Source organism: Cervus elaphus, chromosome 5, assembly GCF_910594005.1.
Source record: "Cervus elaphus chromosome 5, mCerEla1.1, whole genome shotgun sequence".
NCBI classification, from domain to species: Eukaryota; Metazoa; Chordata; class Mammalia; order Artiodactyla; family Cervidae; genus Cervus; species Cervus elaphus.
Window position 1 is genome coordinate 126,691,267 of NC_057819.1, and position 140,827 is coordinate 126,832,093.

The window sequence follows — 140,827 nt, forward strand, 5'->3', positions numbered from 1 at the left end:
CATTTGTGACAAGATGGATGAACCTGGAGGGCATCGTGCTAAGTGAAAGACATCAGACAGAAAACCAAAAAGGGACTTCCCTGGTGGTCCAGTGGCTAAAACTCTGTGCTCCCAACACAGGGGGCCCATGATGCCTGGTCGGGGAACTAGATCCCATGTGCCACAACTAAGAGTTCACGTGCCATAGCTAAGACTCAGTCCAGCTAAATAATTAAATATTTCTTTTTAAAAAAGAAAGAAAACAACAAATACTGCATAGTATCAGACATATGTAGAACCTTAAAAAAAGGAACTTGTAAAAGTAGAGTGGAAGAGTGGTTGCCAGGGCTGAGGGATGGGGAAAACAGGGAGAGGTTGGTAAAAACAGTACAAACTTCCAGTTACAAGATGAATAAGGCCATTAAGTCTGAGTATCTCATAATACACTGTGATTATAGCTGATAATCAGTGGTAAAGAATCCGCCTGCCAATGCAGGAGACATGGATTTGATCCCTGGATTGGGAAGATCCCCTGGAGAAGGAAATGGCAACCCACTCCAGTGTTCTTGCCTGGAAAATCCCATGGACAGAAGCGTCTGGCAGGCTATAGTCCATGGAGTCCCAAAAGAGTTGGACACACTTAGCAAGTAAACAGCAACAATAACTGATAATACTGTTGTATAGTTAAAATCTGCTAAGAAAGTAGAACTCAAGTGTTCTCACACACACACAACAATTAAATATGTAAGGTGATGGATGCACTAATTAATTCGATGGTGGGAAGCCTTTCACAATGTGAAGTGAAGTGAAGAGAAAGTCACTCAGTCATGTCTGACTCTTTGCGACCCCATGGACTCTATAGTCCATGGAATTCTCCAGGCCAGAATACTCGAGTGGGTAGCCTTTCCCTTCTCCAGGGGATCTTCCCAACCCAGGGATCGAACGCAGGTCTCCCGCATTGAAGATGGATTCTTTACCAGCTGAGTCACATGTGTATATAAAATCTCCATGAAGTACCATATTAAAGGGCTTCCCAGGTGGCACTAGTGGTAAAGAACCACTGCCAATGCAGGAGACCCAAGACTCCCTGGATCTGGAAGATCCCATGAAGGAGGGCATGGCTACCCACTCCAGTATTCTTGCCTGGAGAATCCCACGGACAGAGGAGCCTGGCGGCCTGCAGTCTATAGGGTTGCACAGAATTGGACACGACTAAAGCGACTTAGCAGCAGCAGCAGCAAAGCAACTTAGAATGCACACATCCTTTAAAAATATCAAAATTTTATTCAACAGTTACACCTCTATAAGCCTGGCGGGGGAAGCCTCTATATCTTGATTATAGTGTTGATGACAAGGTGAGTATGTTGTTGATATACTTAAAACATGCATTTGAATTTTGCAAGTGATACTTCAATAAAGTTGATTTTTTTTTTTTTAAAGAAAGCAAGGGTACATTGCATGTTTCATGGGAAGGAGGGGGATTCAGTCTGGACACTTGATCCATCTTTCCTGTCTGTACACACCCAACACCAGACACGCAGAGGAACAGGTATATGGAGCGTGTCCTCATGTGCACGTGTTACACCTGCATGCGTGGACCGACCGAGATACAGAACTGACCCCCTCCGTCTGATGTCCCTGGATGCCCCTACACTGGGAGGCCAGGCCAGAGGAGAAGGCCCAGCTCTACGTGACCGGCTGACCACAGGCGGGGCCTGGAGCCTGACCCCTCCGGGGAGCTTCCTCAGACGGAACGGATGCCCTTCCTGCTCCTCTGGCCGCACGGTTGTCTCCCCTCCTGGGGGCTGGATCAGGCTCCCTGGGCTGCTGTTAAACAAAAGACTGTAGGGACGGGGTGGGGTGTTGTGAGCGCTCAGTCGCTTCAGTCATGCCCAACTCTTCACAACCCTATGGACAGTCGTGGCCCGCCAGGCTCCTCTGTCCATGAGATTCTCCAGGCAAGAATACAGGAGTGGGTCACCATGCCCTCCTCCAGGGGATCGTCTCAATCCAGGCTTCAAACCTGCATCTCCTGTGTCTCCTTCACTGCAGGCAGATTCTTTACCCACTGAGCCACCTGGGAAGCCCCGGGTGGGGTGTTAACCAACAGTTATTTGTTCACAGTTCTGGAGGCTAGAAGTTTGAAATCAAGGTGTGGGCAGAGCTGATTTCTTCTGAGGCCTCTCTCCTTGGCTAGCATGACCCTCGCGGGGCCTTCCCTCTGCATCCATCTATGTTCTCGGTTCCTCTTCTTATAAAGGATGCCGGTCATAGTGGGTTAGGGCCCACCCTAATGACCTCATCTTATTTTATTCTTTTTAAATTTTTATTTAATCTTTTGGCTGTCGCCACACAGCATGCAAAATCTTAGTTCCCCGATCAGGGATGGAAACCATGCCCCCTGGAGTGGACTCGAGGAGCCCTAACCACTGGGCCATCAAGGAAGTCCCCATGACCTCATTTTAATATGATCACTTCTGTAAAGATCAGTCTCACAGTAGTCCCATCCTGAGGTGCTAGAGGCTAGGGTTTCAACATGTAAACCCAGGAAGGGGTGCACAATTCAGTTCCGACAGGTGTCTGCTCAGAAAACTGCACCCTACCCCCAGAAAATTCAGTTCCAACAGGTGTCCGCTCAGAAACTGCACCCCCCCCAGAAGCAAAGGGGTTAAAGTTAGAAACTGGGGTGGGGGAGGAGTGGGAAGTGTGTGTGTGTGCATTGAGCAGATTAGCGCGAATGCTCCTTGGAGCCTCAGCTATAATTAGAGATATTAGAGGCAGGGCTGAGGCTCTCTCGCCTCATAATTAGGGTGGTTCTGTGCTGAGGCTCCCAGAGAGGTGGGTTTGCTGCTGCTGCCGCTCTGTAGTAAGGCGAGGGGGCAGAGAAGTGGGCCGACAGCAGCCCGGGTCCTCACATTTAGCTCAGGACCAGAGTCAAGGTGTGAATGCATGTTCAGTCACTTCAGCCAGGTCCGACTCTTTGCGACCTCATGGACTGTAGCCCGCCAGGTTCCTCTGTCCATGGGGTTTTCCAGGCAAGGATATTGGAGTGGGTTGCCATGCCTTCCTCCAAGGGATCTTCCTGACCCAGGGATAGAACCCGTGTCTCCTGAGCCTCCTGCATTGCAGACGGATTCTTTACCACTGAGTCACTGGGCAAGAGTCAAGGCGAGACCATCCTGAAGGCCCTGGATGTACCCTGGTCAGAGCTCACCCCAAATCTCCCCGCCACCCTCTTAACAGGGGCCAGCCGGCCGCCAGCTCCTACCCATGAGGGTCCTCAGCCCCTCTCCAGAGGAGCAGTTTCATTTGCTCCCTTCATTTGCATTTGTTTGAAACCCAAAGGTACCATAGGACCCATCCAGGCGCTGACCTGGGTCCAACAGGAAGTATCCCAAGGATGCTCCTGGCGGGGGTGGGGGCCCATCAGGTAAGGGAGCAGAGAGGGCCCACCTGCTCACCGAAGCCAAAGCAAGAGCAGCAATTCCCAACTTCAGCGTGAGAGGCCAAATTCTCCTGCTCAAGAATTCCAGCTCCAGGACTTCCCTGGTGGTCCAGTGGTGAAGAATCTGCCTGCCAATGGAGGGGTCACAGGTTCAATCCCTGGTTTGGGAAATAAGGTCCCACATGCCACAGGGCAACTAAGCCCATGCACCACAACTATCAAGCCCATCCTCTAGAGCCCAGGAACCACAAGTTCAGAGCCCACCGCTGCAACTTCTGAAGCCCAAGTGCCTAGAGCCTGTGCTCCGCAACAAGAGAAGCCACTGCAATGAGAAGCCCGAACGAGGCAACAAAGAGTAGCCCCTGCTCGCCGCAACTCGAGAAAGCCCGCATGCAGCAACGAACACCCAGCGAAGCCAAAAATAAAAATAAATAAACAAATCAAAATAAAAGAAGGAAAAGACAAACTCACAGGCTTCATGGGACCCCACTTTGAGAAGTGCTGACTTATGTGAAGCCCCTGGCCCCTAGTCTCTGGCACAAACAGGGACTCAATAAACATGCATCCTCCTCCCTGGGCACAGGGCTGGGTGGAGCCCCTGGTCTGGGTTCTCCAGGGATACTGCCAGGCTTGTGCCATCCATCCTGTAGCTAACTGAGCAGCACCGGGGTGGCCTCGCCCCAGGTCCTAGAGGCAATGGGAAGTGACAAGACCGGATGCCACAGGTTGGGAGGTGGTGATGAGAGAGGATAGAATTGACCCAGAAAAGCAAACTTCGATTTGCTAAAAATATCCACTGGTTAGGCAATCCCCCAGCACCCCCTCCACTGTCTCTCCCAATTCAAATCCACGAAATGCCAAATGCAAGATGCCAAACCAGGACTGAGATCAGACAATTAGACCGTTTAAGATGAGCTTTCAAAGCTCAGACTCCCAGACGTTTCAGTCTCACAAAGAAAATGTGCATTCCGTGGACACAATGAGAGCAAATCAGTTTCCCTTTTTTGTTCCCTTCTCCGCCCCTGCGCAGAGGCAAGCGGTGGAAGAAAATAAGCATAATTGGACACAGACAAGGCAAAAATAAGTTTAGCAACAAAGGGAACATCTCTGGGGGAGATGCAATGCTGATGTGTCTGTGTGAGGGTGGGGATTGATGTCCCCCAGGGCTCAGCAGGCTTGGGGGCTGCCTGGCCCCTGGGTCCACAGAGGCCCTAGGATAACAGGGGCTGGGAAGTGCTCTGGGGTGCAGGGCCAGAGCCTGGACAGAGAAACCACTCTCTGGGGGTCCTTGCTGAAGCCACAGGGATCAGTGATCCCTCCCGAGGCTGGGAGGACTTCTCCTCAAGATGAGTGGCCATCCTCCATAACTGAGCCCCCAAGAGGCCCTTAGGACTCTACAGGGACAAAACTTGCAGGTGGCCACTGAAAGAACATAATCCAATCAATGCCCAAAGACTCCTGTATCTGACCTCACCCTGGCTCTTAATCAACGTTTGTGCCTTTCTCTCAATCCTGGGAGGCCGCCAAAGGACTTGGTGGCAAGTCAGTAAAGAATCGCCTGCAACGCAGGGGACCAGAGTTCGATCCCTGGTCTGGGAAGATCCCCTGGAGAAGGAAATGGCAACCCATTCCAGTATTCTTGCCTGGAGAATACTGTGGACAGAGGATCCTGGTGGCCTATACAGCCCATGGGATTGCAAGAGTCAGACACGACTTAGCGACTAAACCAACACCAAATGTCAGGGACTATGACCTAATCAGGTAGTGTCTTCTCACCTCCTACCTCTGCTGAACAACAAACAACCTCTTCCTAAGAAGGATGCATTCTCGTCTATCCAAGGGTCCGAGCCTCCAACAGAAAAGGACACCTTGCAATAATACTGAACAGCAGCTGCCACCGGGCAAGTCAGAAGCTCCCAGAGGGGCCATTTGGAAGGCTCTCTGCCCAATTGCCGTAATAAAACACCATAGACTTGGGGGCTTAAATGACAGAAATCTATTTTCTCACAGACCTAGCGGCTGAAAGTCCGAGATCAGGGTGCCGGCATGGTTGGGGTCTGATGAGGGCTCCCTTCCTGGCTTATAGACGGCTGCCTCCTTTCTGAGTCTTCACATGGTGCAGAGAGAGAGCAAGCTCTGATATCTCTGCTTTTGAGAACACCAATCGCATCATGGGGACTCCATCCACGTGAACTTGTCTAACCCTAATTACCTCCCAAAGATCCCATCTCCTGTTATCATCTCATGGGCGTTGAAGATTCACCCTGTGAGTGTGGAGACAGGAACACTCAGTCCATAACACTGTGTATGGCTCCTTTGCCACTGTGCCCCCACAAGGGACCAGGGAGGCTGCTTGGGGCTGTTCCAGGGAGGGGATTCCATCAGTGTCCTGTATCCCTAGCATCGTCAATTGCAGGGAGACATTGCTGGAATGAAATGCAAATCAGAGCAGCGCTCTGTCCTTTCCTTCTCAGAGGGCCACCCTCCCAGCCTCACCAACACACACACACACACACCACATGTAACCTTCCCATGTCCCTCACTTTCCACACAAAAGAAATGCCCCTTCAGGGACTTCCCTGTCAGTCTAGTGGTTAAGACACCATGCTTCCACTTCAGGGGGCACAAGTCTGATTCCTGGTCAGGGAACTAGGAACCCACATGCTACAGGGTGCATCCAAAAAGTAGAAAAAGAAGAAGAAAGAAATGCTCCTCCACAATAAGCCCAAATGCACAATCAGCATTCAATATTAGAAGAAAAGTTCAGGGTTTTGTTTTGTTTTGTTTTAGGGGGTAGGGAAAGGGAGGGGGAGCCTGATACTTCATATGTCTGTAATTCTCCCAGGCTGTTTGTGTAAATAATTGAATTTTCATACAGTTTCACAAAGTAGGCGATATTGTGATCACTTTATAGAAGGGAAAACTGAGGTTTGACCACTGGCAAGTCATGAGGCCAGAATCATGAAGGGTCTGTCCTGTCTCAAATCCATGTGCTTTCTACCACATCACATGCCCAGAAGAGCCAGGGGGAGTGGGGCAATAGATCATGGGAGAAGGAAGAAAAGATAAAGAAGCAGAAGTAGGGACTTCCCTGGCAGCCCAGTGGTTAAGACTCTGCACTTTCAAGGCAGGGGGCATGGGTTTGATCCCTGGTCAGGGAATTAGATCCCACATGCCTCAACTAAGACCTGGTGCAGCCAAATAAACAATTTTTTTAAGTCATCATCACTTAGTGATGTGAAAGTGAAAGTGTTCGTGTCTCAGTCATGCCCAACTCTTTGCAACCCCATAGACTGTAGCCTGCTAGTCTCTTCTGTCCGTGGAATTCTCCAGGCAAGAATACTGGAGTGGGTAGCCAATCCCTTCTCTAGGGGATCTTCCCATCCAGGGACCGAACCTGGGTCTCCTGCATTGCAGGTGGGTTCTTTACCATCTGAGCCGCCAGGGAAGCCCAGCCATTCTAGGGCTTCCTTTAATTGAATGGAATGGGACTGAGGGCCCTGTAAATTCCTGGGATCTAAGGTGCTTTAAAATATGTCTTTGTTCAGGAAAGGGAAGAGAGTAGCCTTATTCCTGCTCACTCTCCCCCAGTTACCTTCCCAGATAGGTCAGCTGAGTGGGGTTGGCCCCTCTGGTCAGAGCTGAGCCTTGCCAAGTCATTTTTACCAGCATTGGCAATGGAGAGAACCCTCCATTTAGGATCTTGATGTCTCCAGGCTGAGCACCGTCCTGTGGGTGCATTCATGAGGGTCTGGCTTAGTTGCCCTGGAGGGTGAAGTCTCACCTGCCCATCCTTCAGGCAGAGCTCCCATCTACAAACCTACAATGGTTGGAAAACAACGCTTCATCTGATATTTCTGAGCTGGCATTTTCTTATCCATGCTGCTACCTCCCGTTCTACAAATCTGCAATTTGTGGATTTTAACTGGACGCTCTATCACAGGCAGAAGCAAGTTGTTGGCAAAGTGTACAACATGATAAAGTCAGATAAATTAATGGGCCACTGAGCAGGCCTATCTCTTTCAGATAGCCAGAAAGCGCCTGACCTATAAACCTGTGGGTGTTAATGGCTCCTGCAGAACCAAACTCACACTCCCCCAGACACATATACGTTCCCATAGGCAGGCAGCCTCCATGGTGGCCCCGTGATCCTCACCTCCATGTCCCGTGGGGTCTCCTTCCCTGGAGTGTGGGCTGCACCAGGGCACCTGCTTCTAATAAAGCACAGAAGTGATGGGATGTCCAAGATTGGGTTATACAAATTCTGTCCTTGCTCTTTCTGGGGGAAGCTGCCCTAGAGGAGGACCCTTGTCTTTGAAAAAAAGGGGAGAAAAAAAGAATATGAGGCTGTCCATTCCACATGGAGGGAACTTTCTAAGGCATTCCCCAACAGACCTGCCCCAGAAAGGCACTTCCCTTCTGGTGCTAAGGACTAACTCCACACATCTGATGAGACAGGGAACACTCCTGAGGCTCCCTGAGATGAAGCCAATCAGAGCCATCCGGGGCCCCACTTCTCCCCCACAATAAACCCCCAGGATGAGACTGCCCTGGTGGACAGTGGTTAGGACTCTGAGCTTCCCATGTCGGGGGGCCAGGTTCAACCCCTGGTCGGAGGATAGTAAGTGTGAAAGTGTTAATCGCTCAGTTGTGTCCAACTCTGCGACTCCATGGACTGTAGCCCACCAGGCTCCTCTTTCCATGGGATTTCCCAGGCAAGAATACTGGAGTGGGTAACCATTCCCTTCTCCAGGGGATCTTCCCTTGCCAGGGATCAAACCTGTGTCTCCTGCATTGGCAGGCAGATTCTTTAGCACCTGAGCCACCAGTGGGGTCTTAGGATTTGGCCAAAAGGACAAAAGAAAAAAAAAATCCCCAGTCTTGGAGCATGTGCCCACCCCTCAGAAAGAGGCTCTGATACCTCCATAACAAGATCCTGCATTGATTGTTTTGCTTTCTGAACGCTGGAGAATAGTTCAGGAGAAACGCTTTCCCCCATTTTCATTAATCCACATAGAAAGTTCCTCCCTCCAGCCTCCCACTCCCTCCAGCGGGTGTGGGCCTTGGTTCCCCAGCACTTGAGATTCCCAGGAAGAAACCTCAGTCACATGGAAAGGGTGAGGCTGTGCTGAATAAGAGATCCCGGGGCTTCGGAAACCCGGGGCCTCGTTCCCCGCCTTGTGGCCTCATTCTCAAGGCAGAGTCGGGAGGGACTTCCCTGGTGGTCCAGGGGTTAAGAATCTACCTCGCAACGCAGGGGACGCCAGGAAAAAGAGTCTGTGGGCCACGATGAAAGACTCCGTATGAAGCAACAAAGATACTGAGTGCTGCAACTAAGAACTGATGCAGTCAAACAGATAATGTTAACAAAAAAGCAGAGTCGAGAGGAAAGGGAAGTCCAGCTCCCCTTCCCTGGGAGGACCCCCAGCCATAAAAGTCACAGCACACATGTTGAACCCCACCATCTGATGGTCTCCACAGCCCGTGAAAGCCCCCAAGGACCAGAGAAGAGTTACCTTTCTCAAAATCGACAGGCAGCTAGTGAGGGGTCGAGCTGAGATCCACCTTCCCCAGTACAGACCCCTGGTGGGTCCACGTATTCCCAGGGGGAAGCTCTTTCACGGCCAGAGGGAGAGGAAGGCTCCAACCCAGGAAATGTGGTGAAGAGATGGAGAATCCCAGGGGCTCCATCCAGCAGTGGAGGTCATGGTCACAGGAGCCCCTCGGGAGGCAGGCCCAGACTCAGACGGTGCAGAACCCACCGGGAGACCGGGGACACAGGCCGCCTTTCTGAGCGGAGGCAAATGGATAGTGTTCCAGGGAGAGTGGTCTTGAGGGAAAGGGTCTTCGGTTGGTTTCACGTTTAAGACCAGGAGTGGTTTACCAGGTGAGGAAAGAGGCTGTAGGTGGAGAGGAAGCCTGCCGGTGTGGGAGAGAGGTGGTCCGCTTTTCAGAGAGTCCTGGGAGGGAAGGATGGCTCAGAAACCCAGCTGCAGCTGCACCCCAATGCTCACTCTCCAAACGGTGGCCCCCCAAAAGATATCTGTCCTCTTCTTGGACCCTGTGCAAGTAACCTTATTAGGAAAGTGACCCCTGGAGCCAGCCTAAGGGTGCTATACTGTACTCACGGAGAAAGGCACAGGGGACTGCAGAGATGACTGGGGAAATAGCCCTGCGGCCGCGCCCCCCTCCCCACCGCCAGCTATAACTGCTCCACAGTAAGGAAGTCCCGTGAGGGTGCACTGGGGCCCCTCCTCTGGGCCACTATTTAGCCCCCAAGCCTCCTTGTAGCAGCCAGCAGCGATATTATGGATAAATGGTTCTAAACCCATATACAGCTTCCATGGTAGCTCAGCCAGTCAAGAATCTCCCTGCAATGCAGGAGAGCTGGCTCAATCCTTGGGTGGGGTAGATCCCCTGGAGAAAGAAATGGCAACCCACTCCAGTATTCTTACCTAGGAAATCTCATGGACAGAGGAGCCTGGCGGGCTACAGTCCATGGGGTCACAAAGAGTTGGACACGATTTAGCAACTAAACCACCACCACCAAGGCTATATACATTCCTATTCTACTGTACTTCCTAGGAATTCTAAAACTTGGTTTAAAATGAATTTATGTATTGGTTTTAACTGTTACTTCGCAGTCTTCCTGTGCCTTTTCTTCTTAGGTCAAGGGCAACAGAGCCAAATGAATCTCTCCTCCTAGAGTTTGTATGTTATGTTTTTAGGCAAAACCGCTTTCAAAAGAGTAATAACGGGAAAGGTTTTCTATTTTCCACAAATCGAGTTCTCAGTACTTTTGAAAGAGGAGATGAAAGAGAGGGACCATTTGAGAATGCAGGGACTTAAATAGGAACATCACAGAATGCAAACCATAGCCCCCAGGACAAGGATGGATGTCTCCACAGCAACTCAGAGGAGCAGTGCACAGGAGGAGAGTCAGTGCAGCAGGAGCTTCGTTCAAGGGGCCGAGTCCAGGTTTATACGGCTTGGAGGTTACCATGCCAGTTCGACTTCTCTCACATCCCAGGTCCGGTCTTCAGCCACACAGAAAAGAGGCAACTACCACCAGGATGCATTTGCAAGAACGGGACGCCCTCTGCAGGGCACGAGAGGACAGGAGCCCGATCTCTTCGAGGTTTCTTTCCTTCAAGACTCTGAAACCAGCACAGTAATTCCTATACACCCCCATCTGGAAAGAGATGCATTCCACCTGGAACTTGTGAATCTGGCAAGCAGTAAGGACTAGAAGGCCACAGGGCCATGGCTGAAACTTCTGACCACGCATTTGGAATTCATCTGAAGCTCTGGCTAAGGACTAGGGGTATTTGGCTGACCAAGGCCATGAAAACAAACGGAGGTGGACCTGGTCTTACAGGGCCCCCATTTTCATGACAAGCAGAATCTTTACTGGCTAGGGACTTCCCTGGTGGTCCAGTGGCTAAGACTCTGTACTCCCAATGCAGGGGAGCCAGGTTCAATCCCTGGTCAGAACTAGATGCCACATGCCACAACTAAGACCTGGAGCAGCCAAATAAATAAATAAAATGTGTGGGCTTTTTCTTTAAAGAATCTGTCCTGGCAAATAGAAATCCCAGAGGCTCTTGTGTCCAAACCCTCCTTATCAGATGAGAAAACCCTGTCTGAGAGTGCCAGTGGCCAGCCTAAAGACCCCCAACAGGGACCAGAACCTGGGTTTCCCTTTTGTCATTCTTACTCTCCCTGTAGGAGCAAGCACCAACCCCAGAAGGACAGAAGGAAGTCTGGAAGAGGACATTTGCCCCATGGTCTGGTATCTGGAGTTCTGCTCGGACTGGTTTATTGTAGGGCCTGCTAGAACCTGCAAGCCAACTACATCCTCTCATAAGAAAGTTCTGTTGTATTATCTGGGCAAATCCTGTCTGTAGTTAACACGTGCCATGATCTCTTAATGATGCTGTGTAGACTGAGAACTTTAGGAGGGCAGAACTGTGACTTTTGCTCCTTAATACACCGTCGTGTGGGGGGCGGGGCAGGGCAGGGGGCGGAGCGGGCGGCAGCGGGCGGGGCGCGCGGCTGGGGGTGGGGGTGGGGGTCTTCCCTGGTGGCTCAGTGGATAAAGAATCTACCTGCAATGCAGGAGACATAGGAGATGCAGGTTTGATTCCTGGGTCGGGAAGATCCCCTGGAGGAGGGCATGGCAACCCACTCCAGTATTCTTGCCTGGAGAATCCCGTGGATAGAGGAGTCTGGTGGGCTACGGTCCATGGGGTCAAAAACAGTCAGACAGGATTGAAGCGAGAGAGTAAGCACAAGCACATATACCATAGTGGGTACTTGGTATTTGCTGAATTTATCTCAATAAGTGAGTATGACTCAAACATTTTTCATACAGCTGGGAGGATTTTACAGGACCTACTGCAAGTCTCTCACTTGCTCCCCCTTAGAACTAACAAGGTCCATTTACTAGACAACTGACCAGGGACTTCTCTGATGATCCAGTGGCTAAGACTCCGTGCTCACAATGCAGGGGGCCCGGGGTTTGATCCCTGGTCAGGGAACTAGATTCCACATGCCACAACTAAGACCCAGTACAGTCAAATAAATTTTTTAAAAAAATAGATAACTGACCAAAGTTATAGATGCTGGGTGAAGCTGCATGGAAATTGCACCAAGCTGATCCTGACATGCAAAATGTTCCCCATGGTCTGCAATCTGCATTAAAAAGTAAACTTCAGCAAAACTGCTCTATATGATACTATAGTGGTGGGTGCATGCCACTGTACATTCGTCCAAACTCATAGAACCACCAAGAGTGGACCCTGGTGTAAACTGTGGACCTGGAGGATAAGGTTCGTTCATAAATGTCTCACTCTAATAGGGATGCTGATAGCGGGGAAGGTTGTGCATCTGTAGAGGCAGAAGGCGTATGGGAAATCTCTGTACTTTCCACGCAATTTTGCAATCAACTAAGACTGCTCTTAAAAATTAAGTCTATTAGGGACTTCCCCGGTGGTCCAGTGGTTAAGACTTCGCCTTCCAGTGCAGGGGGTGTGGGTTTGATCCCTAGTCGGGGAGTTAAGATCCCCCAAGCCTCACGGCCAAGAAAACCAAACCATAAAATAGAAGCAATATTGCAACAAATTCAATAAAGACTTTTAAGATGGTCCACATCGAAAAAAAATAATAATAATTTTAAAAGACATGCTTTCAGATCACCCAGGAGACTGAAAACCATGGTGACAGGGACACACAGGGCTGAGGCTCCCGGCAACGCTGAGGCCCCCCCACAACTGGAAGACACAGTGAGTCTCTGTGACCACCCCCTCCACCCCCTCAGCTCACACATGGCCAGGCACCGAAGCCCCCAGCGTGGCACAGACCCTGCTCCTTCCTCAGATTTTTTCCCAATACCTGTGAGTCTGGCTTATTTGCCCAGTGCAGGCACTTGAAGGTACTTTATTGCCTCGAAATATTTTAAATCTCATTTTTCTTTGCATGGAATGAAATTCACTCTGCAGTCCCCTCGAGGCTGTTTTTCATCTCTTCCCCCCTGGTGACACCGGTAAGGCGTGCAGTGAGACCTTTCAGCAACAGGCTCTGTCATTTTCCCCATTTTCGAGCATAAGTGTTAATGCTTGCAGGCTCGACTGGGTTTAAATCGGCTTTTCTGTGGATGCTTTGCCATTTCCAATAACACGGAGAGACAAGTGGTGAGAAATCTGCACAGAGGAGCAGGATATTGGAGAGAAAGACAAACGAGATGGAGTCAGCAAGTGCTGAGACCCGCAGGCCCACTTTACCTGCTTGAGCATCTCAGCCCTGTGCTTTAATTTCAGAGGCGCTTGGGATATTTAAACAATTTACTCCCTCCTAGAGGCTTCTGAAATCTTCCTAACCTACTCTTCTCACCTGGTAATAAATATCCCAAACATTATTGGAACTTCAATAAACCCCGGCCGCACAATGGGACACACTCCCCACGTCTTGATAAAGCAGTGATTCAACAAGCCACTCCGATGCACTCAGTAACTAAATTCCCTTAGACTGGACCAAAGAACAAAGGTACCTTATGTGAGACTTCCCAGGTGGTCCAGTGGCTAAGACTCCAAGTTTCCAAAGCAGGGAGCCCAGGTTCAACCCCTGGTCAGGGAACTAGATCCCACATGCCTCAATTAAGAGTTCACATGTTGCAACTAAGACCCACCACAACCAAATAACTAAATAAGATGCTCTATGCCTTTGCAGCTTGTGAGATCTTAGTTTCCCAATGAGGGATTGAACCTGGGCCTTCAGCAGTGAAAGCGCAGAGTCCTTAACCACTGGACCACCAAGGATGTGCCAGATATGCTCTTAATTCAACTTGTAGAATTCTAGTTAATCCAACTAGAATTTAGTGAGCACCTGGGCAAAGGCTCTGTTGAGAGGCCATGGGGCCAAGTGCAGTTGTAAGAAGCCTTTTATGAGCTGGCTGTGCTACTTCGCTGCCCTCCTGGGCAAGTCTCCATCTTTCTGAATTCAGTTCCAAGTCACAATATCAGGTGCTGACCCCTCTCTCCTAACTTCTGTACTGAGTTCTTAGGAGTCTCCATGAAGAAGTGCTTGATGGACTTAGAAATTATCGTTCTAAGAGAAGTTAAGTCAGACAGAGCAACAAATACCATACTGATATCACTTACCTGTGAAATTTAAGAAAATGATACAAAAGAGCTTATCTACAAAATAGAAACAGATTCAGAGATATAGAGAACAGATTTGTGGTTGCCAAGAGAGAAGAGGGTAGAGGAGGGAAGGATTGGGAGTTTGGGATTAGCAGATGCAAAATATTATATACAGGATGAATGAACAGTAAGGTCCTACTGTATGTCACAGGGAACTGCATTCAATATACTGTGATAAAAAAAATGGAGAAGATTATGAAAAAGAATGTACACATGTGTATAACGGAAACACTTAGCCATACAGCAGAAACTAACATGACGTTGTGAATCAAGTACACATTAATTTAAGTTCTTTCAAGCAAATAAATACATTAAAAAAAAGAAGTCCTTGAAAGAGCTCTGCAAAATTAGGTCACATAAATGTGAATTCTTATTCTAGAGGTAAGGCTGTAGGAGTATAACAATTTTCACTCAAAAGCATAGAAATGGAAATTCCTTGGCGGTCCTGTGGTTAAGACTCCATGCTTCCAAATGCAAGGGACACGGTTCAATCCCTGGTCAGGGAACTAAGATCCCACCGAAGAACTGATGCTTTTGAACTGTGGTGCTGGAGAAGACTCTTGAGAGTCCCTTGGACTGCAAAGAGATCAAACCAGTCAGTTCTAAAGGAAATCAACCTTGAATATTCATTGGAAGAACTGATGCTGAAGTTCCAATACTTTGGCCACCTGATGAAAAAGAGCCAACTCATTGGAAAAGACCCTGATGCTGGGAGGAATTGAGGGCAGGAGGAGAATGGGACGACAGAGGATGAGATGGTCGGATGGCATCACCAACTCGATGGACATGAATTTGAGCAAAACCCGGGAGATGGCGAAGGACAGGGAAGCCTGGCATGCTACAGTCCATGGGGTCGCAGAGTCGGACACAACTGAGTGACTGACCAACTAGGCATGGCCAAAACAAAAAGCACAGACAACAGAAATGGCTCCAGCCCCTGACCCACATAGAATTTGAGGGAGAGGATACAGCCCACACCTAAACTTGACTGAGCTGGCCTGAACCCTAACTGCAGTTTTTCTGAGTGGACCACCAGGGGAAGTCCCAGCCTTTTCTTTTCCAAAAAACTGTTTTGCCAATTCCAGGTCCTTTGCATTCCTCTATAAATTTTAAAGTCAACTTGTTGATTTACACACACACACAAATCCAGTTGGGATTTCGGTAGAGGTTGCATTGAATTTATCATCAATGAGGTGAGAACTGCCATCTGAAAAATATTAAGTCTTCCAATCCATGACCATAGAACTTCGCTCCAGTTACTTACAGCCTTAGTTTCTCTCGGCAACGCTTTGTAGTTTCCAGAAAACAAAAATTGCATTTGGGGCTTAAATTTATTACTGAGTATTTTATTCTTATTGTGACTAGAATTGCATTAATTTTATTTGCAGGTTGCTCAGTACTAGTATATAGAAAACACAATTGATTTCTGAATGCTGAGCTTGTGTCTTGCAGCTCTGCTTAATGCATTAGTTCTAGTAGGTTTGTGTGTGTGTGTTTGCATTCAAGATTATTTACATTCAAAAGTAATTCATCGCTGATTGACAGTTTTGTTTTTTATCACTCTAGATGACTTTTTTCTTTTTTTGGTCTTACTGCAGAAGTGGCAGAAGTGTACTTTTTGCCTTTTTGTTTATTTGTTTATTTATGACTTCTCTGGGTCTTCATTGCTTGTCTCGGGCTTTCTCTGGTTGTGGCGAGTGGGGGCGCCTCTTCGTTGCAGTGTGCGGGCTTCTCATTGTGGCAGCCTCTCTTGTTGCCGCCCGCAGGCTCCATTGTGGTGGTACACGGGCTTCGTTGCTCCAAGGCATGTGGGATCTTCTTGGATCAGGGATCCGACCCGTATCCCCTTCATTGGCAGGTGGATTCTTATCCACCGTGTCACCAGGGAAGTCCTACATTTTTGCCTTTCTTTTTCTCCTGATCTGAGGAAAAGAACATTCACTTTTTCGCACCAAGCATATTAGCTATGGGCTAGTCTATAAATGCTCCATTTACACTGAAGAAGTTCTCTATTCTTACCTTAATGAGAGGTGTTTATTTTTGGTTTGTTTTTAATCATGAATGCTGTTGGATTTGGTCAGGGGCTCTTTCTCGATGTGAGTGATCATGTAACTTTGTCCTTTATCCTATTAATATGATGCATTACTGTGGTATAATAAAAAATACATCTATCTGGTCTTTGCCCTGGATTCCTGGCACGTTCCTAAAATCTTTGGATATTGCTGCCTTTTAATACTCTGTCTAGGTTTGTCCACCAAATAAAGCATGATTCTCAATTTTTAGGTTATAAGAAAAAGAAATTTAGGCTGTGCAGTTTTTTTTTTCCCCCAGTCACTAAGTGAAAGGGAAATGGAGCAGGACCCAGAGAGGCCTTCTGGGTACAAAGGCCTTTCTTGTTTGTAGAAAAAGGCTTTAGTCTCCTGGGCCTCCTCGAATTCCAAAGAGCACATTCAAGAAATTACTAATTAGGTAAGTGAGGAAATGCACGGATAAAGGAAAAGCAATCAGGAAACAATAGCTCAGCATAAAACAAAGTCCCAGTTCCTCCTCAAGGGATAAACATCACCATCTGAAACGTGTCTTTGAATCCTGCAAGACCTAAGGCCCCCAGTCAGGCAGAGGAAGGTAACTATATGATGAGATGCCAGACTGATAGGAACCTAAGCAACGATGATGTTGACCTTTTTTTGACCCGTGTGACTTCAGTCAGCTAAAGCTTGGACTCTGTTGACCTTTGCCCCAATTCTAGGCTGAATTCTCCAGCCCCTTCATGAATAGCTCACACTCTTAGCTGAAAGGTTCCCGGATTTTGCTGTTCAGAGAAAAACAGCTTCAGGAAATATCCCTGGTGTTCTCCTTACCTGTTGCAAACAATAAATCCTCCCTTCTCCTACTGTTTGGTTTGCTTGTGTCTTTTGGCTCAACAGCCAAGAGATAAACCTGGTTTTCGGGCAACGGAAGTTTGCTGCTGCCACGGGGATGACCTGCCATCTTAAGTAAGTTTCAGACACAAAACAAATCATTTCCCTGCAGAAGCAGATACCCAGGGCGTAGCTACAGGTGCTCTTGCAGGAGGAGACCCAGCCTGAGGCAGGAGAGAGATGGGCTCCAGGTTAGACACAACTGGCCTCCTGTTACTCTTTCATGGGGCACAAAGAAGTGGGCTTCGGGCTGGATACTTAACAACTGTTTGCATTTCCTGAGATAAGAGATAGATAGTCCTGTGTTCAGGCATTTACAATCAACCTCCCTTTCCCTCCGAATGGAGATAACAACAGAAACAGGGTAAATAGCCAGTCTTCATCCTTTGTAAACACCTTAAGGTAATAGTCATGGCGCTAGTCAAGGTAACAGTAAAACACAGCACGACCTATGGTCTTTGCCCCCACCCTCCACCCTCAAGGTCCTTTGCCTGCCTTTTGTCTGTGGACAACTTTAGTCAAAGAGTAAGTTTAATCAGAGAACTGAGAAATGCAGAAACAAAGGAAAACAGTCAAAGGAGACCAAATAATAATAATGTAGTCATTAAGCATCATCAGGGCGATTTAGTTCCTTCTCAAGGGTTATGGATAGTATTCTGAACCATATCCTGTGAGCTGTGTTATAGTGAAGCCATCAGCAGGTGGAAGAAGTTAACTACATGATGACCAGGCTATAGCCGTGACATTTATTATTATAAGCTGCCACAATTCCAAGAACTGGCCTCAAAGTAACGGAAAACAAACTGACCCTGGAACTGAAGTTTAACTGTACCTAAAACAGTCAAGATGACGCTGGTCAGAGCACCGATGACCAATTTGAAGGTGACTGTCAGAGCTGACTGTGCTGTTTCTACACGTAGCCCCTCCTTCTGTCTATAAAAGCTCTTGCCCCACTGGTAGCCAGTGAGGAGTTGGCCTTTGGACAGATGTCCACCTACAGCCCCCCCTCTGCCCCCTACGCCCCCGCCCCCCCTCAGTTGCCAGTGTCTGAAATAAAGCAAACTTTCCTTTCCACCAACCTGGCCTGAATTTATTGACTTTTGAGCGGTGAGTAGCCAGACCCTACACACCTTTTGTGACAATAGTCATGGTAAGGACAAAGAAGGGGCAAAACCCTGTTTGAGTAAAAAATTAAGGGATCGCCACTTCCCCCCTTTTTGGAAGAAGGGAGACACTACACATGTGCAGAAAGGCTCCTTGTGGGTCAAAAGTCAGGGGATAACGCCGGGTCATAATGAGTCTTGCTCCTCCCAGCAGCCTTCACTTAGGGTACCATCTTGGCTGATAGGTGTGTGTGCACCCAGGGCAGGGTCCCAGGGTAGGTCAGGTGTGGAAAAATAAACCAGATAATTGGCTAAAGGTAAACAGAGACCTGGAAGAACCGCCCTCTAAAATGACTTGCCTGGCACTTTTCTGTGCTCCGCCTCCCTAAGGGGGACGCCCACACCCTTTCTTTCTGGGTGTCCATCTCTACCTTGCTTCTATCTTAACTAAACAAACTCTTTTTCTGTGTGCTCTCCCGCTTGTTACTGTGCTATATCTCTAGTAATGAACTTTGTACCTGCATTTACAGCTTTTGCCTTGCCAGGATCAAGCCCAGACCCCTGGGATGGCTCCCTCTGAAAGCACCATCTAGCCAACAGTCTCCTTCCCCAGCACGTGAACTGAAAACATTTGCTAGCTCCTCTTTTGTTCAAATAGTGGTAACCACACAAAATAAGTAGAGAAAAAACAAATCTGCTTCTTCCCTCCCAGTGTCTGCGGGATGACTCATCCAGAGACTTTGCTTTTCAGTTCATGTGACAATTATCCCAAAAGATCCTTTTTAAAACGTGAAATAGAATGAAACCATTTTTTTTAAAGTCAAACAGACTTAGAATATAAACAAGGAAGACTGAAGAATTGGGAATATTTGACAACATTTTAGGGAAGAAAACAAGAAAGGAGGACCAATGAATTGAAGTTAGAAAGAAATGCCTAAATGAGCCTCTTGTGGATCTGATGTCTATAAAGCAGCAATCAGTTTTTCCTTAAAATTATCCATCTCAGTTCACACAGAGTTAGGGCAAAACTATTCATGATAAGAAACATCAAACCTTCTAGATTTAATAGCAGTTCAGAAAACCAACCAGTCACAACCAAATGCACCAGGGAAGAGCTGATGGCATTTTCAGACCATTTGTGCACAAAATTGAAAACAATCTCAGTTTGAAAGCCACTGTGAAATATAGTTTCTTGACTTACCAGATCAACAAAAATGTGCTTCTTAGTAATTAAAATTTAGTGTATTATGGACCAACAAAAAGAAATCACACTCAAGAGAGTGAGACGATAAGCCGTGAGTTGGGAGAAAATATAAAGGTACACCTGATAGGGACTTCCCTGGCAGTCCAGTGGTTAGAACTCTGCACTTCCTACACAGAGGGCCACAGGTTTGATCCCTGGTCAGGTCACTGAGATCCCATGTACCATGCAGCTCAACATCTGATAAAGGAATATTATCTAAAATATAAAAAGAACGGGAATTTAGCAGACATCTCACCGGTGAAGATATACAAGTGGCAAACAAGCACCTAAAAAGATGTTCCACATTTTATGTCATAAAGGAAAAGCAACTGTGAAATAAAATTCATATTTTATGGCAGAACCAGAAAAAGTTAAACATGAAAAATTTCCTCTGCCCTTGAACTTCCTCTCTCCCCACTCCTGAGCATTGTGCCTCTGCATCAACCAAAACTTCCCCAGCAGCAGGAATACTTGCTCAATTCAAAAAAGCAGCACTCTCCTAGCATCAACAAGGCAATTCCTTAGAAGACAACATTCCTTCTTTATCTTATAAAATACCACAGGAAGCCATCATGATCTGATGACACTCAGATCAGGATTGTGTAAGCTGTCATTAATACATCATTTAAACTACAGCCCTCTGTCTCAGAAAAAAAGAAACAAGCAAACAAACTCATATACCTGTGCCTTGACTTCTAATGGGCAGAACTATTCTCAGAGTTTTCTGAGATACTCTCTCAGGTTTTATAAAATCCTCAAATTTGGCTTGAATAAAAATTTCCATTTTCTTTCTTAGATGGACTGATTTTTGCTGAAAGTGAAGAAGTGAAAGTGTTAGTCGCTTAGTTGTGTCTGACTCTTTGCGACCCCATGAGCTGTAGCCCACCAGGTTCCTCTGTCCACGGAATTCTCCAGACGAGAAAACTACAGTGGGTTGCCGTTTCCTTCTCCAGGGGATCTTCCCGACCTGGAGTCTCCTGCACTGCAGATAGATTCTTTCCTATATGAGCCCCGAAGGAAGCCATTTTTGTTGACCCAACTGAAAACAATGAGATCCCACTGCACACCTAGGAACATGACCAGAATCTGGAACACTGACAGCAGCAAATGCTGGTGAGGATTCCGAGCAAGAGGAGCCTCTCATTCATTGCTGGTATGAAGGCAAACGGTATGACTGCTTTGGAAGATGGTTTGGTAGTTTGTTGCGAAACTAGGCATCCTCTTTACCATAATACAATGCTGCAACTGTGCTCTTTTGGTACTGGTCCAAGACCGTTGAAACTTATGTCACACAAAACCCTGCACACAGATGGTTCAAGAAGCTTTATTCTTGTCAAAACCTGAAAGCAACCAAGATGGCCTTCAATAGGTAAGTGAATAAACTGTGTACACCCTGTTAAAAGGTAAACCAAGGCATATAAATATTTTTAAGTGTTTGAGCAAACACTGGTTTGAAACAGGCAGCATCCAATCTAGCAGAAAGAAAGGTGGTCTGAGAAGCTTTACAAAATGAAGGACTTAGGCATCCCCTGGCGGTCCAGTGGTTAGAATGCCACATTTACACTGAATAGGGCACGGATTCAATCCCTGGTCAGGGAACTAAGATCTCACAAGCTGCACAACGCAGCCAAAAAAGAAATAGAGAAAGACAGAGGAAGTAGGAACAAGGAAGTTATAACAGGCCAAAAAGCAAATTGGTTATTGAGAGGTTATTTTTCTTTAGCGGGTGGCAGGGGTCAATATCAGGCAGATTACCTAACTAGTGTTGGTCAGGCAATTCCTGACTGACTCATTTAAGATTCCATTTCTGGGAGAGCTGAAACTGACATTAAGTCTTCGTTTGGGGACGTGGAACTTACCATAAGCCACTCCATTTGGGCCTGATGTCTTGCTTTTTAACAATCCAGACAATGGAATAGTATTCAGTGCTAAGAAGAAATGAGCTGTCAAGCCATTAAAAGACATGTTGGAAACAATACATATTACTAAATGTAAGATGCCAATCTGAAAAAGGTTACATAATGGATGATTCCAACTACATGACATTCTGGTAAAGGCAAAACTATGGACACAGTAAAAAAAAAAAAAAAGTCAGTGGTTTCTGGGGGCTGGTTACCAGGGTGGGAGAGAAGAATAGGAAGAACTCAGGAATTTTAGGGCGGTGAAACTACACTGTATGATACTATAATGGTGGATACTAGTCATTATACATTTGTCTAAACTCATAGAATGTACAACACTGAAGTGAATCCTAATGTAAACTAAGGACTTAAAAAAAAAATATTTTATTTATTTATTTCACTGTGCCAGGTCTTAGTTGTGCATGTGGGATCTAGTTCCCTGACCAGGGATGGAACCTGGGCCCCCTGCATTGGGAGCCTGAAGTCTTAGCCACTGGACCACCAGGGAGGTCCTGAAGTTAAGGACTCTGGGTGATGACAAGGTGTCAATATAGGATCATTAACTGCAACAAATGTACCACTTTGGTGGGGCATGTTGATAAGAAAAATCTCTGTACCTTCCTCTCCATGTTGCTGTGAATTCAAAATTGCTCTAAAAAGTGAAGTCTACTTTAAAAGAACAAAAACTGAAAATGGAAATAACATAGAGTCAGGAATTCCCTGGTGGTGCAGTGGCTAGGACTCAGGGCTTTCACTACTGGGGCCCAGGTTCAATCCCTGGTCAGGAAATTAAGATTCCAAAAGCAATGGGGGTGGGGTTGGGGGAGAAATCTATCTTTTTACAATTGAATAAAATAAAAAGTTTATAAAGAAACAAGCGAAAAGAATCACACAAAGTTTCAAGAGTCAGACCATTTTCATGGACTATGTGTCCTTATTTTTTAGAAAATACAAATTTTTTCTTAAGTAGTATGAGTTGAGTTGTAAGGAGTTGTTTAACCATATTTTACTTGCTGGAAACCAAACCAAAAGAAGCCAATGAAACAAGCCCAAATATTTATGTTAACGAGACATCTTGGCTAATTATCTAATTAGACATTAAATTTTTTTTTTTTGGCTGTACCTTGCAGCCTGAGGGGTCTTAGTTCCCCAACCAGGGATGGAACCTGTGCTGACTGCAGTGGGAACATGGATTCTTAACCACTGGACTGCCAAGGAAGTCCCTAATTAACTTTTTTAATAAAAAAAAATTTTTTTTAATATAGCTGATTTACAATGTTGTGTAAGTTTCTGTTGTACAGCAAAGTGATTCAATTATACACGTGAAAAGTGTTAGTCACTCAGTTGTGTCCGACTCTTTGTGACCCCATGGACTATCACCGGGTTCTTCTGTCCATGGAATTCCCCAGGCAAGAATACTAGAGTGGGTTGCCATTTCTTCCTCCAGGTATCTCCTGACCCAGAGATCCAACCTAAGTCTCCCGCATCACAGACGGAGTCTTTACTGCTGCGCCACCTGGGAAGTCCCAAACAATGTGGTTTATGCTAAATAAACACCTGCTTTCTCTCTGCAAGTCTAGAATCCTGGCAAATGCCAGGCAGAGGCTGCCTGCAACCAGCCCCTGTAAAACCCCTGGGTGCATCTCTAGCAGGCTTTTCTGGGCAGAAACATCGCACGTGTTGCTACATCTTCGATGCTGGGGCAAGAGGAAGCTCTGGGTGACCTTCAGGGAAGGGAGAGAGAGAGCATAAGAAAGCCTGCACCTGGATTCTTCTAGACTCCCCCCAGGGTCTCTGTCCCTGATGACCTGGCTATGTATCCTTACCAGGTCACTGTAATAAACCCTGAGAGTACCCCTGATTCCTGCTAGCAAATCTCCCAACTTACGAGTAGTCCTGGAGTTGCCTGAGACATATCATGCAGGGCCACACAATTTTAGTTTAGTTTTTTTTTTTGCCACACCTTGAGGCTTGTGGCAACTCAGTTCCCTAACCACGGACTGAACCTGGGCCACAACAGTGAACGCACTGAGTCCTAACCACTGGCCCTGCAGGGAATTCTGTGAAGTTGTTACCTTAACAGCTGTGTCCACATATTCCAGTTGCTGAGGCCTCCTTGGACTGTGACCCATGGAGACAGCCGCTGCCATTAGGAGACGGCGAGAGGGGAAGAGGTCACTGCTGCCTGGGCCTGGCCTGCAGGCGGCCGTGGGTAGGGCCCTGGAGCTCCTGAGTCCCAGCACTCAGCCTTTCCCTGGGCCCCCAGCTCACTTGCCCACCCGGAGGCCAGAGGGCCTGGAGGGCCCAGGGCCCTGGCGAAGCTGACTGAACAGGACCCCTGGCCCCGTCAGGGCCTTGTGCTAACGGTGCACCAGCTCCGCTCCTGTTGCAGCGGTTCAGCCACTAAGTCAAGTGAGAGTCTGCAGCCCCATGGACCGCGGCCCGCCTGGCTCCCCTCCACCATCTCCCGGGGCCTGCGGGCTGTCGCTTCAGCCAAGTACAGCTCTTTGCAAGCCTATGGACTGTAGCCCGCCAGGCTCCTCTGTCCATGGGATTTTCCAGGCAAGAATCCTGGTGTTGGTTGCAAACCTTCCTGCAGGGGATTATGTCTCCCAGAGTTTGCTCAAATTCATGTTCATTGAGTTGGTGATGCTCTCTAACCATCTCATCCTCTGCCGCCCCCTTCTCCCTCTGTCAGTCTTTTACTGCCGAGTCACCCGGGAAGCCCCGTAACAGCAGCAGGCAGCATACTGTTTATGTATAGGTCACACTCTGTTTATCCATTCATCTACTGATGGACATGGGTTGTTTCCACCTTTTGGCCATTGTGAACAATGCTGCTACAAACATAACTGTACAAATACCTCTTCAAGTCTGTTTTCAATTCTTTGGGGTACATGCCCAAACATGAAATGGGTGGATCAGACAGTGATTCTAGTTTTACATTTTTTAGGAACTACTTTACTGTTTTCCATAAAGGCAGCACCATTTTACATTCCTACCAAGGATTCCAGTTTCTCTTATGTCCTCCCTTTATTTTTTTGCTTAATTGGCAACTTTTTTTGTACTTTGAGAACTTAAAGAACTCCCAGAGGAAAGCAAGCCTCAGTGTAAACAACCAAAACCTAGGTTTTAAGGTATTCCAGCCTTCGGGAATAGGAGGGAAGAGGTGGGTGGGGGGACTCCTTCACACAGAGTAATACAGTTGTGACTCAATAAAGGTTGCTCCAGGACTAAGCCAAATTTCAATATATAGAAATTTGCCGTAAAAAAACAGCACACTCATACTTACACACACACACCCCCATGTGAGACAAAGTGAAGACTTACTTACCCAGAAGCATAAATTATTTGACAGAATACATAAGACAAGCATAAAAATTAAATTATTTATTTCATACCACATTTCAAATTCAAATGATACAAATTCAAACATGAGCTGTTATCAGTCAAATAAAAAGCCCACCAAGGCCAACACTACTTATAGACATAAAGACTGAGTAAAAAACAAAACGAAACCCACCCAAACACAAAATTTGAGTACAGAACTTAAGGTGAAGGACATCACACATAACAACAGGAGGGAGGCAGACAGAAGTTGTGTTCCTGACAGACTCCCCTCACTCCCTTTCTTTTCCCTTGTGAAAGCTGTTACCAGGAATCCTACCAGCAGGGATAAGAGGCTGCGGCTGCCCTGGGTGAATGTACTCAGTAGTAGTAACAGAGGCCATTGAACCTCTGCAGCCTAATTCTACAGACCTATCATAAGCAAAGGGAGCTTGAGCCTGGGAGTGAGGAACACAGGAATGCAGGGCCCAGTTTCCAGCTGAACGTGAGACAGGCAGCCTTGTGAGATGGTCCTGGGGATCCTGGTTCTAGTCACTCCCTGGTGTAACCCCCACCCCCTTCCTTGGGTGTGGCCGGGAACTAGTGACTTGCATCTAGTAAACAGAATATAGCAAAAGTGATGAGATGTCACTTTCAAGACTAAAATTATAAAAGACGATGACTTATGACTTGCTGGCACTTCCCTCTGGCTTTTCTCACTTGCTTTCTTTGATGAGGAAAGCCGTGAGAAACTAAGACTGTTAGTCCAACAGCCTGTGGGGAACCAACTCCTGCCGAGGAGGAGACTGAGCTGAGAAGCAGGTCCTCCCCGGGTCACACCTGGACTGCAGCCTGTGACAGACCCTGCGCTGGCGGGAGGACCTGGTTCAGCCACGCCGAGGTTCCAGACCCACAGAGACTATGCAGGAATACATAGGTCTTGTTTTAAGGGGTTGGGTTTTGGGGTAATATGTCATACGGAGATAGAAAACAAATACACCTGGGTAAACAATAATGTGCTTAGTGAAAAAAACTGTTAGTTGCTCAGTCATGTCTGACTTTGTGACCCCATGGAATACAGCCTACCAGGCTCTGTCCATGGAATTCTCCCAAGTAAGAATACTGGAGTGGGTAGCCGTTCCCTTCTACAGGGGATCTACCCGACCCCGACGCAGGGATCAAACGCGGGTCTCCTGCATTGCAGGCAGATTTTTTACTATCTGAACCACCAGGGAAATGGCTAAGTTTTGGGGTAATCTATCATATGGTGATAGAAAACAAATACATCTGAGTAAACAATAATGTGCTTAAAGAGATAATAAATTCATTTGTATTAATTCTGAAACAGCATTTACAACTTATATAAAATCAACTGTCAACTGAGTTTATCTCAACTTCAAGAAAGAAAATCAAAATTTTACAATTTGAAGCAAAAGAGTTTAGTGTTCCATACACATGCAATTTCTCTAAGGGTTCCAGCTAACCACAATTCCCTGAAATTGCCATCAAATCTGAAAGTCACACTCCATAAAATTGCTAAGCAGGTTTTTAAAAATAACAGAAAACAAAATATTGTTTGTCTTCTTGATTAAATCTACTTTGCCATAAAACTCAATTTGTACAGTTAATTTTCAAGTTTAAAAGTGAGCTTTCCCGTTTATAGGAAATGTCCAGAAGCAGCAAATCCACAGTGACAGGAAATGGATTACTGACCACCGGTGCCAGGCAAGAAAATGGGGAATGACTACTAGTAGGTTCAAGGGGGTTCTTTTTGGGGTGATGAAAATGTTCTGGAAAGGATAGTAGTGATAGTTACACAACCTTGTGAATGTACTGAAACACCACTAAACTGTATACTTTACAATGATGAATTTTATGATTTCTGAATTATATCTCAATTAAAATAACTGTTTAAAGCTCTTATGGATTAAAGTTAACATTTCCATTCTAAACATCTCCCCAAATAGCTAGATTCCATTCCCAGACATGCATATGGAATGGTGTTTCTTAGTGACAACAGCCTGCCACCATAGCTTAGACTTCACTACATGTTCTGGGTTTGTTTGTTTTTTATGCACTGCATCCTCTAGAAAAATTACTAGCAAAAGCCTCCATCAGTAAATGTGTACATTTTTTTCTTAACTGTGTTTTTGCTCATTTACAAATGTTAGATTCCTATTTTAAAAACTTAAGACAATTTTTACCTCATTTCATAATACTTGATTAGCACCCCTCTTGCTATGAACTATAAGAAAAATAATCAAAAATGTGCAAATCTTTTCAAAGATTCCATATCAGCATTACATGATTTATTTAAACGTCATTCCCAGACACACATGGGGTGGCACATGCTCCCTGTTACTACATAGTAACACACAGCCACACCCTGTAGGAGTCTTCATACGACATACGGCCTAGTAGTTTCAATCAAAGCATGATCTTTCAACCAGAACAGGGGGCAGAAGAAAACATTTACATTTATACATGATCATAAGGAACATGAGACAGATGAACTGAAACACAACATCTCCGAACAACATGACTGACAGAACAAATTTCCCTTATTTCACTAGTTTTTAAACAATATCTGTAAACTTGAATACCAACTCTGGCAGATTTAGCAGTCTTAGATCTCGGAGTTTCCATCCTAAACAGCCTCCAAGGTACGGTGAAGATGAGAGCGGCCTCCTCTGCGCGGCCCGGCCGCTCAGCCGAGGGTCTGAAGAGGCGGCCTCCTCTCGCTGGCGCCCCTCCTCAAATACTTCGGTAGTCAGAGCCCCGGGCTACAATGGCAGCAGCTTCCCACTCCACAGTGAAGAAGGAGACAGTTCCAAAAAACCCAAATATCACCATGACCAGGAGTTGCCAATGAAGGAGAAGGTAGTTACTGTAGAAAAATGCCACAGCTGCGCAAATGGACTAAGAATAAAGAAGACAAGACAGATCATGAAACGTGCACAGGTGACCCAGCCAACTCCACAACGAACCCCACCACTCTGACCCAAGGCTTCTTGTCACTGTTCCCTGCTCCTTCTGCATCTAGAGGGCACCTCCTTAGTTGGCAGCTCACAGACACACACCACCAAGTCCCGCTGAGAGCTGGGAATAATCAAGTAAGCTATAGCCTGTTATTTAAAACAGTATTTTGTTAAAAAAAAACACAAAACAAACTGGAGTGATAAAATCACGTGCATGCACAGTGAGAAACACACTTGTTATCTGCAAACACCTTGAATTGTGGTACCTACGGAAAGAAGTCTGAGCCATAGAGGCTGGAATATATACGAGTGATGGGACAAAAAAGACCACACTACTTATTGCCTCCTCATTCTGATCACAAATCCTTTTAAAGGATCTCCTGGACTTTCATTTAAGAAACATTAAGAAAATGAAGTTATAGCACTTAAAAAAGACCCACCTTTTAACACAGTCTAGAGAAGAATTTACCTGCACAAATTTAAAGACGGCAAAAGCTGGGGCGCTGTCTTCAGAATAGAGAAAACCTAAAATACTAAGCAGCTGGGTATTGAAGCAGCTGTCTCCAAGACCCAACAGGAAGCTGCAGAAGATGGCAATTTCTTTGCTGATTAAAATAAAATTGAGAGTGAGCATTAATAATATTTGTTAGAGTTGTTTAAAACGTAACAGCAACTCACCCACAAAAACATTTTACTCTCCAATTTAAACAAGTTTATGAAACAAGAATGAATAAACACTGGAATTTACAAAGTAAGAACTTATGCTCAAATGCTGTCACCTTCACAGTCTAGCAAACTCTAGTCTATTAACTATCAGGGAAGCAAACACTGTCTGGAATAGGGCTGCCTTTGGCTTGTGGATCCAGACATAAATGCCTACATGACAATGAATTTGAGAGCTGAGTGCAGTAAAATGACACCTGCAAAACTCCCGTAAACACTGCAAAAGGACTGGGCAGCTGACCCAGCAGACAGATCACCACTCGCTCCTCACTCCTCGCTCCATCTGAAGCCTGAACTTCTAGAGATTTCAATGCTCAAAAGGCAGAGATAAAAAACTCAAATCAGACACTTACATGACCCTTCACAGATCAAGAAAAAGATTCAGTGGGGAGAAAGGTTAAAACCAACAATCACAAAAATAACTTCAGATTCTCTATGGATTTCTATTCAAACTCATTCTGGCTCCATGAACACATGACAGATGACCTTATAACAGACTCACAGAAAAGGACTAACCGCTGCATTCTAAACTCCAAGCCCCCCTTTACCCCCTGCCTTCCTTAATTACTAGATGAAGGGCAGTCACTGTACCTGGGTTTGATGTAAGCGCCGCTGTCAGTGCCTTCAACAGGGGCAATGGGGGCGTCCCCAGGCAGGTTGAGGAATATTAAATAAAAAGCTATAAAATGTACCAGGATGCCCAACAGCACAACTGGATTCCTACCAAAACGATTATTCTTGCTCAGCAGTCCAAAGAGGCTTCCACCTATAAAATCAATGAACAAACAAAAAAATCCAAGGCCAAGTTAATATATCAAAAATTTATTTTTGAAAAAATGGACAATAGTGAATTTAATAAAATAAGAAAGCATAAATATACAAAATAAGAAATAACTGTTGAAACAAAGGAAAGTATAAAAATCAGGACAGACTTCTAGGTAAGATGGAGTAACAGGAACTGAATTTACCCCCAGTCTAAAAAAAAAAAGAAAAAAAAAAACAAAAATATGACACAGAGAGACAGGAAACAAATGAGGTGAGGCCCACACCTGCCCCAGCTGACTGAGAGGCGGTGGGCTTCGGAGAGCGGGAGGGCGGCAGCACAGGGGGAGGAGGGGGCCAGACCGGGAAGTGGGGGAGAAGGGGAGGAAAGGCAGGAGGAAGCCCACAGCCTCCCTGAGTTGAGGAGACAAGAGCTCAGGGTCTGGGGAGACCAAGGTGCTCAAACCAAGGCATGAGTTTCCAAGACAGGGCATCAGAAAGGAGAGCTGATCAGCACAGGATGTGAGTAGCAGAGATCAGAAAGAACTTTCCAAGAGGATTAGTGGCATTAGTGCCCTACCCTGGGCAGGGAAGAGTACCTGGTCCCACCAGCCAGACCGGAAATATTATTCACTGGGTATTCAGGAAAGGGTCTTCCCTTGGGGGAGAGAGATAATTAGCCCTCCTCTGAGCACTACTCTGGTTCCATCCAATACACTTTAAAAGCAAGACTCAAAAAGTCACACTGTTTCCAAGTAAATGAACTGCATCCAAGAACAAAGCTCAAGAACATGAACAGGAATGTAAAAGTCATCCCACGCCCAACAAGGTAAAGTTCACAATGGCTAGTATCCACATTACCAGGCATGCAAAGAAACAGGAAAATAGGACCTGTCATGAGACAAATCGGTCAAACACAGAGTTATCACCTGACCCAGCGATTTCAGTCCTAGGTTTACATACAACATAAGATCACACAAAAACTATACAGAAATGTTCACAGCAGCATTATTCATAATGGGCAAAAAGTGAAAACAACCCAAATGTCCATGACATGATGAATGGATGAATAAAAATGTGGTAGATCCATATGACTAAATATCATTTGGTAATAAAGAGGAATGAAGTAAAAAAGAAAAAAGAAATGAAGTAGTGATACATGCTACACCATGAAAAAACCCTGAAAACACTGTATTAAGTAAAAAGTCAGAAACAACAGAAAAATACATCTTGTATAATTCCATCCACATGAGATGTCCGGAATAGACAAATCTATAGAGAAAGTAGATTAGCAGTTGCCTGGAGAAAGGCAATGAAAATGTTCTAAAATTAATTATAGGGAACAAAAAAATATACCAACCCCCCCTTTCTCCACAGTGCTTATCACTTTGACATTTTAAGTTCTGGATATTTTTTATTGCCTGTGTTCTTCCCCAAGAATATAAGCTCCATGTTTTGTTCATACGACGGATGCACAGAAAGTCTCTGGGAAGCTCCTCACACGTTACACAGCGTCCACTACTGCACGAACGGCCGGATCACTGCTGCAGAAGGAGTAACTGGTGGTATGATCAAAGCAGAGGTGTGGTCTCAGCCTGTCCTCTTCTCCCCGCCTTCTGGTACAGAGCTCCTGAAACCCTAGGAATTTCCTCAGTGAAAGCAGTGTCTCTAGTTACCTTAACTAACCCCTTCCAGCCACACCTGAGTTAATGCTGATCCCTGAGGGACTGTGGGGGTGGCTCTAGTCAAGATGGAGGCTGGCTGCCAGAAGGACCCAGTCTTGATTAGAAAGCTGGAATGTCCAGTCCCACCCCCCACCTCAGGGGAGGGGAGAGGGGCTAGAGATTGAGTCCACTGCCATGATTTAATCCACCAGGATGAGATCTGCATAAAAATCCCCACACAACAGGTTTGGGAGACCGTCCCCTGATGAATGCATCACGTGTCAGGAGGGCCCCACATCCTACACTCCAAGCGGACGGAAGTTCCCACACCAGGGGTCCTTCTGGGCTTTGCAAGTACCTCTTCATCTGGCTGTTCATCTGCGTCCTTTATTAATAAACTTTAACAGTAAGAACAGCACTTCCCAGGGGTGTTGTAGGAACCCTTGAATGTATAGCCAAGCTGAACAGAAGTGAAGGTGGCCTGGGGACTTGGGACTTGGACTGGCATCTGAAGTGAGGTTGGCCTTGCAGGACTGTACCCTTGAACCTGTGTGGTCTGATGCTAACTCTAGGAGTCAGTGTCAGAACTGAACTGTACTGCTGGACAGACAACTGGTGTCAGAGGTCCAGAGAACAAGAAATTCAGGGATTCTAATACACCTTCTCTAAGTATTTTAAGAGGAAAATTTGGGAAACATAAAGCAAAAATCTTTATGTTTTCTTACTTATGGCTTTGTCTTGAATTACTTGGCAAAAGTTTTATAATTTAGTTTTAGAACAGCGATAATAAAAGAAAAACCAGACATACCCATGTGGATAAAAATAAGCAAAGAAATAGAAATCCAAGGACAGAGAAGTGAAATATACTTAAAATTTCCATTATATCTGTAACAAACTGATTTAATGCAAAAAAATTTTTTAAACCAACCTAAAATTTCTCCAATGCCGATGAAAATGCCAGAAAGTCCAATGAGGCTTTTCTCTTCTGTTCCAAATTTATTTATAGCGCCAATACAGGTTCCATATACACCAGAGAAGAAAGTCAATTCCAGACCTTTAGAAAAGAGTCAGATTTAAACTACAGTTGTCCTTCAGTATCTGCCATGGGTACCAAAATCCAAATACTCAAGTCCTATAATCAGCTCTCTGTATTCAAGTCTCTACATCCTTAGAGTAAACCAACTGTGGATCACAAAGCACTGGATTTTGTATTGAAAAAACACACAGTCTCCCTTTCCTGGTTTTTTCTTCATGTCCAGTAGTATTTGAGCATGTATAAAACAAAATTCACTCAGACTGAAATGTTACTCCTCTAGCAGAGCGTAATTTTAAGTGATACAACTGATGGAAAGGAATTAGCCACAAGATGGCAATTGTCGCATATTTCAGATAAGAACGTACAACTCAAATAAGCAAAGACAGCCTTACGTTAAAACAGTCACTCTGCACAGAAAGGGGATGGACAGAGGACATAATTAACATAAACTTGTAACAGGGAAACTAAAGTGCTCACTATCCTTATTAATAGCTTTCCAAGGGAACAGGAACATATGGTTGCAAGACTAATACCTACTATCTACTTTTGCTTAAAGGAAAAAGTTTTAATTAAATGTTTTCCCAGGAAAAGAAATTTTAAAAATTTGGGTAAAAAATTAGAGCGAATCAGTAGAAGACCTGATTCCTTAATGTCACAAAACCTTACCTGAATTTTGAAGATGTTTAATATTCTATTTGACCTAAAAATAAGATGTTTCTACCTATACCTATGAGGCACACAGAGTTGAACCTTGAACAAATCGAGTTTGAACTGTGCAGGTCCCTGCAGTACTACAGGATCCACAGCTGGCTGACTGTGCAGACCAGGAAGCACAGATACAAAGGGCTGACTAAAGTCACACAAAGATTTCTGATCACAGGGGAGGTCAGCACACCTAATCCATCCCTTCACTGTTCAAGGGTCAACTGTAAAGGCAAAAGTAATAATTGACATATTAGAGCAATTTCTGACAAGGAAACAGATTTCCTTAAGACCTAAGCCTATTCCACCTATTACCACATCACATTATCACTGGAAGACAGAGAATTCAGCCTGTTTTATCGGAAATTATCTTAATTCATGCCCAAGCTGCACAGATTTCCTCATGGTTATTGTCTGCAGTGCTCCACGTTGTTCTGAGATCACTGCTGGAGACAAATCGAGCCTCCCGCTTTTCACGGAACTTGGGCTGGCCCTGGGATTTGTTTTCACCAACACGGGAAGGGGTCACAGAACTGCTGAGACATGGAGAGCGAGGAGATCCAGCTTGCATTAGACCCCTCCAGCCGTGCAAATGAAACTACCTTGGAAGTTTCAGCCCCAGCTATACTATGACAGCAGCCACAGGAGACCCCGACTGAGACCATCAGAAAACCCATTTCGCTGAGACAGGTCAATGTGCAGAACCGTGAGAAAGTAACACAGTTGTTGTCAACATTTACTGTCATTACGCAGTCACAGAAAACCAACACTATAATTAATTCTGTTACCTGTATAAGCAGTTGTAACGCTAAGAAGGAGCATCTCCTTAGTGACACATAACTTCAGAGACTTTTCTGTAAAAAAAAAAAAGAAAGAAAAAAAAATTTAGGAGTACTTAACTAGATTTTAATCAACTGAACAAAAATTCTAAAATATTCATTCAACCAATTCATTATTACTTGCTGTCAATAATGCCAGTAAACAGACACACTGGGACACAGGTTAATGATTCAGATTAAAATGCTTAACATATGAACGAAACCTGTCCTGTAAATAAAATGTTGATTTCAACTGTTTAAATATATTCCGGAGTTGTGTTTTCTCTAACACCTTCTCCAGCTCTCATGAAAACAAATAAAACGGAGAAAAGAAACAGAACCAAACAACTGACTATTCCAACAGACTTGATTAAAGGTTAGGGAGTCAACAGTTGGCAAAGTGCTAACTTCCCCCAAGCAACTGTCCCAGGGCAGCTTTAAGGCTGGACTCAAGATCAGAATCAGCCCAGAGCTTTTTGACCACCCCAAGCTGGGATACCACCACTTCCTGAGATTCTTAGTCTCTGGATCTGAGGACTGAAACCTTAGTTCTGCCCATTTGTTTCTGATCCCTTTAATTTTTAATTTTTGTTGTTTAACTTAGTTGAAATCTACAGTGGAAAATGCATTTCTAAAAGTTGCACATTTTAACTGTCTTTGAACCTGCTCACATTTCATAATTTAAGGCCGCGTATCTAGGATCCTAAACTAATGGCAGATTGAGACTTCAGCTCCTACTCAGTGAATGACTAGGAAACTCACATTGGTCACAGACACTCTGTCCTGAATTTCTCCATATACAAAAGAGGATAGCTTTTTTCCTGAATTTCACTAAAATAAAGTGAGACTAAAATCAGTAAGATATTTTCACCAATCATATTCATATACTTCCAGAAAAAAAATACATGATTAATAAAGGTTAAAACAACATTTTTAATTAGAAAAATCATATTAGCAAAGCACATTTGCTTTTGAGTAATCAGAAGATTTAGCTAACAAAAGGAAATTTTAAAACATAACCTAAAAACAAAAATAATCTAGTATGATCCTATATGATGAATTCATGTCCTCATACATTTGTCCAAACCTATAGAATGTACACCATAGCCTCCAGCTAATAAATAAATTAAAAAAAAATAAAATAAAACGTACACCACCAAGAGGGAACCCTAATGTAAACAACAGACTCTAGGCAAAGATGATGAGCCACTGTACATTCATCAGTTGTTAACAAAAGTACCACAGTGATGGGGGGGGCAACGATCACGGGGAAGGTTATGCATGGGTGAGGGCAGGACATATATGGGAAATCTCTGTATACTGCCAATTTTTCTGTGAACCCAGAACTTCTAAAAAAAAAAAAAAAAAAAAAAAACCAAAAACCTAATATAATTTATTTAAGGAAATCGACAAACTCATCCTAAAATTCATATGCAAATTCAAGGGACTGATAATAGCCAAAATAATCTTGAAAAAGAACAAAGATGAAGACTCAAAATTTACAATAATCAACACAGCATGGTACTGGCATAAGAACAGGCATGTTGAGAAATAAACTCCTACATTCACAGTCAACTGTTTTCAACAAGGGTGCCAACGCAATTCAAAGGGAGAAAAAATAGTATTTCCAGAAAATGGTGCTAGAATGACTGATCTCGTGCAAATGAATGAAGCTGGATTCCTACATCACAACATCCATAACACTTGACTCAAAATGGATCACAGAACAAAATGTAAAAGCTAAAACTGTAAAACTCTTACAAAAAAATTCAGGAATAAATCTTTGTGACTTGGAGTCTTCCTAGGACACCAAAAGCACACACAACAGAAGATAAAGTAGATAAATCAGGCTTCATCAAAAATTTAAAAATTCTATGCTTCAAAAGATACCAAGAAAATGAGAAAAATCAACCTACAGAATGGAAGAAAATATTTGTAAATTATATATAAGGGACTTTCATCTAGAATATATAAAGACCTCTTACAATTTAATAATAAAAACACAAGGAATTCCCTGGCAGTTCACTGGTTAGGACTCAGCACTTTCACCGCTGAGGGCTGGGGTTCAATCCCAGGGTCAGGGAACAAGTCATATGGTGAGGCCAAAATAATATTAATAACAATAATACAAATAAACCAATTAAAAAATGAGCAAAAGACCTGAGCAGAAATTTCTCCAAAGTAGAGATGCAATGCCTATAAGCATATGAAAATATGCTCAACATCTTAGATATTGGGGAAATGCAAATCAAAGCCACAAAAAACCACTTTATACCTACTGGGATAGCGTTAGTCACTCAGTCGTGTCCAACTTTTGTGACCCTGGGGACTATAACCCAACAGGCTCCTCTGTCCATGGAATTCTCCAGGCAAGAATATTGGAGTGGGTTGCCATTTCCTTCTCCAGGTGATCTTCTTGACCCAGGGATCGAAGCCAGGTTGCCCACATTGCAGGCAGATTCTTTATCGTCTGAACCATCAGGGGCTAATAGGATAGCTATAATCAAAAAGATAACTCTAGAAAGTGGAGAAATTGGAACCTTCGTACATTGCTGGTGGGAATGTAAAACGGTACAGCCACTTTGAAAAACAACCTGGTAGTTCCTAAAAGATTTAACATAGAGATACCACAGAGCCCAGCAAGCCCACTACTCCTGGGTATACATCCAAGAAACCTGAAAACAAATGTCCACACAAAAACTTATGCTAAAACAAACAAACAAACAAAAAAAAACGTATGCTAAGAATCCCATCACAGAAGACCACAAGTCCTGTGATTCCATTTATACAAAATGTCCACTATCAGCAAATCTGTAGATAGAAAGTAGATTACTGGATAACTAGGGCTGGGGTTGGGGTTGGGAGAGGAAATGGAAAGTGATTACTAATGGGAAGAAAACGGAACTCACTGCTGATGGTTGTAAAGATTCTTTTGGGGGTGATAATTAGGTTCTAAATTTTTTTTTTTTAATTTTGGCCACATGTGTACTGAATCCTAACCACTAGACCAGGTAACTACCTGAATAGGTTCTAAAATTGATTGTAGTGATATCTGCACAACTCTCTGAATATACTAAAAACCACTGAATTATATAAGTCGGTGAGCTGTATACTATGTGAATTACATCTCAATAAAGTTATTCTATTAAAGAAAATAACCATAATCTAACATCTTAATGAGTCTCCTCCCAGGCTTTACGCTTTTTAAAATTTAAAAAGAAATTTCACTACTTATTCTGTTTTACAATTTATTTTCATATAACAAAGCAAACATTTTATAACATTTGTAGTAATCACTTTAATGGCTACAGTAATCTATTGGATAGCTGCTTTGTAGTTGAATATTTAAAGTATTTCTATTTCTCACTAATATAAATAGTAACTAAATCTTGGGAAAAATTCTTAATTATTTCCTGAGGATAATCCTATTAGTGGAATTGTTGGAGTAAAGGGATAAATATTTTTAAGGCTTTTGATTCTTACTGATAAATCAATCTTCAGAAAGTAATACAAGGACTATATTTTTAACAATGTGGTCTTATGCATTTAAGTACCTATAGCCTATATACTGAGAATTATTTATGTTCAGAAATTTAATAGAAAACTTAATTTGCATTTCTTATAGTTTTTAATAACTTTCCTTTGTTTATAACTTTTTTCTACTGGAGTATTTATGCCTTTCTTCAGTTCAGTTGCTCAATTGTGTCTGACTCTTTGTGACCCTATGGACTGCAGCACATCAGGCTTCCCTGTCCATCACCAACTCCCAGAGCTTGCTCAAACTCAAGTCCATCAAGTCAGTGATGCCATCCAACCATCTCATCCTCTGTCACCCCCTTCTCCTGCCTTCAATCTTTCCCAGCATCAGGGTCTTTTCCAATGAGTCAGTTCTTTGCATGATGTGGCCAAAGTATCGGAGTTTCACCTTCAGCATCAGTCCTTCCAGTGAATATTCAGGACTGATTTCCATTAAGACTGACTGGTTGGATCTCCTTGCAATCCAAGGGACTCTCAAGAGTCTTCTCTCCAACACCACAGTTCTAATGCATTCCTTTCTTATTGGTTCATAACCCTTTATCATATACTGTAAATATTGTCCCTGCCATTTTAATTTCATTTGGTTGTGAGAGATTGAAATTTTATATTTTAGGTAAAAAAGAGCATACTTTTCCCTTACTGTTTGATAGACCTGTGAAAGGCTTTCCTCTACCAAATTAATTTCTTACAGTTACTAGTATGGTTTCATTTTTACATCTAATCTACATGGAATTTTAGTATAAGATGGGAAGTATGAGTTCACACTTTCCCATGTAGCCAGCTGTCTGGCCTTGCTTTTAAGACTCTTTTACAGTATTCCACATTCCTTTATGAACACAGACCTGGGTCTAGCTTCAGTTCCAGTGCTGTCTGTATTCCAGTGTTTTCAAATGAATTCATAATAGGTTTTGATATTTACTAGGGACAGTTCTTTTAAAAAATTCTGTTAGCTATTGACAGATATTTATTCTTCCAGAGGAACCTCTTATCAGGACCAAAAAAATAAATTTAAAAATCCTCATTGAAATTTTCTAGAATTGCATTAATATATACATTGAGCTGAGGAACTTAAGTGCCTTTAAATAAGCAAGAATCCCTTCTGCCCAATACCTACTACAGCATCAACTAAAGGAATATCATGATTAAATAATAAATGAAACACTGGCTCACAAGCAAACTAAAGCCTGGACATTCTTTTCCCTTTCTCTTTTGCCTTCAGCTTCATTGCCACCTCCTAACTTCCCATTGCTTCCCAAATGTCAGGAACCATTGCCTAAATTTAAATTTTCTTGCCCTATAGCACTTATATGCCTTATCTTTTTTAGCTGCTGCCTTCTTTCTCCTCATTCAAACCTGACAGCCCAATATCCTATTACTACCAAACCCTACACTATGTAACCAACCAGCTCCGTGATAAAAAGCTTGAGGCCCTCACTGCGTTAGTGTCTCCTTTTACAGAGAAGTTGAGGCAAAGCTGGTACAACTATCTAGAAAGTACATCCTGAATCTGGTTAATATTAAGAGACACCCAGAGGGGGGTTCAGAGCATAGAGGTTGCATCAAGTCTCACTGAAGCTGGATGAACCAGCCCATATGCCTGAAGGTCATCACCCTCCCTTTGCCTGACTTCATGTTCACCAAAAAAGCCAACATGTCTTTCTAGGCCTCTCATAACAAGAAGGAAATTCCTTGTTTGACCTTGAGTAAATAATTTTGCCAAGCCTCAGTTTTCTTTTCTATAAAATGGAGATAATGATACATATGTATTATATGATACTCACAGATTTGTCATGAGAATGAAATAAAACACATCAAGAGGTTTAGCAAGGAAGAACCCTCAACAGATGAGGGTGATTGGTCTTACACGTTACTGGGTCACCCGAGCCTGTGCTCTGTTCTAAGGAGTGACAAGCAATGTCTGAAGAAATGGTCTGTGTCCTCACTTCCTCCTATAAACTCCTAAACCTCTGCCTCCTCCTCCTCGGGCCTCCCTCACACACGCACTCAGGTAGGGCACTGCATTATTCTCCATCCCTCACAGGCCTGTTAGAGATACTTATTGAGAAGACTAGCGGGTTTCAGAGCAGCACACCTAGAAACGTGAAAATACTGGGGTGCTGTCAATGCAAAGCTACCAGAGAAAGGGGGAAAGTTGTTCCTGAACAGTTCCTGCACTTCAGATACAGAGAATACTTACTAAACGCATCTACTGCCTTTGTCATGTTGTTCTGGGGAGACCTGAAAAGATAAAAAGAAAAAAGTTTTTCCCCAGAAAACTGAAAAAGAGAACAAACAAAAAAACCATCACATTCTCATTTAAGTCTGTAAAAGCTCTGCTCTCTGTGTGGTCTGGTAAACACTTCAGTGGCCTCAATGCGCCCTGCTCCAAGGTGTCCTTGCTTCAGACACTGTGGGTAAAGTGCTCCTTGGGTGGCTCTTTACTAACCACACAACGTGATTCTCTCACATTAAATTTATGGCACAGAGTCATGCATGTCTTTCTCAGAAATGGTACTTCTCTGCACGCTCTACAGCCTGTCAAGAAAAGCCCAAGCACCGCAATGAAAAGCCCCAGCCACAACCAGAGAAAGCCCGCAAGCTGCACAAAGACCCAGCGCAGACAAAAAAAAGGAAAAACATTTTAAAAGGAAAGAAAGAAACAATACTTCAGGCAGGACAAAAATCTCCTCTACCCTGCTGTTTCTAAACTGTAAAAGCAAATCATGAGGGCTCAATTTTTCCACCACTCCAACTACGTAAAAAATTACTCTGTGGTTCTTCAGTGTTAAAAGCAACACCATCATCGGCTATGTGGGTTTGGGTGCAGTATCACCAACTGGTTAAAAACGTGGGCTTCGAGGCGGAGTCTTACTTTGCCACTTATTAGTTGTGTGGTTTCAGACAAGTGACTCCACTTCTCTTTCCCTTTCTCATTTGTAAAACAGGGACACTATCACTTACCCGTGAGAAGGAAAAGAGATACAGTGGCTTAAGGGTAAGTGTCTGCAGGTTGTGGTAAGAAAGTCTGTAAGAAATCACACTTCTTATCCTATCAGCCAAGTCTACTCCTAGATCTTGAAAAGATATCATTTACAAACAAACAAACCTAAGAAAAAACCTAAAGGAGATCAGTTGACTTAAATTACTGACACAAAAAAGGTAATATGTTTTAACCAATAGGAAAACATTCTCCCCCACCATAAAAACTCATGCCTGAGGGAGGCTCAAGAGGGAGGGGACAAATGTATACCTATGGCCGATTCATGCTGATGTATGACAGAAACCAACACAACTATAGTTGTAAAGGATAGTTGTAAAGCAACTATCCTTCAATTAAAATTAAATTAAAAAAACACACACACACACACACACACCTCATGCCATCCCTGGAAGCAAATACTCTGTAGTCTCCATTTAATGACAGCACCCTCACCTTGTATTTGGATAAGATTGGGGGGTGGTGGTGGTGTTTTAGCCATTCAGTCGTGTCCAACTCTTTGTGACCCCGTGGACTGTAGCCTGCCAGGCTCCTCTGTGATTTCTCAGGCAAGAACACTGGAGCAGGTTGCCATTGCCTTCTCCAGGGGATCATCCCTACCAAGGGATTGAACCTGCTCCTCCTGCTTGGCATGTGGCTTCATTACCACAGAGCCACCAGGGTGGATATACCATTTCACACTCCAGGCCCCAAATTAAGTAGGAACTGATTTGTACGCTATAGGCTATTATTAAAATATAATCAACTCAGCTAGTACTCAGCTATAAATCATTCAAAGTGGACTCCACTTTACGGAATCCTTTAAAATCAGATCCTACGTATTTCCTCAGTGCCTTCTGATCACACCAAGAATAAAATCCAAACTCCCGCCATATCCTTATGTAATCATCTCTCTGTCTGCTGCGGGTACTACTACTTGCACTGTGCACATCCCGCGGGCCGCCAGCAGACACCACACTCCCTTCCACACCTGGCCTTTGTTGCAATAGATATCAGCTGATCTTCACACCTTCTCACCACCCAGCTGTCTGCAAGCTCCCCCCTCTCACTGTCTGATAGAACTCATTCTGTTGTTTTCTTAACATGCATGGTGACTACCAGCCCCTCTCCAATTAAGTTGCATAAGAAGAGGGGCTTCTCTGTCTCGCTCATTACTTCTTCCCCACCCTTTGGAAGACGGCTGGCGCATGCATGGTGCTTTTTATAAAATAAAGACATAGAAGTTTCAAGACTGGGAAGACAATTCAGGAGAAGAGAAAGATCTACAAGACGGAGCAGAACCACTCAGCACTGCACCTTATGACAGTTACATGATTCCTTGTCTAGCAGCGAAGTTCCCTGAACACAGGGATGGATTGTATTTGTCTTCACAGCCCCTAACATTTGCTGAATGAATGTTTAGTTTTTGTTAAGTTTGTGTCATTCATGTTTGGAGACCTCTTCTCCAATATCCATTGGTTTATGCTTTTAAAAATATGTGAGATATATATGTATGTATACTCAAATAAACACCTCTCTTTTGCTTGGAACAGTGCAAATTCTGAATGCTTAATGATCCTGTGACTGGAGAATTTTAGGCCCTTTTGGGGCTTTAAAAAGGCAGCACAGAAAGTTCAATGCAAAATTTTTAACAACAGATAAAATTCTAGGAGACAAGCTTCATAATTTATCAATTCACATAGCACAAGAGTGGTAAAGACTTCTTATTCCCCTTTCTTCAAATCTAGATGATGACCTGCAGAGAAATCACCTGCAAGGTTTTAGATAGTTTTACTTACAACTTAAAACAGGCCCCTGCTTTCAGTGGCAGGGCCTGGGAAAGGGGCAGAAGGCGCCATGTCTGGCCTTGAAGGTGGCAAGCAGCAGCTGCTGAAGCAGCCCAAGAACCAGGCCGAGGGGATGGATGAGGAAGATAAGACATTCAAACAGAAACAGAAAGAAGAGGTCTTGGGGAATGGCCCCCTGGCTACAAGCGGAATTAAGAAATCTGTTAAAAAGCAAGCTGTTCCTTGTGCCTGAGGAAATAAAGGCCCTTAATTCCATTCCTTTTTAAACTTCTGGATTTCCAGCCATGACATCTGTTGCCACCCATAGCTAGAATGAAGTGCTGTTTTAGAGCCTGCTGTACATTTAAAAATAAACTTTTGTAAAAAAAAAATAATAATAACATGGGACTTCCCTGGTGGTCCAGTAGCTAAGACTCTATGCCCTCAACGCAGAGGGCCTGGTCAGGAACTACATCCCACATGTCACAACTAAAGAACTCACATGCCGCAACTACAAAACCCTGCATGCCGCAGCTAAGAGCTCACACACTGCAACTAAGACCCAGCACAGCCAAATACATAAGAAATATGCTCAAGGTTATTCACAATATTTAGAAAAACAGGACTTTGTACTCATTTCCCTGCAGGGATTATGTCAGTGCAAACTACCATCACAGGTTAGTGCAAAATCCAGAGCATGGGGGTAACTACGGTTCATCTATGATGACTGTTGGTGGCCTTGCCACTTACTTGTACCACATGATAGGAAAATTTTAAGCCTGGATGCGAGAAAGTGACTGAGGACTATTTTCTACTTAACTTTATGAGCCCATATCCTCACACGTTAAAACACAGAAAATGTCTGCTGAACTGAAGGAGGAAATTGAGGCCTAGAGAAAGTCAGGGGAACATTGCTACTGTCCAGGGTCACGCAGGAAGTGACGTGGGATGAGACTAAAATCCCTCCACAACCCTTTTAGCTACCTCCCCCACCTCTGTCTATCTTCCTTTCCCTTCTTCCTCCCTGACAGCTCCTCTTTATCTTCTTTCTCTGCTTATTTGCTTTAAAATTTTCCCCTCACGTCTGCCCAATACTGGATATCAGTTAGGGCTATAACAGGTTTGTAATTTCTAGACTGTATCTATTCAAAATATAGTTTAAAATAGAAAGGAACATTTCCAACTTCTTACTCATTGATGTCCAAGTCCTGGTCATCAGAAGATTCATCTTCTCCCAGGACATTTTCAGAATCTGGTTTCCGAATGAGAAAGAAAAGTACTGTCCCCACAAGGCTAATCACCGTTAGGGCAATAAACACTGTTCTTCGGTCACTCTCTAGGGAGAAAAAAGAAGATGAAAGTAGATAGCACTAGCCACACAATTCCAGAGTCAGTATCATGTTCGGTATTTTGTTTATAACTATTCACATACATTATTACTAATTTTACTTTACTGCATCAGTAAAATCCTAAGACAAAGAGATAAATAGGATACATCTACCTCTGTCTTTCAGTTAGAGAAATACTAATAAGCCAAGAGAAAAACAGCATAAGAACTTAATCATATTCTTTTAATCAGAGTATAGACAAAACAACTGAATTAAAAACTCTTTTGACAACTGATTAGTCTACCCACACATACACAACCTTCTCCCACACTTTGAGATGCTACTTGAAGTGCAGTCATAAGCTGTAAATCCTAGCATAATAATATAATCCAAGGGAAGATATTAAAAGCAAAACTCTGAGAGGACTTAGAGTACCAACATTCACTAGAACAATCTGAACCAAGCATACTGGGAATTTTCATGGAACTGCTATTTTGCTTTGAACATATCTGAATAAAGCACAGTGAATAAAACAAACCTGATATCTGAGTTTTCCCTTGCCAAGCAAAATATATGTAGAGATTTCCAAAGAACAAGCTGGGGGAAGAAAAGGAAGGAGAGGATGTTGGGAAGTTATTTTCATATTTATGGGCTTTAAAATAATTTTTCCATTCCTTGTTTAAAAAAAGAGAGAGAGAGAGGCCTAAAGAAGTTATCTACCTGCCCTAAGTCATTTAAAAGTATCGACTTCACTCTTTTTCTGAAAAACTCAACTGACCCAGAGGGAACTTAGTCTCCTTCCACATGACAGCAACCTGATTCAGAATCGGCCTCCAAAGACCTGACTCACTGAAACATGTGATTTATTGGAGTCTGGAAATGACACCCAGGAAACAAGTTTACTCTACCTCTAAAATTCTGTATTTTAAAGAATTGGTGAAAAGATCAATGATTTAGTTAACTGCATCTAATCAAATACTTTATTTAGCAGTTTCCTAGGGAAAAAATCAGGCTTCCCTGATGGCTCAGTGGTAAAGAATCCACCTGCCAATGCAGGAGACGCAGATTTGATCCCTGGGTTGGGAAGATCCCTGGAGAAGGAAACGGTAACCCACTCCTTTGTTGTATTCTTGCCTGGGAAATCCCAGTGACAGAGGAGACTGGCAGGGCTACAGTCCTTGGGGTCACAAGAGTCAGACAGGATTGAGCGACTAAACAGCAACAGGGAAGAAATCATTCACTTACACTCCAGTTGCTTAATATACAACCCCTTAAAACAATATTCATATTTGTTAAGCCTTCAGTTCAGTTTAGTTGCTCAGTCATGTCCAACTCTTTGCAACCCCATGGACTGCAGCATGCCAGGCTTCCCTGTCCATCACCAACTCCTGGAGCTTACTCAAACTCATGTCCATCGAGTCAGTGATGCCATCCAAACCATCTCATCCTCTGTTGTCCCCTTCTCCTCCCACCTTCCATCTTTCCCAGCATCAGGGTCTTTTCCAGTGAGTCAGTTCACTGCATCAGGTGGCCAAAGTATTAGAGTTTCAGCTTCAGTATCAGTCCTTCCAATGAATATTCAGGACTGATTTCCTTTAGGATGGACTGGTTGGATCTCCTCGCATGCAGTCCAAGGGACTCTCAAGAGTCTTTTCCAACACAATTCAAAAACATCAATTCTTTGGCACTCAGCTTTCTTTACAGTTCAACTCTCACATTCATACATGACTACTGGAAAAACCATAGCTTTGACTAGATGAACCTTTGTTGGCAAAGTAACGTCTCTGCTTTTTAATATGCTGTCTAGGTTGGTCATAGCTTTTTTTCCAAGGAGCGTCTTTTTATTTCATGGCTGCAGTCACCATCTGCAGTGATTTTGGAGACCAAGAAAATAAAGTTTCTGATTCCACTGTTTCCCCATCTATTTGCCATGCAGTGATGGGACCGGATGCCATGATCTTAGTTTTCGAATGTTGAGTTTTAAGCCAACTTTTTCATTCTCCTCTTTCACTTTCATTAAGACACTCTTCAGTTCTTCTTCACTTTCTGCCATAAAGGTGGTGTCATCTGCATATCTGAGGTTATTGATATTTCTCCCGGCAATCTTGATTCTAGCTTGTGCTTCATCCAGTCCAGGATTTCTCTGCATATAAGTTAAATAGCAGGGTGACAGTATGCAGCCTTGACATACTCCTTTCCCGATTTGGAACCAGTCTGTTGTTCCATGTCCAGTTCTAACTGTTGCTTCTTGACCTACATACAGATTTCTCAGGAGGCAGGTCAGGTGGTCTGGTATTCCCATCTCATTAAGAATTTTCCCCAGTTTGTTGTGATCCACACAAAGGCTTTGGCATAGTCAATAAAGCAGAAATAGGTGTTTTTCTGGTACTCTCTTGCTTTTTTGATGATCCAACAGATGCTGGCAATTTGATCTCTGGTTCCTCTGCCTTTTCTAAATCCAGCTTGAACATCTGGAAGTTCATGGTTCACATACTGTTGAAGCCTGGCTTGGAGAATTTTGAGCATTACTTTGCTACTGTGTGAAATAGGTGCTGGTAATGCTTCCTAAGGTCCACTTGACTTTGCATTCCAGGATATCTGACTCTAGGTGAGTGATCACACCATCGTGGTTATCTGGGTCATGAAGATCTTTTTTGTATTGTCCTTCTGTTTATTCTTGCCACCTCTTCTTAATATTTTCTGCTTCTGTTAGGTCCATACCATTTATGTCCTTTATTGTGCCCATCTCTGCATGAAATGTTCCCTTGGCATCTCTAATTTTCTAGTCTTTCCCATTCTATTGTTTTCTTCTATTTCTTTGCACTGATCACTGAGGAAGGCTTTCTTATCTCTCCTTGGTAGTCTCTGGAACTCTGCATTCAAATGGCTATATCTTTCCTTTTCTCCTTTGCCTTTAGCTTCTCTTCTTTTCTCAGCTATTTGTAAGGCCTCCTCAGACAACCATTTTACCTTTTTGCATTTCTTTTTTTGCTAAGCCTTACCAAAGCCAAAATTTTAGGCATTTAGGATATGAGGGTAAATCCTCAGGACAGATTCCATGACAGAATGCCTGTTGTTGCTTTTTACTGAGGAAATATATAACATACTGTATCCTTCAGTGTCCATAGAGTTAGTCTATGAAAATTTAATTGTTAACAGCTGTCAAGTAGCATAACTGGGTGGGAAGGACATGGCCTTTGGAATCCACATGATTGGATAAGTTACTTAACTTTTAGTTAAGCTTTTGTTATCTAATCTGTAGAATGGAGATAATACCTTCTTATCACAGGAGATTGTAACTATTATTGAGATTAAAGAGCCCAGTAGTACCTAAGGTATGTATGAAGTATGCATGCCTATCAAGTCATTTCAGTCCTATCTGACTCTGTGACCCTATGGACCATAGCCTGCCAGGTTCCCCTGTTCACTGGTATTCTCCAAGCAAGAATACTGGAGTGGGTGTCATACCTTGCTCCACAGGATCAAACCCAATCTGCATTGGCAGGCAGGTTCTTTACCAGTGAGCCACCTAAGTATAGCAGATGCTACATACATTATGGCTAATATTTTCCATTTGCTAATCATAAATTTTAAGGAGGTAGATCCATGCATCTTTAAATAATCCCATAAAATTTTAAATCTCTATGACATTTACCTAGGAACTTAACTCACGTAAAAAGAAGATCTGAGTTCTCAACACAATCGGGATCTAAAAAATGGTCTGACCAAAAAAAAAAAAAAAAAATTATAGGAAAGATGGAACCATAAGAATTATTACCTAAATTGTAAGAGTGCCCAGAAAATTCCACTGTTTCTCCCAATAGTGTGCTCGTCTGAATTTATTGTCAGGCAGTTTCCTTGTGCTGTCCAAAGTACTAAAATTCAAATCAAAAGTTTATCAAGGGAATGAAAGCATTTAGCTTTATATATTAAACATATAAACAATACTCTTAGACTCAGAAAATAGAGAGAAATCAAAATGCTTACCAGCAGCTGCAATTCCAATGAAAACAGAGGCTGTGTAGAAGGACCACGGGAAAGGCTGGATAAAAACGGCAATGTACATGCTAAAATATAACAGGTCAACGTATTACAGTCAAACAATACCTGAAACAGAAGGTCAATTATGCCTTCTAGGAATCAATTCTGAGGGATCTCTTCTTTCAAAATTCAAGCTGTAAAGGGCTTTTCCAGTGTTGGAAAAAAGAGGACAAGTGTCATTTCTTAACTTACTATTTCAAATTTGTGAACTCAGTCACTGAATAAAGATTTGCCTTTAAAGACTGGCCTTCACCAAACAGCTCAGCACACAGTGGGACTACAGTTCTGTAGCCCAGAAGAAATTTAATTACCGTTAATCTACTTGATACAAAATAAGATTTTTACCTGAGTTCTTTTCAAGCCTACAGAAAGAGGTTTTTGGATATTGTATATATTAGTGGCAAAAGGAAAGCAAACATACACAAATCCCATCACTTTAAAACAATAGTATTGCTAATTATCAAGTAGAGAGCCAAACCTCTAAAATACTACCTATAATCTATTCCAACCAAGTCAGGAAGTTCAAAGCACAAGTTTACTATGTGCTTGAAAGAAGCTGAAGGCATTCTAATTAAATGAAGGAAAACCAGATTACTTACCTGTAAAATAAACCACTAGCAAACATAGACAGTTGAGGTCCTACAATGGCAACCACTGATGGTGTAATCAAATTTGAAGCAGAGAACACTCCATAAATAATTGCCATGCTGCACACATAACATACAAAAGGGAAAAAAACAAAACTCTTGAAACACCGTCTCAAAGCTAAGCTCAATTTTTCTCAAACCTAATTAGAGTCTACAGTTTTGGGTTTTTCTTTTTTTTTTGCAATAACCACTCATATTCTTTAGTCAGAATTTATAACTACATCCTTATGCTGATGTCACATAAAACTTTAATGTCACATTAAAGTTTTCACTTGTTCAAAATACTGAAGTCTTGGCAATTGAGACGAGTCAGTCTGCCTTAGACAATATGATTTTTAATTTATCAGTGAATTATTATAGCAGCTAACACAACCCCATGAAGAACATATTATTTTTTATGGAAAAGAGAAGTGAAATACAGAGGGGTCAAGAAATGTCAAAAGTGCAGCTGGACAGCTAGTCAATGGTGGAACCAGAATCTCATCCCTGGGAATCTGACTCTAGAGGTCCTCATTAACCAGTCTGCCCTACAGATTTAGCTGACAACTCCTGGCAGTGGCATGAAATCTCACTGCTATAAATAATCATGTAACTATAACTTGCTTAAACCAGAATCTATTTAACTTAACGTAATGGTTCACTTGAGAAACCTATATGCAGGTCAGGAGGCAACAGTTAGAACTGGACATGGAACAACAGACTGGTTCCAAATAGGAAAAGGAGTATGTCAAGGCTGTATATTGTCACCCTGCTTATTTAACTCATATGCAGAGTATATCATGAGAAACGCTGGGCTGGAAGAAGCACAAACTGGAATCAAGATTGCCGGGAGAAATATCAATAACCTCAGATATGCAGATGACACCACACTTATGGCAGAAAGTGAAGAATTAAAGAGCCTCTTGATCAAAGTGAAAGAGGAGAGTGAAAAAGTTGGCTTAAAGCTCAACAATCAGAAAACTAAGATCATGGCATCCAGTCCCATCACTTCATGGGAAATAGATGGGGAAAGAGTGGAAACAGTGGCTAACTTTATTTTTGGGGGCTCCAAAATCACTGCAGATGGTGACTGCAGTCATGAAATTAAAAGACGCTTACTCCTTGGAAGGAAAGTTATGACCAACCTAGACAGCACATTAAAAAGCAGACACATTACTTTGCCAACAAAGGTCCGTCTAGTCAAGGCTATGGTTTTTCCAGTGGTCATGTTGGATGTGAGAGTTGGACTGTGAAGAAAGCTGAGCACCGAAGAATTGATGCTTTTGAACTGTGGTGTTGGAGAAGACTCTTGAGAGTCCCTTGGACTGCATGCAAGGAGATCCAACCAGTCCATCCTAAAGGAAATCAGTCCTGAATATTCATTGGAAGGACTGATGCTGAAGCTGAAACTCCAATACTTTGGCCACCTGACGCGGAGAGCTGACTCATTGGAAAAGACTCTGATGCTGGGAGGGATTGGGGGCAGGAGGAGAAGGGGACAACAGATGATGAGATGGCTGGATGGCATCACCGACTTGAAGGTCATGAGTTCAAGTAAACTGGGGAGTTGGTGATGGACAGGGAGGCCTGGCATGCTGCGATTCACGGGGTCGCAAAGAGTCGGACACGACTGAGCGACTGAACTGAACTGAACTGAATGTTCACTTGAACATTATTCAGCTACTGCAGACCTGGTCCCAGTATATATGTAGCCAAGTGTGACTAAGACCATTTCAAAAGTTTATAAGCCACTATTTATAAATCCAAAGTAAATTATTCTTTGGCTTTTATGAATTTCTCAAATACCAATGGTTCTTTCACCTGTTCTTTACAATATATATGAAGAAAATACATTAGTAAAAATTGTGATGTTATTATTGCTGCTGCTAAGTCACTTCAGTTGTGTCCGACTCTGTGCGACCCCATAGGCGGCGGCCCACCAGGCTCCCCCATCCCTGGGATTCTCCAGGCAAGAACACTGGAGTGGGTTACCATTTCCTTCTCCGATGCATGAAAGTGAAAAGTGAAAGGGAAGATGCTCAGTCGTGTCCAACTCTTATCGACTCCATGGACTACAGCCTACCAGGCTCCTCCGTCCATGGGATTTTCCAGGCAAGAGTACTGGAGTGGGGTGCCACTGCCTTCTCCAGATGTTATTATTAGTCACTTAGAAAAATGGGCATTAACATTCTTTTACTCTCAAGTATTATACATAAGGTCAGGTTTAGGTTAGATAACAAAGAACCAAATAAGAAGAGTTGGGGAGAGTGGGAGAGGCAGCTGACCACAATCTAACATTTAACCACAGAAATATTTCTTAAGAAATCTGTTTGTGTTTATATACATGTATGAGTTACATTCCCAACTTCAATCACAATGTACTAGTGACCTACGAAGAGCTTTTCACTTCATTTTCTCCACCTGTAAAATTGCCACTAAACACCTTAACAGAAATCTAAAAGCTCCTGATGACAGTATATTAATAATTATGAAATTAGAAAAACAGGAAGACCAACAAATATTTCAAGAGTCTTATAAAACATCCTCTGTTTAGGATTGGGAAGATGTAATTATGACAATACCTGAGTGCTTATTAAATGCCAGCCACTGTGCTAAGCGCTTTACACACATTAACCTGAGCAAGGAAACTGAGCACATAGAAGCAATTTCCTAAGATACCACAGCAATTAAGTATTGAATCTTGTATTTCAAACTCAGTGTTTAATTCTACTTGAAACCCAAACTCATCACCTTTATCACATTATGTTCCCCTAAACAGTCTAGATACAGAGAAGAAAAAACAATCCAATCACAGTATCTTATGTTGTCTGTGACTGAGGAAGTTTAAGCAATTTCTAGAATACACAAAGTAGAACCAATCACACAGTACAATACCTGGTATATCCACTGCCGTGAAAATCTGTACTATTTAAGCTCCTGATGACAGTTTGCTGTGTGGAAAATAAAACTAATCAATGAAAACGTTTTGTAATCTCCCCTTCCCCCCCAGAAAATCTGTCTCCAAGTAGTGAGAATAAAGTAAAAATTCAAGATGCTGGATACAGAAATCCCAACAGGAGAGAAGAGAAAGGACTACAGAATGGAAGGCAAACCAAGGGCGGGCAGGTCAGGTGGGGAGGGCTGAAGACCATCTGTAACTAGGCTCTATGTTTATTCCCTTAACTGTCCAAGTACTAATATAGTCCTTAATACAGATAACAAATAAGTCAACATATAAACCCCAAATCAAATGAGAGAAAGAAACGACCCCACTAAGAGATGTCTGACACATGAAATCAAATCTTACCATGGAAAACGAGGAAGTGTTAAGTGACAAAATAAAAGGTGCAACTTAAGCGTACTATTAGACATAACGTTATCAATTTTGGAATGCATTATGACAAGGACTGCAAAGGAGGGAGAACAAAGTCCAACTCACCGCTACATTTCCACAAGTTTGAAAGGCGGTGAAGATAAACATAAAGGCAATTCCTAAAATAATGATGTTGAAAAGCTTTTTAGATTCCGGGGACATTTTGGCTCAACTCTGCTGGAGGTCAGCAGTAGCCCAGGGCAGTCAGACAGCTCTCCTCCAGGCGAACCCACTGCAATCCTGGAAGAAGAAATGAGATGGTGAGAGGAGGCAGATCCAGGAGCAGGGCAGCCAAGCTGTCAACTTCCAGGTCTTGGAGTAGAATCCGGGGCTTAGGGTGAAGTTCTCCCCACAGGCTTAGGTAGGACCTTCCTAACACACGATTCGAGTAGGGAAGGACCCAACACCCTGAGAAGAGCAAAGAACGTTGCTGCCCCCAACTTGAGGAGCCAAGAGAGAATCAGGAGTCAAGGGCGAGATGCAGCAGCCGGTAAGGCCCCGCCGCCTTGCCCTGACTCACCTCAGGTCAGGCGACCCGGTCACCTGACCGCAGCCGAGGCGCCGGCCGCTGGGCTCACTGGGAATTGTAGTCCAGGGCGGCCGGGGAAGCGCAAGCTCGCGGCTAGGGCTCCAGCATCCGCTCGGAGGGAGCAGGGCGGACCTCGAGGGCTCTGGGAAGGCGGGGGCTAAAAAGCGGAACCCAGCGAAGGAGCCAGGAATTGAGGAAGGAGGCCTGGAGGCCGCGAAGCTGGTCTGAGGAGACGGAAACACAGAGGGGCAAGGTGAAGGAATACCCCTCTACAGAGAGAGAGCTGACATCCCAACAGAAAGCTGCGAGATTAGAAACTGGCAAGAAAAGAAGGCGGAGCCCAGCAGGGGAGCCCCTCCCTTTCCTCCTGTCACAACGGGCCTCGCAGCCGGAAGGAGCGTTTCGCGGGCTTTCCAACTGCCAGCCAATCCCGCTCCCCCTCCCAGCAGCAGTGACTCCGCGCTTTTCCACCCGCCCGCCGACTCTGCGCAAGCGCGTCGGACAGGGGCGGGGCGCGCGGCCGGGACGTTGAGGGGCGGGGTGAGATGAGCCAATCAGAAGATTCATTTCCGGGTGGCGCGGGCGCCATTTTGTGAGGAGGGATATAAACGGGCGCTGCAGCCGCCGCCGGCCCAGTTGCTTCTCTGGTGGAGTCGGTTGGGTTCGTCTATTATAGAGTTTTCCAGTTCCACCTTTCCAAACGTCTCCACGCGGAAACCAACCGCCAGGAAAGAGGCGCGGCGTCGAGCCGAGCTAACCTGAGGAAACCGCTGCCGCTGTAGCCGAGCGCGCGGGCCCGCCGGGGCATTAGTTCGTCGGCGCGCAGCCCCGGCCCGACTCTCCAGAGCCATGAGTTACGGTCGCCCGCCTCCCGATGTGGAGGGCATGACCTCCCTCAAGGTGGATAACCTAACCTACCGCACCTCGCCCGACACCCTGAGGCGCGTGTTCGAGAAATACGGGCGCGTCGGCGACGTGTACATCCCGCGGGACCGCTACACCAAGGAGTCCCGCGGCTTCGCCTTCGTCCGCTTCCACGACAAGCGCGACGCCGAGGACGCCATGGATGCCATGGACGGAGCCGTACTGGACGGCCGCGAGCTGCGGGTGCAGATGGCGCGCTACGGCCGCCCCCCGGATTCACACCATAGCCGCCGGGGCCCCCCACCCCGCAGGTACGGGGGCGGCGGCTACGGACGTCGGAGCCGCAGGTAAGCAGGCGGGCGTCGCGGCCAGGGCTCCGGGAGGGCCTGGCTGACTCACAAAGGCCTACGGGGACACGTGGTGGCGGTCGGGCCGAGTCGGCGGGGCGCGGGAGGGCGGGGACCGGGGCTCGCGACCAGGGAAATGGCGTCTGGGCGTCTGGCGGCGAGATAATGGCGGCCTGGGCGGGCGGGGCCGCCGAACCCTGACGCGCCGCCGTCCCTGTCCGCAGCCCTAGGCGGCGTCGCCGCAGCAGATCCCGGAGTCGGAGCCGGTCCAGGTCCCGGAGTCGATCTCGCTACAGCCGCTCCAAGTCCCGGTCCCGCACTCGCTCAAGATCGCGATCCACCTCCAAGTCCAGATCGGCGCGAAGATCCAAGTCCAAGTCCTCGTCGGTCTCCAGATCTCGCTCGCGATCCAGATCCAGGTCTAGGTCCAGGAGTCCTCCACCCGTGTCCAAGAGGGAATCCAAATCCAGGTCGCGATCTAAGAGCCCTCCCAAGTCTCCGGAAGAGGAAGGAGCGGTGTCCTCTTAAGCAAATGGTAAGGTTTGCGCGACTCCGAGACTTCACGGCCGGAATTCAGAAATGGGGTTTGGAGTAGTTTTGTTCCGTATTAACATAAAAATGGCTCCTGATGTTAAGAGTACTACTCTGAGCTAACTCAGCTTTGGGAGTTATACTGAAGAGGGGTCTGCAGAAAGGATGTGTATAAAGCTTAGATAATGGCTGTTTCGTGAACTGTTTTGAGACCTATTAATGAAAATGACTATTTCTTGCTGTTTTTATCCAACGTCTGCATTTTCCCCTTTAAAGCTGCGGTCTCCTGTTTGATAAAAGAATATTGGCCAGTATTGCAGATTTTAACTGATTTGGCTGATCCTCCAGGGACCAGTTTCTGTGGGCGTGTATTGGAGCAGGTTTGTCTTTAAATGTTAAAGATGCACTATCCTCTTAGAGAAAACAATCAGTTCAACTATTGTTGTACTGACTGGGACTTCATATTCTAATGGATGTGGCAAAATTGCGGAAAAGAAGCAATGAACTTTCGGAACCAAAAGTTTACAGGTATTGATTGCACTGGGTGGGGAAAGGATAGTGTGTCTTTAACTCTCAAATTGTTTGGTCCTATTTTTTAAAAGGAAAGGGCCCTAAGTAGCTCAGATGTTAAAGCATTCTAAAATGCCAATGGTTTCATTTGAAAACTAAAAACTTAAAATATATTGACTAATTGTTTTGTTTGGATACAGCCCAACCCCCTCCCCCTCCTTTTTTTTTTTTTTTTTTTTTCTTTTTTCTTCTCCCCCCTTACCATTTTTCACCTTGGTCATTTGGCCAAAAATACATAACATAAACACACGTTTTTAGTGCTGATGGTAACCTTTGTGAAATTTTCCTAATTGGGCCTTAAAAAAACGGATAATGGCTGGTTGGAACCTTTCTGTAACCTATTGGTTTCACCAGATCCTTAGTAAGTACTGAAATTGAAACCATGTGCACTTTTGGTGATTTTGTTATAATGGAAGGTAAACTGAGCTTGTTTCTTTTCAAACCTAGATGTGTCGACAAGCAACATAAAGGAGGACTTGGGGGAAAGGACCACTTACTCGGTAGTACTCAGTCCATCAGAAGAGTCCTTGGAACAAGCAACTGGCTATTGAAAAAGGTTATTTTGTAACATTTTGTCTAACTTTTTACTTGTTTTAAGCTTTGCCTCAGGTGGCAAACTCATTTTATGTGCCATTTTTTGCTGTTATTCAAATTTCTTGTAATTTAGTAAGGTGAACGACTTCAGATTTCATTATTGACTTGGATATTTGAGGTAAATTTTCCTTTTTGTTTATATAGTGCTGACTTTTTTTGTTTGGAATTAAACAGATTGGTAACCTAATTTGTGGCCTCCTGACTTTTAAGGAAACCTGTGCAGCCATTACACACAGCCTAAAGCTGTCAAGAGATTGACTCAACATTGCCTTCCTACCTTAAAATTAAAAACCTACAAAAGTTGGTGTAAATTTATTTGTATATGTTATTTACCTTCAGGTCTAAATGGTAAACAGAACCCAAATTTGTATAAAGACTTTTCAGGTGAAAAGACTTGATTTTTATTTTTTTGGGAAGGATTGTTTACCAAACACAATTCTAATCTCTTCTCTTATGTATTTTTGTGCACTAGGCGCAGTTGTGTAGCAGTTGAGTAATGCTGGTTAGCTGTTAAGGTGGCGTGTTGCAGTGCAGAGTGCTTGGCTGTTTCCTGTTTTCTCCTGATTGCTCCTGTGTAAAGATGCCTTGTCGTGCAGAAACAAATGGCTGTCCAGTTTATTAAAATGCCTGACAACTGCACTTCCAGTCACCCGGGCCTTGCATATAAATAATGGAGCATACAGTGAGCACATCTAGCGATGATAAATACACCTTTTTTTTTTTTCTTCTTCTTCCCCCCCAAAATGGTAAATCTGATCATCTTCATGTACGAACTTAAAATATGGAAAATGTTAAGGAAGCAAACAAATGGTTTGTAATTTTGTAAGTACTTATAACATGGTGTATCTTTTTGCTCATGAATATTCTGTACTATAGCCATTGTTTCTGTAGTTTAATTAAAACGTTTTCTTGGTGTTAGCTTTTCTCAGAATATGTGTTGGTCTTTTTTCCCCTCCCATTTATTTGAAAGACCTGTGCAGTTACCTTGTGAATGTTACTGACTGTAAAGAATGAAAGTGAATGTTTGGTAGTTGATTTCCCCTCCCCCCCAAGTTAAAAAGTGGAAATGGTAGTTCAGCACCCACTCTCCTCAATGCTCTAAGGTAGCACTTTGTTAAAAGGTGAAATACCACCTTCTTATAACCTAATATATGCCCTATTTTAATAATTTAGGAACAATCCAGGTCCTTTTTCTTAGTTTTAATTTTTGTCTTAATAGTTATGTGACCCATCACAATCTAAAGCCAGCAGATCTGACCATCTTCAAACCCACTGTACTCAAGAAGCTGAAGTGGTCTGAGTCACATAGTTGTCTTGCCAGGTTGCTAAGCAGTATTGACATTGTCCCAAAACAGTTTTTAGGTGTAATTCAGATTGTCCTTTGCAAAGGAGATGACCAGCATTTCAACAGTATGTCTTCCTGGAAGGGCAGATTCTGCTATATCATCTTTGTCTGCACCAAAAGATTCCAGAGGAATGTGGACACACTTCATGTCCCACTTGTAGAGCAAAGCTTCAAGTGACCAGTCAGCACTGAAAAAAAATAAATTACTTTTAAAAACTGAGCTTTTCTTGTTTTGCTTTAGATATGTTCTCATTTTATCCTTAAGTTAGACACTGAATGAGTAGTAAGGCTTGCATTAACTTTTAATAAAACGGAGTAAACCAGGATTATTCAGGCTTACCTTCTTTTTTTCCATTTTTTATTTTTATTAGTTGAAGGCTAATTACTTTACAATATTGTAGTGGTTTTTGCCATACACTGACATGAATCAGCCATGGATTTACATGTGCTCCCCATCCCGATCCCCCCTCCTGCCTCCCTCTCCCTCCCATCCCTCTGGGTCTTCCTAGTGCACCAGCTTACCTTCTTACCTGGTAAGTAGACCACAATTTGACTTTGGGGTTCTTCTGCATCAAAAAGTAAACTGTAGTTAGAATGTCCTCAAAGTCTAGGAAGAAAAGACTTCTTAATAGACTTTTAATTCCATTGTATCTCTGGTTAAATTGAATACTGAGAAGGAAAAAAAGGTTTACCTTCTGGTTCAAAGAATACATCAGATGCAAGAATGATGTCTTGTGGTGGTAGAGCCAGAAGATCCCGAGATACATGACCCCACGTGAGTCCTACAACATGGACCTGAGGCAGATTATTCATTTGGCAGCTTTGCTGACAGATTTCTAGGCAGTGAGGCAACTCTGAACTGTCTGACAGTGTAACTTCAGCACCACATTTTGCAGCCACAATTCCTGGAAGGCTCACTCCAGCACCAATCTGAAAACAAGTTTAAAGGTTTTGCTTAGAACTGCGACAAGCTGTGGATCTTGGCAAATGGTTCTCATTTCATGCATTGGCCTTTACAGGGTCAATGTGTAAATTTGAATTTTCCATGTCTATAAAACACCATCATTCAACACTGCTGTACTATGTGGAGCTTCCTTTAAACTTGTCATGACAGTTCTAACTGGGTCAAAGGAGTTGGTCTATTTCAGCATTTTAAAGGGCCCTCAACTCTGCAACTACAGGCTTGAACTGGGAGGGTCTGTAACTAGGACTCTGCAATCCAGTTGAGTCCGGGATGTGGGAACAACCACTTGTTTTATGTGGATTTTCAGTTTTGTGCAGGGTGGGAGCTCCAATCACTGAGCTGTTAAAGGATCAACCATTTCCAAATGGGAGCATATCTTGAGCAGTTACATTGTTTAGGATGTCCAGGGCATTATAGCACTACAGTGACCTTCAGTCACTTTCAGTTCTCATGATCTATAAGGAGTTCCTAATTATGACACCAGGTCTCTAGAAGCTCAGTGGGTGACTTTAATGTACAACCAGCCATTAAGTTACTAAATTTTAAATAGCTTTTAAACGGCTAAAGCCTGACAGGTCTTCAGCATGACTTTACTTGAGGGGATTTTTCCAGTTGGGTCTTTTTTTTTCCAGTTGGGTCTTTTAGAGCAGCAAAGAACTTAAACATACTCACTTTGCATAATACCAAAAAGCCCCTTCATAAACATTATTATTGCTATGGATTGAAACATGCTTCCTGTTCAAGGATCAGCACTGAAGATTCCGGACCTTTTTTGAGTAGCTAAAAACCATCACTACTTTGAGCCCAAATTATGCACCAAATGCCTTCATTTCATTTATATGCTTTTGCAAAAGTTAGGAGGTGTCCTTAAGCTGATTTGTCTTCAGCCTTTGGGTTTAAGCATAGTACCATTTCTGCAAATGACTTAAGTTTACTTCTGTAAGCCTTCAGCAGTCTTAAGCCAGGTGGAGTAGAGAGAAAGCACCGGATACATCTTAAAACTAACCTCAAGATCTCCAAAGATGAAAGCCATTTTTCGAGAAAGGCTGCAAGGTATAGCAGAGCCTGGATGACCCTGTTGGGACACCCCAGAAAGATGGCCTCAAAGACTGCTTCCATGCCAAGATTCCTTAAGATTAGTCAATGGGTTTCACTTACACTTTAAAAAGTGTTTTTAACTTACCTCCCATGGAGGCTGGGCACGTCATCCCTGACTTAAAAATATCTAACAAAACCCAATAACCAGCATACAGATTTATAATCTAGGGTTTTTGCAAACCTCAAGGGCACTTTTACCTCTAAGACAGCCTTGCCTGGCAGAGATCCTCTGTGAAACCACAGGTACTGGGCCAGGACCACAGCACAGGGCCAAACATACATTCCATATTGAAGATGCAGGACCTGAAAAGGAATTTTTTGTATGCCGTAAATAACATGCTGGAAGTCAGAATATTTATACAGCAATTACTGAGTGCCTGGCACTGGCATCCATTACAAAAACGACAATTCCCTGTTCTCCAGTTTACATCCTATGGGTGGGGAAGTGAAGTGAAAGTTGCTCAGCCATGTCTGACTCTGCAACCCCTGGACTATAGTCCATGGAACTGTCCAGGCCAGAATACTGGAGTGGGTAGCCTATGCCTTCTCCAGTGGATCTTTCCGACCTAGGAATTGAACCAGGGTCTCCTGTATTGCAGGTGGATTCTTTTACCAACTGAGCCATCAGAGAAGCACCTTGGGTGGGGGAGAGGGAATATAAATCTATAATGCAATGTGATAAGCACTTTTTTTTCCTTTTTTTTTTTTTTGTGATAAGCATTCTTCATAATTCACTTATTCAACTAGAATTTATCCAGGGCCTGAGTGGCTTAGTGGGTATTTTAGGCTGAGGATATAACTCATGGTGTGTGTGTGTGTGTGTGTGTGTGTGTATCTTACTGTGGAGAGAACAAGTAAGCAAATATTTTTGGTAATAATTGTGTGTGTGTGTGTGTATCTTACTGTGAAGAGACAACAAGTAAGCAAATATTTTTGGTAATAATAGTGTGTGTGTGTGTGTGTGTGTGTGTGTGTATCTCACTGTGGAGAGACAACAAGCAAGCAAATATTTTTGGTAATACTACTGTCAGCACAATGTACCAGGGTGATGTGAGAGTAATGGGGGTGGGCAGTGACCACAAGGTGGTTGCTCAAGATAGGGAGACAGGATGATTCAGGCAAAGGCCAAGGCCTCTCCCAGGGCCCTCTCCCTGGCAGTGTGGGCCTGAAGGCTGGAGGTAGGGTTGCATAGTACAAGCATAGGTCAGAGGGAAAGCAAAGACCAGACATGTGGTGCCTTGTAGGCCACAGGAAGTTTAGCTTTTTATTTAAGTGCAGTGAGAAGATACTGGAGGGTTTTAAGCTAGGTATAACCTGGTAATGGGCTTCCCTGGTGGCTCAGATGGTAAAGAAGCCATCTGCAATGCAGAAGGCCAGGCTTTGATCCCTGGGTTGGGAAGATCCCCTGGAGAAGGAAATGGTTACCCACTTCAGTACTCTTGCTGGGAAATTGCATGGACAGAGGAGGTCGGCGGGCTACAGCCCATGAGGTCACAAAGAGACACAACTAAGCGACAGAACAAGCACGAACGTGCTAATGCTAAGGAGGAACAGGGTGGTTCTAGGATGACACCTCAGATGAGGTCTGAGTAGACCTGAGTCCTGGAGTTAGGAAGGCTGGCAACTTGTAAAGCCTTTGGGGAGGCACTGAATTATGAGCATGGTATTTAGGGAGGCAAGGTAACAGCTCACAACTCTGGAATAAGCCTGCCTGAGTTCAAACTTGAGAAATGTAATTTATCAATACTAGCTGTGTGACCTCACTCAAGTTACTTAACCTGTGCTTCAGTTTCCTCAACTGCAAAACACTATTTTCACAGAATGTCAGAAAAATTCAATGAAAACTTGTTCGTACAAAGTATACAAAGTTAGTGACTGTTAAACTGCAAAACTGCAAGTCTTTCTGTTTCCTAACGGTGCGCCTCCCAGGGTGATAGGCTGAAAAGGTAAAAATATAAAAAGTGAAGGAACTGAAGGTCTGAATGTAATCATTCAATACACTCAACAGAGATATTAGTGCTTAGGCTGCACTTGCCCATTGAAATGGCCCACTTTTGTCTGTGGAGTGTGTTTCTAAACAAACGCACTTCTTACCTAAAAAAATATTCTAGGTGTGAATAAAACAAAAATGCCTGCCCTGGTGGATTTTGCCCAGGAGTACAGTGAAGGAGTTCTGATCTGAAGTGAGTTATCCAAATTTAGGTAATTAAAAAAAAAAAAAAAGACATATCTTCAACAATACCCCAATAAAACATTTTTTAAATTAAAGGTGTATTTTTTCACAAGGTGTATCTTCATCCACTTCCTAAACTTGGGAAGAAATCGAAAGGGGAATTTTAACACGAAGGCTCTTAGAGACTGCCAGAAATGGATTCCACTCCTTCAACTCCAGCATACAACTCCTCTTAACCTGTTTCTCATATTCAAAACCGTTAATGCCAATGTCTACCCCACCAGCTGCTGTTAAAATCAAATGAAACACTGCAACGTGAAAGTGCTTTGAAAAACCGGACGCATAAAAAAATATGTAATTGCTATTGAGAATCCGGGGGCAGCCATGAGCTGAAAGGAAGCAAGGCCAAGCCCCAGAAACTTTGATTAATGAGAGTTGGAATCCCCTCCCAGATAAATCTCAATTAACACGCCCTTCAACAAGATTATAAAAACTAGGTGTCAAGAATGTCACTTTTCCAGCAAGAAATAATTAGGTATGGAGAAGTTCCCCTTCTCGACATTTAACCTGCCAAAAGGCTTCATACCAAACCGTTTGGCTCTGCGGGTTCACCCGAAGGCGGAATGAAAAAGCCCCTGACCCCCTCCCCTATACCCCTCCCTACAGCCCCAGGCCGGCTGAGACACACTATTGCCCTAAGGCGCTTCCCGGCAGGTGCCTTGACACGCACCTGCGGGACGCACACCTCCAGTACGGCCCCCTCATCTCCCAGACCCGGCCCCTCCGAGAACCGAAAGCGCTGGGCCCGGACCACTTGCCCTCGGAGGCCACCCTCGTCCGAAGAGGAGTCGGTGGCCTCCGTGCGGGCCGGGAGCAGGGGAGGGCGCCGGGCCGCCAGGCTGCCAAGCTGCACGCGCGAGGGCCCCCGGGCCGGCTCGGGCCGTCTTCCCGGAGCACGTCAGGTCGCTACTACCCGACAGCAAGCGGGGGAAGCACCCCTCGAGCGACGAAACGACCATGCAGCGAGAACAGACCCCCACACCAGGCAAACGAGACAGAAAACAGGTGGAGCGGGCGGATAACCGGCCGGAAGAAGGCCAAAAAAGACACTGTGCGCTGCCGGAAGTGACGAACCGGAAGCGGGCGCGGGAGAGGCGGAGCCGCAACGAAGAGGTAACACGACTGGGCTGACCTTCCCAACATGGCGGAGATCCTGCCTGTGTGAGGGCTGGACCCGGAGACGCGGAGGCCAATGGCTTATCGCGAGAGGCCGGAGGGCGGGGAAGACGACAGCCACTGGTCCAACCGGAGGCTCGGGAGGTGGTTAGGGAGTGAATCTTCTGGAAAGCGACTTTAAAGGCGCCGGGCCGAAGCGAAGGGCGATTTGGTGTTGCCGTCGCCCGAACCTGGGTGTGTGTGTGCGGGGAGGGGGGCGGCGCATTGGTGGCAGGAAGCGAGCTGCGCCGAGGTTGTCGCGGAACCAGCTGGTGGTGACCCTGCAGGATGAACCACAAGAGCAAGAAGCGGATCCGCGAGGCCAAGCGGAGTGCGCGGCCGGAGCTGAAGGACTCGCTGGACTGGACCCGGCACAACTACTACGAGAGCTTCCCGCTGAACCCGGCGGCCGTGGCGGTAAGCGGGCCGCGATCGCGGGCCGGGCGGACCACGGGCATCCTCCGGGGGCTGTGCGCACCTCTCCCGGGACCGGGGTCCGCCAGCCGCCCAGCGCTGTCCCCGGAGTTCCGATGGGCTCGCCCGCACCCCGCGGAGGTCGGGGTCGTCGGCGCCCGTTCCAGGGCGGGCCTCCTTTCTCCTCGCCGCAGCCGCGTCTGCCGGGGGCAGCTGGAGCCCCACGCCCTTGACACCCTCCACGAGGCCTGTCACCCCTGCACCCCTTTTGGGCGGCGGGGCCATAGGGGACTTGGGCGTCCAAGGCCACGAGTGGGAGACGCGAAGCCCCGCTTGCCTGGTGGGATAGCGGTGGCGCTGCCGTGCCCGAACGCACGCACGTCCTTTCCCCTCCCTACGAGGAGGCAGAACTAGAATCTGGCTCCTTGGGCATGTGATTGCTAGTTGGCTTTGGGGAACACCCTTACCTGCCACTGGGCTTTTCTTTCTCTCTCTTTTTTTTTTTAATTCGATGGGTCTTTTCTGATTCCCTCAGGACAATGTGGAAAGGGCAGACGCTTTACAACTGTCAGTGGAAGAATTTGTGGAGCGATATGAAAGACCGTACAAGCCCGTGGTTCTGCTGAATGCCCAAGAGGGCTGGTCCGCGCAGGAGAAGTGGACTCTGGAGCGCCTCAAAAGGAAATACCGGAACCAGAAGTTCAAGTGTGGGGAGGATAACGACGGGTACTCAGTGAAGATGAAGATGAAATACTACATCGAGTACATGGAGAGCACCCGCGATGACAGCCCCCTTTACATCTTTGACAGCAGCTACGGGGAGCACCCCAAAAGAAGGAAACTTTTGGAAGACTACAAGGTGCCCAAGTTTTTCACCGATGACCTTTTCCAGTATGCGGGGGAGAAGCGCAGGCCCCCTTACAGGTAAATACTGGGCTGTGATGTGGTTATAATCTTGTCTCCAGCAACTAATCTTTTTTCTGAAACAGTGAGTGGTTCTGCCTTGGTTGCTCATGGAACTTAGAGGGCTTCCCATACCTGCCCAGAGCCTCCTGCCTGATGCTGCCTGGGCATCAGATTTCTGAAAGCTCCCTCATGTGACCCAAGCATGCAATCAAAGTTGAACCAGTGATCTGTAAGGGACATTTTATTTTCCCTAAATATTTACTTATCTTGGCTGTGCCAGGTCTTGGTTGCGGCATGCAGGCTCTTTTACGTTGAGGCATGCAGGATTTCGTTCCCTTTTGTTGTTGTTTAGTCGCTCAGTCGTAGCCAACTCTTGTGCCACCCCAGGGACTGTAGCTCTGCAGGCTCCCCTGTCCATGGGATTTCCCAGGGAAAAATGCCGGAGTAGACTGCCATTTCCTACTCCAGGGGATCGGTTCAATCAAACCTGCATCTCCTGCATAGCAGGTGGATTCTCTACTGCTGAGCCACCAAGGAAGCCCCTAGTTCCCTGACTAGGGATCAAACCTGGGCCCCCTCCATTGGGAGCTCGTAGTGTTAGCTACTGGACCACCAGGAAAGTCTCTGTAAGGGACATTTTAATAGCTAAAGTCCAGCAATAAGCCACGTCAATGATTTTTCTGTTAGGGATCAGTCCATGTACAATTTACTCAGCATTTCTGTATATCAGAATTTGCCCAGTTTTCAAAATAACAGTAACATTTGTATAAAACTGAAAGCTGCTTTTGTGGCATATATGTAGTTAAATTACACTGCACATCTTGGATGCTTCCATCCTTTAGGTGGTTTGTGATGGGGCCACCACGCTCTGGAACAGGAATCCACATCGACCCTCTGGGAACCAGTGCCTGGAATGCCTTAGTTCAGGGCCACAAGCGCTGGTGCCTGTTCCCTACCAGCACACCTAGGGAACTCATCAAGGTGACCCGAGAAGAAGGAGGGAACCAGCAAGATGAAGCTATTACCTGGTTTAACATCATCTATCCCCGGACGCAGCTTCCAACCTGGCCACCTGAATTCAAACCCCTGGAAATCTTACAGAAACCAGGAGAGACTGTCTTTGTACCAGGTATAAATGATCCGAAAGTACTTTCTTTGATTTCAGTAATCTGTCATTTTGGAGCACAGTTACATACAGTGAGTCAAAGAAGCCCCTCTGCATGCTGACTCTGGGTGAACTGACTAGGGCCTGCCTCTGACTGTGAGGTGTTGCTGTGTGATGATCTGCTCGGGGGCTGCTGTCCACCTTTCTTGTAGCCTGTGTGTATAATGACTATTGAAAAACTTCTTATCTGCTGGAGTGCCTGTTCATTTTTATTCCTACTAGTTACCCAGTGTCTTTGTGTGTGTTCAGTGACTTGTGCTTATTTCCATAAATGGGGTTTTTGACACAGTGTAGCACTGGGTGGATTGAGTCAGGAAACAGTTACTTAAAAGCCAAGAGGCAGGAAATCCCACACCTGAAAATTACACTTTGTTTTGATAGGTTAAGTGTTGGAATTGAGGGTATTTAAGGTATGCACCCTCCTCCTAGAAACCGGAGAACTTGCTGCCTTTACAGTTTTGGTCACAGCTTTGGATGGTCAGGGCTGGACACATTTATTATGTAAAAGAGCCAGAGAATAAATATTTTAGGCACTGCAGGCCGGATGGTTTCTGTCGTAAGTGCTTAGCTCTGCCCAGGTGGCAGGAAAGCAGGCATGGCCAGGCTCCAGTGAAACTTGACACAAGCAGGTGGTTGGTGGTTCCTGCCTCAGGAGGAGCGTTTACCACACCGGGTCCTGGTTCTCTTAAGACTGTCCCTTGTGGACAGGAATCCCCAGTTTCTGAAGTTTGTGTCACATGTTATGTGAAATTTGTGTTGTAGGGTGATTGTGTGTAGAGCCTGTTCCTGTTTAACTGTTTATTTGTTGGATTTCAGGAGGCTGGTGGCACGTTGTCCTCAATCTTGACACCACCATTGCCATCACCCAGAACTTTGCCAGCAGTACCAACTTCCCTGTTGTCTGGCACAAGACGGTAAGAGGGAGACCAAAGTTGTCGAGGAAATGGTATAGGTGAGAGACATTTTTTTTTCCTTATTTTTTGCTTTGCTCAAACTTCTACCCCAGTGATACAATGGCAAGAGTCCACTGCTGCTATAACATGTGCTGAGTTTAAATCAGGCCTGAGAACAACTGGGGCTGCAAAACCTCACGGGTAGAAGAAGAGTGGGTCCAAGGTCAGGGCCAGTTCTCAGGAGGCTTGCCCGCCTCAAGGTGACAGGCTCAGACTGCATGTTTGATCAAGGCCAGGTAGTCCCAACAAACAAACACGGTCATAATTGGTATTGTTCCTCATTTTCTGTTTTCGTTTGTTTGGTTTTGGTTTTGGTTTTCCTCAAAGCTAGCTCTAGCAAAGGTAGCCATTTTGTTTGGGTTTGATTTTGGTTGTTTTCTTTTCCTTACTCCAAAAGCTTTACCCCCCATTTGAACTTATTACCTTCAGTTCTCGTGAGTGAGGTGACTGCCCTGGAGACTTAGCTCCTCTGTTTATCCACAGAACAGATACAGCACGGGCAGCGGCAGTTCAAGCCACCCCCAGCCACCCCGTGCCACTGTGTCCCAACCCTGACCTGGAGGGACCAGCTCTCGGGGTAAGAGAGGGATCCCGGCTTGCTCAGTGCTCAGCCTCCCTGCTGAGAGGGCCAGCAAGGGTGGTGGCTTTATTCTCCCCGGACTCTTGGGCGTCCGAGGCCCACTGACTCCATCCCTCAGGCCGCTGCGTACTGCCGTCTGGTCCTTCCAAAAGGCCTTCCCGAACAGTACGTCTTTTGTCCCTGGTTGCAGGGGCCGCCAGATGAGGTCCCTAAGGGGCGGGCTGGCAGCTGCCCCCCCGACAGTCCCGTCCAGCTTTACCTTCCAGTGAGGGGGGACCCTCTCCGTCACCCAATGCTTCTTACCTCTCACAAACCTCATTGTTTCTGCTCTTAACAAAAAGAACATTAACCGAGCCCAGCTCCCATCACTGAGCACTGTGCTGTGGAAAGGAGAGGTTAAAAAACATCAGCTAGGAAGGTGCAGGGAAAAGTACGAGGGAGAGAGATGGTTTCTCCCAAGACTAACTCAGGGAAGCGTGGCCTCGTGTGGGCAGCACACGTGGCTGGGCAGCTCAGGAGGTAGCAGCAAGTTGCGTGTGGCTAGTTTTCCTTTCAGGAAAGCCTGAGCAGCAGGGGGGGCTCTTGTCCCCGGCCTGTGGATCCGTGTGTGTCCTCTCCACCGTCCCGGCACATCTAGGAGAGGCAGGGCTCAGCCCTGAGTCTGGGGCTCTGTGGGTGGGTGTCGCCGCACTGAGAGCACTTGTCTTGTCCCTCAGGATCTTGAAGCAGGAGCACCCGGAGTTGGCAGTCCTGGCTGACTCCGTCGACCTGCAGGAATCCACAGGGATCGCCTCCGACAGCTCCAGCGACTCCTCCAGCTCCTCCAGCTCCAGCTCGTCCGACTCAGACTCAGAGGTGAGGCTGCGCTCGCTCCCTGGTCCTCCGCGGCAGGGCACCCTGGAAAAACCAGAGGGGGCTTTCCTGCCTCCTCCCCAGGAGGGAGAGAGGGGGGGTCATGTTTCACCTTCTTCCAAGAACTACAACTGTCCTCAGTCCTTCTGTGGGGTAAAGTTTGCCCATTTTATAACTCTGAAGGTGTTTGTTAATCATTTAAATAATCACTGGGCTTCCCAGGTGGTGCTAGTGGTAAGGAACCCACCTGCCAATGCAGGAGACAGGAGACACGGGTTCAATACCTGTGTTGGAAAGATCCCCTCAATCCCCTCTAGTATGCTTGCCTGGAGAGTGCCGTGGACAGAAGAGCCTGGCGGGCTATGGTTCATAGGGTCGCAGAGTGTCAGAGGTGACTGAAGCGACTTCACGTGCACACGGCACGCACGCAGAGTGCTCTCTAGGGGTGAGAAGTAGCTGAAGATTCGGTTAGGTAAATGACGCAGGATCACACAGCTGGGGACAGGGGTGTTGGGTTTAAACTCAAGCATTCTCCAGACTGAAAGCCCACGTTGGGAATTTCCGCGGATGGTAAATAATAAACCTAGAGGGAGTTGCCTGGTTTCTGTGGTCAGGACTCTGCTTTCACTGCTGAGGGCCCAGGTTCAATCCCTAGCTGCCTCCGACTGATGCCCTATTTCTCCCTTCCGCGTCCAGTGCGAGTCTGGCTCTGAAGGTGAAGGCACGATGCACCGCAGGAAGAAGAGGCGGACGTGTGGCATGGTGGGGAATGGGGACACCACCTCGCAGGACGACTGCGTGAGCAAAGAGCGCAGCTCCTCCAGGTGACCGCGCGTGCCTGCTGTCTGTGCGCGAGGACGCGTCTGCAGCCTGCAGCAGGGCCCCGGGGCTGCCCGGGGAGGGCCGGCGAAAGCCAGAGAATGAGGACCTCTGGGGCACGGGAGCCGTTCACTCAGTGTTTGCGACAGTAGCTTTCTTCTCCGCTACCGATGCAAATGAACGTGGCTTGTTTTATGCATAAGGGTGAGGATCTGTGTGAATGGTGCCAAGGGAAACCTTGACGTTATTTAATAAAAGTTAAATTCATCTTATATCTTTGAATTTTTTTTTCCTGGAAAACACCAGAACCTCCTCTCATTGCTCTTCTTGCCCTGACCTTGGGAGAAAATACTGACTCTGCTGGCGGGTGGTGGCTGCCCTCGGTGGGGAAATGATGGTTGTTATCACAGTAAAGGGGGAAACGCTGAGAAGTCATCCCCAAACTTCTGAAGAGTCTGAGGTGTGGCCTCCTGCTTTTTCTCCCAGTTTGCCACTGCTCCGTGGAGCACTTGCAGATTATTTAAATAAAATCTTAATCATGTCTCCAGTGGGGTTTTGTTTTTGTGTTAAACCTGAGTGAGGGAATTCCCTGGTGGTCCAGTGGTTAGGACTCTGAGCTTTCACTGCCAGTGGTCTGGGTTCAGTCCCTGAACTTGGGGAACTTAGATCCCACAAGCCTAAACAAATTAAATAAATTATTAAAAAAAAAAAAACCTGAATTGGATCTAAATAAGTTAAAACTTGAGATAAAATCAATAAGCTAAGCTTTTTGCAAGTGGCTCTCCCAGCGCTGCAGTGAAGTGTGGAGACCCTGCTGCGTCCCCGGTCTTTGAGCCCCCGAGCCCTGTTCCACGTGCTGCTGGCTGAAGTGTCACCGGGGCAGCACTAAGATGGATGGTTTCTGGGAAGACAGTGAAATCCCGAAGCTCTTGGGATTCTGTCCGAAGGCCCTGCCTGCTGCAGCTGAAGCCCCTGTTACATTCTTTGTGTCTCCAAGCAGCCTAGCACTTGCCTAAATGTGACAGAAATGGAGGACCCCATTCCTTTCTGTCATCTTTTCCTCATTCTCTGGGGTCTGGTTGGAATCCTGTGGGGGGCTATTCGGGTGTCCTAATCAGATGAACTGATCAGACTGGATCGCTCATTTCTCAGCCCTAGTTGTCCTTTCCAGCTGTAGATTTCTCTTCTTGCCTTGTTTCTACTGCTGTAGACTTATATCTGCCCCTGGGGTATGACTTTGTATTCATACTTTATAAGGAAAGTCTTTAGAGAAGGCCCTGCTATCCATTTCAGCCCAGGGCCCTGGGGGTTCTGCTTTTAACCTTTCATTCCCCTTTGCAGCAGCCCCTGCTGTCTACCTGCTGATCACAGGTGGTTGTACTTTCCTTGACAGGATTAGGGACACTTGTGGAGGCCGTGCTCACCCCTAAACTGAAGCTCTCCCTGAGGTGGCTCCCGTGGGAGCTGTTGGCAGCCACCCACCTCAGTCTTCCTGTCTTCTGCTCCTACCTTCTCCTTTGTCTTCTCTGAATTTGGATAATCCTCTCTGGCCCAAGCTCATGTCTCCAGTCAAATGCTGTTTTTTCTCTGCTAACTGAGACTAGATTGTCAAGAAGTTAAAAAAAAATTCAGCACGCTCAGTGAAGCCCTGAAGGCCGCCGTGACGTCAGGTGAGAAGCTTCTGTCTCCGCCAACTGCAAGCCTGGAGGGCTGTGATCCTTTGAATGCCTTGTCGCCTTGCTGGTGGTGTTGAGGGACTCCCACCAGCCACATGTGTCTGGCTGCACGCAAGCAGAGACGCCAAGAGTGGTGAGTGGACTCTGAGTTCCGTGTGAACCAGTTATGTAAAAGAAGGACCACGAGGACACCGCCTTCCTGTGTGCCGTCATCCGTCCAGAAATGCATTCGGCAGCAGAAACCTGGCCGGGGGCCAGCGCCACTCACTCACCCACTGCCTAGTGCAGCCTTAGCGTTCGTCACCTTTTCTCCGTGGTCAGAGAGGATGTGAGATTCCAAGGATATTTTCACATGGTGTGTGTTGTGGGGGAAGGATGACACATCGGGCTTGTTGGGTTTATGATCAAAGTGGGAAAGGTGTTCAGTGTGTTGTCATCACAGAACTGAAGTTATAAACAGGACCAGGTTCTTACAAATTTGTCCCCATCTTTCCCACCATGTACGTGATCCCTGAGTCAGAAGCTCTCACTCTCTAAGAGGCTTCATGATTAACAGCTTCATATCCCGGACCTGCAGACATTAGGTGGGCGATCCTGTTAGCAGCCAGGAATAAATGCAGAGGTGGTTCGTCTGGTCTTTGGGATCTGTTTAGGTTTCTAAATAACTCTGGTTTAAATACTTAGAGGTTGACCAGTAGGTTCCATCTCTTGCCCTCTCGATTCACCTGCTTGCATTCATCTGTCTCTAAATTCAATTAAAGTGTTATAAGAGGGGGCTGTCGAGGACACACCCAGTGACAATTTCCAGGTTGGACTGCGGGAGAGAAGGGCACCAGCAGGTGAAGGCAGAGGAGCCTCACCAGCGCCACCAGGCACAGAGGAGTGTGGCTGTCAACTGGAGTCATGCCCATTGCCACTCAGAATCCTCCCTTAAAGTGGGTATAATCAGGGGAATCCTGTTTACTTGTCTACCGACCAGTTGTCCCTTCCTAACTCCCTGGGTTGGTCATGTGGCTTTACTCTAGAAGGCTGGTCCCCTATTTTGTCTTCGCCCAATTTTCTGCATTTTAAAAGTCCAACCAAAACTCATGTGTGGATTGGATGGAACTTCTGCTCACTTCCTAGTATCAGTCTACCTGTACCCGCGCCCCCCCCCCCCCCAACACACACACACACACACACACCCTCTGGCTCCAGGGAGTGGCTGTACCTGTGAGTGCTCACTCACTGAGTGGTATCTGACTCTGTGATCCCATGGACTAGAGCCCTCAGGCTTGTCTGTCCGTGGGATTTCCCAGGCAAGAATACTGGAATGGAGTACCACTCCTTTCTCCAGGGGATCTTCCCAACCCAGGGATTGAACCTGAGTTTTCTGCACTGCAGGCAGATTCTTTACCACTGAGCCACCAGGGAAGCCCAGGAAGTATCTCTAGGGTGAGCGACTCCAGACCCTGAAGGGATCATCCAGAGATCGCGTTCATATCTGAATGGCGTTCCTCCTCCTTTTTAAAAGCTTTTATTGACATCTTCAAAGTGCTTCCTTCTTTTCCCCAGTGTCGCTGCCGGGCTCTCACACTCCTTTTCCTCAAATCCTTACCAACCGCTTCTCCCTCAACTTGAGCGTAAAGGATCAAACCACCGAACAGGCCGCCTGCCGCCAGGGGGCGTGGTGGGCATGGTGAAGTGGAAGTTTGGTTGGAGAGACTGGCCACCCAGTTTTACTTCCCCCAATGCCAAAGGTAATTCCTGTTTGATAAACAACATCCAGAAATGAGAGATCCAGCCTGTGTGACAGGCCCGCAGTCCCCTCTCCTGAAAGTGCCTGGGTGGCACAGGCCACCCTGTGAAGGACCATGGGACCCTCCTTCGTTGTCTTAGCCGGGTGAGATTCAGCAGCTGCCGTTGACTGTCACTGTGCCAGGCAAACACACCACTGTGGAAGGAAAGTAGGGCCGAGGTGAGGAGCAAAGCAGTAGAATGTGCCAGGTGGTCTGGTCACTGTGAGGTAGGAAGTGGGCTCCAAGGCCCATCATATCTAAAGTCAACCCTTCTACCCACCTGGCATGAGCTGCGCCTTTGAGTGGTGTCAAGGACAGTAAGGAGAAAGATACAACATTAAACTCTTTTTAGAGATTATTCTCTGAGATGACAACTGACGTTAAAACCAATAGCGGAGGGTGGCGGGGGGGGACTTCCCTGGTGGCCCAGTGGCTATGAACTGCACTCCCAATGCAGGCAGTTCAATCGCTGGTCAGGGTACTAGATTCCCACATGCTGCCACTAACGATCACGTTTACCCCAACAAGACTGAAGATCCTGCATGCTGTAACTGAGACTCGGTGCAGCCAAATAAAGAAATGATTAAAACACAAACCCAACAAGCTGGATCCTAGAAGAAAGGATCTAGACTAGTAATTACTGAAGAGGAGATCGGGGTGGGTGAGACCAGAGTCGGGGACCCAGGACATCTGGGTCTGTGGAGACAAGGGAGGTCATGAAGGCTTCACCATCAGCCCAAGGCGGCCAGTGTCGCACACCGGTAGGTGCCTCTGAGGTCCGTAGTGCCGTGATGTTGAATGTGACGCCTGTGAGGGGAGAGCCGCCAAAAACAGGAACACTGTTCACATTTTGCTCAGCTTATAGATGCCCGTTTGTTCACCATTAAAACATTCAACAAACGGAGCTCCAGGCTCTGTTCTAGGTGTTGGAGACGCCACAGGGACAAGCCCAGATCCCTGACCTCCTAGATCTTCATGGACTGAGGGTGCTGTTGTTACAAGCGCTACGGATGGGTCAGGGCAGGGAGAACTGTGCACGTCCATCTCCGTGATCAGAAAAGCAAGTCTAGCCCTTACTAAGTACAAGTTAATGAGATCTTCATAAAGGAACATAATTATAATTTTAGCTGTATTTTTAACTGAGGACACAGTTTCTTTGTAAATCAGCTAATGGTATTTAAGAAGCAGCACAAAAATTGCTGGTACAAGTGCTTTACAAATTTATTAGAGGCTCTGCCTCTATTACGATGCTAGATAAGAGTTGGAGTGGAACAGGGATTTTGCAGTAAATGTAAAAAGTACTGTCTAGGAAGTAGGCATTTAGGCACACAGCCGTAGATTTTTGAATTGTATGTAGCATTTCCACAAATAAGTGTTTTTGTCATGTGTAGTGGGTTCTGCTGATGGTTCCATGTGGAATCTGGTTTCTCCTCACTCCCACCTCCCTAGCTTCTGTCATGATGATACATCAAAACTGCAGGAGCCCTCCCAGGATGGCTTTTAACTTTGTCTCATCTGTAGTTCAAGTTCAAAAACTTGGAACACCTCGCACCCATCCTCTGTTCTCCTGGGAGCAGGAGAACTGACCTCGCCTGCCCTCTCCACGGGGACCAGACACTATGGAGGAGCTGGGACCATCCCCCGAATGCCTGGTGCCTCCTCAGTCATTAAGTCAAGCACGCTGAGCGCCTGCTGGTTCTGCTTTAGTTTTTCCTGTGGGGACTGTCACCAAATGCCTGAGCGTGCTGGGGGACAGCTGCCACTGGATTGGCATTTTTAACTTGGACTATGATGAAACTTGTTCACCATTTTAAATAAAGCAACTTGATTTGGGGTTGGGTTTTTTGCATTGTCTTGTCCTTGTTTTCATTCTTACTCATCTGAAAGTCAACAGAGTGTACTGAGTTTGTCCGTACAAAGGGACCTCTTAAAAATACACTTGACCCTTGAACAACTCAGGGTTTAGGGGTATGACCCTCCCTATGCAAAGTGAAAAATTCAAGAAAAGCTGAGAGTCAGCCCTCCGTATCCAAGTTTCACAGTTCTGCAGCCAGCCTCAGATTGCATAGTATTGCAATTCCTGTTTAATGGAAAAATATACACATGTAAGTGGAACTATGCACTTCAAATGCATGTTGTTCAAGAGTCAACTGTACACTTTAAAACAGGGGAGACAGGTGACAAAAAAAAAGGTCCAAACACTTTGGGTGAACATCCCCCCAGTGGTCAAAAGCCAGTAGCCAGGAGAAAAACCTCATTCCACACTTCAGAGTAGTGGGCATTTTTCATCAACCAACACTAAAATTCTCTTTGTGTGTCCCCCTAACATTATGTGATGTTGCAGGATTAAGCTCACCCTGCTGTTGGAATCTTGCTTGTCCTAGCCAGAGCTCAAGAGGAAGCTTGAGAGTGTTCTTGCATCTTCCTTTTAAAAAGAAGCACTGGGCGGGGCGGGGGATGGGTGGGTGGGACCTGGTGGTCCAGTGGCTGAGATTCCATGCTCCCAGTGCAGAGGGCCTGGTTCCATCCCTGGTTGGGGAAGCAGACCTCACCTGCTGCAACTAGGAGTCTCCATGCCACAACTAAAGAACCTGCAGCGAAGATCTGGGATGCTGCTCCAAGACCCAGCACAGCCAAATGAATAAAAGTAAAACATATTTTTTAATTAAAAAAGAACTCACTCCTTCCAGCATCTTACATCAGATATCAACTCAGACACTGCTTTTCCCGAAAAAGTATTGAATGCATCCTAAGCGAAAACCAGGGCCTGGTTTTTCAATATTAGTCCTGTGTTTGGCACAGCACCTTACAAGCTGTCCACTGTCTGTTTTTTTTAAAATAACTAGAGCAGGGTTTGGGAGTGGTAGGGAAAAGGGTTTTCTGTTACATTTATCTCCAACCTCCACCGTTCAGTAACAGCCCTGGAAGGGTCTGGAGAAGCAAAAACAGTAGACATCTTTTCCTTCATTTCACCCTCTCCTACATTACAGAATTATTCGAAGAAGAAAGACGGTAGAGAAAATCGAGTTTGACCTTGAAGCCGGTCTTTGGGGGCAGCCTCCACGACCCTCCCTGCTGGGTCCGGACAGGAATGGGGCATTCACAGGCCAGCACCTGGAAACGTCCTCTGTGAGAATGAACGTACCAAGGCAACCCCAAAGAGTAAAAGCCGCTGGCGATGGGTCTAGAAAGCGGCTGAAAGTAAGCAGAATTGGTTCATTGTCCTACAGCCTTTACCTTGCCCTCAGCATTCCCTGGCTGTGCTTAGTCACTCAGTCGTGTCCGACTCTTTGCGACCCCATGGACTGTAACCTGCCAGGCTCCTCTCTCCATGGGATTCTCCAGGCAAGAATACGGGAGTGGGTTGCAATACCCTTCTCCAGGGCATCTTCCCGACCCAGGGATCGAACCCAGGTCTTCCGCATTGCAGGCAGATTTTTTTTTTTTTACCGTCTGAGCCACCAGGGAAGCCCTGGCAATTCTAAAATGCTCAAAGATGACTTGTGCGGGGCTAAAATGATGCCAAAAGGACCCCGGAGTGCTGGGTATTTACCCTAGTTTTCAAAGGGAGTCCGGCCTACCTGGGATTCAAGGGCGCTTCCCAAGGGGCTCCTGTCCCCAGCATCTTGAGTCACCGGGGGCCGGGAAGGTCGGGGGCGGGCCGGGGGCGTGGCGCGGCGGGGACTCCGCCCCGGGGCGGGGCGAGGGCGGGGCGAGGCGGGCTCCCTCGGGGTCCCCGCGGGCGGGCACTCGGGTTGCCGCGGCGCGATGGAGGCGCCGGCCGAACTGCTGGCCGCGCTGCCCGCGCTGGCCACTGCGCTGGCCCTGCTGCTCGCCTGGCTGCTGGTGAGGCGCGGGGCGGCCGCGAGCCCGGACCCCCCGGAGCCCGCGCCCCCGGAGCCCGCGCCTCCGGCCGAGGCCAGCGTGAAGCCCGCGCCGCCCGGCCCCTGCGCCGCGGAGCCAGCGGCCGCGCCCGAGGGGCCGGGGGAGCCGGCGCCGCCCGACGAGCCCGAGGCGGCGCCGGCGGAGGCGGAGGAGCAGGCCGCCGAGGAGAGGCAGGTACGGACCCGCCCTCCCGGGCGCCCCTTCCCACCCCTGGGCCCGGTTCCCCCCGCCACTCGGCGCCCCCTGGCGCCCCCGGCCGAGCCGAGAACCGGGCCCCCAACCTCGGGCCGGGCTGCCCCGAGGAGGGCAGAGCCCTCGATCGGCAGGAAGCGAAGGTCCCGGCGTGCCGACTCTCAGCCCTCCCTCGAAGTGTGGCCGAGCCTCGGAGTTGCGGGTTGTCGCCTGGCTGGCTTTCCTCTGCTTGGCCTCTCCTCTGGCACGGGACACACCCACCCCCCTCCCACACACACACACACCCCTCCCCCCACACACACCCCCCTCACCCTCCAGCCCACGGGATTCCAAATGCACGTGTCTGTGGCTTGTTTCCAGGGCTTCAAGGATGGCGGTTGTCCTGAGAGTAATATAATAAAATAGAATACTTAAAGAAGGAAAACTGCGTTTTCTTTTTAGGCCTATTTGGAATCCGGATTCCTGAGTCATTTATGTGTGAAACCCATGGGGTGGGGCTGAAAGAAAAGTACTGGACCATTGCAATCCTTTTTGTTGTCCTTTTCAAACTGCATGGTGCTCTGCACACCTCACCTGGGGCTGCAGATAAGCCTGGCCAGTGTGCAGTGGGCAAGCAGGATAAAGCCTTCCTGCAGTGCAGCTGAGCATCCCCCAAGCCCACCCTCCTGCTTCTGCTGTTCTGCAGCTCTGTCCTGACCCCTCAGTCTTGCTTCAGGATAGCCAGAGAGGTAGTCCTTAGTAGAACTAAGAGCTTCAGGATCTTAGTTCCCCAACCAGGGATCGAACCTGGGCCCCCAGGAGTGAAAGCGCACAGAGTGCTAACCACTGGACCACCAGGGAATTCCCCGATGTACGTCTTTACATTGGAAATCTATTTGCTAGCTGCACATTCCCAGGATTTCAGCGCCCTTGGACCCTCGGGGCCAGCACCAAGGGCCCAGACCCTGATCAGAACGCCTTTTTCTGACTCCCCGGCTCCTTTCCTTGCGAGGGAGGCTGGCTGGGATGGTGGAAACCATGAGCAAGAGGTTTTGGTGCGTTGTCAGCGTGCCTGCAACGCCCACTCTGAATTTTGCTGGACACAATGGTTTATACTGGAGAGAACCCTTTGACAGGAGGAGGAGGCAGCAAGGCTGGGCGGAGGCATGCTGAGTAATTGTTCCAGACCCCCTGTGAGCAGGCGCTTTGCTTGACAAGAGGGTGATGAATTGTGTCATTAGAGTGTATTCTAACCAGCTTGAGCAGAGTTGCTGTATTCTTCCCAAGGAGCACCGAGGCCCTGCTGTTCTTGCTGCCTTCACCTGTGGTGTTGGCAGGTAGGGTTTGGACGCATGCTGATGTGTTAGCTTTGCTCTCCGAGTTTAGGATTCTCTTGGGAACAGGAAACGTGTAGGGGCTATTCTCAGGCTGCCACTTGCTCTCAATCAGCCCTGGTCGTACAGTGAATACATTGGCCCCTTTTCATCCAGAGGCAGGTTCTGGACTGAAGTTTAAAATGTCCTTTATGGACTTCCCTGGTGGTCCAGTGGTTAAGACTCCACATTTCCGCTGCAGGAGCCTGGATTCAATCTCTGGTCAAGGAGCCAAGATCCCGCATGCCAGGCAGTGCACTCGTGCGGTGCAGCCAAAAATTAATTAATGAAAAATTTAAAAAGTCCTTTAGTAGTGCTCAGTCATCTCCTGATCGTCCAGATTACAGCACTTCTGAAAGAAGTTTCTACAAGGCCTCTAGGCTGTCAGTAATATATCTAGGTAACGGGTTTCGTGGTGGCTTAAAAAGCAGCCCTATCTGCCTCTGTCCTGTGAGGGTGAGTAGAGGCTTTGAAGGACGAGACGCCTCATGGAGGCTCACATGTTGGGCACAGACTTGGAGCTGAACCCAATGCACTGCCCGAGCGGATGACCGTGACAGCTGAGGCTGTGTGTCTGTCCTTCGTCTCCATGTCCTGACCTGACATGACCCAGGCAACAGGAGAATTAAGTCTGTTTTCCTCCCTTGGAGGTCTTGCCCTTCCCTTTCGGGTTCAGGTCTCCAGCCTCTTCTAAGCTATCAAGCCCCTGTCGACTCCAACTGTGCATAACGCCCGGGGCCAGGTGCTGGAGACACAGATATCAGCTGTTCCCTCTCCTCTGCCTTGCCGCCAGTGGGATTACCCTGGAAGAAGCTTCTAAGAAACTGTCCCGAAGTGGACTTGGGCATTTTCAAGAACGGGTCCCAGGGACTTCCCTGGTGAACCAGTAGCTGGGACTCCAAACTCCCAATGCAGGGGGCCTGGGTTCGATCCCTGGTCAGAGAACTGGATCCCACATGCTGCAACTAGGAGTTCAAATGCTGCAACTAAGACCCAGTGCAGTCAAATAAATAAATATTAGGGGAAAAAAGAGCAGGTCCTGGCGCTTTCTTCTGATGACCATGCTGCCCCGTCTTAGAGAGCAGGCCAGAAGGCCCGCCGGGAAAAGTAACTCACGTCTGGGTTTGGGGCTGCCGTCAGCCAGCCTTGGGTCTGTCTGTCACTAAGGGAACGGCAGCAGTGGGAGAGCAGGCGGGCCCAGCCCCAGCCCAGCAGAGCAGCACTTAACTCACCTCTCCCCTCCCCCCTGCTTTTTCCGTTAACCGAGCCCCTTCTAATCCAATCATCTTCCCTCCCGGCGAGGCCTGGGAGGCCCAGGGGCAGCTGCGGCCCAGGCTCACAAAGCTGATTATTGAGAAGCATCCAGAGCCCAGGGAAGCTGCCTTCCGCTGTGGCTGTGGGTCACGGGGAAGCGACCGCGGGGTGCAGGAGAATCGAGTCGCTTGAAGGCCCTCGATGGGCTGGGAGGCTGAGCAACTGCTGAGGGAAAGGGGGTTAGATCAGGCAGGCCGGGGAGGCTGAGTGGAGAGCTGTGTCGTATTATTAAACAGCCTGTCATTTCTCTGAGGAATTAGTGTGGAAGTGGGCAGGGATGGAGGCGGCATGCCCACCCTCACAAAGAATTACGGAGAATGATGTCAAGAACAAAAGCTGGTCCCGTGTAAGGCCAGGAAGCAGCGCTTTGCGGTGCTGAGGTCGTTGTTGTCGTTTAGTTGCGTCAGTCGTGTCCAACTCTTTGCAACCCCATGAACAGTAGCCCACCAGGCTTCTCTGTCCATTGGATTTTCCAGGCAAGAATACTGGAGTGGGTTGCCATTTCCTTCTCCAGGGGATCTTCCTGTCCCAAGGATTGAACCCGTGTCTCCTGCATTGGCAGGCAAATTCTTCACCAATGAGCCACCTGGAAGCCCACAAGGTCCAGGTTAGGATTTAGGATTTGCAGACCTCTCACCTAATGGAGGCGTGGATTCCAGCAGGGCTGTATCATAGGATGCCAAACAGTGGTCATGGACAGAGGATCAATGTCACTCAGTAGAGGTGGAGTCGAATCGCTCTGTCTGAGCCAGGACTCAGACATCCTGGTGCTCAGGCCCTCAATCTGCTCAGAAATGGAGAAGGGACTTCCTCTAAGGCTGCTGGCCAATGCAGCAGGCAGGGAGATGCTTAGAGGTTGAAGGAGACTAAAGAGACAGGAAAGACAAATGAAATACCTGGTCCTTGATTGGATTCTGGATGGGGTGGGAAGCTATAAAGAATATTTTAGAGATAACTGGATCATGTTTCAAATGAATGATTTATTAGATCATTTTATTGAATCAATGCTCACTTTCTTGAGCATGATGCCGGCATTGTGATTATATAGAAACATGTTCTTAGGAAGATGCACGCTGAAACATCTAGGGAGAACATGTCATGATTCAGATAGTTACACACACACACACACACACACACACGTCATGGATGTGTATGGAGAGAGAGTACAGAGATGGAAAAATGTTAACAATTGGTGAATCTAAGTGAAAGGGTGTAGGAGAGTTCATTGTATTATTCTTCTCTGTAGGTTTGGGACTTTCCAACATCCAGGGCTGGGAAAGAGGAACCTGATGGGGAATTTCTCAGGAAAGGGCTTGGTGTTTCGGGCAGTCCGCGGTGCCGATTTGATTGAGCTGCACAGCCTCCTCTGTCTGCCCTTACCATGTGGCTGGGCCCCTGTTCACCTTCCTGACATTATCTTGCTCTTAGGCCCATCTTGATAGCAGCCTTGTCACCACAGGTCTGTCCCCCAGGGAGCTGCAGAGCCCCTAGCCTTCTCAGAATGACCACGAAGGTAAATCCCATCCCCCATCATCTGCCCTGACCTTCATTAATTTTTTTTCTTTATTGTATTTTCTTTTCTTTTTTTCTCTTTTGTGTCCTGAGCTTCGTGATGTCAATGTAGCCCCACTTTCTGTTCTCCTAACAGAAGTCCGTTTAGTGGACGGCCAAACAGCTGGCAGTTGTTCATACCACTTTGAGTCTTGTCCTTTGGTCCTCTCAGGCTCCTGTAACACAAAGAGTACTGCTATAGATTGGCTGGCAGTCCATAGTACTACTATAGATTGGACTTCACTGGCAGTCCATTGGCTAAGAATCCATGTTTCCACCACAGGCAGTATAGGTTCGATCCCTAGTCAGGGAACTAAAACCCCGAATGCCCTGTGGAGTGGCAAAAAAAAAAAAAATCATTAAACAACAGACATTTATTTCTGCCAGTTCTGAAGTTTGAGGAGTCCAAGATCAAGGTACCAGCAGATTCGGTTCTGGATGAGAACCCACTTCCGACCGCTGTGTCCTCACACAGCATGGAGAACACTCAGGTGTCTTCCTCTTCTTCTAAGGGCCCTAATCTCATCATGGGGGCCCCAAGGTCATGACCCCAGTAAACCTCATTGCCTCTCCTCCAAGTACCTCTCCTCTAAGTACCATCACACTGGGGGTTCAGCATATGAATTCTGGGGAATACAAAAAAAATGTGCAACAGATCTAGTGATTTTCTGGGGGTGGAGGGACAGAAATAATCCAAATGTTAGCAAATTGGTAGAAGTAAGTAAGGGAAAAAAGCTGAACACAAAACAGGAATAGTGGGACTTCCCTAGTGGTCCAGTGGCTAAGACTCCACATTCCCAATGCAGGGGGCCCAGTTTCCATCCTTGGTCAGGGAACTAGATTTACCGTGCACAACGAAGATCAAAGATCCAGCATGCCACACGCAACTAAGACCCAGCACAGCCAAATAAATAAACATAAATATTAAAAAAAAAAGGGGGGGGGGAATATTTTCTTCACAATAACTACAACAATGTACATCAAGAGAGGATGAGATGGTTGGATGGCATCACCAACTCAGTGGACATGAGTTTGAGTCAACTCCGGGAGTTGGTGATGGACAGGGAAGCTTGGAATGCTGCAGTCCATGGGCTCACAAAGAGTTGGACACGACTGAGCAACTGAACTGAACATCAACTAAACAAGATGACGAAAAGGGCTGCAAGCAGAGTTCAGCATTTAGTCATGTCAAAGGGTATGTTTTGCAAAGTTCTTTGAAAGTGAAAGTGAAAGTCGCTCAGTCCCGTTGGACTCTTTACAACCTCACAGACCGCAGCAGGCCAGGCTCCTCTGTCCATGGGATTCTCCAGGCAAGAATACTGGAGTGGGTAGCCATTCCCTTCTCCAGGGGATCTTCCAGACCCAGGGATCAAACCCAGGTCTTCTGCATTGCAAGTGGATTCTTTACTGTCTGAGCCACCAGGGAAACCCAAAGTTCTTTAAGCCCATAATTTAATTTTTTTCTTATGAGAAAGAAATTGGGGCTTTCCTAATAGCTAAATTTTGCTCTTTCTTTCAGTGATAGAGTTTTGTTTGCATGTGGAAAATGTAGCTGTCAGTTAAAATTTTTCTGCTTAGTGGGAAAAGGAAATTCCTAAAGAACATACCCTAAGGGGAAAAAAAAGTGCCTGGTTTCAGAGAGTTAGAAATAAAACACTGAGCGTGCTCACTTTTAGACAGCTTCTCTTCTGTAGCCCTTTCCTTCCCAGACCACAACGTGGGAGGGCTGAGACCAACTTAGACCTCCGGTGGACATTTTTTTCTGAGAAATGCCAAGTCCCTGGTGGCCAGAGCATTTCTGGAACAACCTGACTCTGACCGCACTCGGTTTTGCCCTTGTTGAGAACAGATAAATGGAACAGGAGTCCGGAAACCTCCTCCTATCAGGCCCTGATGCACAGACAGAGCTGCTGGCTGCCCTTCTGATAGCTCAATGCTTGGTCCAAACCAAAAAGGAAGGCTGGAATGCTAATAGCAATCATTCCTTGTCTCTCTCCAGGGAGGTGGGTGCATGGGTCCCTTTCTCCTTACAGTGAATAGCTAAAGAATAGCCAATGAGATTGAATGGTCTGAAGGAAGTCCAAATGTAAGAATTCAGGGAACTTGCTTATCTAAGATTTTTGCCTCTGAATAGCCTTGGAGACTTGGGGAAGCCATTTAACTTTGGGTCTGAGTTTTCCCATCTACAAAACGGAGGGATTGAGCTAAAAGGAGGTCTGCAATCCGGGACTATTTGCTTTCTAGCCATCAGCTCTTGTTTCATGACCTGGGTAGCGAGCATGTGTGTGTGTGCACACATGTGTTTATTTGGCAGTGTTGAGTCTTAGTTCTGGCATTCAGAGTCTTCGTTAGTCACGTGGGATCTTTCGTTGCGGCACGCAGACTCTCTAGTCGTGGCGTGTGGGCTCACTAGTTGTGGCACTCGGGCTTGCTTACTCTGCTACTTGTGGGATCTTAGTTCCCCGACCAAGGATGGAACCCAAGTCCCCTGGCATTGCACGGCAGATTCTTAACCACTGGACCACCAGTGGTGGTCCCTGTTTAGTATTCTCAAGTTAGAAATCCTTGCAGACATTGCTAACCATCTGGTCGAGACAGCCCTGAGCCTGGTCTCAGCAAGGGCCTAATTCTGTGACCTTGGCATTAACACTCTCCCGGCCAAGTTCTTATTTGCTGAACACTCAGAGTCTGAGATCAATCTCATGACAAGAATATCCCTCCGGCCCAGTGGCCTCCTATGAAAATCAATAAGCCTACTCTAGGGTCAGACCGTCCTTTATCTTTATTCCTCATGATCTAAAACTGGTTTCCCTTCCTTGGGTAGAGATCTTAAATTCTGGCCATCTGTGTTCTGTTATTATCCTTGGAGTTAGTCATGCTCAAAATTCTTCAGCCTGGCTTTCCCCAACACAATGATCTCATTTCTTCTGACCCTCTCAGATTTGGTCAGTCTGATTTAGTCAGACGGATTTGATCAGTCCCTTGGTTTTCCTCCCTGTCCTTGACCTTCTCTGTTAATCCTGAAATGTAGAGAGGAGAATTCAACCTAATTCTCACTGATTGAAGGTCTGGTAGATGCCTGATTGCTGCCTCAGGGTTTTTTGTTTTTTTTTTTTTTTTAATGAAGCTTTTGATGTCCTCTAAATCCTATTTGTAGGAACAGTGCCAAAACCCGTTAATCTGATAGGATTGAATCTGGCAGGCTGATGTCTGAGCCAGACAGAGTGGCTTAGGGTTAGGGTTTGGGGCTTGTGAATGTGCCCTCAATTGGGATCTAAGGTCAGAGTCCAGGATGGTCCTTTTAGTCTGGACGTTTGACCACACCATCCTGCGGGCTGACTCCTGGTGCCCTGGGGCGATGTGCAAGTTCTCAATCTCTCTCCCCTCTCCTCCAACCCCTGCCCCTTGAGTCCGAGGATTACCAGGTGCTTTCCTTTTGCTAGAAAAGCTCATGCTCATAGTATCAAGTGGAGGACTCACATCTGGGCCCAGGCCACCCCTGCCGCCTCCCAGAACACATTGTCCAACATGGGCTTCCCGGTCAATAACGCTGATGCAGGACTTCCCTGGTGTTCCAGTGGTTCAGAATCCACCTTCCACTGCACGGGGGGCTTGTGTTCTGTCCTTGGTCAGGGAACTAAGATCCCACATATGCCACAGGCAACTAGAGAACTCATGTGTGTGTGTGTGTGTGTGCGCGTGCTCACTCAGTCATGTCTGACTCTTTGCGACCCTATGGACTGTAGCCCGCCAGGCTACTCTGTCCTTGGTGATTCTGCAGACAAGAATACTGGAGTGGGTTCCTGTTTCCTTCTCCAGGGGATCTTCCTGACCCAGGGATCGAACCCGAGTGTCTTGTGTCTCCTGCGTTGGCAGGCTGATTCTTTACCACTGTGCCTCCCCCCCCCCGACACCGCAGCAAAGACCCAGTGCAGTCAAAAATTAAAGTTAATTAATTAATTTTAAAATAGCTAAGGATATCAAAATATATGCACCCAGCCCAGCACCATCCCAGCAGTTTCTTGGACATCTCCCTTGCCCTCTCTAATGAGCACCGCAGATAGCAAATCCGTTCTCCTGCATAAAGCCCCTCAGTGGCTGATAGAGTAAACCTCACCCTCTTACCCAGGCCCCTGAGGCCCAGCAGGACCCCACTTCAGCCTTTTCTTCAGCCGCCCCCCTCTGCCCAGCCCACACGCCAGGCCTGGCGGACCCTCCCCGGCCTACATCTTCACAATTGCTCCTCCTCCCCATCAAGTCTCTGTGTCCTTGACCACCTTGGTGGATATGAAATCCCCCAACACGTCGTACCCTCTGGGCTGACTTCCTTCTCAGCTCTCAGCATGGGCTGAGGTCATCTTTTGTTTCAGCCTGCGCTGTTGGCTACGGCAGAATGTCAGTGCGTGAGAACAGGGTCCTTGCCTGCCACGTCCAGGGCCACATCCGCAGCTCCTAAACAGACTTGGCGGACACTGGCACCACCAAAGTACCTGCTGAATGAATAAGCTGCAATAATAACAAAAAGACAGGAAAACTCTGTCAGTTCCTGCTGACAGGCAGGCTCTGCCTCCCGGCAGAACCGCCCTGGGCAGCAGGAGTCTACTTCTCTATGTGCCCAAGGCCTTGCGTGTTGCCCGCCTGCAGAGCATCCCTAAAGTCGCGTATTATGCTCCAAAGAGGCAGGCGGCTCTGTAAACTAGTGATCTCTCCGACGTAAGATGAGTTCAAACACAGACTGGATAACTGGCAATTCATCAAAGATTTGATCAGCGGGCGTTTTCTACTGGGTAGAAGCCACATTAAATCAGTGGCCTCCTAACATTTTTGAAAAAGAGTTATTCATTTACTTTTGGCTATGCTAGGTCTTCCTTGCTGCACGCGGGCTTCCTCTAGTTGTAGGGAGTGGGGGCTTCTCTCCGTGGCAGTGCGCAGGCTTCTCTTGCTATGGAGCACAGGCCCTAGAGCTGGAGGGCTTCTGTAGTTGCGGCTCGTGGGCTTTAGAGCTTGGGCTCATTAGTTGTGATGCATGACAGGCTTAGTTACGCCATGGCTTGTGGGATCTTCCTGGACCAGGGTTCGAACCCTTGTCCCCTGCATTGGTAGGGGGACTCTTAACCACTAGGCCACCAGCGAAGCCTGCCTTCTAAGGTTTTTTAAAAGCCTTGATACCTTTTACCCTCTTCAGTCTTCTGCAGAAGGAAATCCAGTGCATGGAGGAAAAGTGGAACTGCTCTGGGTTGGGGCGGGGTGGGGAGGGGGCGGTGGTCTCAGCCCCTTGGCTCCTCCCTCTCCCCTTGCAGTGGTCCCTGCAGCAGTTTCACATGGCTCCAGGGCTCAACCGACTGAGGGTAGAATAACTGAGCTCAAGATCATCCAAGTTGGATCCAGTGATCTCAGAAGACCCTGTTCAGAGGAAGGAGGGGGGCTCAGGGGTGAACAGCCAAGGACAGATCTGTGCCTGAGGCTGTGGTCCCAAGGATGACCCTGTGTTCCAGCCCACCCTCTCCCCACCAGCCATGCATGGTGGGTGGGAGGGGACAGCACTTCCCAGGAAGCTCTTAGACACTGACCTCACTGAGTCTGGAAGCCAGAGAGCTTCAAAAGCCAGGGGATTTTTGGATTGAACGTGGCAACCACCATTATGGGGCTTTGAGAAGGAAAAGCATGATAAAGTCATCATTTTAAGATATCCTCAGAAGAGATGATTGCAGGAGAGTGGAATGCCTCTGGTGCCTATGAAGGTACTGAGTGATTGAGGCAGGAGCAGGGAGAAGGAAGGGGTGGATCCCAGACGGCTTTCAAAAGCAGGGAGAACGGGTTCAATCCCTGGTTAGGGAACTAAGATCCCACTTGCCACGTGTCATGGCCCAATAGAAAGGAAACGGCAGGTTGGCATCAACATTCCCAGGCCATGATGAAGAGTCAAGATGCTGTGACCGCAGGGGAAAATTGGACAGGTTGAGAAGGGCCAGTTTGAAACATGAGATGTAAGTTCCTTGTCACAGGGGATGAGCCTTTTCCAGCTGCACCTGTGGAGCTGGCCTGAGTGGCCTCAGCTTGGAGCTCTCATCTGGAGGCAGGGATGGCAGAGTTGTTTTGATGGTGCAAGCAGAGAGCAGTCTGGCTATGACCTCTGCCGGCCCATCCTCCCCACCCAGTACCCGCCCAGCACCAACGCCCCGGGCACTGGCGCCGGCTTGGCTCACCCCACAGCCAACGCTCCCCTCTGAGTGCCGAAGATGAGCAGCCTGACTGCCTGATGAAATCCTCCTGCAAGGACTGCCAGCAGTGTCGAATCCACTCCAGCCTGAGTGGGAGCCGGGAGGCAGCCCCTGAGCCTTGCCTGTTCGCGGGGCCCCTCTCAGAAACCTTCTCCAGAGACCGGGCCATTGATTGGCCTGTCCCAGGCTGCGGGTGTGGGCAAGGGATGCTGTGGGCCCCTGAGAGCTTCCTGTTATCTCCGTCTTTGCCTCCGCAGGGGAGCTGGGCCTCCTAGATGCCTGCCTGGTGGAGCCCTGGTCCTCCAGGTTTAAAATCAGTCTGGAGGGCATATCAGTAGACCTCACCTTGCTATGTCTTGGCTTGGTGAGGGGGACAGCATATGCCAGAGGAAATGTGGAGAATGTGGAATGACTGTCAGATGCAGCCAGCAGAATAAGTGGTTTTGGCTGAACTGTCTTACTCCCACATCCTTCCCCAGGGATCATTGGATTTGAACCTCTCCTTTATCTGTTTGGGGTTGGGGATCTCTTCAGCAGTTTGGGCATTGCCTCCTATTGCCCTGGGTCACACAGGGTCGGTATATCTTTTGTTGTTTTAAAATTTTTGTTGTTTTTCCTTTGGGTTGTGTACATTATGTTAATCCTTCTGTTAACTTGCAGAATTTCTCTGAAAGAAATTGGTTGGCAAAAATTAAACTGAGTCAGTGTACTAACCTAAAAAAAAAAATCAGTCTGGATTAACTGGGAGGGGGGTGGGGATGGGGGTGTTGGTGCAGCTCAGGTGGGTGGTCTCAGGGTCCAACCGACCCTGTTTGCAGGACCCCAAGGCAGACTCACCTCCTTAGGCAGAAAGACAGACAGACAGACCAAAAAACACCTGTCTCGGCAGCCATTTCTTCCCATCTCTGCTCCACTTCAGCCTGTGTATCAGCCAGGGCAGCCATAAATGGCAATGAGCTGTCTGCAGCGTGTGCCTCTGGCTCCTGGGGGCTCCAAGAAGCCTCCTTCCGAGCCCCTCTGTGCCCTGCAGCCTCCTACCTGCCCCCTCTGACACCCCTCCCCTCTTGGCCTCTGGGGGACCCCCGTCTTGGGCTCCTGGCCTTGGCGAGACTGTCAGGAGGCCATCCCTCCACTCACCTCCACTGATGGAAAAGCTGAATTAGATAAGTAGCCCAGGGACTTCTCTGGTGGTCCAGTGGTTAAGACTGCATGCTCCCAAAGCAGGGGGCATGGGTTCAATGCCTGGTTCGGGAACTAGATATATAGGCTTTGGTATTTGGTCACCTGATGCAAACAGCTGACTCATTGGAAAAGTCCCTGATGCTGGGAAGGATTGAGGGTAGAAAGAGAAGAGGGTGTCAGAGGATGAGATGGCTGGATGTTATCGCTGATGCCCTGGACATGAACTTGGGTAAATTCTAGGAGATGGTGAGGGACACGGAGGCCTGGCGTGCTGCAGTCCATCGGCATGGGGTCACAAAAAGTCGGACATGACTAAGCGACTGAACAACAACTATATATATATAAACTAGTCTCTAAGACACTGGTTGGTGAGCTGACTGGGGTGTGGTCTCAGCCTCGGGCGTGCTGTGGGGGACCAGCATGGATGAACCTCTGCACTCAGTCCTTCCTGCCTCCTGTCTTGCCAGCGCGTTCCCATATACTGCTCCCAACTGCAGCTCTTATCTTCTTTCTCCCCATTTTGAAATTCCTGGTGGCTCCTCAGTACCTTGTCCCATGTGAGTTCTCTGGTCCCGGCCCTGCTTTCCTGGCCTCCCACACCCTCCCTGCGGTCACAGCAGATGCCAAGGAGTCACTGAAAAAGCCGTGATGTTCCAGGCCTGGCCAGCTCTTCTCAGACCCAGCTTAGGATTCTCATCCCTCCTGGGGCCTCCCCCCGCACCACTCCGGCTCAGCTGAGCTCTGCTCCTTAGCCCCCACCCAGGGATCAAACTTGGGCCCAGAAGTGAGCGTGCTGAGTCTCAACCACTGGACCACCAGGGAATTCCCAATAAAATCCTTACTGAAACAAAACCCTCGACAGTTTGCACACGGTCTCACATTATTCTTTTCATTCGCTGTTAGGCACACAGCTCACCATCTTGAAGCGCAGAGCTCTGGACTGAGGCTAAGAACTCCCACCTCCAGAAGGGCTTCCATCCTTGTCTCAATCGCTCTCTTTCTGAAACCTACCCCTCTTATTGTCTGTATCAGCTCTTTTGGTTTTTTGGGTTTGCTCTGTTTGTTTGGGGTTATTTTTTGGCCACACGGCATGGTTTGCAGGATCTTAAGTTTTCCAACCAGGAATTGAACCTGCACCCTCCGCAGTGAAAGCGCTGAGTTCTAACTGTTGGACCACTTGGGAAGGCCCCAGCACTTTTGTTTTTCTGCTGGGTACACACTTTTTATAAACTAAGGGCAAAATGCAACTGAATGGTATTTTTTTAACTTTTCTTTTTTTTTTTAAATAATGGAAGCCTTTCCATTATTCTGTTATCTAAAAGTCCAGTAAGTAACCACCTCCCGGAGCAACCCCCCACTCCCCATCCCCGGCTGCTGAGCAGCTGGTATGTCAAACAGGCAACAGCCTCCTGGCAGAACTTGAGATGTTCTGGGCTTGCAGAGCAGGATGTGAGTGGACAGTGATAGTGGTCAGGACTTTGGCTGTTGGTGACAGAAATGCAGCTCAGGTGAGCTTTCGGGGAACCAGGATTTGAGTCCCTCACATACAGGGGAGGCTGGGGTAGAATGACCTTGGGGCAAATCACAGCCAGGGACTCTCCACCCGGTGACCCTGGGTCACCCCCAGCTCCCAAGCTCTCAGCTCTGGGACCAGAGGTTCCTTGTGCCCAAGCTGAAATCGGGCCCATGGTTCATATCCGCCTGTCAAATCCATCACAGGGCATGGAGGGGGTGGGGTGGTCTGACTGCCTCTCTAGCAGTTCCCACCAGGACCACAGGCTTCAAGGAACACCTTTTGAAAGAAGAGGGTTTTTGTGCAGGCAGAAAACAGTAAATGGCCAATTCAGTAGTGTTTTCCAAACGTCAAGTCTCACCATAAGAAATCTATTTAAATTGCACCCACGTTTATACAGTCACAGAAGATTTTTAAAACGGTATCTACCTCTACCACACATACACACACACCACTATTTGTCTTTAATTTAATTCTGGGATACAGGGTGCCCCCAAAGTCTTGTACAGTTTTAAGTCTTAATAACTTAAGAAGTGTAAATGCTACAAACCTACAAAACACATTGGTTGAGTATTTACTTATTTAAATTCCTTTTATACTTAGTTTCCTGACATTTGAATGCTGTGTTTTTCATTTTAAGTCTTTGTAAGTGGCAGAATCCAGACAGACAGGGCAGCTAGAGGAGTCTCCTCTGGGCACCTCAGACACCAGGTCAACCTCCCTTGAGGTCACATCCAAACTGTCACGTGTGCATCCAATCCCATAAGATCACAGGGCTGAAATCACAAAGGCAATCCCATTAGTCACTGATCATCCGCCCATGAATGTTTTTTCAAAGTCTGGAAATCAACTAGAGCCACTGGATGGTGGTATTATATGAGTTTGGATAAGAAACATCAATATATTTTAAATGTAAATAACTTTTCAAATGTCATTTTGGGATATGTTTGGAGCACTTGTGCTCCTAAAGTTATTAAATTTTAAAACCACACTGAGACACTGGCTGCACATTTTTAAAATACTAGTAGCAACCTCTAAATTGCTTTCATGACCCACCAATGGGTCACAGCCAGTTTTTTTTAGATTTTTTTTTTTTTTACATGGGCCATTTTTAACGCCTTTATTGAATATGTTACAGTATTGCTTCTGTTGTTTATGTTCTGGCTTTTTGGTGGTGGAGCATGTGGGATCTTAGGTCCCCAACCAGGGATTGAACCCGCACCCCTTGCATTGGAAGATGAAGTCTTAACCACTGAACTGCCAGGGAAGTCCAGTTTTGAAAAGCAGCACACTTCAAAAGTCAAGAGCAAAATTCAAATGTAGACCAGCCTTTCCCTAAGGGAGTGTTGGCAGGTCAAGTGACGCTGCGTCCCTTTGGACTAAAGAGGTCTGCATCAGTTCTTGAATTTCCCCTCTTGCATGGCAATTATCTAGGTTTATATCTTTCCTACTGGATGGTGAGTTCCTTCACAAAGGGAGTGTGCTTGCTTTTTTGTTGTTTTTCCTTTAACCTTCGTGTCCTTCTCACACAATAGGAGAATTGGCCTCCTCTCTAGTCTTGATATTGGGCTTATTTCTGGGCTCCAGCTCTTAGATTCATCGGTTTTTTTTTTCTTTTTCCCTTCTTTCTTTTCTTAGAGGAAAATATAGGTATAATAGCCTCAAGCTCACTGTTCAGCGATCCCTATGTAGCATTTTTAAAGTGCAGTTCATGTGTATTATTAGAAAATCCAAATTATACCGAAATGGGTAAGATGGAAGGAAAGGCTGCCCCCACCAGCTCCTCTCTCCAGAGGCAGTCTCAGTTAATGGCATCTTGCATGTGCTTCTGGAAAACATTTTCTCCGCATTTATGAGTGTATGTATGTGTGTCAGTCACGTCTGACTCTTTGCGACCTCATGGACTGTACCCGGCCAGGCTCCTCTGTCCATGGAATTTTCCAGGCAAGAATACTGGAGTGAGTTGCCATTTCCTTCTCCAGGGGACCTTTCTGACCCAGGGATCGAACCCATGTCTCCTGCTTGGCAGCCGGATTCTTCACCACTGAGCCACCTGGGAAGCCCCCGATGGTGCTGAGCTGCATGTAAACTGCTAAGTGGAGAAGAACCAGCTCCCACCTCCCAACCTGATCCTCCTAGAGGCATCTTGTGGGGTCCATCAAGAGAGAAAGTTACAACAAGAGACCCAAGGGAAACCTTTTGAGTTTGCCACTTACAACTGGCTTTTTTTTTTTTTTTTAATATTAATTATTTTGTCTGTGCTGGGTCTTAGTTGCAGCATGCGGGATCTTTTAGTTGAGGTACATGGGGTCTAGTTCCCTGACCAGGCATTGAACCCGCTTCCCCCAGAGCATGGCGTCTTAGCCACTGGACCACCAGGGGAGTCCCATGACTTGCTGCTGGGCTTGTGCAAACTTTGTCTCCCAGCTTAGCTTGCTCTGATTTGTTGGGGAGCCTGCCTGCCCAGTTTGCAGAGGCTGTGGACCACTGGACCCCCAGGACTCAAAGCCTGAAGGCCTGGGTCTGGTTTGTCAGCTGTGCTGCCTCGTCCCCTGTGGGGCTGCCGTTCACGTCTGCGCTCCCCTCTCCTACACCTGCCTGCTCTGCCCTGTCTGCCGCTGGGCTTACTGGGTCCTCTCGCCGAGCCCTTCAGTCCCTCAGCTCCACCACCTCCCTCTCATCCTCCAACATTCCTGCAAGTTGAAGTCACTCCTTCCTCTCCACCAAGGCCATCCCGGGACATTCCTTCCAGCCTGCTGTTTATTTTGTCCGTGCGTCCATGGGAGAGAACTGGGCTGAGGGAAGTGGAGTTCCAATTTTGGGAAAATGTGATCTGAAATGGTCAGGGACGGAGAAGAGGTTGGAGGAAGCAGAGATGGAGACTGTGAGTGCAAACACGGCTGCTCTGTGACGCTCGGCAAGGCCTGGATTCCAGAGACCCCACCAGCTTTCCTCTCTTGCCTTTTGGGTTTTGTTTGGTTGGTTGGTTGGTTTTTTTTTTTTTTTTTTTTTTGGCTGCACTGGCTCTTTGTTGTGGCATGTGGGCTTTCTCTAGTTGTGGCACACAGGGACTTCTCTCTAGTTTTGGCACACCAGCTTCAGAACGTACAAGCTTAGTTGTTCTGCAGCATGTGGGATCTTAGTTTCTGGACCAGGGATCAAACCGGCATCCCCTGCATTAGAAGGTGGATGCTTAACCACTGGACCACCAGGGAAGTCCCATGTGCCTTTTGTTCTACTCACTATAGTGGGAGGTGGGAGGTGCCCAGTCCATTTATCAAAGTGGCACCCACCACTTGACCCACTTGGAAAAGGTAAAGGAGCCAAAGTGTCAAGGTCAAAAACATGGGTCCTTGGCCTAGAGCCTCCCCCCCATCATCTCGGACAACTGACACTCACACTGACATCCCTGTTTCCACCTGCTGTTGACCGTGGCCCCTTCTCAGGAAGGACCTCCCAACGACGCTCAAAGGACAGTGTGGGTGCTGTGTGTGATCAGGCTGTCCCTGGGCGGCCCTTGCCTCTCCCAGAGATGTCCTGTCCATCACTGCCCCACATCTCTCCTAACAGCAGATCCAGGGGTCAGGTTGCTTTGACCGAGGGGTCAAACACTGAATGATGGTCAGTTCAGTTCAGTTCAGTTCAGTCGCTCAGTTGTGTCCGACTCTTTGCGACCCCATGAACTGCAGCACGCCAGGCCTCCCTGTCCATCACCAACTCCCGGAGTCCACCCAATCCCATGTCCATTGTGTCGGTGATGCCATCCAACCATCTCATCCTCTGTCGTCCCCTTCCCCTCCTGCCCCCAACCTTTCCCACCATCAGGGTCTTTTCAAATAAGTCAGCTCTCCGTATCAGGTGGCCAAAATATTGGAGTTTCAGCTTCAGCATCAGTCCTTCCAATGAACACCCAGGACTGATTTCCTTTAGGATGGATTGGTTGGATCTCCTTGCAGTCCAAGGGACTCTCAAGAGTCTTCTCCAACACCACAATTCAAAAGCATCAATTCTTTCTAGTCCAACTCTCACACTCATACATAACTACTGGAAAAACCATAGCCTTGACTAGATGGACCTTTGTTGACAAAGCAATTTCTCTGCTTTTTAATATGCTGTCTAGGTTGGTCATAACTTTCCTTCCAAGGAGCAAGCGTCTTTTAATTTCATGGCTGCAGTCACCATCCACAGTGATTTTGGAGCCCAGAAAAATAAAGTCAGCCACTATTTCCACTGTTTCCCCGTCTATTTCCCATGAAGTTATGGGACCAGATGCCATGATCTTAGTGTTCTGAATGTTGAGTTTTAAGCCAACTTTTTCACTCTCCTCTTTCACTTTCATCAAGAGGCTCTTTAGTTCCTCTTCACTTTCTGCCGTAAGGGTGGTGTCATCTGCATATCTGAGGTTATTGATATTTCTCCCGACAATCTTGATTCCAGCTTGTGCTACTTCCAGCCCAGCGTTTCTCATGATGTACTCTGCATATAAGTTAAATAAGCAGGGTGACAATATACAGCCTTGACGTACTCCTTTTCCTATTTGGAACCAGTCTGTTGTTCATGTCCAGTTCTAACTGTTGCTTCCTGACCTGTATACAGGTTTCTCAAGAGGCAGGTCAGGGGGTCTGGCATCAAAGAGTAAGCCGGGTGCCTGGGTACTGACCCTTCTCCTTGTCTTGCAGGAAGAGGAGCAGGAGCTGGACAGTGAGGAGGGTCCACCGCAGGCAGGGCCTGAAGAAGAAGACGGTGAGTGGGACCCGGCCTCCAGGCTGCACATTGCTGCCACCCCCCCCACCCCAGGTCGGCATTATCGCCTCTGGCTGTGGGGGCTGGGCTTTGCCATGGACCATTGGATTCCCCAGATGAGGATTCAAGTGGCTAGATGAAGGGGAGTGGATGGTGGAGGGGGAGAGGTGGGGGAGAAGGACTGAGAAGTTGGAGAACACTGAGGTCGGAGCCTGCTCCTCTCTGACCCCTGCCTTCTCACCCATCTCCCTGCCCACCCGCTTTGCTCTTTTGGCCATCGATTTTCCATCTGTACAGTATGCGTGCATGGATGCTGAGTTACTTCAGTCGTATCTGACTCTTTGTGACCCTGTGGACTGTAGTCCATGGGATTCTCCAGGCAAGAATACTGGAGTGGGTTGCCATGCCCTCCTCCAGGGGATCTTCCCGACCCAGGGATCAAACCCGAGTCTTTTATGTCTCCTGCATTGGCAGGCAGGTTCTTTACCACTAGCACCACCTGGGAAGCCCATCTATACAATATGAGTTATCTGCAAATACGGATGGCCCATCACTGACCTTCTATTTCCTGTGGTGCCTAACTCCATTCTCATCCTCACTTTGTGCATTTCATGTTTCTCTCAAATGCCTCGGACCTATTTTACAGAGACTAAAGCCACTTTCAGGGCCGCCTCTTGGGTTCTGCAGGTTCAAGTTCCCTGGAGAGGAAACGTCTGATTTCCAAGCAGCTCTAGCTGACCAGCCAGACCTGTGTGGCCATCGGATCCAAGGTGGCCAGGGGAAGAGACACGGGGTGACTGGGAGCCTCAAGGAAATGGAACAATTCAGACTTAACTAGGTGGAAACAATGTGTTTGCTCTGGGCACCCACAGGGACCAGTGCCCCAGACAGATGGGACCCAACACGGCGGAGGGGGGGGCCTCTGCTGGATCTGTCATGTTTTACTTCTTTATTTAAAAAGAAAAGGAAGAAGAAGAAACTGAAGCAAAAATAGCAAAGTGTCAGCACTGGTCAAATCTATATGGCATGTCCCCGGAGGACTTATTACTTTCTGGACTTTTGTGTACATTTGAAATATTTCAAGATTTTTTAAAAGGGGTACTGTTGTTGTGATTTTTAAGTCAACAGCTGGCAGGGGCCCCAGAAAGAGAGGGCTTCAGGAATGCAGTAACCAGGGCTGGTGGTGTGGGCCAGGCGGCCAGGGTTGGGCTGGGGCTGGGGGAGGGGGTGTGTGAGGAGGCTTCCCCCACCAGGAGGCCCGGCAGGAAAGGGCCTTGGGTTTCTATCCAGACAGCTTTAGAGGAAGGGGGGTGGGGCAGAAGGCTGCGGGGGACGGGGCTTGGGTGGGGGTGGACATCAGCCCCTTGCCAGGGGCTCCCCTTCCGCTGCTGTCCTGTCCCTGCCACGTCACTGGATCCTATTAGTGATTTGGGAATGCAGAAGGCAAAAGCTGAGGCTGCTGGTGGCCCCGGGGGGCCAGGACACGGGGAGGCTCCGCAGACCCCTCTTCTGGAACACTGTCAGACATTCCGCCCCACACCCAGCCGTGTGCAGGGTCGCCGGGGGCCCTCCCTCCCTATCCGACTGCTGCTCCTGGACCTTGCCTGTCCCCCAGGCCACCTCCCGGCAGCCCTCTGGAGGCCGAGGCAGGAGAGGCCCCCGGCCCTCTGCAGTGAGCAGTTCCGCTTGCTAATTAATTAGCGTTTGCCAAGGCGCCTTCCCTAAGTGACTGGGCGGATTCACAGAAGACGGCCCACGAGGAAGTTCCCCTCCCCGGGGGGCTCTCACGTTGAACCCCTCCCTGGTCTAGCCGCCTTGGATGTGGCTGTGTGTCCCTCGATCACCATATGGGATTAAGCGAAAGCCTTTTCAAGTGGTTTGTTCTCTCCAGCTCGGGAGAAGCATCATCAGACCCGCCCCACAGATTGAAACCTTCAGCAGTACCCAGCTGGCAGCATTTTTCTGCTTTATGTTTCTAAAACATAGCAACATTATGACCTTGATGTCGAGGTTAATCAGTTTTCTTTGTCCGTTGCCCCTTCCTGAGGTCCAGAAGCCAGCATGGCTGCGAGCTTGTTCTGATAATAGCTCCATGTGATTCTGCCCCTTGGCAGGTTCTTTCCTGACCACCAAAGACCCCTGGCCCCTCAAACGGTGGCCCCGAATTGCTCAGCTTGGCTCCCAGATCCCCAGATGTCGCAGTCCAAGCCCTGAGCTGTTGGAAGCTCCCAATGCTGCGGGCCCTTGGCTCATCAGCCTGAGGGGAGAGCAGCTGATGGGAGCGGGGTCTCCAGGGAGAGGGACGGGCTCATCCGGTCTCAGCACCAAGCCCCAGGCCCAGCTCACCAAGAGGAAGAATGTGCTCTTGAATTCTGCAGTACTTGCTGAATGAATGAAGAGCCAAGTGCAGAGTGAAGAGCAAAAAATATTCAGCTGGTCTCTGCATTTCCCATACTCAATTCTTTATACCTTAACAGAAATGTAATAAGGCCCCCCCCCCGCCCCGGCGCCTCGGCTGCTCATCTTGTGTCCCCCTGTCCCCTAGCTCCCTGCCACCCGGCCTCACTGGCTTCCTTGCTTTGCTAGATCCGTCTCCCCAGACCTGCAGCTTCACCTGAAAAGCCCTCCCTGACAGCCTTCCCTCTGCCATTAAACTTCCAAGCAGCGCCCTCCCCACCTTCCTCTCCCCTCCCACTGTCCTTTGCTGAAGAGCTCTCAGGACCTACTGAAAACTCTGCTATTCTGATTACTCATCTTTGCCCGCTCTATACTTTCTTCCCTGCTAAGCCCCCAGCACCGAGCAGAGTGCTCACTGAATATCAATATTTGCTGAATGAATGAAGAGCAAATTAATCCCTGTCCAGACGTGGGGTGAGGGGAGTGCTCAGCCCTGGGGGCCAGATTCTCCTGCAAAGTCAGTCAGGTTGTGGTGAGAGCAAACACCACCCCCACGACAACCCCCGGGTTCTGAATTTGCATCCAGAACCTTCTTCCTTTGGCCGAGAGAGAACGCGAGGCTCAGAGGCTGCAGCCCTTTCCTGCCTGGAGCCCCGGCCAGCCTGTCTGATCACTGGGGACAACCGCCAGCTGGAGACCGTCTGGGTGGCCCCAGGGCAGGATGTGGAGGTGTTTGAGATCCCTGACATTTGAGTGACATAGAACAGAACCGGAAAATAAGACATCTGTGTGGGAAGGCGATTTGCTGGTCTCTGCGTTTCCCATACTCAATTCTTTATACATTAACGGAAATTAGATAGGACAAGCTGTTCAGCCTCGGTCCCCCAGGCTGGCTGGAGGCTGTCTGCCCCTCACCTGCTGAGCTGAAGGACCATGTAAGGGCACTGCTTCCCGAGGGAATGCTCTCCACTGGACACCCGGCCAGGAGAATGCTCACAGCTCTTTCCTTTTCTACCCTGCAGCCTTCTCCCCACATCACACATGCCTGTTTTTCTCTGTCCAGACCCCCTGGTACACCCTCCCAGGCCTCTAGAACTGCCCTTCTGTACATTCCAAAGCAGCTACAAGGTCTTACAAAGGCTGCTCTGGGTTTGGCAAGCCTGGGAACACCCATTCAGTAATAAGTACTTTAAAATATATATGAAAATGAAAGTCGTTCAGTCGTGTCCAACTCTTTGCGACCCCGTGGACTATACAGTCCATGGAATACAGTTCATGGAATTCTCCAGGCAAGAATACTGGGGTGGGTAGCTGTTCCCTTCTCCAGGGGATCTTCCCAACCCAGGGATCAAACCCAGGTCTCCCACATTGCAGGTGGATTCTTTGCCAGCCACCTGGGAAGCCCAAAATATATATATATTGTGTGTATATATATATATATATATATATATGTATTTGGTGGTGCCAGGCCTTAGTCGCAGCATGTGGGATCTAGTTCCATGACCAGGGATTGAACCCAGGCCCCTCTGCATTGGGAGCTCAGAGTCTTAGCCACTGGACCACCAGGGAGGTCCCCCTAAGTACTGGTTTTAATGACCTATTTAAACACGCCATGGACAAGCCCACATCATCCCTTGTCCCATTGTGGGCTGGATGCGTTTGTTTTTTTTTTAATCACCGGTGGGAGGAGGGGCATAGAAGGCGCCTGCCGACATGAGGCTCCTAGAGGGCAGGGTGGACATCCTCAAGCCCAGAAGACCCAGGACCCCGGCAGGAGGGTCGCCGGTCCCTGTTGCAGGTCCTTGTTACCCGGGACCCAGGGAGAGGCAGGGAACGCAGCACCCAGGCACAGCCTGCTTCCCAGAGATAAGTGCCCTCTGTCTGACCGTGTAATGAGCACAGCAGCACTGGGGAGGAAGGATCAGGATGGGGGGAGAAAAGCCCCGGGGACAGCTGTCTGGCCAGAGCCCTTAAGGGAGAGGGGCCGACAGGCAGCTCGGAGGCCCAGCCTGGTCTTGGGAGAATGCCTGTGTGCCGGCCAAGTCGCTGCAGTCGTGACCAGCTCTGCGACCCCGTGGACTGTTAGCCCGCCAGGCTCCTCTGTCCATGGGATTCTCCAGGCAAGAATACTGGAGTGGGTTGCCATGCCCTCCTCCCGGGGATCTTCCCTACCCAGGGATCCAACCAGAGTCTCCTGCATTGGCAGGCAGATTCTTTAACACTAGCCTGGGAAGCCCCTTGGGAGAATGGATGGAACCAAATGGCCTGGGGGGGCTGGTGTGTGTGTGTGTGTGTGTGTGTGTGTGTGTGTGTGCGCGCGCGCGCACGCGCGCAGGTTTCATTCTGGCTATCTCATCCCCGGTTCAAGTTCCTAAAAAGAGTTCCTGAGTGGAAAGGATGTGGGGAGATCCTTCCAGACGCAGGCCTGGGGTGGGCATGGGGCCCCGTCTGCCCCTCTTCCAAGCGGGGAGCCCTCTCTGGCCCACATGGTTCTTTGGAAACTAAGGAAGGGAAAGGGGACTAAATTTACCAGAGAGCCCGGCACGCTAACCGGCTCTACTGGGTGTCGTCTCTGCAGGGGGCGAGGCCTTCTCCTTCAAATACAGCCCTGGGAAGCTGCGGGGAAACCAGTACAAGAAGATGATGACCAAGGAGGAGCTGGAGGAGGAACAGAGGTAGGCCGCCCGGCCCTCCTCCGGGCTGCTCAGCTTTCTGGGGTTCCGGCGAGCGAGCGGGAAGAGGAGGCGGGCCTCCCACAAGCCACGCCCCCACTGCCCCATTTCCGTTTTAGGGTTTTTTTCCCCCCTGTCCTGGCTCCATTTCCCCCAACAGTACCCTTGGGAAACTGGAGGAGCGGGTGACAGGGAGGAGGGAGGGCGGCAGAGCCCTTTCTTGCCCTCCCCCCCGCCCCCACCGAAAGGGGGAAAGCAAGATGCTTGGGAAGAGCCTGGAGCAGATCCGGCTGTTCACAGTACACGGAGAGTTCATGACAAAACCAATCCATCACTTCAGGACAGAGCACGATTCTTTCTGCTCATCCGCCTGGCAGCTAAGCGCCCCCGCCCTACCCCGCCAGCACCCTCCAGCTCCCCCATTCCCACCCTCTCCCCAGCACCGGGCCAGCAGTCCTTTTTTATCTGTTCTGCTCCATGGAGCTCTGAGGCAGCTGCAGCCACGGCAGCAACTCATTTTTAGAACTGGGTTCTTCCCCCGCCCGTCGCCAGCCGGACACCCACGCTGACGCATGGGCTTCCCTCCTAAGGGGCAGCGGGACAGCGGGGACGGGTCAGGGGAAGAACCGGTGGTCTGACAAAGGCCAGCCTGTGGCCTGGGGTCCTCTTGGTTCAGGCACACATCTCTATTAACAAATGGGGGCGTGTTTCCTGAGCCCAGTAACCCGGAGGGGCTGGGCGATCACTCCCCACTGGCTACCGCAAGCTGGATTCTAGGGTCAGGAATGGAGGCTCTGTTATTCCAGGATCTAGATTCTATTATTTCCAACCCACCCAGCATCACTCAGGAGTCAAGAAGGTGCTCTGCCCACGAGAACCCCTTTTCCCCTCCTGGAGCTGCCGCCAATCCTTCCAAACCTGACCTGGAAGGCTCTTCACCCCGGGGTGGAGGGGTGGCAGGGTGAGCCCGGCCTGGGGGAGGTGTCCCCCCACTCCTTGGTGCCCATGCGCCGCGGCCTCTGGGTGTGACCCGGTTTGCTGCCTTTATATTTCAGGATTGAGCTGACTTCTGACCTCACTTCCCTGTAGCAAGTTCCTTAGGTCCTGAGCCACAAATATTCTTGCAAATCCTTTTGGTAAGGAGATTGACTTCTTAGATTAGTGGTGCCTCCTTCATCCTGTCTGTGACTGTCCCCATCACGACTGTGATCTAAATCTCTCCTCCTCCGCCGCCTTCATAACCGATTAATTCATTTCTGTGCACCCGGGCCGGCTCATTCTCATCTAGCTCAGGGCTCCTGGGCCAGGAGGCCTCTTTCCCACGGCCCAGGGATTCTTGGAGGCCCAAGTCCCTCCTGGACCTAATGAACCAGCTGCTTGGAGGACCAGCGCCCCCTTGTGAGCCTGGGGGGAAACTGTCCTCCCGACAACGTGGTGTTCACCCCTGCAGCCTTAGTCCTACCCTAAGAAAGCTCCAATACTTTGGCCACCTGATGCAAAGAACCGACTCATTGGAAAAGACCCTGATGCTGGAAAAGATTGAGGGCAAGGGGAGAAGGGGGCGACAGAGGATGAGATATTAGATGGTATCACTGACTCAATGGACATGAGTTTGAGCAAACTCCGGGAGACAGTGAAGGACAGGGAAGCCTGATGTGCTGCAGTCCACGGAGTCACAAAGAGTTGGGCGCCTCTTAGCGACTGAACAACAACAAAAGAAAGAACAGTGCCCAGCAGAAACCCTGTGCCAAGTTGTGGGTCAGGCGGGTGGTTATGATCAGAGCAAGGGTTGGCAGAGGACTACGGCCCTGTTTTTGTAAATCCAGTGTGACTGGAACCCGGCTGCGTTCATTTGTTTTTCTGTGGTCTGTGGCAGCTTTTGCACTGCAGGGGCTGAACTGAGCAGTGTCAGAGGGACCGTGGGGCCCATAAAGCCTAAAAGAGTCAGAACCTGGCCCTTTCCAGAAAAGGTGTGCAGCCCAGCGTTAAGGGTGGAGGGGGCTTGACGTGCCTGTGGGTCCCTCGAAGGCCCCTGTGGGCAGAGGCTGTGGCCAGAACCCCGGCCTTATTCTGTGTCTGCTGCAGATGTGAGGGACCATTAGAAAGGGAAAGGCCAGTTAGCCGACTGGATGGCAGGATCAGGCTGGGGTCAGACTGCCACCGTCTCTGGGTTCACAGCTGGGACGTCGGGCAGGAAGAAGGAAAGTCCTTCCTCCATGGTGTCCAGAGAGCAGACTGTGTTGGCCGGGGGGCGGTGGGGGGGCGGTGGTTCTTTCCCGGCTGGATCTTTGGGGCTCTCCAGATAAGTGCTGTTCTGTGGGAGTGGAGACTGCCCGAGTACGGCTGTTGGGGTGAAGGTTTCTCACCTCCTCACCTGCAGGCTTGGTTATCACAGCCCTGCCCAAGCTGAGAAGGAGGGACTGGGGGACTTAGTGGCCCGTGAACACGGTCCTCCCAGGACGGGGCTGGAGTTCATGTTCATTTTCATTACCGCCCCTCCCAGCATGCTCCCGGGGCTGCCCCACACATCTGCCTGTGGGGCCTGCTTGCTGTCTCCCTGCAGGTGGTCAGCTGCACGTGGTCCCTGCACGTGGTCAGCCCCCTCAGTGCTGCACGGGGCCCCATGACACCCACCCTTCTCGCATGGTCCTCGCATGGTGATGCTTGGGGTTGCAGAGGCTGGCAAGTGTGGCTTTGTCTTTCCATCTACAGCGAGATAGATCCTCTGGGGACCAGGAGAGCTGATGGGTTGAGACAGCTCTGGTCCTGGTTAGGTTCAGAAAACTGCCTTGGGACTGTCAGGGTGAAAAATACCGTGAAACCACTAAAACCACAGGCCAGTGAAAAGTGTGTGCTCTTCTTTGACTGTCAAATTCTAGTCAACCAAACTCTGCTTGTTTCTAATTCCTTTCCTGGCATTCAGGGTCCCCATCACGTGGCAAGCGGGTTAAAAGCCCATGCTGCAAATTCTTGACTTTAAATTCACTAAGCCGACCAACAGAGTAGTATGGGTCCCCCCGCAGCTCTTCTGGGAGGTGCCACAGGCAGCCTCAGAACGTGGCTGGGATGGGGGACTTGCAGGTTGAGACTGCTCCCCACAGCAAGACACTGCCACTCACCCCCAAGGCTAGTGAAACTGGCGAGCTTGACTGGCTTCTAGCTTGGCAGCAAAAAAAGAAAAAAGGGACCATTGGGCACTCTTTTTGTTGTACACCATCCCTTCTTCCCATCTTCTGGACCAGGGAAAAGTGGAACCCAGGGGGTAGACCAGCTGGCTCTGATAATCAGGACCCAGGACTCAAGCACCCACTCCATTCTGAATGTCCCCAGGACTGGCCTGACCCTTTTGGAAGTGAACACCACTCTAGTAGATGATGTTTTGAAATGCATAACTGGCAAGGGTGAATGGATCTTCTGTTCTCTACCTCCTGACGTGTCTGTGAGTCATCCACCAGCATGAATTTCTAGAAACACGTGCTGGCTCAAGTCCACATGAGGGCGCCAGAGGGATAAAGTTGGATTCCCCCGGGGCTCCCTCAGCGCTCACCTGGGTAAAGGAGTGCTTGACTTGTCCTTTAGAAAAGGTGCACACGCCATTTGCCTCATCTGGGGAGTACATGTCCTTAGAAGCCACTGCCCCCAGAAGGGAAAAAACCCACCTAGCAAGGACAGGAAATAATCCTTGGTGAGAGGACCAGGTTAGCACAGCACAGAGCCAAGAATCTGACCCTGGCAGTCTGACCTGCCTAACTAAATACAGGTGAGGCCTCAGCCCACCCACCTACATATGGCTGCCCGGCTCATTGACACTTGGGGGACCCTCCCCGCCAACTACCTGCTAAGGGACCCTCCCTGTTAAACAAGTGAGCCCCAATCTGCCCAGCTACCTAATTGAGGACCCAACCTGCTCAACCGCCTACATGTGAGATCCAAACTGCGCAAATACCCAGTGTGGGACCCTCCCTGCCAACTACCTACAAGTGGGCTTCAACCTGCTCAGCTACCCACATGGGTACCTGAACCCCCCAAATATCTAAGTGAGGGACCCTACCTGACCAACTAAAGTCTGACACTCACTGCCAACACTCTGCAAGTGGGACCTGCCTAACTGTCTACTTGTGCAACTCGACCCGCCCAGCTCCTGCCTGTAGGACCCAACCTGAATGAGGGCCCTGTCCTGCTCAGCTACCAGTGTGAGCAACCCCTACCTGCTCAATTACCCACGGGTAGCACCCAACCTGCCCAGCTACCTACACATGGACCCCAACTTGCTCAACTACCCACAAAGGGACCCGACCTGCCCAGCTACTCAAGTGAGGGATCTAACCTGCCTAATTACCCACATGTGGGTCCCAGTCTGCCAACTACCTACAACTGGGCCCTTGACCTGCTCAACTATCGGTGTGTGGGCCCTGACCTGCCCAATTATCTAACTGAAGGTCCACCATGACCGACTACCTACAGGTGGAAACTTAGCTGCGAAACTACCAACCCGTGGGCCCCTATCCGCCCTACTGCCTAATTGAGGACCCTCCCTGCCTAACTACCCATGTGTGGGACCCCCAACCTGCTCGGTCCCCCACACTTGGGACCCTCTTTGGGACTGCTTAACTGCCCGTTTGTGGGACCTGAACTAAATACATACATGAAGGACTCGATCTGCCTACTGACCTACAAGTGGGACCTGTTGGCCTAACTACCCACACATGGGGCCTGACCCTCTTCCCGGTAGGCCTGGCGGAGGGTCTCAGGCTGGCTTTGGTTAGAGGGCCATCCTGCTGCCGGTGACGAGAGGCAAACTCCCCTGGGGTCTGAATCCTAGCGTCTGGGCTGGCTTCTGCAATTCCAAACGTTCCCCTTCCTCACCCTATTTCCCCCCTTCTTTTCCTGCCATAGGATGGTATGAGTGAAATCAATGATCTTTTCCCCTTATTTCTCTTTACAGAACCGAGGAATAATGAAGTTATCCTTAGGCTCCTCCTAAAGGCTTTTCCTTTTGGCATCTTAAAACTTGAGCGATACAGTGGAAGCCCCAGAGAGGAGCAAGTGGGCTCCTGGGGTGCATTTTCCTACATAAATCTGCCAGGAGTCGACCCCCCCCTCCAGGACTTTCCTTGGCTGGGAGGGTCCACAGTGCCTGGGGTGATCCCTTGCAGAAGCATTCCTCCCTGTCTGCGTGGATTGCTTTGTTTAGCTGAAGGATTTTCCTGGACTTTTATTTTCCTTGTCACTCAATGTTCCTGTTGTCCACACACCCTTTACACCTGAGATATTACCAGTGTCACCAATGCCATCATTTTAAAATCAGTATAGTTTCATCCCAGCCCTTCTGCTTTTCATCAGCGAAGCCAAACCAAGAGAGACATTGAGGTGTGATAGACACATGATGGGGCGCTGCCTGGGCCCACTGGGTGCTCAGGGGGGTCGACTGCCCTGCTCCCCGTTAAGGCCCGCTTCCCCTCTGTCTTTAGCTGGCTGGATTGGGGGGTGAGGGAGACAATGGTTGAAGCGTGGGCAGCAAAGCACCAGAACCAGCTGTTGATTTCCTCTGGCCCTTGCCCTCCACTTAGAGCAGGCTTGGATCCAGCCCTCTTGTTGCCAAGAGGCCTTTTCACCATGTTCTTACCAGCTCAGCTGCATCTTCACCTTCACTTTAACAGAAGCAATAATGATAGTGTTCGCTTAAAATAGACGTTTCAGTTCTGCCTTTTCCTCGGTTTCATAGATGAGTTAGAACTTCACCAGATCATCAGATGGGGTCCGAGATCTGTTTCTTGGAATTTTATATTGGACGATATTTATACTATACCAAAAACTAATCTGCAGTTTTTAGATTTATTGGTTAAAACATTTTTTAAAGCACTAAGTTTATAGGAAAATTTCTTTTTTTATCTAATGCAAGGCTGGGAAATGTTCAATGTCAGTTTCCAGGGCATGTTACATTCCCAGGGACCTTCTCCTCCAGGTCTAGTACTTTAGGTTCATGGGTTTAGGACAGAATAGGGAACAAAGGAAGAGCCACACAGAACCACGTAACAAATAGCAGATGTGCTCCTGTGAGCGGCCCCTGCCCCACACAGCAGTAGTAAGAGATGTCATTGTCCAGGCCAGTGTCTGATTAAAAAAATAGGTGACTCTCTCCAGGTTATGAAGTTTGTCTGGACACTTTCTGAATGTGGCTTGCAGGCACCAAACCTCATGTACTCCTTATGGCTTGGATTTCTGTATTCAGCCTTTGGTCCAATAAACTTTGAGTAGATGGTCTTGATTACTGCGTGTTTATTTCCATTTTGCTTTGTCTTTCAAAAATAATCTTTTTGAACCCATTAAAATTCGAGCTCGCTCTCTCTCAATTGGTGCCTGTTACTCTCCAGCAAAGTACAACATCCTAGAGACACATGGGAGGATTTGTGTTCCTTTGGGGGGTGCCCACTTGTACATCTGAATTCCATCCAAGGAGCTCAACTCACAGCCTCTTGACCCATCGTATTCCTTTCTTCAGGCAGTAGGGTACCGCAGACTTCCCACAGGTTCCTTCTCCTCTGGATAGGAAAGTGGATTGTAGAAATAACTTCTCTAGGGTGAGTGAGAGAGGCTTGGATGTGGGACTTCAGTATTTCAGCTTCTAGCTGCTGCTCTAGTCAGAAAACCAACGACTTGCTGTTTGGAGATAAGGGGTTATTGCAGAAAGAATATGTTAGGACAAGTGTAAGACCAGACATGGAGTGGGAGCCCCCTCTAGGCAGGATAGAGGTGCCAGCTGGGCAGTGCTGTGCCCTGCAAAGCCAGGGTGCCCAGAGCCTGTGCTGAGGCCCTGCCTCCTGGTGGGTCTGCAGGGACCAGAGCAGACCTGCTGTTTGCTTGACACCCTCTGAAGGTGGCCTGTGCCGATCTGCCGGTAGAGTGTGGAGGGAGGAATCACAGAAGCCTGAAACTGGCGTGGTGAGCCCGTGCCAGCAGGCAGGGCCGAGCCAGGCTGACGGCACAGCAGGGCAGAACCAAGAAGAAAGCAGCCCGCGGCAGCCGACCGTCTCCCCGCCCTTTCATGTTTGCGCTGCTGGGAGGTGTCCTGTGCTGGTCGGATGACATGGCCCGGCTTCACAGAGATGACAGACATCACTCCCAGCCCCCAGCCCCCCAGCCCAGGTGCAGTGAACATAAAGCTGATCTCCAGCCAGGCCTGTTCCCTGGTAGGAGGGGCAGAGCCCCTGGAAAAAGGCGCCCCTTCCTCTGGGCAGTGAGACCCCACACCCCCACTTGCCCCTGGGCCAAGCACCCTGTGCACACATCTATATGCTCCCCTGTTTCCCAGCCAATTGTGTTGTATCTTCCTCCACTTTTGGCTCAGCCGTCTAAACTAGCAGCCCCCAACCTTTTTGGCACCAGAAACTGGTTTCGCGGAAGACAGTTTTCCCATGGACGGGGGCCGGGGGTGGGAGGAAGTGGTTTCAGAACGGTTCAAGCACATTACATTTATTGTGCACTTGACTTCTATTATTATTACATCAGCCCCACCTCAGATCATCAGATCCTGGAGGTTGGGGACCCCTGCTAAACGAAGGCTGTTTCTAACATGTCTCTTCCCAGGCTCTCCAGTCACCTGTGGAACACCTCTCCTTCCTTGTGGCCCACCCCCCAGGAGATGTGCAGTCAACATTAAAGGGAGGCCCATGGGGAAGTGCAGTGACAAGAACCTCAGTGATAACCTGGGGTCCCCAAATCTCCAGGGCAGACCCCAAGACTTAGTTTCCAGTTAATAGAAGGCTCTTTTCTTTTTTTTTTTTTTAAGACCAAAAGAGCTCCTGTGTTAAGAGCGGGTTTTGTCTTTGTTTCATTTCCTTATTCTGACTCTACGGGAGGCACAAGCCTCTGTCTCTCCCTGGCTTGGGAGCATCTTTTTCCTCTTTATCCTTTCTTCTTGACAGAGTTCAGAAGGAACAGCTGGCTGCCATCTTCAAGCTCATGAAGGACAACAAGGAGACGTTTGGCGAGATGTCCGATGGTGATGTGCAGGAACAGCTCCGGCTCTACGACATGTAGGCCGCCTCCGCCCGGCAGGACGCCGTGACAGCCGGGTTGCGAGAGCTGAGCCGTGACAGCTGGGCCACGACTCTGCCCCCACCTGGGACCCACACCCTTGCTATTCTCAGACTTTTGTAGGCTTCCCTTTATCTTATGTACATAGATGTAGAGATGTAGCATATACAGAGTTTCTCAGTTCTTGCAGCTTAGATATCATGTTACAGGAGTCAGGATAGTTGTCCTCAAAGGAGAAGAAAACATCCCTGAGTCCTTTGGCTTCTGTTTGCTGGGGAGGGCCCAGCTGTGACATGGGTTCCCCTTTGAAACTGTCATCTGATCCAAATTAGATCCTAGGCAAGCAGCTGCCCAGAAGGGCTGGCTCGAAGCCTCAGCTCCCCACCCTGCCCGCCCCCCCAACCCAGCACACAGTGTGGAAAAGATTCAGGGATGCTGTAAGGAGGAAGAGTATCAGGTCCCGCTGCCCGAGTATCACGCCTATTAACACTACACCTTCCTCTGCCTTGGAAGAATTTCTGGAAGCTTCTGTCACTGTTTGGGAGCAAGCCATAGGGGAGCATCTCTAAAAAAGTAAAAAAAAGTCTGATTCAAAGACTCACCTTCCATCCTGGAACAAAGCAACGGTATCAGAGTTGGGACCCTCTAATAGTATCTCTTATTTAACCATGACACTTACTTTATATATAATTAAGATTTCTGTGAGGGCTCATCACGCACCTAGACCTGTGCTAGACACTGTCAATAGAAATAAAATACGCAGCACAGTCTCTACCTTTAGAGAAATTAAAGTCCTATGGAGGAGAATTCCCTGCTGGTCCAGTGGTTAAGAGCCGGTGCTTTTACTGCCGAGGATGTGGGTTTAATCCCTGGTCAGGGAACTAAGATCCTGGAAGCTGTGAGGTACAGCCATAAACAAACAAATAAAAATCAAGACCTTTGGAGAAGCCAGGTGCACATGCAGGAGAAGAAAACCTCACCAGTTAGCATTCAATAAAATGCCAAAATGACCTCATGAAGAGTGTCTGGACCACCTTAGCACATCAATAAAGTTCTGTGAGTCAGTGAATGCACAATGATGACAATAAGAGCGGTTCTTTAATGCTGTCCAGATCCTGCTTCTGATCACCCCACTGGCTGAAAAATCCATAGCCAATTGAGTTAAGGTGGGATTGCTAAAAGGATAACCTAAGAAAGTTCTTGAAAATATTTTTTATTTGCTGAAATAAAACTAAACACATGAAAGTAAAAGCAGCAGTGGCGTTTTACGAACCTCAATTTAATAATTATCACGGGGAACACAGTGAACTTTCCTTCCCCCTCTCTTGCTTTTTAGAGTTTTTCCCAGACCCCTTCCCCCATCTGTCACAGTAATTGCTTTAGCTTCTTTGCTGACAGTTCACAACAGGAGGGTTTGCTCTCTGTGTTTGTTGTTATATCCAAATGTCAGTATTTTTTTCTTTTTTAAAATATTATTTTTATCTTTTGTGTCACTGCTGTTTTAAAATGTTATGACTTAAGTATTGTTTGTTTCCTCTCTCGTGTCCCAGGGACCACCCCCGCCCCTCCACAACCAGGTTGTTTTCTACCTTCCTGCCCGCCCTAAATGCATGTCAGCAGAACTTGCACTGCCATGCAGCCACTTTATGTCTCTTTCCTCGCTTCCTTCTTCCAGTCCTTCTCTCATTTTATCAAACAAACAAATGAGTTGTGGGTACTTGAGTCAAAATTCTTATGACTACAGAAAAAGTACATTGAAGGAAATTGTCTACACTTGGTTCGGCTAAGATATTCCAACTGCAAAGAACTGAAAAGTCCAACTCAGTTATCTTAAATAAGAGGAGAACCAGGGCATGAGAGGAGTCCAAAAGCAGAATGGCTTCAGGTCCAGAAGAGACAGGGCCCAAGTTATAACTCTCTTAGCTTGGACTTCCTTGCACTGTGGGCTTTTGTCACAAACCAGCTCTCTTCATGGTTGCAAGATGGCTGTAGGAGTTCAGATATCACGTTCAGAAGCAGGAAAAGGTACATTTCTTGCTTGTGTCTCTAGGAGTAAGGAGTAAGGCACCTGAATCAGGTGCACCAACTGGCCAGAATGTCATGTGTCCATTCCCTCATCAATCACTAGCAAGGAGATGGGACCACCATGGTTGGCTGAGATGCCTGGGACTGGAACCAGCATCCCCTAAGCACATAGTCATGCAGAGGAGCGGGTCACTGAACCTCACTGGGGCTCTGTGAGAAAGGGGTAGTGTACAGATAGACAGGATCACTCTGTCACCTGATGGTGACTTGGAAGCCAGTGTCTGAGTGCCCAGCATACGTGACACTCCTGGGTAGTGGTTCTGTTGCCCAGGCTCTGCGCCTCTGATGTTCTGCAGAGGCACTGCAGGCTTGCTACCATCATTGGGTGACTTTGATGCCATTTCCAGATAAGACCTGGCTTCTGTTTATATGATTTCTGTCACTTCATCTGCTTCACTGGGACACCACTGGCCAGAAGAGTCCACTTAAACCCATTTTCAATTGACATCCATATGTCCTACCAGATATCAATATTGCTATAGATCAGGAAAATCGAAGCCCCTTCAGGAAAATGTACTTGCAGAATCAGAACTTGTTCTTAGAAGCTTCTGGGAGTCAGTGCAACAAACACATGGCCTTCTCTGCAAGCTGAAAGCAAAAGGAAACAACCATAAGCGTCTGGAGGAAGAAAATTAAATTCCATCAGGGCCATTGCATTGTCCTTAACAGAGAACCTTGCTGAATTTTGGACTTCTGCCAATCTCATAGGTCATAATGTTAGCTCAATAAAATTTTAATTTGCATTTTTCTTATTATGAAAAAGTTTGCACGTCCATTTTCCCTGGGGCACAATTTCATCCGGTCGCTAATCGCCTACATTATATACTCTGAGAAACCACACGCCCGCAGATTGGACCAATCACTTTCCAGGGCCAATATCCCTTGCGGCGCCTCAGTGGCTCAAGCATCTGCTAATCTATAGCGAAAGGCGGAGCCCTTGATTGCCATTGGGTACCGCACCCTCCCGTCGCTCCCCGCCTCCCTCTGAGGCGGGAAGTCCCGTAAACCTGGTCGCATCCCGTCGGGTTTCCTCAATGATTGACAAGAGTCTTTGTCCAATAAGGCGCGCAGGCTGCCACATCCCGCCCGCGCGAGGCCTTGCCTTGCTCCTCGGCGGTGGAGGCTGCCTGGGGCCTGTTCGGGGACCGGGTCTCCGCAGAGTGCGCGCCCACAGGGTTAACGTCGTCCAGCGCCTCTCGGTGGCCGCGCCCACTGGGCTCAAGTCAGAAGATCCGTCCCCTCACCGAGTTCCCTGACGCTTAGGAGTGCGACCTGGCGACATGTCCCGCCTAGGGCCGCTTTCCAGTTCCCTCCTGAGGCCAGGCTCCGGCAAGTGAGCAAGCCGACCACCGTGTTAGACCCATAATTCGAAGATGAATTCGAGCCGGTCCCTGCACCCCAGTGACTCTCCAAGCCCGCCCTGGACTCCCAGGCCACGGTCCTGCCTCTGAATCCAACACACCCTTTAACCCCCTTCGGTGTTTAGGCAAAATCCAACAAATCCTCCGATCAGGCAACTCTACACACCCATATATTCTCACCAAGGTATCTGGTATTAGGCTGACCTTCAAGAAAGGGCAAAGTGAAATGAGTCACACCTTCTTTCCTCTGTGCTCGCCCTTTCACATTATGCCCCAGGCGCTTAAGCTGAGGTTTACCAAAGCAAGCTCTGAGTTCAGTGTGAGATCAAGTTGGACTCAGCCTCTCTGAATGAATGGTCAAATTGTTTCCATTCTGACACTTAAGTCCGGCCCACTGGAGGCTCCACAGCGCTAGAGGAGGTTCCACCGACATCGAATCTTTGGGCCTGATGGCGCCTGGGTCCTCTACAAAATGAAAAAGAGACCCATACTCCAGAGCATGCCGAGTCATCAGAGGTTACTGAGCTGTTAAGTAATCCTCAGTCTGCAATCAGGTTTGTTAAGTAATCCTCAGTCTGCAATCAGGATTTCTTTATAAATTTCTTTTTTTCCCCCCTCACCTCTTTAGGTGCCTGAATTACCTTTTGTGAGGGCTCCAACAGGGGACAGGTTAAATTGACAGGCTGTCAGTTATTTAGCTTCTTCAAAGGTTGATCACACTCACTTCAGAACTGTGTGAGGTGGTGTCTTTGGTTCTCTTGTAATTAGCGTCAATGATGCTGCAAGTTCAGTTTTAGGAGAGGAAGCAGCTGGCAAGGGGAATAAAATTAACAAAATTGTTCCAGGAAGAATGGCGGAAATGAGAGCAAGGGAGTCAAAGCACATAGGATTCAGATCTGAATATTGAGTGATGTGAATTGGCACATTTACCCTCTCAGACATTTATTGAGTCTGGCTTCAAGCACAAACGCTATGCTAGGTGATGTAATGCAAAATGCCTCGCTGAGATCAGGCAAGGTGAGAGGGAGGTTCCCTAACTTTTCAGAACACTTGCTGAATGCCGAAAACTATGTGCCTTGCCAGTGTTCTCTCACGAATCTTCACAACTCTGTGAAGGACATAACATTCTCCTACAGAAGAAAACAGGATTCAAAAAAGATTGATGATCCAGTTTTTAAAAATGAGCAAAGGATCTTAATAGACTTTTCTGCAAAGAAAATATACAAACGGCCAATGAGCACATGAAAAGATGTTCAACATGCAAATGACATGTAAATCAAAACCACAAGGAGACATCACTTCAGGACCACTAGAATGACCATAATTTAAAAAGACAAAAAATAAATAAATAAATAAAAAGACAATAACAAGTGTCGGTGAGGATGTGGGAAAATTGGAACTGCCACATACTTTTTTTTTTTAATTTTATTTCTTTTTAAACTTTAGTTCCCTGACCAGGGATTAAACCCACACCCCCTGCAGTGGAAGCGCAGAGTCTGCCAGGGAAGTCCCCTGCCCCACACTCTTGATAGGAATGTAAAATGATATGGCTACTTTGGAAAACAGTGGCAGTTCCACCCAGTATTAAAAAAAGAATTGCCATGTGACTTCACAATTCTACATATATACCTGAGTGACATGAAAACATACCCTTACACTCACCACAGAAAAAGAAACAGCAATTATATGATGTGATGAGGTGGAAAATTACGTGACATGATGGAGGTAGAAATAATTTTGCAATATATACATATATTAAATCAACACATCATACTTCTTAAACTTACACACTTTTATATGTCAATCATATCTCAATAAAGTTGGAGAAAAACAAAAGATATGTCCATACAAAAACTTATAAATGAATGTTCATGGAAACATTATTTATCAGGGCTAAAATGTGGAAACAACCCAAATATCCATCAACTGATGTATGGACAAGTAAAATGTGGTAAATCAAAATAATGGAATATTATTCAGTGATAAAAAGGAATGAGGTAGTTACTTGCTACAGCATGGATGAACCCTGAAGCTTTAATGCTAAATGAGAAAAGTCAGATACAAGAAAAACACACTTTGGGACTTCCCTGGTGATCCAGTGGTTAAGAATCTGCCTTCCCATGCAGGGGAATGCCTGTTCCATCCCTGATTGGGGAACTAAAATCTCAGATGCCACAGGGCAATTAAACCTGAGCGCCACAACTAGAGAGAAGCCCCCATGCACCACAACTAGAAAAAGCCCATGCCCTGTAACAAAGATCCAGTGCAGCAAAAAAAGAAACCCCACATATTGCTTCATCCAGTTTATATGAAATGTCCTGAGTAGGTAAATTTATGGGGCTTTCTTTTTTTTGGGGGGGGGGGGGGGGCTTTCTTTTTGACTCAGAGGTAAAGAATCTGAATCTGCCTGCAATGCAGAAGACTCGAGTTCAATCCCTGGGTGGAGAGGATCCCCTGGAGAAGGAAATGGCAACCCATTCCAGTATTCCTGCCTGGAGAATCCCGTGGACAGAGGAGACTGGTGGGCTACAGTCCATGGAGTCACAAAGGAGTCAGACATGTCTTAGCGACTACAACAGGCACATGTATAGACACAGGAAGGAGATTAGCGGTTGCCTGCGGCTGAGAATTGGCTCAGGAGGAAGACGGTATTTGGGGGAAGAGATGAAAGCACTCAAAATTGATTGTGATGATGTTTGCACAACTCCGTGTATATACTAAATAGATGAATGACATGGTATATGAATCATGGTATATGAAATATTTATTTTTTTGATTCTGATATATATAGTTTTTGCTTTTGTTTGTGTTTGGTGGCATTCCAGCCCAAATGGCAACATGAGCACATATTGTGAATGCCTCTTTAATCTTTTGGGTTTTTTTTTTTTTTTTTTAATCTATAACCATAAGGGGGAAAAAAAGACATGCCTTGGGTGTGTAACAATTTACAACTAATGTTTCTTATGAGCTTGTGCCTGGCTCTGTGATGAGAACTTGATGTCCTGTGTGATATAGTCCTTATGGAAAAAGTGGTGTGTGGTAGCTTGGGCCACTGAGAAACCAACTCTAAAGTGGAGATTATCATAAAAGAGGTTCATTAGGAAGTCCTCCTGGAGTCAACACCCGTGGTGAGAAGGGAAGGGGGCAGGACTGGATTGAGGGAGAATTCAAGTCCAACACAATCTCCGTAGAGGCCAAAACAGACTCTGTGGGGAGTTTTCAAGATGGGATGACCCTTCAGAGCCTATGGAGTGTGAGGACCAGCGTTTAATATTGCTTTGCCCATCAGTCATTAGATGCTGGCTACCCTGAGAAGAAGCTTGTTCTCGCCGATGAGGCAGCTCACCATAGGGAGGGAGCTTTACTTTATTGTTTTATGTGAACAAGTTATAGCATTTGGTAATAGATTTCTGGGCTTCCCTGATGGCTAAAGTTTTTTTTTTTTTTTAAGTAATTTTATGTGGAAAATTTCAAACATATGCAAATATAGCGAGAACCATGTCATAAAACCCTCCATATAAACTGCTATAAAGGTCCTACTGTATAGAATATTCAATATCTTATAATAAACCATAATGGGAAAGAATATGAAAAAAGATATATATATAACTGAATCACTTTGCTGCACACCAGAAACTAATACAACATTGTAAATCAACTATATTAAAAAAATAAATTACAGAAACAAAACAAAACCCTCTGCACTAATCACTCAGCTTCAACAATTACCAATGTTTTGCCAATCTTATTTCATTTCCTCTCCTCACCCCAGCCAGTCTTTTTCAGCCAAACACAGACATTATGTCATTTTACCCATAAATACATCAACATGCATTTTTAATGAGTATTTGAAAAAAAAATCATGTGCAACTGTTCCACTTAATAAAATTAATAATTCCTCAGTATCATCTAATCTGATTGCTTAGTGTTTGTTTGGGTTTTTTTTTCAGATCAGAATCCAAACCAGGGCTACACATTACATTTAATGATTGTGCCTCTAATTATTTACATAATAATCTTTCCTCCATTTAAAAAAAAATCACATTGATTTGCTAAAGAAACCAGGTCATTCATATGTCTTATAAAATCTTCCACCTTCCAGATTTGGCAGGTGGGGACCTCGTGGTATAGTTTTCCCTAGTTCGTTACACCCCGTGTTTCCTGTGACTTGGTGGTTAGCCCCGGGGGCTTGTCATATTCAAGTGCGTTGGTTTTGGCCAGAACTCTTCACAGGTGGTACCACGTTTAGCGGTGCCAGAACCAGCCAGTGAACCTGGGTGGAGGCAGTCTTATCCCTCCAGGATCCCACCTCATGGCTTCAGCACTGATGCTTATTGCCTTAGGGCTTGCTAAGGGTGGTGGTTTTCTAATTCTGTTATCCCTCCTGCACTTGTTACTGAAATTCTACAAATAACTTTCTTTTATCAGTTCTTTCCTTTCACTAAAATACAGTTTGAACAGGACAGAAAATATTTTACATCGGCTCCTGTGAGCCTTTTTCCCCTTTGGTAAGTTTTTTAAATTTTGAAATAATGTTTGATTTACAAAATAGTTACAAGAGTAGGACAAAGAACTCCCACAGACTTTTCATGTAGATTCCCCAATTGTTTGCATCTCACCACTTTTGCGTAATCATTTTCTCTTTCGTATATACAACTTTAAAAAATTTTTTATTGCAAGACATTTGCTTTACAATATTATGTTGATTTCTGCCACACATCAACACAAATCAGCCACAGGTATTCATATGTCCCCTCCATATTGAACCCCCCTCCCATCTGCATGTATAATGTTTCTTTACCTGCTAATACAACAGTATATAGGGGCTTCCCGGGTGGCTCAAGTGGTAAAGAACCTGCCCGCCAATGCAGGAGACACAGGAGACATGAGTTCGATCCTTAGGACAGGATGATCCCCTGGAGGAGGAATTGGCAACCCACTCCAGTATTCTTGCCTGGAAAATCCCATGAACAGAGGAGCCTGGCGAGCTACAGTCCAGGAGGTCACAAAGAGTCAAGACGGGGTGACGGAGCAGCCACACATGATAGTGTATATTTCCTAAGAACAAGGACATGCTCTGAAATAACTACGAACAGTGGTCAATACCAGAAAATTAACATCAATACATGCTATTCTTCAGTCTATGATCTTATTCAAGATTTGCCAGTCATCCCAAGTCTTTTATTTAAAAAAAAAATTCTACTTGAAGATCCAATTCGGGGTTAAGCATTGCATTTAATTATCCTGTCTCTTTAGTCTCCCGTAATTTGGAATGGCTTCCAAGTCTCTTGATCTTTCGCAACCTTGACATTTTTGAAGAGCACAGGCCAATTATTTAGTAGATTCTGTGATCTGCTAACACAATTAGTCTTTGATAGCTTCCTTGCTTTCTGGCAAAACAAGATGTCCCAAGTTCATCTGTACCTTAACTATTCCTTATCCTAATGACCATTTCTCTGAAGATCCCTGGTTTCTTTCCATGGGAACCAGGGCTTTGAGATGGAAACTGAATTCTGATGATGCTGCTGTTGATGGGGAATGAGAAGTGAGTGGGGGCAGCAGGTGGGTGAGCAGCACCCACTGGAGCAGGGCTTCCCCCGCCACGACCGTGCCCCATCCCCCTTGTCTGGGGGAACAGCAGTTTCAGATTGGCCTTTGCGGATCAGTTTTTCTGACCAGGAAAATCTGGGAGGAACATATGGCTCTTGTCCACTGGCGTGGCTTAGGATATGGTTTAGCCAGTATAATCCCTGAGTACACTCATTTTTCATGTTTTGTTTGATGGCCTGGAAGGTTTCTTTGTCTTTTTTTATCTAACACTAATTTATTGTAGTCAACTGGAGGTACAAACACAGACCTGGGGCATCCGAAGTCTGTCAAGGAAGGGTCAGAACACCTGTATAAACATTAGGTAATTGAGCAAAACAGGGCTCCAGCCATAAACACACACAGTGCCTCAGAGGAGTTGCTTTGTCCCAGTTCCGTCAGCCCGCCTGTGCATCTCTGGAGACCATTGTTCTTGGTTAGGGTCCTGCCCGCTGTGGTTTAGAAGGGCTCCACAATGGGGAATGGCTATTCTATCAGCCATCCTCTCTCTTGCTCTCATGAATTATCTGAAAGAACAAACGTCTTAAGTGATATGCAGTCCTGGGTGCTGGGTTTCTACTATTCCCCTGTCCTAAGGACCACAGCTCCCAGGGAAAAATGGGAAGTCTGGAGTCAAAGGAAAGAGGTTGCCTTCCCTTGGGATGCTAAGGAGCCTGCACATTTGACTGCTAAGTTTTCCAAATGGAAGCATAGCAGAAAATGCTCCAGGGCTGTCTCAGGACACTACTGCAGGTATCAGAGAGGAGGGGGATTGGGGAGGAGGGGGAACTGTGGTCCAGACAAGAATCTAAGTGCAGCCTTTCCAGTGAACCTCAGCTCAGTTCTCTATTTTCTAAGCACCGCTTCCCCACCATTCTACGCCAGTTGCCTTTCCTGTCCCTTGCAATGTCTTGGGCAGGTTCAGTCACTTAGGCTGTTGAAACTCAAGTCAGCTGTTTCAAATTCCACTTGCATATCTGAAGCAGAGCTTCATCAGCTCCTCTCCTGGGCACAAGCTGGGGTATTGACTCTGGTAGCTGGGAGAACAGGGGAGACTGGACGTGGGTGTGGTCTGATTCTATGGCACCTCTCACTCCGTCTCTTTTCAAGGCCTAACTTCCTAGCTTCCCTGGTGTGGAGAGCATGAAATGGAAATCCCTGGGTTGGGAATTAAGGGGGAACCAGGTGGCACAGTGGTAAAGAATCTGCCTGCCAATGCAGGAGACGTGGGTTCATCCCCTGGATTGGGAAGATCCCCTGGAGAAGGAAATGGCAACCCACTCCAGTATTCTTGCCTGGAAAAGTTCCATGGACAGAGGAGCCTGGTGGGCTACAGTCCATGGGGTCTCAAAGAGTCAGATAACAACATGGAGCATATGATTATCTTTTGGAATAAATATTGGTATGGTTATTGTTGTTGTACAATTGTGATCAGACATTTAAAATACTATGTATGACAAAGCCAGTAGCTGATGCAATAATGAAAGGTGAGTCTATTCCTTCTCTTTATGCACTCTTCCACATGAAGAGTGATGCTTTGCATGGAGGGGGTACAACCACAGAGATCATGGTCTCACAACACTGCCTCAAAACACAGGTAGTTTGTTTGGGGTAAATGGATTGTCCAACTGTGCCTTATAAACTGGAGGGTACTTCTGGTCATTTCTTCTGAGACATTTTGGAAAATTAAAATTAACCGAATCTTTCTGTTTACCTTTAGGTTAAAATTTTTTAAGTTTTACGGATCGTACTCGGCAGTCTGCTTGACAGCATCTGACTTGCAAACACAAAATAGCTGAATTCTTCCTTATGTGTTATTTCTGGTAAAGGATCTAGTTATACTGGTGCATATTTAATTATCTGCTGCTCCTGCCTAGTCCCCTCAGTCGTGTTGTTGTGGAATCCAGAGTCGCAAAACACACCTCGGAGGACACTCAAGACAGTGGAGTGCAGTTTATTACGCCAGCGGGTCCAAGGGGAATCAGTTCCCAACAAGGACCCTGATGTTTCTGAGAGGCCCGGTTTTATACCCGCCATGACATGACTGGTTACATGTTAGCAACCTCTTTGTTGTATATGATTGAGTTTTACAAGTGGGTGCTAGTTGAAAAAACAATTAAGGTTAGAGGGGAGAAATGATGATTATGCATCAAGGGGGGGATGTCTCCATGGTTAATCTAACAGGGGCAGCCTGACCTCAACTACAATCTCCGTTTGCCATCTGTAGGGGGGGAAGTCTCCAGGAGAACTGGTTTTCACTAGCAATGGTTTCCTCACTCTTGGGCAGGGTTCAGGCCCCATTCACATCCTGTCTTTAAGATGGATGACAGGCTTCAAGATGGAGTCTCTCCTGCTTTCCTCACACTGGCCCCAACAGTATCTGACTCTGTGCAACCCTACAGACTGCAGCCCACAGGCTCCTCTGTTCATGGGATTCTCTGGGCAAGAGTACTGGAGTGGGTTGCCATGTCCTTCTCCAGGGCATCTTCTGGCACCAGGGATTGAATCTGGCTTCCTGAATTGCAGGCAGATTCTTTACCGCTGAACCACCAGGGAAGCCCATTTAATTATCTAGCTTTTATCACTTAAATTGTTTTTAAGTCTCAAGCATCATGTGTTCATATGCATTTTAATTTGCTATCAGAGCCAAAACTTGAATTTTTTTCATCTACCCTTTATGGCTAAAATTGATATCCCACACCAAAGAATTTTAGCTATGATCTTGCAGAATTCAACACTTGTGATGGTGAAAATTCAAAATAAAGTAAAAGCATCTTTTGTTGAGTTGTGCAATCATTTATCAGTGTCTCTATCTTTTTAAAGTTTATTTATTTAGCTGCACCAGTTCTTAGTTGTTGCATGCAGGATCTAGCTGCCTGACCAGGGATCAAACTTGGGCCCCTTGCATTGGCAGCATGGAATCTTAGCCCCCAGACCACCAGGAAAGTCTCTATCAGTCTCTTTTCGACCTTTAAAACAGGAATTCTCAAGAAACCGTTCCTTTTTTTTTTTTTAAGACTTTGTGTGTGTGTGTGTGGACCAGTTTTACAGTCTTTATTGAATTTGTTAACAACATTGTTTCTGTTCTATATTTTGCTATTTGGCTGTGAGGCATGTGGGGTCTTAGCTCCCCAACCAGGGATTGAACACACACCCCCTGCATTGGATGTTGAAGTCTTAACCATTAGACTGCTAGGGAGGTCCCCCATTGTCTTTTTAAAGAGTAATATTTCTAGATTCAGCATTCTGAAAGGGAGAAAGAAAGAATTGTTAGGAAGAAGATCTGAATTCATGACAGAACTCCAGGAAATGCTACTTGGAAATGCTAACTAATATACTTACTGTCAGACCCAACACTTACAGGAGTTTTAAGATCAGTCACTGGAGTCAGTGGGAAGCCAGGAAGGCATGGTAGAAAGGCCCAGATGACCAGGCTTGAGTAAGGAAGAAAGACACCAACGTCAAGAGTGAAGGGGGACAGAGAGTAAGACTGACCGTCAGAGAAAAGGCTGAAGAACATAGAAAAATTGCAGAGGGTATTCTGGGGAGAGCTGAAAGGGGAGACAAAATATTTGACAATGTCCAAAGGAGCAGAAGGCAATCGGAGAAAGCAAAGTATAGGCCCTGTGAACACACAGATCTCAAAGTTCCCTTTATGAGAATCTAAAGAATGAGACACTGAACGAAGAGTCGATTCGCCCTTAAGGAGGACATCACTATCAATGCGAATCACACGAGCTCACGGTGATGGAGAACCAGGGCTGGACATGCTATATTCCTGACAGTGAGCTCTCTGGAGGCAGGCCTGCTGCCGCCTTGTTTTTTGTTTGTTTGTTCATAATTTTGTTTAGTTATTTTGGCCATGCTGGGTCTTTGTTGCTGTGAGTGAGCTTTCTCTAGTTGCAGAGAGCAGGAGCTACGCTCTAGGTGTGGTGCTCAGGGCTCTCATTGCAGTGGCTTCTCTTCTTGCGGAGCGCAGGCTTAGTGGCTCCAAGGCACATGGGTTCCTTCCAGATCAGGGATCGAACCTATGTCTCCTGCCTTGGCAGGTGGATTCTTTACCACTGAGCCACCAGGAAAGCCCCTGTTTTTGTTGTTTTTGCCATGCCATGCAGCCTATGGGATCTCAGTTCCCCAACCAGGGATTGAACTCTTATCTTGAGTCTTAACCACTGGAGAATCAGGGAAGTCCCCTTGTAAATCACTCTTATCATATGATCTGGTCAGCAGTTGCCTTTATTGATGGCAATGATGCAATTAGGTGATAAAAGTTTCCATTGAAAAGCCACTATAAACCCATGTACTATGTACAATTAAAGAGTCAAGGCCAGGCTAAAGCTTAAGAACAAAACACAATAAATCTTCCTTTAGAGGCAGAGAAAAGATTCCATTAACTTCTTGTTTCTGAAAAGCCAGCTGGTCAGAGAAAGGGTCAGTGCTCTAAAATAAACACCAACACTCGCACCAAACAGCCAAAACCAAGCCAAAGCACGTGATACACCCAGGTGGGGCCTGAACTCCAAGGACCAGGTGGTTCTCAGCCAGCGAGAATGAGCTCCGAGCCTGGAAGCCAGAGCTGTCGGTTTTAATACTGTGTTGTGGAGTTGACGCTGCAAGCATGAAAGAAACTGTATGCAATTCAGTTGCAATTTCCTTGCAAAAATTTCCTTCTTTTCAGAGAGCTGTTTAAATGGCATATTCTACTGGCAAGTGGTTACATAAATGACAGCGCAGCACAAAGGACCCAGGTGGGAAACTGGATAAAACTCGATCAGAGGATCGAGGTACTGTCCCTCTTCGCCTGCTTTTTCAGGCTCTGGGCACAGTCAAAACCTTCCCTGGTGGTCCTGACAACACGAATTACTGTCTTTCTTGGCATGACTTTGCTGCACCAAGGTTCCCATTAGCATTTTCTTGTTCTGCATGCTTTGAGCTTTAATTTTTTTTTTTTCTTAAAACATCAAAAATATAACTCCTTAGGGGATTTCCATGGTGGGCCAGTGTCTAAGACTCCACGCTCCCAATGGATTCGATCCCCGATCAGGGAACTAGATCCCACCTGCTGCAACTAAAGATCCCACATGCCCCAGCTAGGACCCAGCACAGCCAAATAAGAGAATTTTTTTTTTTTAATTAACTGCTCAGAATTTATTTCCCAAAGCTTTCTACTTCACTTCCACCTTTTACAAGAAGCTTGAGTTGTGTGAGACAAGTTGTTCTGGAGAAATACCAGAAACGTGGAAGAAAGATGGATGTGTTCCCTAGTGACCACATGACACTCATCATACAGCAGTCCAAACAAGAAACAGAAGCACATGTGTTTATCACCGCAAGTGCTGTGTTAAGCAGACTTTTCGGATTATCTAGCACAAACCATGAAGGGAATCAGCACCACCCACAACCTTCTGGAGCTCCCGTCATCTCCTCCTGGCCAAACCTGAGGGCCAAGTCTCTGCCGAACACCCCCACCCCACCTTTAGAACCTGCTCCAGATCAACACCCTCCGTGGCTTCTCTTCACACGTAGAATAAATTGCATGTTCTGCTTTTCTAGGATAAGGACATATACAAGGAAAAAATGAGAGACTCAATTCCCCTGTTGAAAGTAAAGGAAGAGATACCCTTTCTCCCCCACTTTTCTTTTTATTTTTTAATTTTTTTTTTTAATGTAGATCATTTTTAATGCCTTTTCCTGGTGGGTCAGCTGGTAAAGAATCCCACATGCAATGCAGGAGACCCTGGTTCAATTCCTGGGTCAGGAAGATCCCCTGGAGAAGGGATAGACTACCCACCCCAGTATTCTTGGGCTTCCCTGGTGGCTCAGACTATAAAGAATCCACCTGCAATGCAAGAGACCTGGGTTTGATCCCTGGGTTGGGAAGATCCCCTGGAGGAGGGCATGGCAACCCACTCCAGTATTCTTTTCTGCAGAATCACCATGGACAGAAGAGCCTGGCAGGTTACAGTCCATAGGGTCGCAGAGAGTCAGACATGACTGAGCGACTAAGCATAGCATAGCATTGGACTTGTTACAATGCCGCTTCTGTTGTTTATGTTCTGGTTTTTTGGCCATGAGGCATGTGAGATATGACCTCCCTGACTAGGGATCGAACCCCTATTGCCTGCCTTACGAGGTGAAGTCTTAACCCTGGGCCACCAGGGAAGTCCTTCCTCCCTTTTCTTAGAGCGTTTGCTTTGGAAAACACTTAGATTCTTTGTCTCTTTGAAATGTATGTGACTTCTTAAAGCTAAATAATCTTCTCACCAGACCTGGGAAATCTCCTTTTTTAAACTAATTAATTAATTTATTTTATTTTTGGCTGCACTGGGTCTTCGTTGCTGTGTGAGGGCTTTTCTCTAGTTGCAGTGGGCAGGCTTCTCATTGAGGTGGCTTTTCTTATTGTGGATCACAGGCTCTAGGGCTGTGAGCTCGGTAGCTGTGGCCTACTGGCTTTGTTGCTCCATGACATGTGGGATCTCCCCAGACCAGGGCTCGAACCCACGTCTCCTGCATTGGCGGGTGGATTCTTAACCACTGGGCCACCAGGGAAGTCTCTTGGAAATGTCACCCTCAAGGATGAGTGAGAGCCACCCATCTCCCAGTTTCTCTGGGAGCTCAGAAGCCTGCATGTATTTCTCTCTGGATAAAGTCAATTAGTGAATGCACTGATGGTCCAGGGGTTAAAACCCCATGCTCCCACTGCGGAGGATACAGGTTCAGTCCCTTGTTGGATAAGTTTCTCGTGCTGCAAAGTATGGCCAAAAAAAGAGAGGGCCAACTAGTGAACTCAGGTGGCCTCTCCAGCCACCAAGGGCAGTTAGGATGAGGGCTGTGACAAATGGTGCTGCCAGGGCCTCTTGATTGAGAAGCAGTCACTGTTTATCATGCAAACATGTTTTCGATGAGATGTATCTGCTCGCCTGTAGGAAAGGGCGGGATGTCTTTCTGTCTGCCACTTCTTGGTGGGTGGCCTCTGATACACAGCACATTCTGGTTTAATGCTTATTTGACAATGAAATTATTTTCTTTCTCGCCTGCCTTTGTGGGGAGGTTTTCTGGGTCAGGAGGAGGAGATTTTGTTTTTAGTTCCCCCTACCCTTATTTCCCTTCCTACTCAGCTCCAGCCATGGCCACACTGGCTGACCTTTGCTCGCATCTTACAGAGTGCTGAGCATGCTCCTGACTCAGGGCCCTACATTTCTAGTTCTATTGGTTCAGCCCAGTTTCTGCCCATAGATTTCTCGTGACTTGGCTTCCTTCCTTTACCTGGTCACTCCCCAGAGAGCCTGTCCCTAATCACAGCTCTCACCCCTCCCTTTCTTCATTTTCCCTGATAGCACTGACCACTATCTGTTCATTGACTCATCTCTGCTGTGGAAAGTTAATCTCCATGAGGTCAGGTCTTGATCTGTGTTGCTCATCACTGTACCTGCACATCGAAGGTGCTTGACATTTATTTTTGTTTGGTGGCTAACTAGAGTCTGACTCTTTGTGACCTATGGTCTGCAGCACACCAGGCTCCTCCGTCCTCCACTGTCTCCTGAAGTTTGCTCATATTCATGTCCATTGAGTCAATGATGCTACCTAACTATCTCATCCTCTGCCACTCACTTCTCCATTTGCCTTCAGTCTTATCCAGCATCCAAGTCTTTTTCAATGAGTCAGCTCTTGGCATCAGGGGGCCAAAGTATTAGAGTTTCAGCTTCAGCATCAGTCCTTCCACTGATGGGAGGGGAAGTAATAATTAAAAATAAGTCTCCTGCGAATTCCCTGGTGATCGAGTGGTTAAGACTCTGTGCTTTCATTGCCAAGGGCCCAGGTCCAGTTCCTGTTCAGGGAGATAAGATCCCACAAGCCTCGAGGTGTGGCCAAAAAAAAAAAAAAAAGTCTTCTGCCAATCCTGAAAAAGTGTTAATGTTAGCTGCTGAGTCATGTCTGACTCTTTGTGACCCCATGGACTGTAGCCCACCAAGCTGTTCTGTCCATGGGATTCTCCAGGCAGGAATACTGGAGTGGTTTGCCATTCCCTTCTCCAGGGGATCTTCCTGACTCAGGGATCGAATCCGGGTCTCCCATATTGCAGGCAGATTCTTTACCATCTGAGCCACCATCCTGAAAACCTCTCCACAAAGGCATTTTTAACACAATTATTAACATTGCAGGTGGCCTGTCGTGCAATCTGGCCATTAATTCTCAACCCTTCTTCTCTAGGTCCTGGTGGAAATCTGGGCTAGATGTGGCTAGGGTAGAATTTTCCTGCTAGAGTCTTGTCCCCAGCCTTCCTGGTGCTGCCTTTTGAGAGTCTGTCCCAGCTCATTCTGTGGGTCTCACTGGCCATGATGGGAACAAGGCCTGGGGAGCCCTGCTGTCCTTGTGCTGGTTAGGCCTCCTCCTCTGTGGCTCCAGTGGACCCGCGTGTCTTCTGCCACATGGTGACATGCCAGCTTACAGCTCCTTAGCAGTCCAGTGTTTAGTAATCACTCAACAAACGCAAGTTAAATGAATCCACCAGCAAAAACTTTGATTTTTGAGTCATGTTGTTTTTAAGAATTAAACAAATAAATGCATTTATTGGCTGTGCCAGGCGTTAGTTGCAGCACAGGATCTTCACTGCAGCATGCCTATGGGGTCTTTTATTTTTGGCATATGGGGTTGTTAGTTGTAGCATGTGTGATCTAGTCCCCTGACCAGGGGATCGAACCCGGGCCCCACGCACTGGGAGCTTGGAGTCTTAGCCACTGGACTACCTAGGAAGTCCCCATGTCATGTAGTTTTTAGATACCCGATGACACTGGGCCCCAGTGTCTATCAGACAGTTATTCCTCCAAAAGGAGAAGCAATGAAATGGTAGATGACCTCCAAAGCCCTGGGGAATGGTAAACTGTGATCTTAGAAAATGAATGAGAGTTCTATTGTTGATATTGGAGCCTTACAAGAACAAAAAATACCGTAGTTGTGTCCAGAGACTGAAGACCCATCATCACACAAGTCTATTAGTGTCTGCCTGGCCTTTCCAGCAGCCCAGAGGGCTCACAACAGGCCATTTGATCCAGTTCAGTGTCCAAGATAAGCACACTTGCTGTGTGTGACCATCCAGGAGGTAGAACATTCTGTATGGAAGAAAGGCTAGCAAGCCAACTTAATATTGAATCCTTGCCTAGGGCACCCTTAATCATTGACTCCTTCATTAAACAGCAAAGATTCATGAATGAAAGTTCCATTTTTTTTCCCCATTTGCACCAAATTACATTATTTTTGCCTTGGTCTTCCTATGAGAAAACTCTAAGAAATGGATATACCCATTACTAAGAAAAATACTGTGGTTTTGGGAACCAGAAGCATTCTAGCTAGAAAAAAAAAGGAAATTTTGGCCAAAGGGGAGTATAGAATGGTCTCACCTTCAGACGTGGACAAGAAGGGCCTCTTCCTTGGACCCCATATGGTAGAAGGCCTCACCTCACAAACATACATGTACAGACTTAAAGACCAGTGAGCACATATGCCACTTTTCTGGTGCTCATAGCTGCCATGGCATGACCCATTACCATCAACATACAGTTTTGTTTTGTTTTGTTTTCCACTGTGCTGACTCTTCATCACGACACACAGTCTTTCTTTAGTTGCAGTGAGCAGGGGCTACTCTCTAGGTGCAGGGCATGGACTTCTCTCGTTGCAGAGTCCCAGTGCGTGGGGCCCGGGTTCGATCCCCTGGTCAGGGGACTAGATCACACATGCTACAACTAACAACCCCATATGCCAAAAATAAAAGACCCCATAGGCATGCTGCAGTGAAGATCCTGTGCTGCAACTAACGCCTGGCACAGCCAATAAATGCATTTATTTGTTTAATTCTTAAAAACAACATGACTCAAAAATCAAAGTTTTTGCTGGTGGATTCATTTAACTTGCGTTTGTTGAGTGATTACTAAACACTGGACTGGTCGTGTGGACCCGGTAGTTCTGGCTTGAGGGCTCACTTGCCCCACAGCACGTGGATCTTCCCTGAGCAGGACATGGGAAGTCAGGTTAAAAGATTTTTGTTCTAATTTTTTAAGAAAAAACAATTTTTTAGCAATGACGACCCAGCACAGCCAAGAATAAATAAGTAAATAAAGCAATGTGTATCCCCCCAAAAGAAATCTAAGGGAGAAAAGAATCTGAGCAGAGACATCAGAAGATGCACACTCTATACAAATCAGGAAACAGAATTAGTTAAGGATTAAATAAAAAGGGACTTTTCTGGTGGTTCAGTGGCTAAGACCCCGCACTCCCAAATGCAAGGTTCATGGTCAAGGAACTAGATCTTGCATGCCTCAATGAAAATCGAAGATCATACGTGCTGCAGCTAAGACCTGGCACAGCCAAATAAATATTATTAAAATATTAAATATTAAATATATAAATAAATAGTAAATATTTATAAATGTTTAAATAAATAAATATTAAAAATAAAACAAAATAAACACATATTTGACATACAACTCAGATGGCATAATCCTGTGTATCTATCCAAGAGAAGCAAAACTATATAACCGCACAAAAGCTTGTACACTGTTGGTCCTTTATTGGACCGGATTCCGGTGGTCCAGAGTTGATGATGAGAGAGTGAAAGAAGGAAAGAGGCTAATATTCCCTGGGTTATGCAGCCGGCTTTCACGCTCCAGGGAATCAGCCAGAAATAGAGAGATAGAGAGAGAGAGAAAGAAAGAAAGAAAGACACAGGGACCCAAGCTCTGATGGAGCAAAGGTGTTTTAATCAACATGGCGTGGGCATATATACTATCTTATAAGGTAGTTATTCTCAGCAAAGATAAAGATTAAAATTCCAGACTTACAAAACACAAGGCGATCCCTATGGAAGAGAGAAGAGGGCATTTATCACCATAATGAGAAACTAACAAGGGAAATGCCTGGATTCCTCAGCCCTGGGAAAGGCGTGCCTCTCCTCTTAATTCCTAAATATTCAGGAATTAATAAGTGCCAGAGGATTCCTGACAGATCCAAAAAAGCACACAGGAAGCCTCCTGTTAAATGCTTCCTGACAATTCCCCCTATTTTATTATATTTGTAAAAAAGGTCCTGACCAAATGAGTTTGGTTAGTATTAACCAACCTTATAGAAAGGCGACGATAAACAACAAATATGATTATCAAGACAATCACCAAAGTTACAGTTCCAGACCAGATGCTGTGGGTAATATTTTGAAACTATCCTCGTGGGTCTAGCCCAGATAATTTGTTCAGCTAAAGTTTCCAAATTAGTGGAAGAGGGCAGACGTTTAGAAAAAGTTTCAAAGATTTTCTTTTGCAGTAATTGTACATTCAGAGAGGCATTATCATGTAAATGAAATTTGATTTGTTCCCAGTTGCAGGTACTATGATTGAATTGAACAAGAGTAACACAAAATTGGCAACTAATACAAGTTACAGAATGTAAAGTCTTATTAAATTGTAAATTTCCTATGGCTATAACAAAAGGAAGTGGGACACAGGCCTGTATAAAATATGACTGATTATAGCAAAAGAAATAGTTACTAGGACCACGACTGGTCACTGTGAAATGTCTAGTCCAAGTTTCAAGCTCTTTGGTGCTGGCAGCAAGTTTCCCGATGTCCCATTGTTTAGGCCCAATTTGTTTATCAAGGATGATTCGAGGAGGAGGTGCCATTCCATCATCAAGCCAGCCAAGAAGTCCTTTGTCATGGTAAGGTTTCAACGTAGTGTTAGTAACCTTTTACGTAGTGGTTTTTGTTCTTTCCCTCTTTTCCTAAAGTTTCAGTAGTATAAACATGGTTCACAGACAGAGAAAGGGCAGCAATGTCCGAAAGTCTTCTTTTGGAGGCAGGATGAAAGACCAAGTTTGTTGGCCAACGTTATGCATAATTTTCTTGGGCCCAGGCACGGTGAAGGCCTAAAGAAATGTTAATTAGTTTTTCCTCTTCCCCAGGGTGTGAGGGTTCCAGGGAGGGGGCATATGGGTGGAGTCATTGGTTGATATGATGGGTCTTTTCTCCGTCCATTTTATGACCTGTAATAAAGGGGGTTGGGTAAGTAAGTGAGTTAATCCAGCTCGGCTCGAGTGGGGGTCCCGCAAGCCAACAGGGCATAGCGATAGGAAGGTTTTCAGGACTCTGAGGCATTTCCTGTTGAGAAATCAGATTTTTAACTTTATTAGTGAGGGGTTTTTATTTATCCCCAAGTGGGGAGATCATAGGGTTGAGGCTGCCGAGGGCTGTGCTTTCTGGAGATCTTTAGAGCCACCACGGCCCATATTGGAATTTCTTCCTCCTGGGGTTCTTGTTTCGTCTCCATTTTGAATGTTGGGGACACCCTTGGGTCGAATTTTCTGAGGAAAAAGTTTGTTGGATCCATCTTGGGAAATACAAGCATATCCCTTTCCCCTTTTCCAGATCTCTATTGATTATTGAACCCAAATGGTACCAAATGGGCAGAGGAAGAGAAGTGTCCTTCAATTCCTTGAAATGTCTTTCTGCTCGTGTTAAGATATCTCTCTGTAGTAAGTTTAAAAAATTTTAAACAAATAAAGCTGTATTAGCAATAGTTACAGGTTTAGAAAATATCTTATGTTGGAATCTAGTAAAGTCTGCTTTAGATAAGGAAGACAGTAGTGTACCTGTGTATTCTCCCTTCTTCAATTTTTTTTATTTGTAACTTTAGTGTGTGATGTGTTCGTTCGACTATGTCTTGTGTCTGTGGATTATAAAGCATACCTGTAATATGTTTAATAGAAAAAGATTGTAAAAATTGTTTAAAGTGTCCAGAAATATAGGCAGGGCCATTGTCTGCTGTAATAGAACTAGGAGTGTATGGTGGAGGTTTTTATATTTTTTAATACAAAAACTGAATATATAGAATCAGAGACTATATTAATGGGGTAAGGATGTAGGCAAATAACTTGAATAAGAGCATATAATTCATTTCGTTGAGCAGAATGAAATTTAGTATAAAAGACTTTATATTTTTTAAGAGACCAGAATGAAGCTTTGGTGGTTTTAGTCCCATCTGTATAAAAGAAATGCGAGAAATAATAAATTCAGTGTTTTTGAAGAAATTCCACAGCTTACCAGAAGGATAATGAAATGAAATTTCTCCAAAATATTTTAGAAAAACTATTTGGAAATTGGTAGAAGTTTGTAATGTGTTCTCAAATTGAGATTTATTTGTAATAAAGTTTTATTAAAGTATAAAGGAGACAGAGAAAGTTTCTGACATAGGCATCAGAAGGGGGCAGAAAGAGTGCCCCCTGGCTAATCTTTAGCCAGGTGTCATATAACTATTAGCAGTCTGCTAATTAGAGAAAGGAAATGTCTCAAAACTGAAGAGAATAGTACCAGGCCCCTCACCCACAACTTGCATTTTGAGATAACCTTGGTACCAGGTGAGTTGTTCCTGGCCACAAAATGATTAACATGAATCTTGAAGAAAGGCAGGTTTCCAAGCAAATACAGTTTCATTAACATAGCTTAAGAGAATATTTGCATGAGTAAAACATACTGGTTTGTCCAGTGGGTTCTGAGCCTTAAGCAGAACTGACTTGAAGAAAGAATCTAGGGTAAATACATAGTTCATTAACATAGCTTAAGACAAACATTTCCATAAGAAAAATGCATTGGCTAACTCAGGATTTGAGAATAGTTAACTTCAAGTGAAACCAGGTGTCATTATGGCAACACAGTATTTTAAGAGAAACCTCTTTTTAAATTTGTATAGAGAAGAAAAAAAAAATATATATATATATCGCTAGTTTGTTTCCTCTTGCCACTTAAGAGAGATAAAAATGTCTGACACTTGCAGCCTATTTTCTCCATTTGGAGACCCCTGGCCTTCCTGCCTATTAAGTCAAACTAGATCGGCCAAGTAAAAGACCGAAGGTTTGTGGGGACAGGGGCCCAAAAAGTCCAGTAGGTATTCTAGAGGGGACTGCTTGAAGGTAAAGGAGTTTAGGGCTGGTATATAGACGGCAGCACTGCCGGATGTTGAGGGTTTGAGGGAAAAGATGGAATTTGCCTCTGGTTTTTGTTGAAGGGGACCTGGGGGGTCTCCTGCTTGGAGTTCTCCGGAATAGGTTTCCCTTCAAGATCAAATTTAGATTTAGACTCTTTGGCCCAATGCATTCCTCTACAGCAGCAAGGGCAGATTTTTGTAGATTTTTATTAGCTTTCTTAGGACAGTCCCTTTTTAAATGGTTTTTAACTCCACATGTAAAGCATCCTTCATTTTCTTTTCTTAAGGCAGCAACCATTGTTTCAGCTAGCATTTCCATCTTTTGAGTTTCTGATCTTATATGGCGACAAGGCTTCAAATAATCAAAAATAGTCCCTGTCTCATGAATAGGAGCCTTTTGACATACTTGATTTGCATTTTCATAAGCAAGTAATTTTTTTAGTTGCCTTTTAGCTTCTTCTCCAATTACTGTACGGGAAATAGCAGTTTCTAATCTAGCTAAGAAATCAGCATACGTTTCATTAGGTCCCTGCAATATTTTAGTGTAGCTACCTGTAGGCTCCCCTTGAGGAGTAATTCGATCCCAAGCTTCAGGGGCCACTGTTTTTAATTGATCATGCAACAAAGGAGGGCATCATATTTGAGCTTCTATGGCGTCAAATTGTCCGGTGCCAGTTAGCATCTCAAAAGTAATTTGATTTCGGGGAGCGCCAGCTCGAGCATTTCTGTTAGCATGATCTCTGGCTGTATCTTGAAACCACATTGTCCACTGAAGATACTATCCTGGTTTAAGGAGAGCTTTTATTAAAATTCACCAATATAGGGAATAAAGGTTCCAATAGAAGACGCCATAGCATGTAGAATCTCTCTAGTAAAAGGCGGATGTGGGCCATACATAGTTACAGCCTTTTTCATTTGTTGCATGTGAAAAAAGTTAATACCTTCATATTGAGGTATTATCTGCCCTTGAGCGTCAGCATTTCTTAAAACTGGAAATACAGAAAAACCATTGGCTTCAGAGACTTGTGATTGCAAAGCCAGCAATTCAGACAACCTCTGTCGTGAAGGGGGTAGATTATTTTTATTCAGAAAGGTGTTATTGGTTTTAATGTTAAAAGGTGTCTTAAGGGAGTCGTTGCCAAAATCATTAGGTTCTATCAAGGGAGAGACTTTGGGATTTGTGCCTGCTGGCAGGGGAGGAGTGCTTGGAGCAACTGGAGCTGGGTTAGTAGGAAAATTATGAAATATCTTATGTTGTTCTAATTGGGCCTTTTGTAAGGTATCATCGTCTAATTCATATTCATGTAATAAGTGTTCTGCCTGTTGCCGAATATCAGGAAGGCTAGAATTACCTTGAAATGGCAGAATCACAGCTTCAGTGAGAGCCCATAGGGACCAGAAATCTATTGGAACTACCTTCATTAGGGAACCAAGGGTTACATTCAATCACTGTCTGAAGGCAAGCCTCTATTCGCTGGCGTGAAACCAAAAATCCCTGAACTTTAAATAAGTGCTGAAGTAAAAGTAGAAAGTGAGAGAGCTTTCCAGCCAATTGACCCGTCTTATTACTTACTGGCCTCAACAGGCCCTGGGGCTCACTCCGTCTGAATCTGCCACGTGTACCAGAATCCCTGTCTCTGGTCACCACTTGCTGGTCCTTTATTGGACCGGAAGCTGGTGGTCCGGAGTTGATGATGAGAGAGTGAAAGAAGGAAAGAGGCTAATGTTCCCTGGGTTATGCAGCCGGCTTTCACGCTCCAGGGAATCAGCCAGAAATAGAGAGAGAGAGAAAGAAAGAAAGACACAGGGACCCAAGCTCTGATGGAGCAAAAGTGTTTTAATCAACATGGTGTGGGCATATATACTGTCTTACAAGGTAGTTATTCTCAGCAAAGATAAAGATTAAAATTCCAGACTTACAAAACACAAGGCGATCCCTATGGAAGAGAGAAGAGGGCATTTATCACCATAATGAGAAACTAACAAAGGAAATGCCTGGATTCCTCAGCCCTGGGAAAGGCGTGCCTCTCCTCTTTAATTACTAAATATTCAGGAATTAATAAGGGTCAGAGGATTCCCGGCAGATCCAAAAAAGCACACAGGAAGCCTCCTGTTAAATGCTTCCTGACAGTACACTGAATGTTCAGAGCTGTATTATTCATAATAGCCAAAAAGTGTGTGTGGGGGGGACCCACTATCCATGAACTGACGAATGGAAAAACAAAATGCAGTGTCTCCATACAATGGAGTATTATTATTCGGGAATAAAAAGGAAGGACTCATTGACTCCTACTACCACGTGGGTAAACCTTGAAAACATTATGCTAAGTGATAGAAGACAGCCACAAGAGACCATATGATCTGATATGATCTCGGGCTTTCCTGGTGGCTCAGTGGTAAAGAATCTGCCTGCAAGATGTGGGTTTGATCCCTGGGTCGGGAAGATCCCCTGGAGGAGGGCATGGAAACCCACTCCAGTGTTCTTGCCTGGAGAAGCCCATGGACAGAAGAACCTGGCGGGCTACAGTCCACAGGGTCACAAAGGGTCAGACACAACTGAAGCAACTTAGCATGCATGCACATGGTATGATCTCATTTACATGTAATGTCCGGAATAGGCAAATCTCCAAAGACTTAAAATAGATTCGTTGTTGCCTCCAGCTGGCAGGGGAAGGAAGAGAGTTGGGGGAGGGGTCACCATTCATGGGAATAAAATTTCCTGAGGGCATGACGAAAATGCTTCAAAATTAGATTATGGTATGGTTGCACAACTCTATACTAAAATCCATTGAATTGTGCACTTAAATGGGTGAGCTGTATAGTATATAAGTTATATCTCAGGCTGTTAAAAAAAAAAAGTTAGGGGTGGGCCTGGCACAGAAAACAGAATTAGAGAAGACAGGACATATAGTGGGAGCATTGAAGGCAGTTTTCCACCGTCCCTGACAAGGTGACTTCTAGAAAGTTGAACCTCTTTCCATTTAGTCCAGCTTCCTCTAAACCATAAAGTGTATCTTACAGCAGAGGGCATCCAATGACTGACATTTTTCAAGAATTCCAATCCTGGGACTTCCCTGGTGGTTGAGTGGTTAACACTCTTTTTTGTTGTTGTTCTTCATCCTTATGTATTTTTAAAAATTAATTATTTTAATAGGAGGCTAATCATTTTACAATATTGTAGTAGTGGTTTTTGCCACACATTGACATGAATCAGCCATGGGTGTACATGTGTCCCCCATCCTGAACTCCCCTCCTACCTCCCTCCCCATTCCATCCCTCAGGGTTTGTCCCAGTGCACTGGCTTTGAAATGCACACTCACTCTTGAAAACGGTTGTGCTTCATGGAAAAACATATGCTCTCTAGAGGACACCCCTCCAAGTTAGCTGACTTGAGTTTTCCATCATCTTTGAACAACTTTACAATCTTTGGATTGTGGGCTGTTGATAACCAGGCAAATCATGCCCTGGCTGTGACTTCCCTCCTGCCTAGGGAAAAACCCATTTTGCCCCATTTAATTCATTTTCACAGTCCTTTCTCTGTATGAGTGTGTGCTTCTGCATTTCTGTTTTGAATCAGTTATTACATCTGCCTGGTTTTCTCATGAGTGGAATAAAATCTGTAATACATTCTCATGTTTCATACCCATATGAGAGTTATGATTTTGCCTTTTGCTGAAAACAATTTTTTATTGTTTTTTTATTATGGAAAAAGTCACATTATATGGGCTTCCCTGATAGCTCAGTCAGTAAAGAATCCACCTGCAATGCAGGAGACCTCAGTTCAATTCCTGGGTCAGGAAGATCCGCTGGAGAAGGGAAGGGCTACCCACTCCAGTATTCTGGCCTGGAGAATTCCATGGACTGTATAGCCCATGGGATCACAAAGAGTTGGACACGACTGAGCGACTTTCACTTTCACAAAGTATAAAGCATACTATTTTCAGCATATTTAACTGTACACTTTAGTGGCACTAAATACATTCACATTGTTGTGAAACTCCCACCATCTTCCATCTCTCAGATTTTTCACCTTCCTAAACTGAAACTCTGTCCCCACTAAACATTAACTCCCCACTTCCCCTTCTCCCTACCCCCAGCCCTGACATCTACCAATGTACTTTCTGATACTGAAGTGAGAGAGTTACTCTGTCGATGAAATTCTCCAGGCCAGAATACTGGAGTGGGTTGCCATTCTCTTTTCCAGGCCATCTTCCGGACCCAGGGATCAAACCCAGGTCTCCAGCATGGCAGGCAGATTCTCTACCTTCTGGGCCATCAGGGAAGCCCTTCTGGCACTATGAATTTGACTATTCCAAGTACCTCATATAAGTGGAATCAAATAGTCTTTGTCTGCACCTAATGTATACTGGAATGTATTTTTAAAGTTAATATATGTCCTACAAACAGATTGTGCCTTCTTTCTTCCTACTGCTGCTTCCCACTGCGCAGGTTCTCCTTAGTTATCTGTTTTATTTATAGTAGTATAGCTATGTCAATCCCAGTCTCCCAATTTATCCCACCCCCGCTTTCCCCTCTTGGTGTCTATATGTTTGTTCCCTATGTCTGTGCCTCTATTTCTGCTTTGAAAATCATCTTTTTAAAAATTTATTTATTTTTGGCTGGGCTGGGTCTTCATTGCTGCGAGGGCTTCTCTCTAGCTGTAGCGAGTAGGGGCTGCTCTCTAGTTGCAGTGGGCAGGCTTCTCATTGTGGTGGCTTCTCCTGTCACGGGGCAGGGGCTCAGGGCACTCGGGCTTCAGCAGCTGTGAGATGTGGCTCAGTAGTTGCGGCTCATGGGCTCTAGAGCACAGGCTTAATGGTTGTGGCACAGGGGCTTAGTTGCTCTGCAGCATGGGGGGGTCTTCCAGTATTGGGGATCAAACCCGTGTCTCCTGCATTGGCAGGTGAATTCTTCACCACTGAGCCACAGGGAAGCCCTGAAAATAACCTTTTAACAAGTCATATCTGCATGGGAGGTCCCACACATCCTATGGGCTGGTGTATAAAGAAGATTAATGTCAAAAACCTTTGCTTAAACAGGAGAGAAAAAGGAGACTGTGCTGAGCACAAACATCGTGATATGTGAAAAACTTTTGGCAAGCCCGTTTCCATGAAAATTCATACTTCTCTGGATCTCCCATTGGGCCCAGGCACACACAGAGAAGCACATTGGACTGGAATCTGAGAACCAGGAAGTGAGAATGCTGAATGAACCCGCCCCTACCAACTGGCTTTGAGAACTCTAAGTTCAACCCACCCCTAAGGTGATGAGAGGGACAGGCTGTATACAGTAGCTCAGCTGGTGCCCAGGAGCTCAACTAGATCGCCACACTCTGGGGAAGCCAGAAAGAACACTGATAGCCAGTGCCTTCTGCAAAACAGAGGTGAGGTGAAAGAGACACTGCATTTAGGCAAATCCACGCTGTGGGTAAGAAAGCCCCTTCCCACTGTGCAGGGCATTTGCCTGGCATTGCAAACAGGCACCAGGATGTCGGGGGACTGCCTGTGCCAAGTACATAGGCGAACCCAGGGCCAAGTGTCAGGTAAGGCGAAGAGCTATGAGTGGACATGGGTCTATAAAGAACATGTTTATTATGGAGTCGGTGTTTGAGCACTTACAGGTTAGGCGCGCAGAGATAGACAAGAGACGGAATCAGTACTAAAAGGATTTTCTCTCCTTGCTTCTAGTCCATCCGCTGGAATAGTACAACGAGTTACAGTATCATGTTTGTACCTTTTTCATCCTCCCTGGGGAAGGCGATTCAAGCATCTATTGGCACATCACCTGGATGAAAACCAAGAACTTTAGGTGAAGAATTGGACTCTGTGCATTCGGGGAGTGCACGCTGTGAAGACTAAGCAGGGAACCTAGGTCCCAAGTTCTTCAAAGCCCAGTTGTTCCAAGCTCCACCTCTCCCACTTCGACTGCACTGATTGACCTTACTGCCAGAAGTCATTTTAAAAAACGGAAAATCCACAGTACTTTAGGAAGGGTGGCGTCTCTGAATTTTCTGTTTTCTACCACTGATCTTGATATTATTCCTCTGAGTTGTACCTTTTCCCCGTGTCCTGTGGTTTTGTGCTTTCCATATCGAGGCTCAGAGACGCTGCTGTGCAGTAAGAATACAGTCTATGGGTCAGTTGGATCCAGTCCCCCAAGCCAGTGGCTCACTCCGTGATCTTGGGCAAGCTGCCCCTGCACAGAGGCAGTTTCCTCGACTGTAAAACGAGGTGGATAATACAGTGTTCCGCTCCTGGAGTGGCTGCGAGGGTTGCATTCATGCATGCGAAGCACCCCACGTTGCATGAGAAACAGTGAAGACTGAACAGAATGGCTGCACATCAGTGGTTCTCAATGTGGCCACACACCGGAATCATCTGGGGTAAAGAATACCCATGCATGGAAATTAGCTCTCCACGGAGATTCAGGCTTGACTCGTTGAGGTGTAGCTTGAGCATCAGGATGTTTTAAAGCTTCCCAGATGATTCTAATGGGCAACCAAGATTGAGAGCCACTCTTCAAAATAACTCGGGAAACAAGGTGTTCTGAGAGCTCCCGTCCAAGGCTGCACAGTCTCTCAGAGGAAGATGGCTAGTGGGTGTCAAGCCTGAATGGATGCCCTGTGTTTTTCTTGTAAAACTCACATTGAAGATGGAGGCTGTGCAAAGCCCTTCTGGTCCAGGTACTTGTCCAAGGTCCCCCAGGGTTTGCGACCTGATGAAAGTGAGGTTCCATGTAACGTGTGTATGTTTCTCATTAAAGTTCCACATTCAGAAATCAGCTTCAGAGACAGCAGGAAAAGAAGGTGAACTTGTTTGCATAGAAGGAGTTTCTCTTCCTTCAAGCCACGCCAGCCTCTAAGCCTTCATAAGGCAGAGAAGGCAGCGTTTCCCTGGCACACTCTGGAAGACTCCGCATTCACCAGCGTGGCTCATTTTTAAGACAAAAGGGTGCACACCCTGACCAGGAGATCTGAGCAGTTTAACTGTTTGCTGTCTACATCAGAGCCCCAGGACATGTAGAAATTCCCTGCAAGGCCGGACCCACCAACATGAGGCCTTGCCCAAGGAGACTCTGTCATCTGGCCCAAACTGTCCAGGGGCCTTTGCTTTTGGCTCTGCTCATCTTCTTCCTCTTCACCTTGCCCTCCTTTATTAAGGAACCTAACACAAAGCCTAGCAGGTAAGAGTCTGCCCTTTCCAAGTTCCCTGTGGTTTATTAGAAGAAACTGGAAAATGATAGCCCGGGGAGGATGGGGGACATCTGAGACACCTCTGTGGTGATGGGCGATGTCAGGGATCACTAAGGTTGTCAGGAATCATGGGCGAGGAAGCCGGAAGGGGAGACCTGGGGGGACATGGAGGTGGTATAACAGGAAAATGGGGGGCCGTGGGGCTTATACACAGAGGAGGTAGAGGCATTGGTCTGGTCTGGTCTCCAGGAGGCAAAGGTGGAAAACTAGACTATTTTCCCCTCTAGGTCTGTGAGTAATAACCTCAGTTTTGGGGTTCATTACACACCATTTTCTGTGTACTAAAGCAAATGATTTATCCCATGAATTCCATTAATTTCTTTATATATATATATAAAGAAATATATATATTATATACTATACAATATATATATTATATAGATAATATTTCTTTAAGCTCAGGGTTCCTCTCGAGTTGCAACGGACCTCAGGGAACCTCTCCTGTTGACTCAGGGAACTCAGGCCTCCTTTCGAGTTGCGAGGGCACCTTGGAATTCCTCTTGAATCGCTGCAGCAGAACAGGGCTTTATCTCGTGTTGAGGTGGGAAACTGGGGGTTCCTCTTCAGTTGCGACAGGGATCTCCTGGTTCCTACGGAGTAGCAACATGGGATTCAGGCCTCGTCTCATGTTGCAGCATGGAACTCCACTTTCCTCTCAAGTTGTCAAAGGAGTGTCAGGCCTCCTGTCGAGCTCAGGCAGGGAACTTGCGCTTTTTCTAGAGGTGCAACCGAGGAGTCAGACCTCCATTCATGTTGTGCAGTCCAACTCGGGGATCCATTCGAGTCGCTGCAGGGGAATCAGGCCTTATCTTGAGTTGAGGGTGGAGTCGGTGTATATATATATATATATACATATTTCTTTCTTAAAAAAGGAAAATGTTCTTTTATTTGGCTGCACCAAGTCTTAGTTGCAGCACATGAGATATTTAGTTGAGGCATGTGGGATCTAGTTGCCTGAAAGTGAAAATGTTAGCCGCTCAGTCATGTCCAACTCTTCTGACCTCATGGACTGTAGCCCACCTGGCTCCTCTGTCCATGGAATTCTCCAGGCAAGGATACTGGAGTAGGTTACTATCTCCTTCTCCAGGGTATCTTCCCAACCCAGGAATCAAACCTGGGTCTCCTGCACTTCAATTAGATTCTTTACTGTTCCCTGACCAGGGATCAAACCTGAGCCCCCTACATTGGGAACTTGGAGTTTTAGCCATTGGTCCACCAGGGAAGTCTCCCATTAATTTCTAAATCATATAGTCTCTGAGGTGTTTGTCAGTAAAATGAGACATTGCTGACTTAGGGGGACAGCTGAAATTCTGGGTCCCAAGTGAATCCTTCAAAAGGACACTCTAGGCCATTTTCCTGACAAACACATCTCCTGCAGGGAGAGACCCCTACCTTTCCAGATTCAGTGTATTTTGAATGATTTTGTCTCACTACCCTTAGAATTTGAAAATAAAACATACCCTCATGAAGTTTTAAAAAATACATCAAGACAAAGCAAGAATAAAGGTCTCCCTATGATACCCCATCACAACCCAGTCTCCACGGATAACCACCCCTAACACTTTGGTGTAGAAATAATTACTATGTTATTGTAGCTAACGCTTCTGTAGTACTCAGTATATGCCAGGCACTATTCTACATGCTTTATGTGTATTAACTTACTAATGCTTATATGAGTATTCTGAGACACAGAAAGTTTAGATGAATGATCCAAGTTCATTCTGCTGGTAGTTGCAGGGCCAGCAATCAAACCCAGACATTTTGGTTCCATAATCTGTGCTCTTTAACTTGTGTTAGACAAATCCTTACAACAGATGGATAAGTAGATAGATAGGTAGGTGATACTCAGCAGTAAAGAATTCACCTGCCAACGCAGGAGACATGGGTTCAACTCCTGGGTCAGGAAGATCCCCTAGAGAAGGAAACGGCAACCCACTCCAGTATTCTTGCCTGGGAAATCCCATGGACAGAGGAACTTGACAGGCTATAGTCCATCGGGTCTCAAAGAGTTAGGTACGACTTAGCGACTAAACAACAATAAACAACAAAGGTAGGTGATAGGTAGGTAGATAGATAAACAGGTGGATGGATGGGTGAACAGACAGACCGACAGGTATCACACTATACACATTGATTGACTTTTTTAATCAACTATATCATGGACCTCCTTCCATGCTGGCACATACAGGTCTATTCCCTTCCTTTTCATGGCTGCATAGCTCCTATAGAATGGATATAGCTTAGCCAACCACAGCTATGGGCACTTGGGTTGCCACTCATTTTTCACATACCTTTGGGCACTTATGTATTTCCATAGGTAGATTTCTAGAAGTGGAATTGCCAAGATAACGAATATATTCATATTAAATGTCAATGGAAGGACTTCCCTGGTGGTCTAGTGGTTAAGATTTTGCCTTCCAATGTTGGGGGGGTGCAGGTTCAATCCCTGCTCAGGGAGCTAGGATCCCACATGTCTTGCAGCCAAAAAACCAAAAATATAAAAAACGGAAACAATATCATAATAAATTCAATAAAGGCTTTAGAATGGTCTACATAAAAAAAAAAAATCTTTAGACAAGTCAATGGACACCATCAAGTCATCCTCAGAAAAGGCTACACAAACAGGTGTGAAAGTAAACTCTCTCTCCAACCTCGGCGGCAACACTGGATCTTGTGAATGGTTTTCAAGTTTAATCATCTGATAAGTAAAAGCACGTTTCTCTTTTTAATTTTCATTTCTCGGGCTACTGGTGAATCTGAGGATCCTGTAAAGTTTATAAATCATTTCACTGTATAAATACACCACACATTATTTACTCATTCTCTTTTGGATGGACATTTGGGTAGTTTCTAGTTCTGGCTATTATGAATTAAGAGTAAACCTGCTGTGAACATTGTTGTACAAACCTTTTTTGTGTCCATAGTTTTATTTCTCTTGGGTCAATATCTAGAGGTGGGATTGCTGTGTTATAAGGAAAGTATATGTTTAACTTTATTTTTTTATACTTTTATTTATTTGGCTGCATGAGGTCTTAGTTGCAGCTCAAGGGATCTTTTTAGTTGTGGCATATGAGATCTAGTTCCCTGACCAGAGATCAAACCCAGGCCCCCTGCATTGAGAGCATGGACCACCTGGACCACCAGGGAAGTCCCTATGTTTAGTTTTAGAAGAAGAGTTGTTGAGTTATTTCCAAAACAGTTTTGAATTTTTCTATTTCTCCCTTCGGGTTTCCCTGGTGGCCCAGTGGTAAAGAATCTGCCTGCCAGGCGGGAGATGCAGGTTCAATTCCTAGGTCGGGAAGATCCCCTGGAGATGGAAATGGCAACAATCCAGTATTCTGGCCTCGGAAATCCCATGGACAGCGGACCATATAAAAGACAGCCAGGGGTTGGACATGACTTAGCGACTAAACAATATTTCTCCCTTCTGTTTTGTCAGTTCTTGTTTCATGTCTTTTGAAGCTCTCTGACTTGATGCACATGCATTTTGGATGGTCCTGACTTTGAAAGTGACTGTAAAGTTATGGAATCTGCCCACAATTTTAAGGGATAGGAAACAAGCCACACACTGAGATATCTCGATAAACTGTTTATATTATTACATTCCAAGAGAGCAGAGACAGTGGACGCCATAACAATAGTGGTCCCCAGAGGAGAAGATTTTGTGTCTGTTGAAAGGTTCAAAGAGGAGATGGCATCTAGGAGACAGAGAGGGCTTGCGTGAGTGCCTGGGGAAAAACGTGTAGTGAGCAAAGGATGAACAAGGGCGCCAGCCTAAGTCCTAAATTAGTGTCCTCTCTGCTGACCTGAGAGTGAGTCCACCTCCGGGAAGTGAAGGTTTCCTCTGGGTGGCAGAGAAAGGGCATTTAGGAAGGTGGGACCCAGCGCTGCTGCAAAAGGCTTTCAGCCAGGGAGGCAGCCTCACCTCGTGACAGCGCTATTTTAAGACGATGAGTTGGCCAGAAGTGAACAGGACGGTTTAGGAGGAGGGAGTTGCCACTTTGGGTTGACCAGCAGTGGCACCCAAGGGAGTTGGACGACTCAATAGGCGGATTATCCTGGTGTGAAGGGAGGGGCTAGGGCCACCTTTAGCCATTAAAACTCAAGGTGAGAAGGATCTGGACTAAGAGACAGAGGAACAGCAAGAAGGGGGAAATCAGGAGATATTCTGAAGGAGAGGAGGGAGAGAGAGGGAGAGGCAAAAGTGATGGGCGGTTTTGCAGTTTGACTGGTCATGCCCTCCCTTCCCTGCAGAGCTGCCTGGGCAGAGGGTGGGAGCAAAATCAGAAAGGGAAGGGAGGTAAACAGTATAGAACACACCTGTAGATCCCTGTGGCTTATGAAGGTCATTATCGTATGGCTGAATGCTGATGCTGAAGCTGAAGCTGAAACTCCAATACTTTGGCCACCTGATGCAAAGAACTGACTCATTGGAAATGACCCTGATGCTGGGAAAGATTGAAGGCAGGAGAAGAAGGGGACAACAGAGGATGAGATGGTTGGATGGCATCACCGACTCGATGGACATGAGTTTGAGCAAGTTCCGGGAACTGGTGATGGACAAATGTCCTCAGTAAAGTCAAATGAGACAGATGCTACCAGAGCATACAGAAAAGTGTCATCCAAACCAGGGGGAAGGGGGTGGGAGGTAAAGGAGAACACAGGGGAGATGGGAGCATTTGCAAGGTGCCTGATGGCTGTGTGACATTTCAGCAAGCAGGCGCACCATAAGCAATGAGGAAATAGCGTAAGCAATGGTGCAGAAAGGAGCAAAGGATGATTTCAGGAATGGGAGACTGACAGATGGGCCATTTAATAAGCACTGATAAGGTGCTCACTGTGTACCAGGCACTGGTCTCGGAGTTATGATTACTAATCACATATCGAGCCAGAGAGTAGATACTATTATCTTCATCAACTCCGTAATAGATGAGAGAGATTAGATCACTTGGCCAAGGTCACCCTGGTCACTGATGTTCAAACCCAGGCAGGCTGGCCCCAGTGTCCCTGCCCCCAGCATTGCACCACCCTCCACGTCTCTCCATCATATCCATCCTGATGTCATAAATCCTAAACATGTCTTTTTCTGCCAGACTATGAATTTCTTGTGGGTAGGAACTGTCTCATTTGTCTCCATTTCTCCAATAATTTGAACAGGTCCCAGACACTGTACATA

At 46.6% G+C, this 140,827-nt stretch overlaps 6 protein-coding genes across 19 annotated transcripts in view; 4 read left to right on the forward strand and 2 right to left on the reverse strand.

Annotated features, from left to right (window-relative positions):
- Positions 1-24,661: 24,661 nt before the first annotated feature.
- On the reverse strand, positions 24,662-51,633 carry MFSD11 (major facilitator superfamily domain containing 11). Of its 2 annotated transcripts, XM_043905410.1 has the most exons (14): positions 51,492-51,633; positions 51,038-51,211; positions 50,494-50,549; positions 47,572-47,679; positions 46,919-46,998; positions 46,710-46,806; positions 43,470-43,528; positions 42,795-42,939; positions 39,037-39,077; positions 33,273-33,338; positions 31,675-31,800; positions 28,912-29,086; positions 28,067-28,202; positions 24,662-27,538 (listed from the first exon to the last, which is right to left on the reverse strand). In XM_043905410.1, exons 2-14 carry the CDS (start codon positions 51,131-51,133, stop codon positions 27,374-27,376), a joined length of 1,350 nt encoding a protein of 449 aa, XP_043761345.1. In that variant the 5' UTR covers positions 51,134-51,211; positions 51,492-51,633; the 3' UTR covers positions 24,662-27,373. The 2 variants fall into 2 exon arrangements, with proteins under 2 accessions (XP_043761345.1, XP_043761344.1); XM_043905409.1 differs by lacking the exon at positions 51,492-51,633 and having other exon boundaries at positions 51,038-51,485.
- Positions 51,634-51,826: 193 nt separating this feature from the next.
- On the forward strand, positions 51,827-55,337 carry SRSF2 (serine and arginine rich splicing factor 2). Of its 6 annotated transcripts, none has more exons than XR_006341390.1 (4): positions 51,827-52,711; positions 52,936-53,622; positions 54,260-54,368; positions 54,879-55,337. XR_006341390.1 is itself a non-coding variant. In XM_043905412.1 (3 exons), exons 1-2 carry the CDS (start codon positions 52,350-52,352, stop codon positions 53,237-53,239), a joined length of 666 nt encoding a protein of 221 aa, XP_043761347.1. In that variant the 5' UTR covers positions 51,827-52,349; the 3' UTR covers positions 53,240-53,246; positions 53,519-55,337. The 6 variants fall into 6 exon arrangements, 2 of the variants coding, with proteins under 2 accessions (XP_043761347.1, XP_043761346.1); XR_006341388.1 differs by having other exon boundaries at positions 52,936-53,246; positions 53,519-53,622; positions 54,260-55,337; XR_006341389.1 differs by having other exon boundaries at positions 52,936-53,246.
- On the reverse strand, positions 53,931-61,102 carry METTL23 (methyltransferase like 23). 3 transcript variants are annotated; one of them, XM_043905413.1, is made up of 5 exons: positions 60,717-61,102; positions 58,012-58,116; positions 56,444-56,681; positions 56,274-56,358; positions 53,931-55,939 (listed from the first exon to the last, which is right to left on the reverse strand). In XM_043905413.1, exons 2-5 carry the CDS (start codon positions 58,093-58,095, stop codon positions 55,765-55,767), a joined length of 582 nt encoding a protein of 193 aa, XP_043761348.1. In that variant the 5' UTR covers positions 58,096-58,116; positions 60,717-61,102; the 3' UTR covers positions 53,931-55,764. The 3 variants fall into 3 exon arrangements, with proteins under 3 accessions (XP_043761348.1, XP_043761350.1, XP_043761351.1); XM_043905415.1 differs by having other exon boundaries at positions 61,021-61,088; XM_043905416.1 differs by lacking the exon at positions 60,717-61,102 and having other exon boundaries at positions 58,029-58,100.
- Positions 61,103-61,273: 171 nt separating this feature from the next.
- Positions 61,274-69,725, forward strand: JMJD6 (jumonji domain containing 6, arginine demethylase and lysine hydroxylase). 3 transcript variants are annotated; one of them, XM_043905417.1, is made up of 7 exons: positions 61,274-61,618; positions 62,151-62,539; positions 63,364-63,650; positions 64,503-64,638; positions 65,936-66,074; positions 66,768-66,895; positions 68,284-69,725. In XM_043905417.1, the coding sequence occupies exons 1-7, from the start codon at positions 61,490-61,492 to the stop codon at positions 68,318-68,320; spliced, it is 1,245 nt and encodes a 414-aa protein (XP_043761352.1). In that variant the 5' UTR covers positions 61,274-61,489; the 3' UTR covers positions 68,321-69,725. The 3 variants fall into 3 exon arrangements, 2 of the variants coding, with proteins under 2 accessions (XP_043761352.1, XP_043761353.1); XR_006341391.1 differs by lacking the exon at positions 68,284-69,725 and adding an exon at positions 65,123-65,216 and having other exon boundaries at positions 61,290-61,618; XM_043905418.1 differs by lacking the exon at positions 68,284-69,725 and having other exon boundaries at positions 61,294-61,618; positions 66,768-67,162.
- Positions 69,726-74,056: 4,331 nt separating this feature from the next.
- On the forward strand, positions 74,057-106,654 carry MXRA7 (matrix remodeling associated 7). 2 transcript variants are annotated; one of them, XM_043905420.1, is made up of 5 exons: positions 74,057-74,403; positions 92,234-92,297; positions 97,273-97,369; positions 98,422-98,502; positions 102,312-103,634. In XM_043905420.1, exons 1-4 carry the CDS (start codon positions 74,113-74,115, stop codon positions 98,453-98,455), a joined length of 486 nt encoding a protein of 161 aa, XP_043761355.1. In that variant the 5' UTR covers positions 74,057-74,112; the 3' UTR covers positions 98,456-98,502; positions 102,312-103,634. The 2 variants fall into 2 exon arrangements, with proteins under 2 accessions (XP_043761355.1, XP_043761354.1); XM_043905419.1 differs by lacking the exons at positions 98,422-98,502; positions 102,312-103,634 and adding an exon at positions 105,292-106,654.
- A 27,028-nt stretch (positions 106,655-133,682) lies between these two features.
- The window catches only part of ST6GALNAC1 (ST6 N-acetylgalactosaminide alpha-2,6-sialyltransferase 1), an 18,722-nt gene continuing 11,577 nt past the window's right edge, over positions 133,683-140,827 (forward strand). Inside the window, exons 1-2 of one of the 3 annotated variants that reach the window (XM_043905422.1) lie at positions 133,683-133,782; positions 134,087-135,581. In XM_043905422.1, the coding sequence (XP_043761357.1) occupies positions 135,451-135,581 (131 nt within the window). In that variant the 5' untranslated portion in view covers positions 133,683-133,782; positions 134,087-135,450. Of the gene's footprint in view, positions 133,783-133,814; positions 133,942-134,086; positions 135,582-140,827 lie in introns of those variants that run through there. The other 2 variants (XM_043905423.1, XM_043905421.1) reach the window with 2 other exon arrangements.

What these genes read in the sequence shown, in the direction of transcription:
- MFSD11 (XM_043905410.1), bottom strand. Translation starts at nt 51,133, where the DNA reads ATGTCCCCGGAATCTAAAAAGCTTTTCAACATCATTATTTTAGGAATT. An exon ending in AAACTTGTGGAAATGTAGCG is followed by an intron (nt 50,550 to 51,037) that starts GTGAGTTGGACT and finishes TTTTCCACACAG; the next exon opens with CAAACTGTCATCAGGAGCTT. An exon ending in CACGGCAGTGGATATACCAG is followed by an intron (nt 47,680 to 50,493) that starts GTATTGTACTGT and finishes TTATGTGTGCAG; the next exon opens with CATGGCAATTATTTATGGAG.
- SRSF2 (XM_043905412.1), top strand. Translation starts at nt 52,350, where the DNA reads ATGAGTTACGGTCGCCCGCCTCCCGATGTGGAGGGCATGACCTCCCTC. An exon ending in TACGGACGTCGGAGCCGCAG is followed by an intron (nt 52,712 to 52,935) that starts GTAAGCAGGCGG and finishes CCCTGTCCGCAG; the next exon opens with CCCTAGGCGGCGTCGCCGCA.
- METTL23 (XM_043905413.1), bottom strand. Translation starts at nt 58,095, where the DNA reads ATGTATGTTTGGCCCTGTGCTGTGGTCCTGGCCCAGTACCTGTGGTTT. An exon ending in CAGGCAAGGCTGTCTTAGAG is followed by an intron (nt 56,682 to 58,011) that starts GTAAAAGTGCCC and finishes ACTTGTTTTCAG; the next exon opens with ATTGGTGCTGGAGTGAGCCT. An exon ending in TGTATTCTTTGAACCAGAAG is followed by an intron (nt 56,359 to 56,443) that starts GTAAACCTTTTT and finishes TTTTCTTCCTAG; the next exon opens with ACTTTGAGGACATTCTAACT.
- JMJD6 (XM_043905417.1), top strand. Translation starts at nt 61,490, where the DNA reads ATGAACCACAAGAGCAAGAAGCGGATCCGCGAGGCCAAGCGGAGTGCG. An exon ending in TTGTCGAGGAAATGGTATAG is followed by an intron (nt 64,639 to 65,935) that starts GTGAGAGACATT and finishes CTTGTCCCTCAG; the next exon opens with GATCTTGAAGCAGGAGCACC. An exon ending in AAAGAGCGCAGCTCCTCCAG is followed by an intron (nt 66,896 to 68,283) that starts GTGACCGCGCGT and finishes TTTCCTTGACAG; the next exon opens with GATTAGGGACACTTGTGGAG.
- MXRA7 (XM_043905419.1), top strand. Translation starts at nt 74,113, where the DNA reads ATGGAGGCGCCGGCCGAACTGCTGGCCGCGCTGCCCGCGCTGGCCACT. An exon ending in AGGCCGCCGAGGAGAGGCAG is followed by an intron (nt 74,404 to 92,233) that starts GTACGGACCCGC and finishes CTTGTCTTGCAG; the next exon opens with GAAGAGGAGCAGGAGCTGGA. An exon ending in GAGCTGGAGGAGGAACAGAG is followed by an intron (nt 97,370 to 105,291) that starts GTAGGCCGCCCG and finishes TCTTCTTGACAG; the next exon opens with AGTTCAGAAGGAACAGCTGG.